At 59.2% G+C, this 118,934-nt stretch overlaps 4 protein-coding genes and 1 pseudogene across 6 annotated transcripts in view; 1 reads left to right on the top strand and 4 right to left on the bottom strand.

Moving 5' to 3' along the window:
* Positions 1–8,195: 8,195 nt before the first annotated feature.
* Positions 8,196–19,127, bottom strand: PHF7 (PHD finger protein 7). 2 transcript variants are annotated; one of them, XM_075547478.1, is made up of 11 exons: positions 18,353–19,127; positions 17,140–17,240; positions 15,142–15,197; positions 14,688–14,779; positions 11,432–11,533; positions 10,896–11,020; positions 10,237–10,396; positions 9,702–9,808; positions 9,230–9,346; positions 8,769–8,893; positions 8,196–8,655 (listed from the first exon to the last, which is right to left on the bottom strand). In XM_075547478.1, exons 2-11 carry the CDS (start codon positions 17,172–17,174, stop codon positions 8,567–8,569), a joined length of 1,008 nt encoding a protein of 335 aa, XP_075403593.1. In that variant the 5' UTR covers positions 17,175–17,240; positions 18,353–19,127; the 3' UTR covers positions 8,196–8,566. The 2 variants fall into 2 exon arrangements, with proteins under 2 accessions (XP_075403593.1, XP_075403592.1); XM_075547477.1 differs by having other exon boundaries at positions 18,381–19,127.
* Positions 19,128–19,291: 164 nt separating this feature from the next.
* On the top strand, positions 19,292–26,555 carry BAP1 (BRCA1 associated deubiquitinase 1). 2 transcript variants are annotated; one of them, XM_075547476.1, is made up of 17 exons: positions 19,292–19,447; positions 19,560–19,589; positions 19,693–19,747; positions 20,535–20,667; positions 20,982–21,101; positions 21,483–21,544; positions 21,615–21,757; positions 21,957–22,035; positions 22,420–22,543; positions 23,007–23,154; positions 23,441–23,625; positions 23,839–23,972; positions 24,401–24,732; positions 24,832–24,992; positions 25,149–25,241; positions 25,351–25,423; positions 25,517–26,555. In XM_075547476.1, exons 1-17 carry the CDS (start codon positions 19,411–19,413, stop codon positions 25,648–25,650), a joined length of 2,043 nt encoding a protein of 680 aa, XP_075403591.1. In that variant the 5' UTR covers positions 19,292–19,410; the 3' UTR covers positions 25,651–26,555. The 2 variants fall into 2 exon arrangements, with proteins under 2 accessions (XP_075403591.1, XP_075403590.1); XM_075547475.1 differs by having other exon boundaries at positions 24,254–24,732.
* A 293-nt stretch (positions 26,556–26,848) lies between these two features.
* Positions 26,849–87,952, bottom strand: DNAH1 (dynein axonemal heavy chain 1). Its single transcript, XM_075547925.1, has 77 exons — positions 87,602–87,952; positions 86,019–86,091; positions 84,037–84,211; positions 83,364–83,520; positions 82,448–82,580; positions 79,637–79,798; positions 79,143–79,395; positions 67,532–67,689; positions 66,706–66,917; positions 65,876–66,174; positions 64,365–64,515; positions 63,626–63,819; positions 63,312–63,537; positions 62,745–62,864; positions 62,388–62,470; positions 61,664–61,805; positions 61,297–61,452; positions 60,950–61,148; positions 60,607–60,860; positions 60,170–60,382; positions 58,864–59,028; positions 58,324–58,445; positions 58,117–58,222; positions 57,417–57,596; positions 56,949–57,089; positions 56,439–56,602; positions 56,210–56,323; positions 55,747–55,935; positions 55,548–55,653; positions 54,898–55,011; positions 54,057–54,206; positions 52,050–52,136; positions 51,743–51,929; positions 48,064–48,155; positions 47,715–47,869; positions 45,953–46,130; positions 45,280–45,474; positions 45,080–45,199; positions 44,359–44,517; positions 44,160–44,270; positions 43,848–43,988; positions 43,594–43,754; positions 43,076–43,233; positions 42,560–42,733; positions 42,010–42,048; positions 41,364–41,542; positions 41,000–41,230; positions 40,480–40,676; positions 39,973–40,108; positions 39,206–39,414; positions 38,765–38,936; positions 37,761–37,952; positions 37,423–37,533; positions 36,610–36,795; positions 36,172–36,363; positions 35,122–35,289; positions 34,842–35,033; positions 34,595–34,726; positions 34,099–34,224; positions 33,529–33,648; positions 33,298–33,447; positions 33,054–33,214; positions 32,213–32,438; positions 31,931–32,126; positions 31,699–31,850; positions 30,943–31,139; positions 30,606–30,750; positions 30,262–30,420; positions 30,048–30,179; positions 29,701–29,871; positions 29,436–29,615; positions 29,186–29,362; positions 28,794–28,964; positions 28,441–28,571; positions 27,881–28,232; positions 27,351–27,585; positions 26,849–26,970 (listed from the first exon to the last, which is right to left on the bottom strand). The coding sequence occupies exons 1-77, from the start codon at positions 87,950–87,952 to the stop codon at positions 26,849–26,851; spliced, it is 12,819 nt and encodes a 4,272-aa protein (XP_075404040.1).
* A 10,981-nt stretch (positions 87,953–98,933) lies between these two features.
* Positions 98,934–99,319, bottom strand: LOC142447306 (large ribosomal subunit protein uL15 pseudogene; annotated as a pseudogene).
* A 15,817-nt stretch (positions 99,320–115,136) lies between these two features.
* Positions 115,137–118,934, bottom strand: part of GLYCTK (glycerate kinase) — a 7,803-nt gene continuing 4,005 nt past the window's right edge. Inside the window, exon 5 of the mRNA XM_075547474.1 lies at positions 115,137–118,934. This exon is cut by the window's right edge and continues 300 nt beyond it. Within this exon, the coding sequence (XP_075403589.1) occupies positions 118,365–118,934 (570 nt within the window). The 3' untranslated portion in view covers positions 115,137–118,364.

Below are 118,934 nucleotides of genomic sequence, written 5' to 3'. Positions count from 1 at the left end.
GGCTCCCAGGCCAGCCCGGGTCAGGCCCCACATGCCCCTGAACGCCCTGGGCTAGAAGAACGGGCAGGAGGAGCAGCAGGAGCCCTGGTCCTGGCCCTGCCAGGCTGCCCTCCCTGCGGGCTGGCAGGGGCTCAGACTGCACCTGTGGCCGGGGAGGCCGGGGCTCACGTACAGGCCTCTGCCAGCCGCTTGGCTTTGGCCAGGCCTCTCCTCAGACTCAGGAACAGTTCAGAAACTGCAGATCCCCCACACGCAGCCCCACCCAAGGCCCGGTGCAGGGGCCACCACAGAGGAAGGCCAGCACCTACGGAGGGAGGCCAGATCCCTGGGATCCTCCGCCGTGCTGCCAATTCAGTCCTGGTGTGAGGGTGGGTGCGGAGGGTGGGCGGGCTTTGGCTCCTGTCTCTGATAAGGATCCCTGGCTTGTGGGGCCCCACCCTGGCTCTGTTTCCGGACTCGCCCACTGCCACTCGAGGGCACAGGAGGTGGGGTGAGGACAGCAGTGGCCCAGCGCCCGCTGCCCTCTGGGCCGGCCCCTGCCTGGCCTTGCCTTGGGCACCACCGTTGGGTGGGCCTTCTCTCTCCGAAGCTCAGGTGTGTGACCTAAGGAGACTTTTCACTTTCCCTGCTGGCTTTTCATTCAGGAAACTCCTGGCTCCTCCTTCTCCATGGAGCTCGGGGCATGGGCAGTTCAGTCAAGTCCCCTGGGAGGCCCCTCCTCACCCACAGTAGTCAGTCACTGTCCTGGGCAGAGGGATGGGCCCAGGGCCAGGGCTCTGTGGTGGGCCATGATGGTCCCTAAGTGCCTCCACACAGACCTCTAGCCCAGACCTCTGGAAGCCCCGCTGGCCTGTGGAAGGACAGCGCAGGCCTCACACTCCCAGACGAAGGAGGTTGACCAGCAGCCTGCTCTGTGTGGCCATGATCTCATCAGCTCTCCCTGCCCTGATAAGAATCCAGTGCCATTTCCTGTAGGCCAAGGGTCTGGGACAATGGTGTGAACTGCTGGCCCGCCTGGAAAGGAGAACACAACAGAGGCTGGACCAGGGCAGGGTCATCCTGCGACCTGAGGACCTGTTTACAGACCCACGACTTCCAGCGGAGGCGCACAATAGGGAATTGTCTTGGCCCCCAGCTGCAGTCCCCTGCATGGCTCCTGGGGGAAAGGGCGACTTTGATGGTCTCTGATGCGCCAAGCAGGGCGGACACTGCTGTCCATCCATGAGATGACTTCCTGTTTACCAGGGACGCTTGCCAGGCAGGCTCCAGAAGCCAGTTTACAGCCAAGATAAGGGAAGAGCCCCTTCCATCTGTGCCTCCGCCGGAGGAGGTCTGCTAGGGCGAGCGGAAGAACACGGCGTGGAGTTCTGCTTATTCTTTGGGGAGCACCGTCCTTCCGCTGTGGACTCCAACTGCTGTGCCGCTTTTTATACAAACCTGTAGCCAACAGCCCTCTGGGGTGGGTCTCCTCACACCTGGGGCCCTGCGAAGAGCTGCTGCTCACACTCCAGCAGTCCCGGGGGTCCGAGGGTGGACGTGGGGACCCCCTCGGAGGCGTTGCTGCTTCCAGAGGCCTCTGCCTGACCTCGGGACCACCTCCTGGAAGCCCCGACCTCCACGTGTGCATCCGTGTGCATGTGTACAAATGCACTGGTGTGCACACGAATACGTGTGCATGTGTGTGGTACAAGCCTGTGTGTGCGCCCGCCTGTGTGGTGGGAGGCTGGGGCACAAGAGCTGCCGAACCTCATTACCCACAAGCCTTGGGTCAGGCAAGCGGGTGCCAGCTGGTGCTAGGTGGCCCACCTCAGGCCTGGGGAGAATGAAGGAAGTCCTACGTGAGAATTTCACCTGCAGTGTGTGTTGCTCGTAGCATTGACACGGATCTCGAAGGAGCCCCGGGCTGCTAACTGTAAGGTCATAGGGTTGAGCCCACCAGCCAATCCTCGGGAGAATCCCACCAAGAAGTACACAGCATGAAGGGACAGTTCTGTCCTGTCCTAGGGTCGGAACCGTCTTGATGCTGGGCACATCCTGATCTCCATACCTCACGAATAAACTGGGGCAAAGTGTTCGGAACAGTTAGCAAGCAGCCCCAAATAATCCCCACGCATAAGCAGGCTGTTCATAAATGGTTGGCACCTGAAGGTTTATCATCGTCCCTGCCAGCACGTTCATGGTGCCCTCTGGTGTTTGGTAGCTAAAAAACAGGTTTGCTGAACATGCTGCCAGAACAGACCAGGCCCTGGAGAAGGGCATCGTGTTTGGTAAAAGCTAAGGGGCAGTGAGGACGAGGAAGACCCTTGACAAGAAGGATGGACGCAGTGGCCGAGTTGTCAGTCAATACGAGGGGGCGCAGGACGAGTCAGACAGACAAGAGTCTGCCCACAAGGGACGGGAGATGGGGCCACAGCCGCAGGACAGATGCAGCACGGCTCGGCCCGGGCTGCTGAGAAGGCAGAGGGGCCCTCACAGTGAGTCTAACTGCTGAGGGTGCTGGTTAGGGCTCACCAGGCCAGAACCCCGTGCCCAGGGGCTTGGTGGCTGGGAGGTGCTGTGGTGGGTGGGGTGCAGGGCCGTCTGCGGGCAAGGCCGTGAATGGCAGTCCAAGGGCATCGTCAGAGGCTCCTAGGCAAAGAGCGGGCAGGTGTTTCATGCTCATTGGCAGAAGGAGGATGGTGGGTGCGCAGTGAGGCAGCGGACGGCTCTGCTCCAAGCGCTGGCAGTGGGGTGGAGAGGCGGGAAGGCCCGTGACAACAGTCAGCTGGACCAGGAGGAGGTGGCTGAGCAGCGGGGCTCTGAGGTCTGGGGGTCTAGTTCATGGTTCCTACAGAGGCAAGTGGGGCAGGGCAGAGAGAAAGTCCTTGGGGAATGTTGTTGCCATCTGTTTCTACCCTCCCCAAGCAAAACTGCAGGCTCTATGTCGTCGTCCCAGGTCTGTGAGCACGGAGATGGGGCAGACCAGCCTGGGGGGTTTGGGTGTAGGGGGCAGGGACACAGAAGGAAATTACTATGGTGGGCTGGAGTTCCCTGTGACCAACGTTGGAGAATTGGAGTCCCTGACAAAGAGTTGTGTTGAATTATAACCCAAAGTAGTTTTTAAAAACACCCGCCATCTATGCTAATCTAAACAAAGGATTGGATGAAGACCTGAGTGTGTGTGTGTGTGTGGGGGGGGGAAGTGGACTGGGGATGTTTGCACAAGCCTCCAGAAGGCGACATCCCCTGGTTGTGTCCAGGCTCCGCCCCATGTGCCGGCCCCGCCCTCGACAGGCGGAGCCTGGTGCCCACTCCAGAAGCTTGACCTCACGCTTGGATTTCCGCAGAGGCAACGGGAAAGCTGGGGGTCGGGGTCACCCCCCACGGAGGCAAACCCTGTGAGCAGCAGGTGCCCTTGATACCTGCGCCGAGACTGGCATGGTCGCCCAGGACCCCTGTCCAGTCCTGAGAAACAACCACGGCTAGCTCCCGGGGGACGTGCTCCTGGAGACTGCCCACTTGGAACTAGGAGGGGCCGAGGGGCCGCCTAAGGGAGCGCGAGACCTCCAGTAATTCAGTGCCGGGACCAGCGGGGGTGGGGGTGGGGGTGGGGGGTGGGGGGTGGGCGTCGTCAGGTGAAAATAAGGGGGACAGAGCACCCTGTTCGCGAGCGCGTCGACGACAAAGGACACGTCAGTGGTGGGCACAGCAGACCGCCAAGCTTTGCGGATTCTCTGCAAACCTGTGATCCCAAACGCGACCTTTACCTGAGGGGCGGGACCTGCCCACGTGGCTGGGAGTGGGTCGGTCTGCGCAGCAGCGCACACGTGGCCATATATTTGAAAAGATATGCCCCACCCAGTGCTTTGGAGTACTCAGGAACCAGTAGTCTTTGTCAGAAGCTGGAAAAAATCCCAAACCATGAAGAAAACTCCTCTCTGGGACTGATCACTAAAGAGAGCCTGTAGACAGGCTGAGATGCTTGCTAGGTGATCACTTGGATCTACTTGAGTGGAAGTGGGAGAAATGCAGCAATAAAGAGACAGGTTGAGTTTGGCCACTGACACCTGTGGACTGGTTTACAGGGGAAAAAAGGAAATGAGAGCGGGTTGCCTGGTCTAAAGTTCATGACCTAGCACAAGGGGGCTAGGCTTGTTGAGTATTGGTGAGAGTCCATGGTCTAAAGGCAGGGCGACCAATGGGTATCCTGTGGAGGCTGAGTGAGGCAGCCTACACTGAGTTGACCAGAACCCGACCAGATGGAGAGATTTTTGAGTCTGTGAACTGGGGCACATTGTTACTGACTTTATGGATGGTCTGTCAGGATTTGCCTTTGCTTATGGATGCAGACTTCACAGGGTTCCAACTGGATGAAGACTCTTCATGTCGAAAAATATGATTGTCTTCTCAGAGAACTGGGTTGATGTAAGTGGGCAGTATGGAAATTAGATACTCAAAATTGGGGAGATAAAGGCATGAAGTGCTGGCTTACAAACTTTCACAGGTGGGGGAAAATTAACAGGATTATAGGGTTAAGGTGTAGGTGTTAATTGCAGTTGTGAAGCTAAAGCATTTTGTACAGGTGCCAGATTGGCAAGGGGTAGATTGAGTTAGTTTATGGTGCCAAACTGGCTGATAAACACGTGGGGCTAATTGAAGGGCGGAGGGATAAATGGCTCAGTGAGCCTCACTTTTCTAGTTCTCGGTTCTCTTGCTCTCTGATGGTCGGACCAGGGTGCTGCTGCCTTAGCGGTTCCCTGCTTCAGCTAGCAAGGCTGACTTCCTGCAAGACATCCCCAAGGAGAAGCCACATAGATCTACCCCGATGCAGCCCTGGGTGCTGGAGCTCCCGTGTGGAGACCCCTGCCAGCGCTGAGACACTTACACATTCACTGACTCGGCTTTCCTCCTGTAGTCCGCATCATTGCATCTGTTTTGTGAGATGGAGGACTTTATGGATTGGTGTTGGACATATGGGTTAACTGGGTTAACTGGGTGGACTTGTGGGCTTGGGCAGCACTGGGTTGGGATGTTTTCTTGATGCACACTTAACTTTTATATGAAATGCTCTCTTATACCTGAGTTTGTGGATTTGTTTCTCGACAGTACCCAGACTAACACACTTGCTGTAGCAGCCTGCAAGAGGCCCCGCCCCAGACAGCCATGGCTTTCAGGCAACATGGTGTTTCTACCGCTGAGCTGCTTGCTGCGTCCGAGTCCCCATGGCAAGAGATGTGTCCTCGGGATGGGGCAGCGTTGCGCTGTCATTTTAAAACGCCTGGGTCATGTTCAGAACTCTGATCCCATGTCCCTGGGTGCAGGCCTCACACACAGGAGGGAGGGGGTCAAGAAGAGGGGAGCTCCCAGTCTGGCTCTCGGTGGGTCCCCGGCTCGGGGGAGGCCCCTGAGGCAGGGCCACTGGCAAAGACCTGACGCCTGGCCCCCTGGCCCATGGGGGACTTTATGGTTTTTTGGGGACCTTGTGGATGAATTGCTAATACAAGTAACATTGTTAGCATACAGATGTTTTTTGCTTTTGCGGGCAGTTATTGATTTCAGGGGCTTAAAAGACAGTGATGTTAGTCATTGTCCTGTCCGCTCACCCCCCACATCTTGTCTGTCCTCGGAATCACTTAAGCACCAAGGGGGTCTGTGACCAAAAGGTGTGATCCCACTGTAGAAGCAAGCCGGGGAGAACACTGAGAAGGTTCTAGAAGGAAATTGGAAAGGCGTACCAAGTGCCAAATCCCGTGTAATTTATAAGCAAGTTAACGAGAAAGTCTGAGATTACTGATTACCAAGAGATAGCTAGACAGAAACACACTTCCTCTGAGGGAGAAGATTCCACTCACAGCAAGGTCAGAGGTCAGTTCCTGCTCCTTAGGGCTCCCAAGATGGTCAGTCATCACTGGAGTGGACAGCGTCAGTGTCAGCTTTCTGACATGGAGCAATTGGTGGGCTTGAACTGCAGATCCTGAGGTCAGCAGCCCCATGCCTAACCCAGAGAGCCACCTGGTTCCTGAGGAGCAAGACGAACCCCGGAGTCTGCCTGTCATTATCCTGTTAGGTTAGAAAGGTCTATATTGTTAAAACAGTATTCCAATTCATAATGACTGCCTGGTCTTGGCACAAGGGACTCAATTTTGAGTTCGGGTGCCTCCACCTTAGCTCTCAGAACTCACCCTCGCTGGCTTCCCCTCCCCTCGCTGAAAACCACAAGTTCTGAGACCCAAACATACCCAGAGCCAGAATGTTTTCTGAAGATATAGTCACTCCACCCATCCCTGACATATAGATAAGATTAACGACCTTCTCTCTTCTGAAGCACCTGTGTGTGCAGATCCTCCCCAGCTGTGCCTGCCAGCAGTGGGCATAAAAACGCCGCCAGGATTTTTTCCCAGAGCGGCTTCAATAGCTCAATACCCTGAGTTGCTGAACCCGCCCGCAAGCTTCTCAATAAAGCCTGCTTCTAAAACTTTGCCAATTGGATCTTTAGTTCTGTTTCGTACCCCAGTAAACCTTACAATGACCCTACAGGGTAGAGTAGAACTCCTGACAAAGCCTTTTCTTGACCTCCAAGAGTGGCTGGTGGTTTTGAGTGGCTGACCTTGTGGTGAGCAGCCCAAAACACAGGGAGCCAGGGCTGTGGTAGTGAGTACAGGAAGGTGCTGGTCTGGCTCTCAACCTGGTCCTCATGGCGGCGGGGACCCTAAAGAAGCTGTGGGTGTAGTAGTGACCCTGAATAAAGCGTGTCCTCAGGAGTGGGGACATTGTACTGTTAGTGACAACGGAACCCTGAGATTCCGGGAACGCCCATCCAACCCACAGCCCGTAATCTCATTCCAAACACGGGAGGGAAATTTGCTGTCCGTATGTTGTCCGCCTGAAAAAGGTTGACTTGATGGATGTACTGACACCACCAAGAGCGAGCAGCTGCTGGGTAATGGGGGTCCTGTGCAGTTGGATTCCTGGTTGAGGCTTAGCCCCCTGCTTTCATGGGACACTCCAGTAACTTGGCCTGACACCTTATGGCACGGTCCCTGTGAATCTGCAACCAGAGCAAGAAGGGAGTCAGGAGCAGATGGAGGAGTAGGGCAGAGTTGGCTACACACCTCCTTTGCCACGCACGGGCCACCAGAGACCGGATGCTGTGGCTGTTTTGATCCAAGGTTCCGTGGAAGCTTCTTACTCAAAGGAGATGGTGAATTCCAAAGTTCCCTGGAGCAGATGTTCTGGACCCAGACGAACACCCAAACGATTCCCGAGACAGAGCTTTACACCTTAAGCCCAGACTATCTCCTGCAGTTTGCTTTAAACTAAACTAACTGTAGCTTAAGCCCAGGGGCCCGTGGGCCGGCAAGCTTGTGACGTGGAAGAGCCAATCCTGTTCCTCACAATAATTAAAAATGATTCGAGGACCAAGAAATGAAGTCACCATTTTCACTTTTCCTTCGGAATAAGTCGCATGTGCCTCAGGAGCTCCAGCTGCCAACTGAGGGCTTAGGCTGATGAGGGAAAGGAAGAGGCAGCGCTTAGGCTGAAGAGGGAAAGGAAGAAGGCAGGGCTGCTGAGCCTCTTCCTGTCAGACCCATCCCCACGGGCCGCCGGCAGTCAGGGTGGGTTTTGGGGGGTGTAGCATCAAGTGGGCGAGTCTGTATTAACGAGGGAGGAGGCACCACTGAAGCAGAGTCCCTGTCACGGGCTTGAGCAGTCTCACCTGGGGAGGCTTTGTACGTTCAGAAGGACAGCGCACACGAGGTGAGAAGGGTGAGACCCTCGCCCTGCCGCCAGCCCTTGGGAATCTGAGGCCACGCCCTGGACAACCTCCTTCCTCTCCCAGGCCTGCCATGCCACCACCCACCCCCACCCCCGCCCCCAGGGCTGGGCAGCCAATGTCAGGAGCAAGAACAGGGTAGCCCCAGGCCCCACAGCCGTGTGTGGACAGACGCCTTTGCAGCTGCTGTGTGCACAATGACCAGACTGCTTCCCATGCGCTCCTCTGGAGGTTCTCAACTGAGCTCCCTCGGCTTTTCCCACCCCCTCCAGCAGCTGCCCCAGGTCAGCTCCAGCCACCCTCACAGCTGTTCCCATGCCTGGGGACCCATTGTTGCCTGGCCCGCCCTTCTCCTCACCCAGCGTGAGGCCCTCCCATTAGAGGGCTCAGCCTTCGAGGAGGAGGGTGGCTAATGAGTTCTAGGGAGATGCCCCTGGAGAGAAACCTTTATTGGCACCCTAACAAATGGGGTGAAGGAAGGACAGGTACCTGAGGACCAGATGAGGATGGTAGGGTGTAGGAGGGGGGTCTCCTTGCGGCCACACAAAGGCATACTGGCCTCTTGGTTTGGTTCCAGGTCTCACTGCTGGCCACCCTCCGCTGTCCCCCTCCCACAGTGCTCCCTGCCCCCCAGACCCTGCCCGCAGAGGAGGCAGCGCTGCATGTCACAGTGCTTGGCAGCCACAGCTCTAGAAGCCACCTTTTCTTTTCCTGACATGGAGCGGCTGTGAGGCCTGTGGGCGTGGGCGGCCAGGAGGGACTGCTCCTGCTGCTGCTGGAGGATCCTGGTTCTAGCAGAGCAGGCTCGGCCCATCAGTCCAAGGAGGGTGGGGGCTCTCCCCTGGGCCGCTGCCCCAGCAGGCCTGAGGCACTGCTGACAGGTGAGTCTTCAGGTATAAGGTCTGAGGAGGGAATGGAGGTCCAGGACTCAGCCCTCTGCTCTCCCAGGCACAGGTCCACTAGCCCCCCCTTGGACACCTGCTTTTCAAAACCGAAGCCCCCCCCCCACACGCACCTTCAGCTGAGTCGGAAGGAGCACACTCCTCACACTCCCACCTCTTGTTGTTGGACCTGAGAGCCGAGCAGTCCCTGTGGGTTCCCTGGGACCCGCAGGTAGCACACAGCACCAGGCACCACCTCCTGCAGGGGAGGAGAGCTGGGGTGGGGCTCGGGCCTCCCACTTGCCTGCCCATCTGCGCGCACCTCCCACTGCACCACGTGCTGCAGCTGCACCCAGCAGGGATGTGGCTGGGGGAGGTCCAGGGAGTGGCCACCAGCAGGGACTAGCCAGGTGGCTTTGGGGAGGAAATGGCCCTGAGGGGCTCTCTGCGTGAACAAGGGGAGAGAGCGGCCCACCTGCACATGAGGGGCCAGGGGCTGGTGCACCAGGGACCCGGCAGGGCCATTCACAGGGAGTTTGCGGACAGAGGCACCTCTCTGGCTCTGAGAGGGTAGTTGTGAGAGCCCCACCCCTACCCTTCATCCTCAAAGTGGTCTCTGCCTTGTTCACACAGACAGGTGGGGGCGTCACAATGCTGGTACCGCTGATACAGCTCGGCATACGCCCCCGGCTCCAGTTCCCAGGCAGCATCTCTGGGGGGCAGCAGAAAGGACAGCCAGGGTCAGTGGCCAGTGCCCCGGCCACGGGAAGAGGAGCCCAAGAGGTGAGTGGCCATGGAGAGGGTTAGTGGAAGCAGGACTCCTGAGTTCCACCCGAGTGAGCCCCCCAGTCCAGGAACCCACCCCCCTGGGGGTTCTGCCCTCCGCTGCCCTTCCCATCCCTTCCGCTGCTCATCAAGGCCCATGGCTACTGCTTCATGGAGCCCTGCTGGTGCCACGGTCAAGCCCATCAGCCAGCCCGTGGGAGGAAGATGTGGCTGCCTGCTCCGTAGAAAGTCACCGTGTGTGTGTGTGTCTGTGGGGCGCGTGCATGTGCACACACACTCACCTGTCGGGAATGTGGATGCCCATCCTCAGCATTTCCCGGGGGAACTCCTGCCGGTTGTTGCACTGTGGGCATTTGAAGAAGTGCTTTGCTGACGTGTGGGCGTATTTCTGTGTGGGGAACAAGGGAATGCCGGGCCTCAGCCACACCTCCCGCTTCCCAAGCCCACCAGGAGCCCGGGAGAGCACTGTGTGTGGGGGGGGGCACTTCGCTGGGGGCTACCTAGGGGCAAAGACCAGAGGTGGGCTAGGCCAAAGGGTGCCAGACTTGGGACCAAAATGCCTTTGAGAGATTTCCCAGGTGAGCGTGAGCGATCACCTGGCTGGGGGCCAGGCACTGGGACCTGTGTCCTTTTTCGCCCACACCAGGAGAAGGCTCTCGACAGTCTAGAGTGGGTTAAGCGTGCCTCAGTGGGAGGGAAGGCGTCTGCTCCCATCCAGACCCCACCCGGGGACACTTCTACTCTGTGCTCAGGGTCCAGCGAGTCAGAACCAACTTGTCGGCAAGCAGGCATGGGCCGGTGCTCTGGGCGGCCCACCTGGATGCATTTGCGGTGGTAGATGGCGCGGCTGCAGCATGGGCTCTGAATGTTCTCCACGCTGGCCGGGGACAGCTCTTCACAGCACAGGATGCAGCTCTCCTCCCCCACAGCCCCACACTGGATGTCCTGTGTCGGGCGATGTTTCCCACAAAACGATCTGCGACACAGGGGCAGACGGGCTCACACCATCCCCGGGAGCTGCCCTGGTGTGGAGGGGTCCTAACCTAGGCGGGGAGGCCCCTGGTCGCCTTGCAATCACGGGGAACCAGGAGTCAGTGCCGGCTCCTGGGAAAGGCCATCGCCCACTCAGACCCGTGACCAGGGGAGCTCCCAGGGACGGCCACCTGCCTTCTCACGGCCGCTCTCCCACGGAGCAAAGCCCCCGGGGAGGGTCTCATGGGTGAGCAGCTGCCAGAGCCCCAGCCGTTTGTAATTGAAGGAGGGACGGGAACCATGGCGAAGCCCGTGAGGTGGCCAGATGGAGCCTGCTTCCCATTACTGGGCGGGGCAGGCCCAGTGGTAAATAAAAGCCCCCCACCACCACCGCCACTCCCCGCTCCACCCGTGAGAGCCCAGCACTGGCTTCACGAAAGGCTAAACAGCAGTCGGGGCCCAAGGGAGCTGGCAGTGCCCCCGCCCACCTCCCACACACTCACTTGTACTCTCCAAAGAACTGTGAAAGACAGCCCCGTTCTTGGCCACAAGGCAGATGGAAGTTTCTGACACAGTGATCTTTCTGGCAGTGGACGGCAGCTCCTTTTTTCCTGCACACGAAACAGACCTGCAAAGGAGACCCCGGGCAGTGCACATGCACCCCTCCCCCTGCCTCCCCAACACAGGCAGGCAGGCAGGCAGACAGACATCTTGCGCTGTAGTCTTCTAGGGAGAGAATTCTTTGGGGCCACAATCCTCCCGTTTCCTTGGTGGTCCTGAAAATCCCTCAAGGCCTCCCAGAGCCGGGTTATGCTCTGCCCACCCGGGTGTTCTACCCTCACCTCCCATGGGCCACTATACCACCAAAGTGTGGGCATCCGTCCAAAGAAACTCCCAGGTAGGAGGTCCCAGAGTCCTTGAACTTCCACCCCCACCCAGGAAACGGCAGACGGAGGCAGGAGACAGAAGCCGTGTGAGAAGAGGCAGAGAACCCTGCCGCCCCCCGACTCCCCAGGCACCCAGGCCAGGGCAGCCGAACCTTCCTAGCAGCCCGGGCGACCTCTTTTCTGATGTCTTCGGGCAGGAATCCATGGAAGCCTCGGTTGGACTGGCCCCTCTGTGGCAGCTTGCTAGACAGGATCTGAGGGCAGCAGCACCAGGTGGTCAATCCTGATGTCCGGCCAGAGCAGGGGAATACAGAGCATGCTCAGAGTGCCATGTCTGTCCCTAAAAGTGGCTTCCACAGCTCCATGTACTAGGGGCCCTTTCACAGTTGAGCTCATCGGCTCTTCGTGACAACCGTGCCAGGTAGGTTCTACAGTCAACTGGTCAAAGGCAAATCCTGTCGTGGAGCCACAAACCCTTCCACCGAGCCACAGACACAGAGGCCACACCCTGCTGCAGGCGGTGGGAGAGGGGGTGGCAGTCCCACTGCGTCCCACCCTCACAGCTTCCCCCGGTGCCATCACCTCCTTTGGCGGGTGTGTGGGCTTCGGTCCCCCTCTGTGTGACGCCCTCTCATCTGGTGTTCTGGGAAAGGCCCCCTAGGCGTGTGCTCACCACATGCTGCCCAAGGCCGTGCAGGTCCTCGGACCCTGCTGAGGTGCTACAGGCTGGGGTCACACAGAGAGGCCGCAGGGCCCAGGCAGCTCACACTCCCCCTCCTGCTGTCCTGTCCCCAGAACAGAGGGGTCTTCTCAGAGCGTCTGCCCTCAGCAAGGGGGAGGCAGACCCCTGACTACAGCCATTCTATGTCGGGGGAGGAGGGGAGGAACAGGGCTTTTCTTTAAAATGTACTTTAAAGGGCCCTTTGTGCCTAAAATGTCCTCAGAGCTGCGGCGCCTGGAATTGGAGATCAAGGACAAGGAGGCAGAACCAGCCTGTGATCCATGGCCCAAGGCCAGCTGCCCATGGGAAAGAGGAGGGCAGTCTGGGGACCCCCGGGGACCACGCTGCGCCTGTCCTACAGGTCGCCTGAGCTGATGAGCAAGATGACTATTGGTGCTACTGGTGCACAGCCAGACATGCTGGCACCTGGCCCCCAGAAAACAGATCCACAGACAACGGGTCAACTCTGCTCTGGTCAGTGCACCAAACGTACTAATCATAAAAGAAAATCTTAAAACCAGATCAATAGGTGCCCACCTCCCTGATACAATCAATGAAGACAAACGTATGCATAAGCAAATGTGGTGAAGAAAGCTGATGGTGCCTGGCTATCAAAAGATAAGGGTCTTAAAGGCTTGAAGATAAACAAGCGGCCACCTAGCTCAGAAGCAACAAAGCCCGCATGGAAGAAACACACCAGCCTATGTGACCACGAGCTGTCGAAGGGATCAGGTATCAAGTATCAAGGAATAAAAAATCATATCATTGAAAATGTGGGTGAGTGCAGAGTGGAGACTCAAAGCCCATTGTTAGCCAACCGGACACCCCTTACTGAAGGGTTGTGGGGAGGAGATGAGCCAATCAGGGTGCAGGGTAGCAACGATGAAACATATAACTTTTCTCTAGTTCTTAAATATTTCCTCCTCCCTGCTATCATGATCCCAATTCTACCTTACAAATCTGCTAGACCAGAGGATGTACATTGGTACAGAGAGCAAATGGAAACACAGGGAATCCAGGACAGATGACTCCTTCAGGACCGTGGTGAGAGTGGCGATGCCTGGACGGTGGAGAGAATGTGGGGTAGAAAAGGGGAACTGATTACAAGAATCTACGTATAGCCTCCTCCCTGGGGGAGGGACAGCAGAGAAGAAGGCAGGGGTGGACATCGGACAGTGTAATATATGACAAAATAATTTATGAATGATGAGTTCATGAGGTAGGGCGGTGTGGGGAGGGAGGGGAAAAATGAGCAGCAGATATTAAAGGTTCAAGTAGAAGACAAATGTTTTGAGAATGATGATGGCAACAAATGTACATATGTTCTTGACACAATGGATGGATGTATGGATTATGATAAGAACTGTACAAGCCCCCATTAAAATGATTTTAAAAAAATCTTGGTGAAGTGGACTTGGTCAGAAACACAAAAGCTGTCTTTTCTTTGAAAGAAACCATTAAGAACATGGAAAGGCAGAAAGAGTCACAATACGTACGTCTGATCAAAGGTTTCTACCCAGAATCTAAAGGACACCTGGCACGCAGTCATAAGACAACGGTTTTTCACAGGGGCACAGTGCCACACAGACACGTCACACAACAAAGGACAGAAGAGGCTCACCACCGCTGCCGGCCCCCGAGAAGCATCCGAGCCTCCATGGGCCAGCCAGGTACCGCCAGGAGCTGTCAAAGGGAAGGAGCCAGTTTTGCAGACTGCTGTGTAGCTACTGGGACCGTCGAAGCACACCACCACTTTGGAAAACGACTCGGCAGTTTTTTGTCAAGTTCAACACATAGTCAATGTACAACGGAAGGTCCCCTGGTGGCACAACGGTGTAAGCACCCATCCGAAAGGCTGTGGCTGGAACCCACTTCGCCTGCTGCTCTGAGCGAGAAAGATTCTGCCGGCGAGACTCTGGGGCAGGAAACACACAACCAAGACCCTCACTCTGAGAGGGTGACCACGCAGGAAAACGGAAACCACATGTCGACACACCAATGTCTGTCGCAGCTTTATGCAGAGTAGCCCCAGAGAGAAACAATTCAAATGCCCACCAACGTGGGAACAGATAAGCAAACCTGGCCACAGTCACCCAATAGGCTCTAGCTCTAGACTTGACACACCCCACAGTGTGGACGGGCCTCACCGCCATTCTGTGGAGAGAGAGAAGGCAGTGTACACGAGAGCAAGTGTCTGTGCGCTTCTACAACGCGGAGCACAGAAGAGGCGGCAGTAAGCTCTGGTGGTAAGGGCCAGAATGGGGGTCACCACAGAGAAATTCACTGCAAGGAGACCTGGGCTCATGAGAAGGTTATTTCTTTTGATTGGTTGGGATGGTAGATAAGTAGAAATAACACGGGTACGGCATGTAACTGAGACCTAAGGGAAGAAGGTACTGGAGGCAAACCGCACCGGAAGGACAGCTCATCCACTGGCTGTTGGTGGAAGGGAGGTGGCCGGGGCGCGTGGTTTGGTTTGTGTCAATTGGACGCACTGGGTACTGCCAGGACTTCATGCCCAGCGGAGCTTGTGCTTTGACGTATTTTACCAGGTACACATATCACTTTGACAGAGGTGGGTTTTCAGAAAAGCCCTTATCAAGATGCCAGCCAGCCAAGGTGACAGCTCTGAGGCTGAGTTCAGAAAACAGGGCAGATGCTCAAAGCACAAGGGGCTTCATACTCACGAGACAGAAATAGTGCACGCTGAGATCGTCTTTCTGAAGGAATTCCCCTAACTTCTCAGGATCCCCAGGTTCTTGAAGGCACAGCCGACAAACTAGGAGAGATGAGGTGCACAAGTCCGTGTAGCTGTGACTCGCGTCCCTGCATGAGCGAGGCATGGGGCACCATCCTCTCTTGGGCAGGGAGGCACGGGTCACGGCAGCCGTCCAGCTGGGGAGGGAGCTGCTTGGCTGGGTTGCACCTTCATAAATTCTGCTCATGAGGAGGGGCTGGCTGCAACCACTCCCTTCATAGTTGCTGCTTAGGGCAGCGGGAGTTCAGTGAGCTTTGTCTTAGACTTTGGACATGAATTAAAAAGGTACAGGTGCTAACTTCTTAAGGCCCGTAGAGAATCTGGGGAGAACGCGGGGTTGGGCGGGAGCAACCCCCTTGGCTGAGGTGGCCTGTGCTCCTTACCAGGCCCTGAGGGCGGCGGCTTCCTCTGAGGGACCCTCCTAGTCTTGGCAGGCTTCCTGCACGAGAAGGGGCAGACACACAGGCAATCTTTGAGGACTTCATCACCCTCCCCTGTAACATGTCCCCCAGAATGCCAGCCATGGACCTGATAAAGGACCCAGATATCCAAAGGCAAAGACAGCAGTTTCTTTCCTCGACTCTTGGGGGGGAGGGGGGACAAAAGAACACCCTCTATAGGTCTGGCTCTGCCTCCTGACTGGGCATGGACAGTGTTGCCCAATCACCAACCCCTCCAGTTTGTGTCAGTCACGTGCAGGGACTTAGGGAGTTTAATCTGCACAAGTCAGCAATTCATGGACTGGTCTGGGGTACTTGCCGCAGTGCCGTTGCTCCACAGGGCTTTCAGTTCTACACCAGCGGCTACATAGTTATTATCCATAAAGTTGCTCCATACCCACGGGGATGATTTCTAATGTCTACCACAAAATGAGCAGGACGTCTCTAAAGATATGTAGAGTTCATTCCAGCCCCAATCTAAAACAATTAGTTCTTGCAGGGGTGGGTGCTGTAGCAAAGTGTGGTGAAGAAACCAGACTGTGCCTGGCTAGCAGAAAGAATAGCTCCTGGGGCCTGAAAGGCTCGTCTTACAACAAGTGAGGCGCTCACTAAGTCCACATGGAAGCAGCACACCAGCTGGTGTGAGCCAAGGATTGTAAATAGTATAATCCAAATCCAAGGAAGGAATGGAATCAGAGTTTAAATTGTGAACCCTAGTTTTCAGAAGACTAAGGCTGACAGTGGAAGCCCCCAATCTAAAACCCAGGGTTTCCACCTGGCAAACCCCTCTGACCCCAGTCAGGGGTGGGACTCACCTCGTTGTCAGACAGAGAGCTTGGGTTACAATGTAACATCATTTCCTTCCCTTTTGACCCATTTACCTTTAATGTTTCCTTTCTTTTGGACTGAGGTGTTTCCCTTGTGTTTGGCCAGTGTTTGTTTACTCGCTTCCTGTGTGTGTTGTGTGCTGTCTGTCTGTGATGGCCAGTGTTTGCTCACTCGCTTCCTGTGTGCGCTGTGCAGGATATCCAGGATCTGCAGTAACAGGGTGGATGGCTGCCTAGGGGCACCGCCGGGTGTGGGTGGGGGACAGGGCTCACAACAGGATGAGAAGAAAACATTCTGCAATCTTAATATGACTGAATGGTTAAATTGTGTGGGATGTGCCATATATGCCGATAACTTTTAAAGAAAGCAACTACATAAATCGCGGATTCCTCTGCTGGGGAGGAAGCCTTCTCACCTATTTGAAGGGCGGGTCAGCCCCTGCAGAGCCCTCTTTCTGTGGCAGGTGCCCGCGAGTGATCAGTCCTGTGGACTAGGAGGCTTGGCAAAACCCCTTTACCGCTGATTCTGCCATGAACCCCGCCAAGCCTCAGGCTGTGCCAGCTTCACACAACACCACAGTTAACCTTGACTCAATATGACTCAACCTGTGGGTCCCAACCCTCAAACGACCCTTTCACAGGGGTCGCCCGATTCATCACAGTAGCAAAATGACAGTGATGAAGTAGCAACAAAAATAATGTTATGGTTGGGGTCAGCACCACATGAGGAACTGTATGAAAGGGTCGTGGCGTGAGGTAGGTTGAGAACTAGAATGTTCTTCTAGCACACTTTAGTGTTTGCTAGCGTGCTAGAGAAGTTCTTCTCAGTGTTCTGCACGTATTAGCTGCACGAGTCCCCGGCATGCTCTAGACAAGTGGGTTCAATTATTATGCACATTTCCCAGATGAGAAAATGGAGGCATACAGAAAGGGAGCCACCTGACGCAGGTCAACATAGTTTACATGTGTCAGGGCCAGAATGGGGACCTAGGGTGGCAGAGCGGGGAGAGGGGCTGTTGAGCGACTTCTCCGGTGGCTTGCAGGTGCCTCTCCAGTCCCAGGCAGGCAGGGACTGCGGGGCAACGTCTCCCCAGCTCCCTCATCACCCCCTTACCTTTGGTGGTCCTTCCTTCCCTTGACAGTCTTCATTCGATACTGCCTCTCTCGCCTATCTCCAATTCTTCTAGAATATTAGCACAACACAGGCTTTTCCAGCTATAAACAAAAGCAGGGCGGAGTCAGCAATTTAACTCGTTTGGTCATGGAGCTCAAGAGGGTCAGGGCAGTGGTGAGCTGCACCCAAGTGACTGACTGAGGGACTCGTGCAGAAAAAAAGCCACCAATGCTAATGGCAGCCCCCAAGTGTGGACTCGTGCCCACATCTGCTCTGGACCTTACAAAAACCCCGTCCCAAAAAATCACACTGCCATCCAGGTGATTCCGCCAACATAGCAACCCTACAGGGCAGAGTAGAACTGCTCTTCGAGACACCTCATCTTGACAGTGGTCAGCCTCATGGTCCTCCCATGGAGCCACTTGTGGGTTTGAACCACGGACCTTATGGTTGGCAGCTCACTTCGTAGCGTACAGCACTGCCAGGGCTCCAGGAAGGTAATACTAAGCACCTCTCTTTCCAAGGAAAGCAAGGGGCGCAGAGAGGCCCGTTATTTTGTCCAAGGTCACAGTGCATGATCCAAATGGGAGTTGAGCCCAAGTCGTCTGCCTCCGGATCACCTTTAATTATCACTTTCTACAACCTTCAGGCAACAGAACAAGACCGTGGGGCCTGGAACCGTTACTGGATGGGCTAAGAAGTTGGTTCTCTGTTTATCTGTGCCCACTATATGCACGAAGCAGCAGCGTCGAGGGGTAACGGGTTACTTTTGTCCCCACGTGCGCCCGCCTTCATTCTATGCAGTGAAAGTGCCCTCCCGACAGGGGCCTGTGGGACTTGGGCTGCGCTAGCACTCCCCCTAGTGAGAAGGGACAGCTCCAGGAAGCCCGCAGGAGCTCCCTCCGGTCCAGCATTCCTAGGAGGGCCGGGTGAAGGAGGTCCCACGCGAGAGAGAGCCACACTGCAGGCCCCCGTCTCAGATCGCGCTGGGAACATGCACGGCTTCAGGGACTTTATGACCACAACTACTAGGGCAAGTCGCCACGCGGAAAACCGGGGCGGCGGCGCTTTTCCTTTCTCCCTGCTTGCCCCATCTCCTCTCCCAACCCGGGAGTTGCAGCGGCGCCGCCCCATTTTCGACGGGCTGCGGCGCAGGCGTGGGTAGGGATGAGCTGACTACGGCGCAGTTCCCAGGGGCTGGGGGCGGGCGCACCCCCACCATCCGGCAATGGGCATAAAACCTTGACACTTCGGTTCTTGGCATCGCTGGACCAAGACGCTCCTTCATAGGCTCAGTGCGCACGCGCGTTGCGAGGCGGTGGGCCGATCCCAAGACATTCGCGACGGGACCTCGTCAAAGCGGGCTGCTCAGTCCCTGGTTTCCTTCCTCACCCGGCGGACGCTCCCTTGAAAGTTAACAAGTTGTTTCACCGGATAAACGCTGGGCTCAAACGTTTGTTGGGAAAAGTTAAAAACAAACAAAATATAAAACGTGTTCGGCCCAGCCGCCGCTAGAGTAATAAACAGTGATCTATTTGGGAAATTCGAGTCGGTGTGGCCACAACGGTCCCCCGAAGGTGACAGTCCAAGGGGCTCAAGGAGCATTCCGTGGGTGCCGAGCCAGGCTCATGTCGCGCCGCCGGGCCGCTGGTGCGGGGCCGGGCCGGGGTCGCCTCCGCCGTTCCCCCTCTCGGTAGCGCACGGGCCGCTGTTCCGGCCCGGGCCGCCCGCCCAGGTGTCGCTGAGGGCGCCGCTGTCCGGAGCTTTATGCGTTGACCCAAGCCGTGGTAGCTACCTCACGGGCGGCCGCCCCGCGCGGTGACAGCGCCGGCGGAGGGGGCGAGCGCGCTAAAGGGGCCGGGGCACGCGGACTGCGACCCTCGGGGGCTTCAGCGTCGACGACGATGGTGACGCTGGCCGTTGGCAAAGAGGGACCGCTAACGGCCCCGCGGTAACGGCCCGGCGCCATCGCCGCCCAACCCCGTTCTCCCGCCCCGCTCCTCGCGTGCGCGCGCGCGCCCGCCCCCAGCGCGTACGCGTGCCCGCGCGCGCGCGCGCGGGGCCGGAGGGAGACGCCTCTAGGGGCGGGGCGGGGCGAGGACCGTCGCGACAAGATGACGTCGCTGTGCGGCCGGCGCGGGCAGGTGACGCGTGGAGCCCGTTGTCTGTGTGGGCCTGAGGGGCCCCGGGAGCTAGAGGGGCTCCCGGCGGGGGCGGCGGTGGGGCGGGGGCGGGCCTGGACATGGCGCTGAGGGGCCGCCCCGCGGGAAGATGAATAAAGGCTGGCTGGAACTGGAGAGCGACCCCGGTAAGGAAGGGGCTGGGCGGGACGGGGCCTGGGTGGGCCCGGGGGCAAGAGCATGCCCGTGGGAACGCGCCTGCCTGATCCCCCCCCTCCATCTCTTGTCGCCCCCACCCAGGCCTCTTCACCCTGCTGGTGGAAGATTTTGGTAAGACCTTCCCTCGCCCTCCGGACCCGCACTGACGGCGCCCACCCCTGCGCCCCGGGGCCAGAGGCCACCCAGCCCGACCGCGTTCCTTTCCTATGCGCAGGTGTCAAAGGGGTGCAGGTGGAGGAGATCTATGACCTTCAGAGCAAATGCCAGGGGTGAGTGCCTGGTGGGTGGGAGGGCCGAGGCAGAGTCCCCTCACGGGAGGCCTGGGTTTCGGGAGCTCCCATAAAGAAAGCTGCCCCTGGCTCTGTGTACCCTCTTAATGCCCAAGCGGATATTTTCATTTTCTCCCAGGATGCACTGCTGTCTGGGCCTCCCTCACCCACATCCCGGCTGTCCTCTCCCGGTTGGGTGCAGTGCCCTGCCAGGGCGTTGCATTAGGAAGCCCAGAGAGTAACCCCAGGGCTGCTGCAACTAGCCAGTGGGCCTCAGCTTGTATGCTCCCCTATGCCCCCCACTGCCCTGTGTTGATTGGTTTGACAAGGCTTCTTCTGGGCGCCCCGCCCCCGGGACTTGTCCTGGTGGTCCCACAGACCAGGCTGCTCACGTGATAGACCTAGAAGTCTGCCTTTATTTCCTGGGAAGGACAGGTCTGGTGTGTGTGCCCCTCTGTGTTGGGCACAAGAGTGAATTAGCGTTTAAATTAGTCCCCAGCGAGGTTGTGTTATCCCCTGACCTGTGCCCTGGCCCGTAGCTCCCAGCGTTGGTCTGCTATCCAGCACCCCTAGTCCGGTGTGAGGGGCCTGGGCAGGCCCCATGCCAGATGTGAATCCTGCGGCCATGCCTGTGACAGCCTCGGGGTGTGCGCTAGGGCCTCTTTGAGGACCTCGTGTTGGGAGCGGGGTGGGATCTGATGCAGACAAACAAGGGTGAACTGAAAGGGCTATTACGTGCCCACCCACCCCCGCCCCCCATCATCACCCCTGCCTCTTACTTCCCTAGCCCTGTGTATGGGTTCATCTTCCTGTTCAAATGGATCGAGGAGCGCCGGTCCCGTCGCAAGGTCTCGACTTTGGTGGATGACACGTCTGTGATCGATGATGACATTGTGAATAACATGTTCTTTGCTCACCAGGTCTGCTGGCCTCTGTGTGCTGCGCTCTGGTAGAGGGTGGGGTGCTGCCGTTTTCTGTGCTGGGGAAAAGGACAGCTAGAGACCTTTGGGTGGTTGCAGCAGCCCCTGGGCAGAAGGTGCCAAGCTTCTGGTCATTAGCCTGGGGCACCTCTAGTTGTTGGGGCGGGGGTGGGGTGGTGTGGTGTGTGTGTGTGTGTGTGTCTGTCCCCAACCTGGAAAGAACCAAATGGGGCCGTAGTACAGATAAGGCCTCTCTCTGAGCCCTCGCTCCCCATGAGAGAACCTGGGATGAGAGCTGCTCTTTGGTTTCACAGCTGATCCCCAACTCTTGTGCCACCCACGCCCTGCTGAGTGTGCTCCTGAACTGCAGCGGCGTAGACCTGGGCCCCACTTTGAGCCGCATGAAGGACTTCACCAGAGGCTTTAGTCCTGAGGTAGGCTCATTGCCGGGGTCACCCCCGAGGCTGCTGGCAGTGCCGCACCACCCTGCCGTCATGTTGTGCTTGACTTGAAAACAGTAGCTCGTGTAAGATAGTTCTTTGTAAACCCGTGAAGCCTCAGACCTGGAGAGGGCTGGGGCTCTGCAGGTGACATCATGTTAGGCTCCCGTGTGGGCTATTGTCTGCGAGCGAGGCCAAGTTGCTCCCTGGTCACTGCACCTCTTGGGGCTTCAGAGCACTCTTCTTCCCCCGCCCTGCCCTTGCTCGTCAACGTCAGAGTGCTGGAACTACATCCAGGACTGCTCTTTGGAACTAGGCCCCCATTCAGGGCCCCGCCTGCAGTGTTGTGATGCAGCCCTGTTTTCTTCCCTGTAGAGCAAAGGATATGCAATTGGCAATGCCCCAGAACTGGCCAAAGCACATAACAGCCATGCCAGGTATGTGGGGCTGTGGCTGGGGGTGCTGGCGGGGCAGCCCCCAGGTGGCTCTGACCACGTCTTCTCCTAGGCCGGAGCCTCGCCACCTTCCAGAGAAGCAGAACGGCCTCAGCGCTGTACGCACCATGGAGGCATTTCACTTTGTCAGCTACGTGCCTATCACAGGCCGGCTCTTTGAGCTGGACGGACTGAAGGTCTACCCCATTGACCATGGTAAGCGCCCTGCAGCAGGACCTGCTGGGCTCCCTGCTTTATCTTGGGGGACAGCAGGGCAGCACTGAGGGCCTCTGGCTCTACCACCTGCCGGGTCCGACTCCTTGGCTTAGTGGCTGTTCTCCACCCTCCTTCCCATGGCTGGCCTGCCCCGCTTGGGGTTGTCCACCTGTCAACTCCATGGCCTGCTCTTTCTTAGGGCCATGGGGAGAGGATGAGGAATGGACAGACAAGGCCCGGCGGGTCATCATGGAGCGGATTGGCCTGGCCACTGCGGGGTAAGGGCCTCCTGCACCCCCTGGGGCTGTGGCCCCTTTGAAAGAGGACTGTGGCAGAGAGGGGTCAGGTGATTGCTGGACCTCATGGTGAATCTGGCTAGATCAGGTTTAGATTTGGGGGACCCCAGCTCCTTGCCCTGACTCCTCTCAGAGCTGCCTACGGCTTGCTGCCCGAGAGTCCAGGGGTAGGCAGGCCTTGGGGGCGCCTGGGAGTTGCCAGGCTGCTGGCTCCCTTCACTGGGCTTGGGCTGTACAGCCCGCCTCTGGCTGCTGGGGTGGGCCCTGGATGTGTGGCCACCGGTGGGACTGCAGAGGGCCTTGCCTGGCTCTCCGTTCCCTGGACGGGGGTTGCTCTCACAGCTGTGGCTCTGGCAATGACTACAGGGAACCCTACCACGACATCCGCTTCAACCTGATGGCGGTGGTGCCCGACCGCAGGGTCAAGTACGAGGCCCGCCTGCATGTGCTGAAGGTGAACCGCCAGACGGTGCTGGAGGCCCTGCAGCAGGTGGGTGCCCTCTTGCCAGGTCCCTCTGCCCAGTGGATGAGGTTCCCATTGGATCTCCTGGGGAGAAAAGTGGGGCAGGGTATGGAGGCGTGGGGAGAAAAGTTGCTGGAGCAGCGGTTCTCAACCTGTGGGTCATGACCCCTTTCGGGGTCGAACAGCCGGTTCACAGGGGTTTCCCAATTCATAACAGTAGTAAAATAACAGTTATGAAGAAGCAACAAGAATAATGTTATGGTTGTTGGGGGTCATCACAGTATGAGGAACTGTGTTAAAGGGTTGCGGCATGAGGGAAGTTGGGAACCACTGGTCTAGAAGGAGTTTGAGTCTGGCTGTTTTTTGTCGCCGCCAGTGAGGGGGGAGAGCCAAAGCCATTTTGCTGCCGTCCCCCAAAAGGACTGAACTGGCCCTGGAAGATGCCTCAGTGGGCCCTCATTCCCCGCTCAGCCTGGGTCTCTGTTGGCAGCTGATCAGGGTAACGCAGCCGGAGCTGATTCAGACCCACAAGTCTCAAGAGGCTCAGCTGCCTGAGGACCCCAAGCCGGCCAGCAGCAAGTCCCCCCCAGCGGTGGAGGCCAGCAGAGCCCCAGTGGCCCCCGAGGGGACCCACACAGGTATGAGCAGAGGCCTCTCTGGATGTCCTGTGGGCATGGGGCAGCCTGGGGCCTTGGCTTAGTGCCTCACAATGGAGCAGACTCTCCTGAAGTTCGGCCCTGTGCTGGCTGATGTCACCCGAGGCCCCGGCCTCTGTGAGCCGGCTCACTCTCCTGCTGTGGGCCTTTGTCTCTGTGGTGGCCTGTGACTTAGGGGTTGCTGACTCCTGGCCCAGGGCGGTGGTGGCAGGACCTGGGAGCTGGCGGGCTGGGATGGGCAGCTTCCTTGCCTGTTGCCCTACCTCAGACGATGCGGATGAGGTGGCTGCTCCGGGCGCCCCAGCCCCGACCCACAGCCCGCCCAGCAAACCCAAGCTGGTGGTGAAGCCCCCAGGGAGCAGCCTCAATGGGGGTCCCCTCAACCCCGCCCCCATTGTACAGCGCCTACCAGCCTTTCTGGACAATCACAACTACGCCAAGTCCCCCATGCAGGTGAGGCCCACCAGTGGCCAGACTAGGGGAGGCAGACTGATGGAGGCCCATGCTGGGGGACCCTCAGGAGGAGGGGTTGGAGCAAGGCGGGTGGGGGGCGGAGGGGCAGGTGCCTGGGTTGTGTGGACCATTCGGGGGTGTTCAGCAGACAGCTTGGGTTGCCACATTGGCCTGACCGGCCCCGCTCGTGGCTGGCCTGGGTCTGTGCTGCAGGAAGAGGAAGACCTGGCTGCAGGTGTGGGCCGCAGCCGCGTCCCCGTGCGCCCACCGCAGCAGGACTCGGAGGACGAGGATGAAGACGAGGATGAGGACGACGACGACACACAGAACAGCAACCCCCCCATCCGGTCAGCCCGGCTCTGGGTGCCTGGGGAGGCTGGCATGGGAGGGCTGGCCCCGGCCCCCAGGTGGACTGGAGACGAGTCTTGCAGGAGTGGCGAGGCAGGAGTGCAGCTAGTCAGGAGGACTTGCAGGGAGGGGCTGGCATGGGCTATGCTCAGGAGAGCCCAGGGTGTCAGGCCTGCCCCGCATGGACAGGGTGCGTGAGGTATATGGAGGCCATTCTGGGCACTGTTGACTGTGTCCCTCTGGCTGGTGCCCTTGGCTCACTACCCCTTGGGCCCCACAGGTACAAGCGGAAGGGGCCCGGGAAGGCAGGACCCCCAAGCGGTGCTGCCGACGGGCAGCTGTCGGTGCTGCAGCCCAACACCCTGGAGGTCCTGACGGAGAAGCTCCGGGAATCCCAGAAAGACCTCTCGCTGCCTCTGTCTATCAGGACGAGCAGCGGAGCTGGGAGCCCAGCGGTGGCCGTGCCTGCTCACTCTCAGCCCTCGCCCACGCCCAGCAATGAGAGCACCGACACAGCCTCAGAGATCGGCAGCGCCTTCAACTCGCCGCTGCGCTCGCCCATCCGCTCGGCCAATCCGACTCGGCCCTCCAGCCCCGTCACCTCCCACATCTCCAAGGTGCTCTTCGGCGAGGACGATAGCCTGCTTCGGGTCGACTGCCTTCGCTACAACCGTGCCGTGCGTGACCTGGGGCCCACTGTCAGCACGGGGCTGCTGCACCTGGCTGACGACGGGGTGCTTAGCCCCCTGACGCTCACAGGTGGGTCTGGGCCGGGCCAATCTTGCAGGGAGTAGTGAGGGGCCGCCCGCCTGCCTGTATCCTGCCCTCATGGGACTGTGGGCTGCCCTCTCCATGCAGATGGTGGCAAGGGCTCCTCGCCCTCCCTCAGAGCGGGCCACAGCCACCAGGGGCCCAGCAGCCCAGAGAAGGAGGCAGTGGCGGATGCAGCAGAGGGCCGGGAGAAGACGGGGCTGGGGAGGCCAGGGGAGCCCATCAGCGGGGAGAAGTACTCGCCCAAGGTGAGGCTGGTCACCCTTTCTGAGAGCTCTTGGGCAGGGCAGGGCCTGGGGCATTGTTTCCCAGGGGCTGCACTCTTGACTGGCTGGAGCTGGGCACTGGGAGCAGGGTCCTCGTTTCTCAGGAGTGGGCTTGGGTGCAATTCTGGCTCTTGGCAGGAGCTGCTGGCCCTACTGAAGTGTGTGGAGGCTGAGATTGCAAACTACGAGGCCTGCCTCAAGGAGGAAGTGGAGAAGAGGAAGAAGTTCAAGGTGGGTGAGTGGAGGTCACTCAGAGAGGCCTCTCTGAGTCGGCTGGTCAGCTGAAGCTCAGCCTCAGGCGCAGACTCGAGCACCTTAGCCCCTGCGTCCTCCCCCACAGATTGATGACCAGAGACGGACCCACAACTATGATGAGTTCATCTGCACCTTCATCTCCATGCTGGCTCAGGAAGGTGAGGCCCCACCCCTGCCTGCCCACCCACCCGGGAGGGGCCCCAGGGCCCTGGCTCCCGTCCGCCCGTGCTCATGGCCCCCACCGCTCACAGGCATGCTGGCCAACCTGGTGGAGCAGAACATCTCAGTGCGGCGGCGCCAGGGCGTCAGCATCGGCCGGCTCCACAAGCAGCGGAAGCCTGACCGGCGGAAACGCTCGAGGCCCTACAAGGCCAAGCGCCAGTGAGGCGCTCTGCCCCAGGCCCCCCTCCCAGTATTACCCCAGGTTCGGCCGGGCAGCCCTACGTGCTTTGGAAGCAGCTGCTGGGGCCGTGGTTACCCCACAGCCGGCTGTGGGGCGGCAGGCCCTGGCCCTCCGGCCATGGGCACCAGAGCGTATATTTTATCTATCAGAGACGTCTATTTTTGGGGCTCCAACCCATCGTATCACCGCTGGGTTGACATAGCTGGTTTCTAGCTTCACCCCCCAGTCTTGGCGGTGGTGGTGGTGTGGTGCTGCTCCAGCGCCCTGTACCCTTGTCCTGAGGGTGCCAGCCTCCTTGTTCTCCCTGGGTGAGCATCCACGCGGTGAGGTGGCTGAGCAGTCTCCCTGGGGTGTCCCCTCCTCCCGCCCACCAATCTGAGAGAAGTGTTTGAGGCTGGTGGGTGGCCTGGCTTGTAATTCCCCAGTGGCTGTGCAGTGAGGCCGGGCCCTCTCCCTTCAGTGTTGTGGTCCTGGGCTCCGGGTCTCTATCCCTGCAGCCTGGGGGCTCCAAGGCCCTTCTGTCCCACCCCTCAGTATTACCTTGTCTCCCTCCCATAGGGGTAGGGGTTGCAGAGTGAGGGCCCCTTAGCTTGCCCTCGTGCAGGCCGCCCTGCTGGGTAGGGACGCAGGGCGGAGACAGCCATGTTGATTCCTTGTCCCCGGGGCTGATGCCAAGGGGTACTGGTCCAGTACTGCCTCTGGATCACAGACCCCACCCCATTCCCTCTCCCAGATGACTTTGAAGGTGACACAAGCAGCCCCCTAATCTGTACATAGTGGCTGGGGGAGGGGGTATCTGGGAGGTGTGGCAATGCCCACCCTGAATTGTGCACAGCCTGACCCCTTTGTGAATATCAAATCAGTGAATGAATAAAACTCTGGAGCAATGAGGCCTCCTGTGGTCACTGCCCGAGGCAAGGCTGCTGTGGGAGGGGTGGATGGAGCTAGACCTGGGCCCTGGGCGCAGGAGCAATCTGTGCTGGGCTTAGGGGGCTCTGGGAGCAGGGGCTTGGTCTGGAGTGTTTGCTGGCTGGCATGGGGCCTGGGAGGCTCTTGTCTCTTCCCTGTGGCATTTGGGTGGGCCGAGCAGGCCAAGGCTGCTGCCTCCCCTCCTGCTACGCCCCTGGCAGTGGGGCCTGAGAAGGTGCCCAGGTTGAGCTGAAGTGCTTTAATGAGGATGCTAGTAGTCCAGGGCACAGAGGAGGGCCACGCCACGCTGGATCCAGTGTCGCGGGGGGAGCTGGGTGGGGAGCTCCACAGCAATGACATAGTTGGTGGAGTGGCCTGTGGTCGACAGTGTCCCTAGGGCAGGAAGGAAGTAGGCCACGTGAGTGGCCAGACAAGTGGCCCTGGCCATGGTCACTGACCCAGGCGGGGATTGAAGATGGGGGCAGAACATACACTCCCGCTTCTTTGTTCTCCAACAAGACGGGCCCAGGCCTTCTTTGGGGGCCTCGTGAGCCCTCTGAGTAATGACCGGCTGGGGATCAAAGGTTCCCAGGACTCAGGGCAGATGCTGAGGGAGGGGCCGGGAGCCAGCCTAGGAGTCCGCCCCTGGGCACTGCCTGCCTGCTGTTGGCCTGGCCCCATCCAGGCCCGGATGGACTCTGACTGGCCTGTGCTGGGCCTGTGCTGCCAGCTCCATGGTGTGCCCCTCCCCCCCAGTGGTGACCCATCCGTACCGGCACGGGTCAGTGTCTTGTAGATGGGGCACAAGTAGAAGTTGTGGTCCTGGACCTTGCGGTTGGGCATTGGCAGGAGCCAGATGACGGCCATCTCTGTGTAGAGCTCCTTGGGCCGGGACTCGGCCAACTCGAAGGTGGTTGGGTCCCAGCGGGCCCCTTCCAAGAATAACCCGTGGATGAAGCAGCCCTCTGTGGGCCTCTCAGTGATGGCTGACAGCTGCTGGCCCAGCACCTGCGGGGGCACACCCACAGCCTACCTCGCACCTGCAGCTAGTGTAGGATTTGGGTCGGGGGCATGAACTAGCTGCTGGCAGCTGCCACCTGCCCGCCTGCCTGCCCACTGATAGCCAGTGGTCTGTCTGCAGCCTGCCCCTGCTCCTTCCCTCAGGCTCAAGGCCGCTGTCGGTCTGAGTCTTCCTGGGGCTTACCCAGTTTGCTGGGGACCCTCCGCCCTTGCTCAAGGGTCTCCCAAGTCTGCCAACCAGCCATGACCCCTGCCCTCCTGCTGGGGCCAATGCAGACCTTACCTTAAAGTCAAAGGAGATGGTGTCGATGGAGATGATGGACTTGCGGGCAAAGTTCTGCAGGGTGCCCGTCAGGAAGGCCTGGGGGAAGAAGAAGCCGCTGATCCAGAATACGGCTGGGATACCTTCCTGGATCCAGGTTTGCACGAAGTTCAGGCGCTGCATCAGGTCCATGACCCAGGAGGCTAGCGGCTTCAGTGACGGGTAGGCCTTGGCCATCCAGAGCTCGGGCACGGCGTTGTTGTACAGGCTGGCCGCCATCAGTTCCAGCTGCGAGGACATCACCACAAGCCCCTTGAGTGCCTTGAGCAGGTCCCGCAGCGACTGTGTGATCACCTGCAGCAGCCGGTTGTACCTACGGGGCAGGGGCAGGGAGGCCCTGGGATTAGCAAGTGTGTGGTTTGGGGGAGGCCACACACCCTGGGCCTAGGTGTACTTGTCTGTAAAGTGGGGATTAGAAGGATTCTGATGAGTGAAGGGCAGGATGGACGGCACTGTGGTGCTGGGCCCCGGTGAACCAGCAGTGCCCCATGCCAGCGCCCGCTCACTGGTGACAGGCGCACCTAATGACCTCCTGTACCAGCACTGTGTTCATGGACTCCTCATACAGCACTGGGTACTTGGTCATCACCCACTGCAGGTTGGTGGGCTCGGGCACCTTGAGCAGGATGCTCTGGGCCAGGTCTTCCACGACCTGTGGGGGCCGAGGGAGGGAGGGAGGCTGAGGGTCAGAGCTGTCCCTGGTGACTCGCCCGCTGGACCCTGCCCCCTGCCCTGGCCACCTCCCACCCTGGGCTGGGGCCCCCATCAGCCCTGCCCACCTCCTCCCAGCCCTGGGCACTCGCCCCACCCTGGGCTCCATGCTCTGAGAGCCCGCCCACTCTTCCAGGCTCCGCCCCTGGGTTGCCCCGCCCACCTCCTCCCGGCCCTGGCCCCCAGCAGAGGAGGACTTGGGCTGCAGCTGGATGATGGCGGCCAGCAGGGCAGAGGTCTCGTTCTGGGCGAAAGTGATGTTGGCGTTGTCGTGCAGGCCGAAGATCTCGGGCATGTCGTTGAGCGGGAGGCTCTTGATGTAGGCGAGGTAGCCCTGGGGGCCGGGGACGCCAGAGCACCCAAACTGAGGCCCCCCTGCCCCTCTCGGTGAGCACCCGACCCCACCTGTGCCCCGGACACCAGGCCGCCCTGTGCCGTCCTCAGGGAGCAGGGGTACCTGGCCGCCCGCTCTCAGCAGTCATAACCTAGGGGACAGGGCAGCCGCACACACACACCCCCCCCCCCCCCCCGCCGCGCAGGTGCGGGCGGGCTCACGTTGAGGTCGTAGGTGGGCTGGATCTGGTGGTAGACGCCCGAAGGGCTGTAGCTGTGCTCCGGGGACAGCACGTCCGGGTTGTAGAAGTCCTCCAGGATGTTCATGACGCAGCGGCGGTCCCAGTCGTCCGTGACGCGGCCCCCGTAGTTGATCTCCCCGGCTGTGTACTTGAGGACCTGGGGGCAGGGGCGGGCCCGTGAGCGGGGCCGCGCGTGCGTGCACAGCCCCTCCGGCCGCGAGCGCGCGCACCTTGTAGGGGATGTCCGCGTACTCGTCCAGGAACATCTTTAGCTGGCTGATGCAGATGCGCAGGTCCCCGTCCGTGAACTCGTAGGGGATGTTGAAGCCCAGGGGCCCGAACTTGCGGCGCTCCAGCGCGTTCCCGTGGAACAGGCACAGCGACAGCAGCAGCGACTTGAACTCGGCCGTCTGGGGGGGTCGGGGGCTTAGGGCGGGCTGGGGGCGGGCAGGGCAGCCCACCCCCACCCCGGGGCGGGAGAGGGGCGAGCCGCACCTTCTGGCAGGAGTTGAGGAAGTCGTCACTGAGGCTGTTGTAGGACTTCAGCAGGTTGGCCTTGACGCCGCGGGGCGGCTCGATGGTCATCTTGGAGCCGTTCTGCAGGATGGACACTGGGAACTTGTTGCTGGGCAGGCTGGTGAGCCACAGGCGGAAGTCCCGGTGCACCTAGAGGCCGGCCTGCGCGTGAGCGTGTGCGGGCACCCACGCCAGGTTCCTCCTCCCTGACCCCCCCTCCCCCCCACAGCGGGCAGGCTGCGGGGGACGCCGGTGGAGTATCCGGAATCCGAACAGGCGGGGCCACAGAGAGGCCGGCGGGAGGGCCCTGCGTGCCCCACGCACACCTTGTCCGGGTTGGTATGCTCGATGAGCCGCTCCAGGGCCGGCATCCAGCTGGGGGCCAGGTGGCAGTTCTGGAAGAAGACCCACTTGCCCCGCTCGATGGAACTGCGCATCATGGCTTCCGCGCGGGGGCCCTGTGAGGAGGGGGCCACGCAGAGTCGGGACCCAGTGGGCTGCCCCGCCTGGCTGCCCCCTGCCATCAGGACTGCCCCTGACCTGCCCCTGGCCCAGGGAGATGGCAGAGAGCTTCTTGGCAAACTTCATCTCCTCAGCGAACTTGTAGAGGTCGGCGGCCGGGTCAGTGCCGGGCGACAGCACGAAGATGAGGGGTGTGGTGGCATTGGAGTCCTTGAACACCACTGACAGGTTGGCCGTCTGTGAGGGCAAAGGTATGCTGGGACCCCGGGACTGGCCCAGGCAAGAGAGCTCCTCGGGGAGGCTGCCAGCTGGGGTCTGGAATCTCCTAGGACCTTGGGGGCAGGAGGCAGCCTCGGCACCCTGGCCTTGCTCAGCGAGGCTTCGCAGTGGTGTGGGGTGGGGACCTGGGGACCAGCACTGGCCTGTGGCTCGATGAAGCGGGGCTCCAGGTGGTTGGCCACGAAGTCCTGCATAGCATTGGTGACCTTGTCCCCACGGAGGCAGCGGAGCACCAGCAGCTTCTGGAACTGGTCCAGGTACCCATCCCAGATGCCCGGCAAGGGCTCCCTGCAACAGTGTCCGTGTCCCCTGAGAGTGAGCCTAGGCGAGGTTGCTGACCACAGGATGCTGCCGGCTGGCCCGGCGAGGGAAGGCAGTGGGACTCCCTGGGCCATGAGGTTTGGTGGGCAGAAGGGCCGTGCTGCGGGCAGGGGCTGAGCCATGTTCTTGCTGTGCCCACCCTGCCCTGGGCTGGCTCACCTGTGGGGCTCGGGGCTGTCAAAGATGGCCCGGAACTTGGACAGGTGCTTCACGAAGTCAGTGGCAAAGAGGGAGAAGGTGGGCAGGTTCGAGAGTGCCAGGATGTCCCGCCAGGCCCGCTCTGACAGCCAGTCCGTAGCAGGGTTCTCCAACACGCTCTGGATGGGGCCACCGGACAGCAGATGGCGCCACTCGCCCTGGCAGGGGCCGGGGTGGGGGGCTAGTGTCCAGGCGCCCCGCCCAGCAGGGCCACCCCTGCCATCCTCACTGTAGGGATTGTGCCCCCGAGGGCTGGGAGATGGTCTGGGCTGGTGTTCCCTATGACGCCTCTCCGGGCCTCTTCTCTGTTAGAAGGACTCCGCAGCTTCCCGGGTGTAGTCCGGCAGCCACAGTGGCTGTTAGCCTCTGCCCCTCCCACCACTGCTCAGTCTGAGCCCGTAGTTGAAGCCTCAGTCCATCTGGCTGGGGGCCGCCCTCTGTTTTGGTGCCCTTCTTGGTGCAGATGGGCAGCCTGCTAGTCTCCCTGTCCGGGCAGGACTTTCTAACATGTGCGGGAATGCCCAGGGCCTCCGAGAGTGTGAGTCCGTGGCCGACAGGAGTGAGCAGCGCAGGGCAAAGCTTGGCCACAGCCCTGGCTGGCCTGTGCCCATGGGGCCTCCTGGCTCTTCCATCGGGGGCGGTGCTGCTCCGGGGCCCCACCCTGACACCCCTCCACCCGTTCTTCCCAGCAGGGACCTGCTCGGGCCACGCGAGCACCTGGTCGATCTTGCCCTCGTTCATCATGATGCGGACACACAGCAGGAAGGCGAACATCAGCTTGTGCTTCTCAAAGAGGCTGCGGCAGACGTTGCTGTAGAGGCTGTAGGTCAGGTAGCGGTTGATGTTGGCGATGCGCTTCTTCAGGGTGTCTGTGGGGCAGGAAGGCAGTGTCCCAGCGTGGACACGGTGGGAGGAGGGAAGGAGCAGGGGCAGGCGGCAGGGCGGCTACCTGCGCGCTCCGAGTTGGCGATGCCGGAGAGGAAGATGCTGAGGAACCACTCGAGGGAGTACTGGTACATGGGGTCCACATTGGCCAGGTCGGAGACGCAGAAGAAGAGCAGCTGCGTGCGCACGGCCACGGGGACGTACTCCATACGCGTGAGGTCGATGTCCTTCTCCGTCTGCTCCGCAATCCGCACCTTGGCCTGGCGGGGGCGGGGTGAAGTCAGGCGCAAGGAGGCTGTGCTGGCTGGGGCGGAGGCCGGCGGGCTGCCTGGGGCGGGCAGCTGACCTGGATCTCGGCGGCCTTCATCTTGGAGGCCTCCAGCACCTTGATGAGCTCCAGATCGTCCACGGGGTTGCCCTCGGAGGAGCTCAGCCGGAACAGGATCTGGTCCTCGATGTCCTTCAGCTCCTGGCGCATCTTGGCGTTGCTGATGATCAGTTGGTTCTTGGCCTCCTCCAGGTCGGGCCGCTCCTCCGCCACCACCTGGCCCAGGAGCTGGTCCTCGAGGCCACTGCCAGGGTGGGCACACCGCGTCCAACCCTGAGGGCCCAGGAGGGCCAGCCTGGAGCCTGCTCACCTAACCCTCCAGCACCTGGGTCACCATGAGCTCAGCATCCTTGTCCACGACAGCCCGGAGGCCGGTGCCATGTCTGCCCCTGGGGGTGGGGGGCAGCTCCCAAGGAAGCCTCAGATGGCAGTGTCGGGTGGATACTTGCGGCCTGATGTGAGCTGGGGTGGGGTGGCCCAGGAGGCCCGGGGCCTGAGCAGGAGGAGCCCACATGGCTGGTAGAAACGGACTTTCAGGGACCCCTCATCTCCTAGCCAGGAGGCCTTAGCAGGGAACCGGCCCGAGGGGCTCACACTCTGGGTGGGGGTCCAGCATAGATCTGACTCAGGCCGAGTGCCCGGGGGACGTGGGCTCTGCTGGCAAGGAGGCTGAGGGGACCCAGGATGTCTTCTGGGGGTGGTGGCAAGTATGGACCTGGGTTGTCAGGACTCAAAGGGGTGGGTGGCTGGCAGGAGGTCAGTGGAACCTCCAAGTGGGGGTGAGGCCTGCTGAGCCGCCTGGCTGCCGGGCAGGCGGAGGGGACCAGGCTGGTGCGGAAAGACCTCGGCGTGGGCTAACCTGGGCGACAGGGTGAAGTTGATGAGGGTGAGCTTGGTGGCGATCTCGGGCGTGTAGTGGGGGTTGGGCAGCTTGGTGGTGATGTACATCTTGAAGTCCTCATGGTAGGGGATCACCGTGTCCCCCAGCTTCAGCACTGTGTTGCCCTGCTGCTTGTATGTCTACAGCAGGGGTGGGTGGGTGCTGTGTCGGGTGGGAGTGCCCCCCCCCTCGCAGTAGGCTGCCCCTCCCCGCGCAGGCCCACCTGCTTGAGCAGCACAGGCTCCAGGGCGGGGTCCAGCTCCTCGCCCACATTCTCCAGGAGGCAGGGCTTGCCGAAGCGGATGGCATTCTCCAGGCTGCGCAGGAAGTCCCGGTCACTCAGCTTGAACACGTCCAGCCCGTTGTCTTTCTCCTAGGGTGGGGGAGGACGGGTTGAGGGCTGGCCCGGGGTCTGGCTGGTGGGGCGGGGGCTCCCAGGCAGCAGAAGGCTCACCATATTCCGGATCCACTTGTTGGCTTGACCCTGGGGGTCGATGAAGTGGGCCCAGCGCTGGGAGAACTGGGCGATGACCCCATTCTCCACCGACAGCGTGTCGTTGGGCAGGCCTGCGATCTGTGGGGCAGCTCTGGGCTGGCTGCGGTCTCTGGCCGGGGTACCATCCCTTCCCACTCCGCCTCTGTGCTTGTGCCGGGGTCTTACCTCTCCCTCCGGGGCCCAGCTTGAGGCAAGCTCTCTGTCCCCGGGGAAGCCCCTGCCTCTAGGCGCAGCCATAGCTGGCTCCCTGGTCCTTTCCTTTGCTCACACAGGGCTCCGCCTCCACCTTGTCTCCCTCTGCCCTTCAAGGTCCAGTGCAGCCAGATCAGGCCTCTCAGGGAGTCCTCCTCGGCCTGCACCCTGCACCTTGCTCGCTCTCCCAGGCATTCTTGAAAGGACCCCTGAGCTCTCTGTGGCCACTCGACGCCTCTGTCCACTCGGTTCAGCCTTCCTCTCCCACCTACATCCACTGCAGGGCCTGTGGGGGTGGGGGTGTGGGCCCCGCCCAGCCCAGACCCCGGCGGGCACCTGCCATGAGCGGATCTTCACGGGGTTCCCCAGCGTCCCGATGAGCGTGGGCTCCGTGGTGTGGGGGACCTGGTGCAGCTTGAGCTGCTTGATCCAGTGGTCGTAGAGTGCTGAGCGGTACTGTCCCTGAGAGAGGCCGCGCTCAGGCTCGCTGGGCCTCACACATCCTAGCCTCCCCCCCACATCAACACCCCCACAGTGAGGGTGGTTGTGAGGGTGAGGGGAGATGGTACAGTGCTCAGGACAGCCCGTGGCACACAAGCCCCACGTGCTGACGCCCCGGGCTGTGAACCTCCTCTACACTTGGGTCGCTGCGAGTCCAGGTCGGCCTGGCTGCACGGAGTTTGGTTTGGGGACAGATGGCTCTTCCTTTTCCCCACGGGATTCCCTGCTGCGGGGCACCAAGCTGTTTGGGGAGTGAGTGGGCTGTGCAGACAGAGCAGCCCCTAGGCCGCCCACCATGCAGGGGGCCGGCCTTGCAGGAAGGGCAGCTCACCGTGAAGGCGCCCAGGTAGGCCACGAAGCCCGCGGCCACCAGCACGTCCCCGGAGATGTTGTCTAGCGTGTACCCCAGCCTTTCCACCGTCTCCTGCCAGCGCACCTTCTCGTCCGACAGCCCGTTGATGAGCTGTAAGGCAGAGGGCCGGCCCAGGAGGGGATTTGTCCACCCCTTTGAAAGGGGTGGGGCGCGGGGTGGGAGAGCTGGGCGGGGGGTGGGGTGGGTGGGCGGGGGCGGGGCACACCTTGTCCGCGCGGCCCAGCCGCTGCTCGCACTGCTCGCACTTGAGCTCCAGCTCCTCCTTCTTGGCCACGCACTCCCGGTACTTGGCCTGCATGGTGGCGATGCCGTCCTCCACCTCCAGGAGGCGCTGCTTGGCCTCCTCCAGGACCCGCTGCGTCACCTCCAGGTCGTCCTGAGCCTCCCGCAGGGCTTGCTGCACACAGAGCCAAGTCAGCTCGCCAGGTGTCCGCCCGCCAGGCCCCCACGGCCCCCAGCAGCCAGGCCCCGCGGGCGGCCCTCACCCGCTTGGGCTCCACGGCCTTGGCCACGAAGTGGTACTTGTGCATGGCGCGCACCCACTGACAGATGGAGGTGCAGGCCTTGGACACCTTGGCAATGGCGGCCGGCTGGAACTCCTCGTTGTCGATGTATGGCTGGATGGCTCGGATCACTGCCTCCCCGATATTGTCCTGGGGGCGGGGGCACGACGATCTGTCTGCAGGGACCCCAGGGCGCCGAGCTCCAAGGGGCCTGCTTCCTTTAGACATGTTGGGTTTGTGACGCAGTGGCGGCGGTTTCTGCCTTGGGACGTGTGCCTGGATCCCTCCTTCCAGCTGCTGTCCCCCTCGTGCTCCTCCCCTGAGAACCAGTAATGTATACTCCCCGGTCCCCCAGATCCCAGCTGACCACCATGCTGAGCCCCTGACACTGTAGATGGTTCTGGAAAGGCAGGTGTTTCAGAAGAAAGACCACCAACCCTTCCTCTCCAGGAGCCTCTGAGTGAGTTTGAATCTCCAACCTCTCCGTTACTGCCTGAGGGCTTAACCACAGCTCCTCCCTGGGTGTAGGTTAGGCCAGTGGGAACCAGTAGGGGCCCCAGCTGCTCTTAGCTGGACCATGGTCTCTGTCCTCAGGAGGCGCAGAGCCCTGAGAGCCTGCCAGTGGACCCGGGGCCACAGACTGTCAGTCAGACTAGTCCAAAGGCAGGCGGGTGGTGAGGCCAGGGAAGATGGGCCAGCAGACAGGAAGGCCCTGGCCAAGGTATGGGGGTGACGGGCAACCAGGACCTGAAGGGAGCTCCAGGCTACAGAGCCTCAGTGTGACCTGGCTGACACCCTGGCGGCTGTAGAAACTGCCAGGGTGAGACTGCCTGCCCTCTGTGCCATCTGTTGGTGGGTCTGTCTGGCCTCACCGGTGGATGGGGTGGGGTGCCTCTGGGGCCAGGGTCTGGTGGCCCAGGGAGCTGAGCTGAGGCTATGGCACCTGAAGGTGCCCAGGGTCGGGGGGGGGGGGAAGGCTCCTCCCCCACCCCTGCCCTGCTGGGTGCTGCTGCCCGGGTCGGGTCCCCTGACCTTATCAAACTTGAAGAGGCCCTCGAGGAAGCGGCCGGGGTCCTGCAGCAGCCCCTTGCCTGGCTCCCAGTAGTCGTCCACCTTGGAGCCTGGCTTTTCCCCGGGCACCTTCTTGGGCTTGATGCCCTTCATTATGCACACAGCCTCGATGACCAGCTTCACACCCGGCGGGGGTCGCTGCATGGCCCGCACCTGCAAGCCAGGTCACGTCCCTGAGTGGGCGCCTGGGTGGGGAGAGCCACCAGACAGGGAAGGGTCCACCAGGGTGGTCCCTCCCAGCACAGGACAAAGGCCATGCCTGTGGGTCTTCCAAGGGCCCAGCCAAAAACTAGGGCTTCTGCTGTCTCCCAGTCCTGTGCAGCACAGCCTGGCCAGGAGGCTCACAGCTCTGGGCCCTGGGGTGGGCACTGGAAGGCAGGTCCCTGAGTGGGTGCCCACCTCGGTCACGTCATTCTTGTTGAGGTTGCGCAGGCTGGCCAGGGCCGCGTCCAGGGCCGGCAGGGCCTCGTCCAGGTCCTTCTGAGCATCGTCTGCGATGGCCTGGGCCTTCCTGGCCTTCTCGTTGGCCTTGGCCTCCTCTGCCTGCACAGAGTTCCGGGTCTCTTCAGCGATGGTCGTGTCCACCTGGGGGTGGGGAGGAAGTTCAGGCGTGTCCTAGTTCCCCTTCTCTGTGGGTCACAGGCCTCCAGGAGCAGGGGACGTAGGCCGGCGGGGGCTTGCTCTTGGCAGTGACACGCTGTTGAGATCTGAATGTTCCAGAGCCCCATTCCCAACCAAGGAGCCCCGGTGGCCTGGTGGGCTACTCATGGGCTGTAACCTCCAGGCCAGCAGTTTGAAACCACCAGCAGCTCCCAGAAGAAAGGCGAGGCGTTCTGCTCCCGTTAAGACTGACAGCCTCTGAGCCTCTGTGGGGCCAGGTCTGCCTCAACCCAGTGGGCACCTGCTTGGTGTCAGTGGGTTTGGATTTGGCGCACAACTGCAAGCTCCCTGTGAGCCCGGCCAGAGCTCAGGGCTCTCTACACTGATGCACCAGCGCCCTGGTGGGACAGGGCGCCCCTTCCACAGGTCACTTTCTCCTCTGGGACATTCTACAGCACCCCACTCAGGGGACCCTGCCTGCCAGACTGTCCTAGGGCCACCCACTGTGCTGATGGCCCCATGCCCAGCGACTCTGACAGCTCTGACTACATGTGTGTTCCGAGGCTCCTCAGAGGACTGGGGCTGTGGGAGGGCCCCCGCGTGAGCCCCCACCTTTATCTGCTCCATGGTGAGCATGGTGTCCTTGGCAGCCTCCTCCAGCATGGGCCGCATGATTTCCAGGTCCTCCTGCATCCTGGACACGTCCTCTGCGGTACGCAGCAGCTGGGGGGGGGGGGTGGGATGGGGGAGATGGGGCTACACAGGGAGCTGGGCCTGGGGTGCCAGGATGGGACCCTGCAGGGTCGGCCTTGTTCAGCCCTGTGGACCTCCAAGGATGCAGGCTGACCTCCTGCTGTAACCTTGCCCTTGGCCTATAGTTCCAGTTTTTGGACAAGGATGGGAAGCGCTGCCTGCCCCCACCGCGTCAGGCTGGGCTGCCCCAGGCCCACCTTGTCAAGGCCGCTCTTCATGCGGTTCTTGGCGGTCTTTAGCTCCTGCCTCTTCTGCCCAATGAGGGTGGAGAAAATGCTGAGCAGCTCCAGGTAGCTCTTGGGGGTCACATAGTTGTGGCGGGCCAGCTCAGCCAGGAACTCGGCACACTTACTGGCCACCGACTGGTGGATGCTCACACACACCTGGATCTGTGGGGAGGGGGGAGACCGCTATGCCGGTGCACCACACCCCCTCTCTCAGCCCCTCCACGCTGTCGACCCACTCCGAACAGGAGTCCAGACACAGAGAGGTGAGGGGAGGGATCTGAGCGTGACTTTGCTTCCATAGCAGCCACGGGAGGCCAGCTCACAGGTTCTGAGGCCTGTTTGTGTTCGCAGGACTTTCGCTCAGCCTCCTGGCGTGGCCCCGACTGCGTTCCCACACAGCCTCTTCCGGGTCACATGCCATCCAGCACCGTGGCCGCTTTAGTACGCAAAGGACGCTGAGTGGGGCTGTGTGTGTGTCAGGTCGGGGACTCACGCTGGGCCTGGCTCATGGCAGGGGCAGACCCGAGCGGGGTCTTTCCCCGAGCAGAGGAAGTCCAACAGCTGTGGTCCCCGAGAGACTGTCAGGTGTTCAGCCAGCTTTGGAGGGGGACCCAGGTGTCCTCCAGCCCTGAGCTCAGTGCTCTAGTATCAGCCCCCATGACCCGCTCTCCTCTCTGGCAGCCCGTGGAGAGGGTAGTGGTACCGGCCTCTGGGGTTGGACCAGACATGCAAGTGCTGCCCTCCTCCTCTCTCTGCATTCGTGCCGTGAGGCTGGGGGTGGAGGGTGGGGAAGCGCCACAGAAACTGCAGCCATCTAAGGGTCACCCCAACAGCCCACGGCACAGCCCCGGTTTTCAGGTGAGGAGGTGGAAGTGATGGCAGGTAAGGCCAAGACTGTAGCCCACAGCTCAAGGCGTTCAAGCCCATGCTTGGCACCACCCCCTCCAAGGCTGGCCCCTCACCGGGACACCTACCAGGCCATCAATCACTTCAGCAGTGGCCTCCAGCTCTGGGATCTCATTCAGGAACATGTTGGCCACAGACTCCAGAGCCTCCGATGGCCACTCGTTAAACCAGTCAATGGTGCAGCAGTTGACCAGGGAGGGGAACTGCCTGAGGCGGGCTCGGAAGACCTCGCCGATGGGGCTGAGGGACCAGAGACCTGGATGAGGCCCAGACACGAGCCCCCGTATCGTGGGTCTCACCAGCCAAGAACATGGCAGCTGTGTACAGCAGCATCGCAGCCTGTACTGATGGCATGACAGCCGGCCCAGAGCCATTGCCCACGTCTAGAATGAGTGCCAGGCCACTGCTACCTGCTCCCAGCTCAGCCCCTGCGGATTCTGGCCTGCCCAGCACCCACCCCCCCCTTTTCCAGACTCAGCCCCTGCAGTCCTGGCCCGCCCCTGGCGCACCTCATGCAGAGCACCATATGGGTGTTGCTGCGCACCCGCCGGGTGTAGGCAGCCATGAGGTTGGCCTTGGTGGGCTGCAGGCCCTGCTCCTGGACGATGGGCCGCATGGTGTTGACGATCTGGTCCTGCTCGTCTGGAGAGTATAGGTTGGGGATGTCCCCCGAGTTCAGGATGTTGTTGATGTCCTCCAGGAAGGACTCATTCTTGATCTGCAGGGGGAGGGGGAGACAGAGTGCTCGTGGTCTTCCCCCCACTGAGACGCCAGGAGTGCCTCCCAGCCGTGGTCCAGGACTTGCAGCTGGGCTAGTCCCAATGTAGCATCTGCCCGTCTGCCCCTCACAGAGGGCCCATGGCCATGGGCAGAGACGGGCCCTTTACCCGGCTCCCACAGTCAGGGCCTGCTCAGTCTGTGCCAGGGAAGCGAATGGGCCTAGGGGCAGAGGGACGGCCAGCCACCCTAAGTGCTTGGTTTGTGCCGCCCAACTATCGTCCTCCCCGCCCACCCCCCAGACCTAGGAGCCCAGAGGGGCCAGCACCCACCACAGGAGGGGGTGCGTTCGCGTTCTTCTGTGGGCCAAATCCCTATGATCCTGGAGGTGGGGTCGAGGTGCAGCACCGGCGCCTTCCTTCCTCTGCCCGCCCCCCAGCTCAGAGGGCGGCTTTGGCCCCAGGCTCCTGGCCCACCCACGTCCCTGGAGCCCTGTGTCCTTTCTTTCCGAGGCCCGCCCCAGCTGATGGAGAACCCTGCCCACTGTGTGCACCGGCACCTGGGTGTCGGCAAACAGGAAGGTGAGCGGCAGGTGCTGCAGGCCAGCCTTGAGCAGGGCCCTCTTCACGTCCTCCCGCCACTCGGCCATGCCGTAGTTCTTGGACAGCTCGATCTGGAAGCACTCATACTCCGCCCTGGGGCAGGGGCAGGGCGGGTCGGGTGTTCCAGATGCCGGTGCCCACCCCTCACCCTACTCATCTGGGGTCCTGCTCCCGTCTTGGACAGATATGCTGACAGCCCAGGCCCAAAGGACCCCCCTCCCTCACCCCCAGGCTTTGCTCAAGCTGCTTCCTCAGCCCGCATGCCTGCCCCTTCCATCCTCCTGGCTGATTCTGGGGCCAGGCCAACGGCTGCCTCCACTGGGAAGCCCTCTTAGATGCCCACAGGTACACACCCCTGGCAGCCTGACCATCTGGGACCTCGCTGCTTCCATTCCTTGAAAACCAGGCTCCACTCCTGTCCGTCCCCTACTCCCCACCGGCCGCCCCCCATGGCCAGGCCTCACATGTGCGATGCCAGCCGCGTGAGGGAGCTGCGGCCACTGCCACCCACACCCAGCAGGAGCGCGTTGCCCAGTGCCTGGCGCAGGGTGCGGCTGATGCGGCAGATATGGCTCATGGCGTCCAGGAAGAGCACCAGCTTCAGCTTGGCCGTGTTGATCTGGTTGTAGTCCTCCATGTACTCCTCCAGGACCTGCATCATCTGGGGATGACAGGGACACCCCGGGCCAGGGGACATCACAGCTCTGGGGTGTCCTGACAAAGGCGGTGGCCCCAGAAAGCCCACTGCCCCTCCGCAGGAGAGATGAGACTCTTCCCCTGGGTGTATCAGGTCTCTGTTCTCAGGGATGGCCGGCCAGGAAGATGCAGACAAGGGTGCCCATAGGGATGGCTTCAGAGAGGGCCTGGGACCCAGGGGAGCAGATGGGGAGGACCCCACCAGGGATGGGTCCCAGGGTGCTTTTTGACCCCGCGGCTCAACAGCAGCTCCTGAGGGGGCACCGCCCACCCCTCCCTGGGCCCCACCTTCTTCTCGTTGGTGATGAGCTCGTAGGATTTGACGTCTGAACCCGGAGACATGAAGTCCCCGTAGAGGATGGGCTGGAAGGGGCAGACGGCCTCGAAGGGCACGCCCCACTGCTCCATGCGGCCCTGCAAGAGCCCATCGAACCAGCCGCGGTCCTCCTCGTTCACCAGCCGGTCCCGGAATACGCGGCAGCTCTCGTGGTGCCACAGGCGCAGCAGCTGCACCAGGTCCTGCCGACAGCACCCACCTGGCTCAGTCGTCTCCCCCGCCCTCGCCAGTGTGCCCACACTGGGGCCGCTGCTCTGGGCAGGGGTGTGAGTGACACACTGCCAGGGCCCTGGGGGCCCCCGCCCAGCTCCTCACCTCGATCTTGGCCACCTCGGCCATGAGCATGCCCTGGAAGACCTTGGAGAGGTCCCGCAGGTTGAAGGTATAGTGGGACTTGGCTGGCGTGGGCAGCAGCTGGGAGGTGACGGTGCTGTACACCGTGATTGTGGCTTCCACCAGGGACTCTGTGATGTGGGTGAGGTGGGGGGCCCCGGCTGCAGGAGAGGACAGTGGGCCAGGGTCACGCAGGGGCTCCCTGAGCATCCTCTGGGGACTCCCCACTCTCTGGCGCTATGGGCTGTGCTCCAGTCTTGGGGCCCCGCCCCTGCAGGCAAGCTTAGATCTGAACTGACCCTCAGCCCCTCAAGCACCAGCTCCATCACACGACCCAACTCAGCGAGGGCTTCTCCCACCTGACAGCCTGCCTTGCCCTTCTATACGTTGGACCGTAGAGTGGTGGGGGGCGGTCAGAGTGTGGTTGGGCTGAGACGATGGGGGCTGTGTGTGGGGGGGGAGAGTGTGCTGGAAGGCACTGGTGGGGGGTGTCTGACTGGTCCCATGGATGGAACGTGTGAAGGCTGCAGGTGTCCTGGCACCCCGACCCCAGGTCTCCATGTGTGCTGGAGATGCCAGGCCTCCCCAGGAACTGGTGCCCTCCTCCCTTGCCCAGGACTGCACTTACGCACTGGCTCCCGGTAACTCTTTTCCCCAAGTTGTCCATCTAAAGGGTGGAAGGACAGATGTGGGGCTTGGGTTAAGTGACCGGCCTGCTGAGAAGGTCCCTCAGTCAGTCACATTGAGTCCCCAAGGTGGGCGTGCGGGCAAGGCCAACAGCTGCTGGCAGTGGGTGTGGTCAGACGAGAGGGGGAAAGGCTTCCAGGGGAGCTGGGGGTCTCGGGGTCAAGGGCAGAGTGTGTTGGGTGGGTGGGGCTATAGGGAGAGGCATGCGAGAGCCTCATGGGTGACCAGGACTGCTCTGTCCCCACCTCGGTGGCTTTTCCCTGCTGACGCACTCGGGGCCCCTCCCGTTTTCGGAGCAGCGCTGACTTCATGCTGGCTGTTGTCTGGACCACGGCCAGGCCTCTGCCTGATCCTCCGCCCGGGGTGGTGGGTACTCACCGTGCTGCCCGTTTCACAGATGGAGAAACTGACATTCAGAGACTCGTGAACTTGCCAAGGGAACACGGTGAAGGGGTGGGGCTGCCCGCCCGGGGCCCCTACCGGTTGCTCACCCATCCAGCGCCCCAGGATGGTGGAGAAGATGCGCTTCTTGCTGGCCTCGTCCATCTCGGTGAAGGACAGGTAGTTGAAGTGCCGCGTCAGCCTCTGGGTGATGGCATTCCTGCCCCCGCCCGGGGGGCCCATAGCGCACACAAAGTTGATGTCCACCAGGTTCTTGAAGGCCCCTGTGGGGGGGCAGTGGGGAGCCGTCAGCAGGGCAGGGAGGGGTGGGTGGAGCCTGCCCAGAGCCATGGTGGGACATCTGCACTGTGGGCACCCGTGCCTTCATCAGGCTCTTCCTCCACCAAGAACATGAAACACGCGAGAGGTGCCTCAGGGCCCCATGGGTACCAAGACAGGCGCCGTTAGCATTACACGGGGGCAGTTAGGTCGTTTGGCCTCAAAGTTTCCCCCCGCCCCCTCAGCCTCCCGGCTTGTGAAGGAAATGAGAACACTTTCATTACTGCCCCCCCCTCCAACCTCCGCAGAGTGTGCAGGCCCGGCCCTGTGTCCTGGTCTGCACGCACCGATGGCTTTGCGGTCATACCAGCCCCCATGGTCCATCCACTGCCGCAGCAGCTCGATGGGCGGCTGGGCACCGTATGTCTCCAGGGCCGGCATGTTCAGGTCATCGATGAAGAAGATGAAAGTGCGCCCCAGCGGGGGGCCAAACACACCCTTCCGCCTGCAGGGAGCAGCTGTGTGAGCCCAGCACCGAGGGTGCAGGTCCCCTGAGAAGGCCGGGGCGGCGGCTCTACCTCTGGGAAGCCCTCCCTGATTCCAGCTTGTTCCTTGAGGAGTCCTTTGCTCCCTGGACCCCTGCGGGTGCCCGGCGGTGGTGATGTTGAACAGCCAGCTTCGCAGTAAGCAGCCCAACGGTTAATGGACTGGCGGAACGTACGCCTTGTGTTCCAGGCCTCTCCGAGTCTGCCCCCCATCTCCACCCTCACCTGCCCGCCACCCAGGCTGGGGCTCCCTGTGGAGAGGAGGCTCTAGAACAGTCTGCTGAGGAGCTCGGGCCCCGGGGGGACATGAGGGGCCCTGCCTCTTGTCCAGCTTGCTGTCGATGAGGTCCTGCGTCTGGTTGGCCGAGGTGCGGGCTGAGAAGGAGATGAAGTGGCTGATGTACTCCAGTGGCAGGTTCTTGAGGAGCTTGTCGGCGACGGTGAGGGTCTTCCCGGTGCCCGTCGGCCCGATGCACAGCACCTGGGGGAGGGGAGACGGGGCTGGGCTTCTCACACCACCTCAGCAGGGAGGGAAAGTGGCCACCCCTGGAAGCCAGGCAGAGTGGGTACGCACGGGCTTGTTGTTGGACAGCAGCATGCCCAGCAGGTGGGACATCTGCACGGTGTCCATGGTGGGCACGATGATGTCGCAGTAGTTGGTGTCGGGCACCATGGTGAACGGGGCTGACGCGTCCATCCACTTCACCCAGGCCACCTGGACCGCAGGCGGGAGGGCGGCTCAGCGTGCTGCATGTGCCCGCCCAGGCGCCAAGTGAAGGGCTGCTTCTGCCAGGGGAGGGAGCCCTGACACGCTCCCATGCAGCTCCTGTCTGGGGCCCCTTGCGCTAAGGACAGCTGCCCCCCCCTCCCGGGCCCACATGGACACCTGCTTGCTGGCCTCGTCCTCCTCGTCGTCGTCTTCGCCAGTGTTGCTGATGCCCCCGTCCTCCAGCCTATAGTCGAACACTAGCCCCTCCTCTGGAAAGAGCAGAGCAAGCTGCAAGGATCAGGGAGGGGATGTTGGTCTCTCAAGGTGAGCTGCTGGCACCCCCACCGGCCAGGCATCCCGGGCACCCGGCTCTCACGTTTTCAGTCCCCATCTTGTTCCTGAGCCAGTGGCTGAACATGGCGCGGCTCCCGCTGTCCCCCGTGGCACCCACGCTCCAGACCAGGGCGAAGATGAACCACGGCTCGATCAGCTCGGGGATGCGGTTCAGCTTCTCGGGGGACACCTTTCTGAGGCCCTGGGGGACAGCACAGCCCCGGGGAGCAGGGTTTCCATGCTATGTCCAAGCGGCCATAGGTCTCCTGAACCGCAGCTCCTCTGAGTCTCAGGTACAAAGAGCATAGAGACCTGGCCTCCCGAGAGCAGGGCAGGTGGGGGTCCCACTCATGGCCCGTGGCCCACAGGCCAGGCACCCTGGAGCACCTGGCTCCTGGAGGGTGAGACATCAAGAAAGACCATCTGGGCCCCAGGCCTCCTGAGTAGTGAGAGCTGCCTGGGCGGCACCCATGGGAGAGCAGCACGCTGTCACGGGGGACGGGAGTCACGTGGAGGCTGACGGAGCCTCGTCCTGCTCCCATCAGCTGGCGGCAGGGGCTGCACATCTGTCCAGGGCACGGCCCTGCCCTCAGAGTCCCCTGCCACCTCTGGGCCCTGGGAGAGGTCTGTGCACAGAGACCCTATCCAGCCACCACTGCAGACGCCTCCATGGCCCCCGGACCCACGCGGGGCCAACCCAACTCTCTCTTCTAAGGAGCAGGGGCGGGAGCGGGGCGGGAGCCGTCCTGGGCAGGGGCACCCACCTCTCTGGGGAGGAAGGGCCTGAAGAAGCAGTCGAGCAGCTTGAGGAGGCTCATGGTCAGGTTGCTGTTGGTGGAGGCGATCACCTCCTTCACGGAGGCCCGGACGAAGGTGATGGAGTCCTGGAGGGGCAGCTTGTGAGGTCGGCTGTCCGGGCTGGCGGCTGCCCTGGCTGGGCTGGGCACACCCTGACCCTGCTGACCTCCAGGAATTTGGCAAAGAGGACTCGGAACTGCTCCTCATAGTGGTTCATGCAGGCGGGCAGCTTCTTCAGCCAGCACTCGACAAAGGGCAGCAGCCCCAGGATGCTGGGCTCCAGGTACACCATGCCACAGCGGGACACTGTGGCCGGTGAAGCCACTGCCAGGTCCTGTACCTCGAACATCATGGTCATTGCCTGGTGCCAAGACGAGCCAGGTGAGAGCTGGCCGCCAGCCCTGGGGCCAGGAGAGGGCGTGGCCACGGGGCAGGGGCAATGCAGGTCCAGATTGATTGATCATGACCCGAGTGTCAGGAGATGACCAGACATCCTGGGCAGGGCATTTGGGGGTCCTTGGAGGCCTGGGGAGGAACCTGGGGGCTCAGTGGTTGTGTCCTGGGTGGCTAACCCCCGAGGTCAGCAGATCAAAACCACCAGCCGCTTCTTGCCAGAGAGGCAGGGATTTCTACTCCTGTAAAGGGTGCCCGCCAGGAGCAGGTGGCCGGTCTGCAGGTGGGGCCCTGGGCTCGGAGCCTCATGGGACACACATCTGCTGGAAGGGTGGACCGAAGCAGCAGGGTCGAGGACCCAGCGCTGAGGGCCTGGGAGGAACCATGGGAGGCAGCTGGTAGCAGGGCCCCGGTGACCCCAGAGGGGCGGGCGGGCGGGCTGTCACCTCGGTGAGCTTGATGATCTCCCCGGAGCTGAGGCACAGCTTCTTGTTGTCGTCCAACACGGTGTTCATGTTCTCGATCCAGACAGCGTCTACCGGCCCATCGAACATGTACCACTTCTTGTTGGTGTCGGCCGCCACGGTTCCCGCGCGGATGAGCGAGGGGAAGATCCCATCTGTCCTGCAGCCATGGGGAGGGGCGGGGGCAGGGGAGGCTGATCTGCAATCCTGAGATCAGAGGCTCCCGGGGCATCCCGGAAAGAAGATGAAAGGGGCAAAGGGGTGGGGGGAGGCCGACTGCAGAGGGAAGATGGGAAGAGTTGGGGGAGAATGATGCGGCAGGGAGCGGGGGCCGAGGTGTGGGTGGGGAGAAGTGGCTGGTTCTCGCCGGGAATCCGGCAAAGCTCGGGAAGGGTGTGTGTGGGGTACATACTGCTGACCTGAACCCCAGGCCCCATCCACCTACCCTGGATGGAGCACCCCGCCCCCATCTCAGGCTCCCCCGGACACGGAGCCTAGCAGAACCCCGACGGGACTGGAGGCTTCTCTGCACAACAAGCCCAGGGACATTTTGTTCTCCACTGAGCCAACCGCACAGCAAATGCCCCCTGCCAGTGCCGACTGCACGGGCTCCAAGTCAGGAACCAGCCAAGCCGGTCATCAGAGTCAGAAGATCAAATGAAAACAACCACTCTCAGAAAGCTGCCCAGCCCCCACCAAGACCACGCTAGACAAGTAGACCCAGTCCAAAGCCCTGCTGCCACGTGGATGCCGCCCTACAGCATGGGGTGGGGCTGCCCCTGGGGGTCCCGCCTGTCCGCTCTGCATGAGGGCAGCACGCTGCCTCTTTCTACAACAGCCTGGCCATTCACACATAGCCTACTGCGCCAAGGCTGGTGCCTGCCCCTCACCCACTGCCGCCCAGTCTATTCCGCCCTGTGGGGACCCTCCAGGAAGGGGTCTCTGAGACTTTCTCCTGCGCAGCGGCTGGCAGGAGCCGGGCTCGCTATCAGGAAGCGTTGGACTGCACTCTGGAAGGTCGCCCCTCCGGAGTGGGATGAGGACTCAGAGCCTGGGAAACCCCACAGGGAGTCGCTAGGAGTCGGGTCAGATAACTCGAGAGGGAGCAGGACAGGGATGCCCGGCTACAGGTGGCTTTGTCCTGGGGCCAGGCACTCGGCCACTGCAGGGGAGCAGCACAGGGTGTCTCTAATCCCAGGGGCACTGGCTGTGCCAGAGCAGGTGATGGGAGGGATCCGGCCTAGGACGCAGGGCATCCCCACCCAGGAGGCCCCTCACACTGGCACCTGGAAGCATTTGGAAAGAAGAAAACAAGCCCCACTGGGAATCTGCACGTCGGACACAGGAAGTCATGGCCACAGGGACAAGTTCATTTTTAAGGGAAAGATGTTTCCAACTTGAATCCTATACTGAGCCAGATGACCAACCCATGCCCCCAGCCCCCTAACCACCCCCCACCCAAGTCTCCTTCAGCACGCACCTTGCCTGGAGCAGGGCCCTGACGGGGACCACCAGCCTCACTCGGGGCAACGGCCCACGTTCGCTGAGCACTTGGGGCACCAGGTCCTGGCCTTGGTCAGACTCATTTTCCCCTCACCCCGGAAATGGTGGCATCCCCCCTGACCCCCAGCCCCAACCGAGGCATCTCCCAGGGCGAGGAAAGCGCTGGGCGGATGCGGGGGTCGTGGTGGGTTGGGCTCTGGAGGCAAAGGGCTAAGGGGAGGAGGGGCCCGCGGTCCCTCACCACTCGTGGGTGAGCAGGTCAAACTCCCCGTAGAGCTGGCCCATGGTGACGGACTTGGGGTTGAGCACGTAGTAGTTGACAGCCTCGTACACACCGCCGCTGATGGACGGCTGCCCCTTGAGCGATGTCAGCGCAGCCGCCAGGACTTTGTAACACTGGAGAGAGACGTCCCCGTGAGCCTCCAGCCTCCCCAGGGAGCGAGGCTGGGTCCAGGAGGCCAAGGAGTCGCAAAGGAAGCCAAGGCCCCTCTAAGGCTGGACCGCCCCCAGCTCTGTCCAAGGCCCTTTCAGGCTGGGCCGCCCTGGCTCAGTCCCAGGCCCTGGCTACCCACGTGGCCGGCCGCACGCACCATACTCTTCCCGGAGCCTGTGGGTCCCACGAGCATGAGGCCATGCCGCACCACCGTGGTCTCATACAGTTGGATGCACTTGGTCAGGAAGCCTGGAGGGACAGGGCAGGGGTGCAGGGCTCAGAGTGTGGCCGGGGTCCCGGCTCTCAGCTAGCTCGCTGTATGACTGCAGATGGGTCAGTGCACTCCCTAAGCCTGTCCGCTCAGGGTAGTTGAGGGGAACCAGTCAGTCCCCCAGCACAGTGCCTGGCCCAGTTGCAGAACCCAACCCCCCCAGCCCTGGTTCCCATGGTGATTATTAGTCTCCACCCTCCCCTCCCCTACCATCCTGCTCATGGGCCACTGGTCAGCTTCAGTCCCCAAAGCCACTGCTTGCTGATGGCCAGCCAGGAGCTTTGTCAGACAGAGGGACGCTGGAGGGGCACTGGCTGGGAACAAAGCGAGGCCCCAGGTAGGTGGGGAGCGTGCACCTGCCCACCCAAGAAAAATAAGGCCAATAAATAAATAGAGACAGAAATGAAAATGGACAGAAGAGCCACAGGCAAAAGCCATGAACATACTCCATCAGAGAGGATGCTCGACCGGCCACCGGGTACAAATGATGCTCTCAATTGTCTGTTACTGGAGACAGTACATCCAACCTCTAATGGGATAGCCCCCACCCTGGGAAAACAGCACCGGTTGAAAGAAAGAAAAACCACCACCGCTGGTGAGGGTGTGGGGAGGTTGGAGCCCTGACCCACGGCTATTGGGCTCGTACAGTGGGAAAGTGTGATGGGAAGCAGCCCGGCCTCAAACAAACAGAAACACCAGTCACAGAACACAGTGACAGCACGCACCCGGAGGAGGAGGGAAAGACCCAGCAGACATGCGCGCACGCCTGTGTTCATGTCAGCATGACTCAGAAAGCACGGCTCGGCCTCCCTGGGCTCAGACCTGCAACCAATGGTGAGGGCGGCACGGGACCGGGCAGTGTCACACCCTGTCTTTCCAGGGTCTCGATGACTCAGAGCCTGCCTGGCAGCCAGAGCGAGTACCCACCAGGGGCTGGAACAAGAATGTGGCCGCTGAGCACCATGGGAGCCTGTGCGCCCAGTGCACCCCACAGTGGGGGCATACAGATCAGCAACAGGAGTCAAGGCCGGCCACAGAGCCCCCAAGGAGCCCCCAGATAGACTTCAGAGCCCTCTGGGACCGGCGGGGAGCTCGTCGTAAAGGCCAGTGGACAGGCCTGGGATTGTGTGTGCGTCTTCATTTTGTTCTCTTCTTATTCAATCTGTGTCTTCTTGCTGTTGCCTTGCCCACCTACATAAGGCAGGCGTGGGGAGAAAGCAGTGGCCCCGACTGGGAGATTAAATCGACAAGGAGGGGGACGTAGAGATCCTGGGGGTGTTGGACCAACAGCAGTCCAGCTGAGACAAATGACTAAAAGGCAGAAGAAGGGCACGTGTGATGGTGGGGCAGGAGGAAGGGAAAAGGAAAGGGGGAAGGTCTAGAAAACAAAGCAATGGACAGAGGTATAAACATAGGGATGCATTTATGTAAACATGTTAAGTCATGAAAATAGATACTGGCCTATGTACATATATTTGTATGGCAATACATTGAGGAAGTGGATGCACTTTGGGCCTCTGCTCCAGCCCTTCCTCAACGCAAGAACACTTTGTTCTAACAACCTGGTATTCTGTGATACTCACCCTCCTGACACTATCGCTGAAGACAAATGGGTGCTTAAGCCAACATGGTGACGAAAGCTGATGGTGCCCGGCTATCAAAAGATATAGTGTCAAAAAAAAAAAAGATATAGTGTCTGGGGTCTTAAAGGCTTGACATTAAACAAGCAGCCATCTAACAGAGAAACAAGCCCACATGGAAGCACACCAGCCTGTACGATCATGGTGACCCCGAAACCACGAAATCAGGTTAACAAGTACCAGAAGCCCCCAAACAAACAAAAATAACATTATTGAGAACGAGGGGGGTCGGAGCAGAAACCCCAAACCCATCTGTAGACAACGGACACCCCTCACAGAAGGGTCACAGGGAAGGGATGAGTCAGCCAGGGCGCAGTAGAGCACTGATGAAACACACAATGTCCTCTGGTTCCTTAAGGCTTCCTCGCCCCCCACTGTTATGACCCCAGTCCTGCCTTTCACTGCAGGCTAGCCCGGAGCATGTGCATTGGTACAGATAAGAGCTCGGGACACACCGAATCCAGGTCAGATACACCCCTCAGGAACAGAGATGGGAGTCACCATACCAGGAAGGTAGAGGGAGAAGGGGGAGAAATGGTAAATGACTACAATGATCCACACACACACCTCCCCAAGAGGGACAAACAACAAAAACGGGGACGAATGGAGGGTGTAAAATCTTAATATAAAGATAATGATAACTTATCAGGTCATGAGGGCGGGAGGGGGAGGGAAAAAAGAGGAGCTGATACCAAGGGCTCAAATAGAAAGTAAATGTTTAGAAAACAATGATGGCAACCAATGTACAAATATGGTTGATACAGTTGATGCATGGAATGTGGTAAGAGCTGGAAGAGCCCCCCCTAAAAGTGATTTTTCAAGTCTAGTGACGGGGGCATCTGGAGGGCATCACGCCCGTGCTGTCGAAGTCAGAGACAAGGGGCAGACACTGTCTGAGCGCCCTCAGCGTGCAGGGAGAGGGCAGTTCTGTCGACGGAGACCAGGTCTGTGGCAGTTAGCAGGGGTGGGGTGGGGGGAGAGGGGGGACCGTTCTCTGGACAGTGGATGCTTGTTACTTTGTGATGGGCAGGTAACCCTGAGTGTGGTCAAGTGGGCACAGCGTGACAAGGATGGACTTTTGATAAATGCCATGGCGTCTGTAATCTTGCAACAAGCAAACTATGCGAGTACAGGCCTGTACACGTGGCTAGGAATGTGTGTGCGTGGGTCTGCTGATGTGACTGTGTGTGTACATATGTGTGTGTACGGGCATACGTGTGTGGGTCTGGATGTGACTGTACGTGTACACATGTATGTGTGCAGGCATGTGTGTCGGTCTGTATATGTGACTATATGTACATAAGTATGTGTATAGGTGTACGCATGTGTAAGTCTATGTGACTGTGTGAGCATATGTCTGTGTATAGGCGTACGTGTGCATAGGTCTAAATATGTATACCTGTGTGTGTGTGTGTGTGTGTGTGTGTGTGTTGGTCTCCAGTTTAAAGATGGTCTCGGTAGTAGATCCAGGGCTCCATCCAACCTTCATGGCACCTCAGGGTGGGGAGGCTGCAGCCCAAGGATGGGCCTATCTGTGAGGTCTGGGGGTGGGGCCAGATGCTACAAATGGGGAGCAGCTCAGCTGCTCACAAAGGGCTGGCAGTTCAAGCCCAGGCAGAGGCACTGCCAGGAAGCACCTGGCCATCCACCCATCCATCATAGAGAGCCACACAGACACAGGCCGCTGGCCAATGTTGAGCCAGGACCCACCTGAAAGCACCAGGTTTGGTTTCGATCGATCGAGGACAGGGGCCAAGCCCCTGCTTCCTGACCACCCAGGAGGCTCCAGTGGGATGGGGCTGAGGACGCCTGCCCTGGCCCTTGGGGCACTCATGGGAGAGCCTCGGCCTGAGGGACTCTTCCCCCAAGGCTGGCTCGGCTATCTCTGTCCCAGGGATGCGGGTCGCAGCGTCATGGGCACTCACCCTCTGCGTCCTTCAGGTTTTCCTTGCCGCAGGCCTTGCGGATGGCCGTGTCCAGAATGCCGTAGTCCGTCTCCTCCTCCTTGATGGTGGGGAACAGGTCGGACACAATGCCCGCAAACAGCTTCAGGTCCTCCTGCAGGAACTTGGGCACGTTCACGTCGCGGATGGCCCTGAGGCAGATCAGCTCCTGCAACGCCAGGCAAGCCACGGGCCCTGAGGGGCAGCCTGGGCAAGATGCCCCCCTCCTCCCACCCTGCACTGCTCCTGAGGACCCCCAGCCCCCAGACGGCACCCAGGGCCTGCCCACCTCGTTCATGTCGGGGTTTTCCCGCTTGAGGTTCCCAGCAGCCGAGATCACAGTCTTCACGGCTCGCATCCCAAAGTCGTAGTGATCCTGCACCCAAGAGGGGGGGGGTGGAGGGTGGGCATGGCCCCTCTCAGGGGCACTGTGTTCCCCCTGGTGCTGCCACACATCACCCAGAACTCGGCACCACTGCCACTTCCCGGCAGGCCCTGTGCCCGCCCTGCACACACCAACGAGGGCCAGCGGCCCTCCTTTGGGGTCTCTGGCGTCTCGACATCCCTGTCACACCCCCTCCCTTTATGGCGATTCTGGGTGGTTCTCCCTGCAGCAGCTGTAGCTGGGCACTCTGGCCCAGGCTCAGGGCTCCGGCTCTGCCCTGGTTCCGGCGGAGCCCGGGTTCTGGCCCAGGGCCAAGCACAAGGACTGCATGCAGATGGAGTCCTCCTGTTTGAAAAGCCGAGGAAGGAGTTTCCCATGGGAAGGTGCCTTCTAGACTCTCCAGCCCACCTTTCCACCCATGGCTTGTGGTGGCTGGGCTCCGGGCACCATGAGAGCGGCTTCTAGACTGGCCCAGGGACCTCCGCGTCTCCCAGAAGCCGAGTCTGGAGCCCTGATGGCACAGCGGTCACGTCCTGGCTACAAGCTGAGAGGTCGGCAGTCCGACACCACCAGCAGCTCCAGAAAGATGGGGCCCTCCTCCCGCAGGGTTACAGCCTCAGGAACTCACAGGGGGAGCTCCAGCCTGTCCCACAAACCACCGTGAGTGTGCACGGACTCCGGGGCAGCAGGGGCCACCAGTTTGGGGAGGGAGGGCAACGTCTTCAGAAGGACGAGGGGTGGGACGCTCGTGGGGGAGCATTTTGGGAAGTGCATGATTTGAAGGAAGGCAGGGGGCTTGGGCCAGGGAGCTGCCGCTCCAGGGGTGGACTGTGGTGGCAGCAGCTGGTGTCCTGGTAGGGACTGCACCTCTCTGACGCCCTGTGGGCACCCTCTTTTGGAATCCATGGAGGAGCGGGCGGGGGTGTGGGGTGCTACCTTTCTCCTTCACCATTTTACTGGGGGCTCTGAAAGATGTCCTAACATCCCACAAAGAGATCACGCACACTTGTACGGTCTACACCGTCGGTTCTAAAACACTTTCTTCTTCCACTCTGATGTCAGCTCCTTTTGTTCCCCCCGCCGCCCCAGGACCCTTGTTGCTTTGTAGGCACATAAACATATGTGCACACTTAGGGCAGATCCATCTATATACGTATGTGCATGCCGTATCTCACCCCAGCCAGTATATCCAAGCACCTACCACTCTGTTACTTGCTCTCCTCAGGTGAGGCCGGACAGCCCCAATTGCTGTCATTTCCCCATTTCTCCTCCTCCCCACCCCCGGCCACCCAATCTCCTCCCACTGCTGCTCCTGCAGAGTCACCCGTCCTGGCACTCCTGTGTCTCACCATCTCATTCATACACGGGAGCATAAGGAGGTCTAACTACTCAGAACTTGGGGGTACTCATGTGTCCCGCACCCTGAATCCCCCCGCCAGGGGGGCTTTCTCTGCAACTATGAGGAACGTGAAGTGGAGGCTATAGCACATAAGCCGAGGCACCCTCCATGGCAAAGGGGACCCAGCCTGAGAATGAAGCACCCATGGGTGCTGTGTGGCTGGACTCACCTATCCTGCCTCCCGGCTGGGGTTTCCCCCAGGGAGTGGGTTTGTGTGAGAGGCAATCCCATCCTGGTCTGCACACTTGCTTCCCAGGTTGGGTTAAGTGCCGCTGAATGGCCACCTTCCCTGCACCCCAGCTCGCCCAGGTGGACATCTGCCCCGGCTCCTGTCTCCGCCCCACTGTGGCCTCGTGGACCTAGGCAGACTCCCAGTGCTCGGTGACCTGGGCTGAGGAATGGGCGTGTTGGGAGGGTCCACAAGATAGCACGTGTGAGGCGCCCAGCAGTGGCCAGCTGGTGATCGTGGCCCAGGGCAGGGTAGGGTGCTGCCCGGTCATTCAGGGCCTCACCTGAGAGCTGAGCTGCTCCGAGGAGAGCTTGAAGGTGGTGGTGATCTTCTTGGCCAGAACATTGGCCTCGTTGAAGCCGAAGGAGTAGAGGGAGATCTCTGCGATCATGGCATAGTCTGGCACCATCATGGCCACTGGGCGGAAGAGTGCCTGGGGTGGGCACAGGGCGCAGGTGAGGGCGGGGAGGCCGCCCTCCTGCACCGGCCGCTCTCTGCACAGCCCAGCCACGGGAAGGCCGCACCCCCTGCCCTCCTCTCCTCCCAGGCTGACAGCCCACACCGGATGCTTCGTGCCTCTCTGCACAGCTTACTCCCGGGCTGGGCCCTGACCCTTAGATGCAGGCTCCCTGTGCTGCTGTGAACACCTGCCCGTGAGCCTCCCCAGTGACAGCCCCTCTATGCCCCTGCCTTGGCTTCTTCCTCACGGTCCAGCCATGGTAGCTCCCATCAGATGCTCCCCCCTTCCCCCCTGACACACACGCACGGCTCGATGTCTCCCACACCCCATAGCTAAGAGTAGGCCTCTGACCCTGGGACCCTGGGGCAGGAAGCCCGCCTTGGAGCATCACAGGCAGCAGTGGGACCGTGCGTGTGCAATTTTAGCTCTGGTGGCACTGCACTGCCAACCACAAGGGTGCTGGTTCAAACCCAGCAGCCACTCTGCCACAGGAGGAGGCTATTTGCTCCCCTGAAGCTGTGTCACCTTCGGGACCCCGAGGTGGCCACTCTGACTCTGGGTCCATTTGATGACAGTGGGCTTGATTTTGGGTGGGCCTGAGCCCACGTCAGAGCCTGGGTACTCCCCTGCCAACCTCCCCAACAGGCGCTCCCCACGAGCCTGCCTTCAGGTTGTCGGGGAGCTCAGTACGGCCCGCATAGCCAGGGTTCATGGTGATGAACACAGCACAGGACGGCACCAGGGGTATCTCGACGCCCTCAAACATGAAGCGCTCCACCTGCCGGGGGTCAGAGGTCAGCGCTTGGGGCTGCAGGTGCCCAGCCCAGACCCATCTCTGGATGCCCCACCCTCCCACCCCCTGGACATTGAGGCTCCAACCTGGACATGGCTGGTCAGCCTGATTGATCCCAACCTGGGTGGTGCCAACCAGATCTTCCTCCTGGGACCTGGGGACCACATGGCCTCTGGCCCATGGTGACTGGTCCCTGGCTCCGCCCCTCCAGAGGCTGTCACACACACCTCTGACCCCTGACCCCAGCTCTCTCCGTTGAGTCAGCCAGACCCTATGCAGCTGGGGTTGCATGTGTCACCTCTGAGAGCCCGTCTTGGGAAAAGGCCTCTGCTGCCCTAAACGAGGCTGAGCAAGGGCGGGCCCGAGTGAGGGAAGGGACCCCTTCGCCCATGCCAGCTCGGCCTAGGACTGCCCAGAGCCTGCGGCAAAGATATGGCCTTCCTGCCTGGGGACAAGAGCCCCTCCCGCACTCCAGAAGCAATGGCTCGGTGCCGGCAGGTGTGGGGAGAGGGGCCCTTCACCCGCTGTTGCTGAGCCTTCTGGATGGTGGTGATCTGCTGGGCCACCACAGAGAGCACCTCGATGTCGATGCGGTTGAACTCGTCGAAGCAGGCCCAGGCTCCGGCGCTGGGGAGGCCAGGCCAGCATCAGACGGCCACGCGTCTGGGACCCGCCTGGCCCTCCAGCTCCGCCCGGCACCACCTCACGCCCCTGCCTCACCTGGCCAGGCCCTTGAAGAACTTGCCCATGGCCATGAAGTCCAGTTGGTCCGAGCAGTTGAACACAACCGTCTGGATGGCCAGGGCCTTGCCCAGGTCCTTGGTGGTCTCCGTCTTCCCTGTGCCAGCCGGGCCTGCAGGAGCACCCCCAAACTTGAGGTGCAGGGCCCCAGTCAGGGTCAGGTAGCATCTGCAGAAGAGAGGAGGCAGGTAGAGGCCACACACACTGGGACACAGTGGGTGGGGAGGGGCCCTGCTGCCGCAGACCAGTGCGGGAGCCCTTGGTCACAGTTCCAGTACCCCCTGACCCCCACAGCCCCGTGTGCACCCTCAGGGGGCTAGTCAGCCTGTGGCCACCCCTCACTACTCTTATTCAAAACCCAGCCAGAAACCTAGCTGCTCCACAACACCAGTCCAGACACGAGAGCAAATGGCTAACCGTCCACTGTCTGAGGGGGCCTTGCCTGTCGGTGAGGGGCGTGATGACCAGCCGCCCACTGTTGCCCAGGTACTCATAGCCGTAGATGAACTCGGCATTGACGGCGCGGATGTACAGGTCGTCACTGGCCCAGTAGTACCTGCGTTGCAGAGACCGACTCCTTGGCCGTGGGCCCGGGAGAGGACCTTCTTTGAGGGACCACAGGCCCCTCCTGGCAGCTGCTCGGGGGCTGGGGTGAGCAGGCCCGGCCTCACCTGAGCTGCGAGATCCACTCAAAGGCATTCACGCTGACCACGTCCTCCGCCACCAGCCTGCCCACCACGTCCTTGGCGTGGACCTCGATGACGATCAGGGCCGACAGCACGGTGCGCTGCATGCGGGACAGCTTCCCCCGCACCAGGGCCACCAGGTCGCTGAGCTGTGGAGGGGCCGCGGAGGGGGTTGTCAGGGGCCTCACCACAGCTAGGGTCTCCGCCCTCCACATGAACAACCTTCTGTCCTGGGGGTTCCGGGCCTGCAGGCTTTCAGCCCCATGAGCAGGCCCGGCTGGGGGTGGGGGCAGGAGTGTGAGGAGTGGTGGTGTGGGATGCGATGCCCACACCACCACCACACCTGCTCTCAGACCCTGTGAGACACTCATTTAGGGTGTCTGACCTCTGCTCTCTAGGTCCAACCTCTTCCAAGGAGGACCCAGGAAAAAGGCCCTGGAGGGGCTGGTCCCCCAGGAGCTGTGGGGGAGCAGACAGTGCCAGCTTGGTGCCCACCTGCTGGGCAAGTTTGGGGAAGAGCCGGCTGCTGAGGTCCCCAGCCTCCAGCGCCTCCGCCACCTCCATGGTCCAGTAGGTCTGGCACCCAGCAATGGTCACCTGGCCGGGCCACTTGAGAACCCATTGAGTCCTGGGCATCTAAGAAATTACCAGGGCAAGGTTGACCCAGGCAGCTGACCAGCTCCCCAGCCATAGATCCATGCCGCCTCCTTCCCTCGACCATTTTCTGTCTGTACAGCCGGCACTCTCGGCTCCAGTGGTTACTTCCACTGAGCCTGGGTGAGGCAGGGGCTGGAGACAGATCACTGCCTCCTCGGCACAGGAGACGTGGGGTCACAGGGTGGGGACCATGCCCCACGGCCCCTGCTGGTGAGGGCTGAGGGGGGCCCGGCACACGCACAGTCGTGGGTGGTCCTCAGAGCCCTTCACGTAGGGCCCCGGGGGGCTGCAGGGAGGGCGGCTCACCGTGGGGTAGGCCTGGATGGCCCACCTGATGAAGTCCCGGATGCTGCCCTTCATGCTGGTCTCTACCTCCCGCAGCCAGTCCTCCACGTTGTTGGAAGGGTAGACGGAAATGGACAGCTTCACCTCCTCGCCCTCGGCGGAGTACATATGTGTGATCTCCAAGTCCTCCTGGAACAGCAGCTGGAGGGGGCAGGGGTCACTCAGATGCCACCACAGCCCCAGGCCGCCCTGGCCTGGGCCCTCTACCTCTGAGGGCCTGCCCCCCTCAAGTGTCCACCTTGGCTGTGTCCTGTCTGGCCGCATGCAGGCGGGATGGGGCAGCCTGGTCCCAGCTGTGTCCTGGCCCCATCCACACCTGCCCCAAGCAGTCCCACCCTGTGTGCACCCCCGCCCACCCGCCCCCGCGCCAGCCGATGACTTCTGCAGACGTTGGAGTGGGGAGGCGTCAGGAGGCTGCTGGTGTGATGGCCTTTGTGCGCACGTGATAAGGGCTGGATTTGCAGGCAAGCGGGGCTCTGAGGGCCCTCACTCCAAGCCGTGAGCTCGGGGTCTTGGAGCTGATATGTCTCCCAGGGATCCAGGTGTCTTGCGGGGTGGGGTGGGGGGGCACAATAAATTTCACTTGCTGCCTCATTTCCCGCTCAAGGGCCTTGGGCTGGAAAGGGAGAACTGACTCCTCCTGGCTGGCCTGGAAACCCACCCGGGCAATGTTCTCGAAGCACTTGCGCAGGTGGGGCTGCACGGCTGTGGGGTCCTTCGTCTGCGACAGGATTTCCAGGAGCTCGTCGTCCGACAGGAAGTAGAATCTGCCAGCAGAGCCAGGGCGGGGCTGGGTCAGGTGGGCCCGACACTGCAGCAGCATGCCTGCGTGTATACCTGTGTGTGTGGGGGGGGTGGCGGCACCCACCTGGGGAAGGCGCTGCGTTTGGTTTCCAGGTACTCGCTGAGGCCCTTCTGCACCATGTCCAGCAGCTTGTTGCAGTCCCGCAGGCTTTCCAGAAGTTTCTGGTCGGCGCACACGGTGATCACCTGCAAGGCCCCAGCCAAGCGGACACGGTGTGAGCGGGCCGGCTAGGCCAGGCCAGGCCACAAGGTGGGCTCTCCAGAGCATGTGGCCTGGGTCCAGGCAGCATCCACCCTGTCCCAGGAGCTGCGCCCATCCACCCGGCTAACTAACTCCAAGGGAAACTCAAGACCGTCGGCGGGGGGGTGGGGGGGGGGGAGAAGAGTATCTGAGGAGAGCTGTGTGGCCAGCTTCAGCGCTGGGCTGCTCGGAGCCTTTAGAGTGCAGACTCGGGTCCGGAACGTCCAAGAGGAAGCCCGTGGGTGGCCGTGTTCCTGGGGCCTCCACCCGCCTCACCCTCCAGCCTGTCCTGTTCCTGGAGGGGAGCGGCCAGGGGTTTCCCCTGTGCTCCCAGCCCCCGACCTCCCACCCCAGTGAGCTCACCTCCCGGTTCTCGTAGGCGTTCTTCATGATCTTCCTCCAGATCCGCTCCATGGTCTGGTAGCGCTTGCTCTCCACGGGCAGTTGCCGGTTGATGTCCTCGGAGCTGAAGATAGGCTCCAGGTAGAGCCAGGAGCGCTGGCAGTTCAGCCACTCCTCCAGCACCTCCTATAAGGGTCCAGATGCCAGGACAGCCGCCGGCCCTGACAGCACGCTGAGGCCGGTGAGTGTCTGCAGGGTTAACACCACAGTACCCCCGCCACCCACCACAGGACCAAGAGACTGCAGGATGCCTGCCTTCCAGCAACCCCAAGGCCCGCAAGAGATGCCCAAGCCTTCGACAGGGCCAGGGGAGCTGCTCGTCCTTCCCTGACAAGGGCTGGACACTCGCTTTCCCCAGAAGCCCTGGAGGCCATGGAGGAAAAACCCCCAGTGCACGACGTCCACCCCCGTCTTCCCTCCTGGGGGGACTTCAGGCTCCGCACCCCTGGGGTTCCCTTCGCCTGCTTGGGACTCGAGTTTGAGGTTCCTGGCAGACATTCTGAACCGTCAGTCTCTGCGAGGGAACCTGGTTCAAAACAAGGCCCCCCTTCCCTCCACCGCAGGGGATTGTCCTTTTTCTTCTCATAGGAGCTCCGGTATGGGGAGACGCAGACAGCCAGCCGGGGTGGGGTTCCTGGCCTCAAGGAGTGCGCGACCCACAAAGGGCTCAGCTCTGCACTCAGTGACCAGGGGCCGCACACGTGTGTGATCGCCCTGCAAGAAGTGCTGGCCAAAGGGCACCCTGGAACGATGGGAGGGGGCTGTTCCCACATGGAGGGAAAACAAGCGCCCAAGAGGGGTGGCCTAGCAACAGTGCTGACCGTCTCTACATGGTCTGCCCAGAGTCAACCCCCTCACCCAGCTTCTGGTCTCCCCAGATGTTGGTGGACAGCTCCCAGGAAGTCCCCTCCATCCCCCAGCATGGGTAGGGGGTCACACCTCGTGACCAAGCCCTGGGACTGTACTCCAGGGCTCTGTGGGCAGTCCCTGCCTCTGGCCTCCAGAGCCCAGGCCCCTAGTGAGGTGGGAGAGGGGCTCAGAGCAGGGGTGTAGGGCATAGAGACCCTCAGAGGCTCTGTAGTATCCAGTCAGGAAGCTCCAGGACTGGAGTGGGGGGGCCAGGGGGCTACTCTCGTGACTTTCTTCAGCCTCATTGTGCCAATCTCTCCAAGAGCCAAGCTTCCAGATGGGGAAAGCCTGCCGGCAGGCCAGTCAAAAGACAAGCCCCGCCCCCACCATGGAGCTCCACCCTATGGGGCAGCCCCACCTGGGTCAGCTTCAGCTTGGTCTCCCAGGAGTTGATGCGCTGCTCGAAAGGCTTCTTGTACGGCGAGAAGGACATGCTCTGGGTCATGACAATGTGGTCGTCCAGCAGCTGCGAGGCCTCGTCTGGGCTCTTGAGGATGTAAGTTTCCGTCTCCTTGTAGGGCAGCACATTGAACAGGATGGCCGACCACTCCTTCTCCATCTTGTCCAGTGCCTGCGGTGAGCGAGCCGGGGCCGGCTGGTGAGATGCGCTGCCTGCGCTGTCTGGTCAGCACGGGGCAGAGAGGGCCAGGCCCTGACCTCACGCCCCCTTGCAAAACACGCTCAGCTTGGTCTGGTCGGCACATCCTCCACGGACACACCTCCGGACCCAGGGTGACGTGCTCCCCCGCATGCGTGCTGGGTGCTGTGCATGCGCGTGCCCGTCGGGCCGCCCACCTGCTCAATGGCGTACTCCTTGCCGGCCACCTCAGCCACCTTGCTGATGCTATCAATATGCTCCTGCAGGTTCATCTCCAGGCAGCGGGCAAAGGTCAGGTTGGCCTTGGGCCTGACGTTGATGTTGATCTCCTGCGACAGCTCCTCCCAGTGGCGGTTGCGCATGCCCGGGTTGCGCAGGCCTTGGATTAGCGGGATGTACGGCTTAAACTCCTCCACGCGCGCACGGATGTCCAAGGCCACCTCCTGGCAGGCTGCAGGGCAGTGGGTGGGGTGATGGTGAGCGCGTGGGACCCCGGCCTGGGGGGGGGTCAGGAGGGGTGGGCGGCAAGGCAGGTCATACCTGGGATGTCCTTGAACTGCTTCGCGCACTTGTGCATGGTCTTGAAGGACTCCACCACGTTCTTCTCCAGCTGCTCGGCATCGATGGCAGACAGCGGGTCGTTCATCCAGCTCTCCGACCAGCGCAGCCAGTCCGAGGCTGTGGTCCAGAGGTCCAGGTAGGGCTGGAATTCCTTCACCATCCTGTTGAGCTTGTCGTACTGCCCGGGCACAAGAGCAGGGCTGGAGCTCTCCCCACGGACCCCGCTCCTCTCCCTCTTCTCCCTTCCTCCCCTGGGCCCAGGGCTCCGAGGGCATGGCACGGCCCCCACCAACCCTCCAACCAGTGAGAGCGCGCAGGAGACATACGTTGGTGATGGGCGCCCCGAAGATGCGCTCCCGGTTGTTGTAGAGGATGGCCAGCTGCTGGCAGTCCTTCAGCTGCTTCTTGACGCGCCGCACCTCGTTGGCGATCTCATGTGCCCGCGCGATCTCCACGTGGGTGGAGAAGCCAGCGACCACCAGCTGTTGGGGGGACAAGGGGAGGGGCCAGATGCCTCTGCAGCCCCACCCTCCACTCGGCCCTCCGGCAGCCCCACAGGGATGGAGTTCTCCTGGTGCGCCCTCCACAGCAGGCCCACCTTCCCAGGGAGGCCCCTGACTAACTCGCCCACCCCCTGGTGCATTCTCGAAGCTCCTCTGGGGTGCAGGGAGTGAGGCCAGGCCCCGGACGCACCTGCAGCCCCTCCAGCTTCTCCTGGAAGTTGTTCTGGTCCATGAGTTGGATCTTGCGGAACTTCTCCTCATCTTCCATGTGCTGCTGCTGCACCATCTCAATCTGCCCCAGGATCTTCGACGGCCAGTTGCTGGCCAACCACCTGACCCAGGCGGGGCGGGGGTGGGGGACACGCCACAGCTGGAATGGTGGGCCTGGGGCTGGGAAGCCCCCCACCCCCCGCCGTGCAAGGTGTTGTAGGGAGCACCCTGGGGGGTTGAGTTGGAGCCAGTGGGCTGCGCAGGGGCTGGCCAGGGCAGAACTGGGCTGTGCAGAGCTGGTCTGTGCAGGGCTGGCCCGAGTCTCTGTGGTCTCCAGGAAGGCTTGGCTGACTGACACCCTTGGAGCCCTTTCTCACTTGGGGCTCTTGAGCTGGTAGAGGGGGACGGCCCTTCCTGGAGACTGTCCACCAGACTGGAGTGTCACGCTACTCCCAAGGACCCCAACCACAAACACAGGACTCCTAGGCCTGTGGTAAGCATATGGTGTCCAGCGGGGCACAGGGTGCAGCCCAGGGCCCACACGCCCCCGTGGAGGTGGTGGCTGGAGTCCTGGACGCAGACCCCAGTGGCAGGCGTGATGGCAGTAGGGTCCAGCGCTGACCCCTTGGTTCCTGCTGTCCACCTTCCCCGCCCCACCCTCCACCCCTGCGGCTGGCTTCCACTGGAGCCCGGCTCTCACTCACTTGTCGTTGAAGTCTTCTGTGCTGAGGCTATAGAAGAACTCATCCATGACTTGGTAGTCGTCCATGACCTTCACAATCCGCTCCTGCACGGACGGGGGTGGGGGTGGGCAATGCATGCAGGCATGGAAGGTTGGGGTGGGGTGGGGAGAAGCTGCACCCCCTCTAGAGAGGGGAGGGGGCCATGGGGAGGGCTAGGCAGGTGCAAGATCAGCATTGGGCTCTGGCTTCCAGGCCCTCCTCACCATGATCCCCACCCCTAGACACCGTGGCTCTGAACCTCTGATCCCCTGCCTCCTCCCCCATGCGCCCACCTCGCCCTCAAGGCCTCAGACCAGAAGACCGGCCACCCTTCCTCACCTGCAGCCCCACGAGCTGCTCAGGGATGCCCTTCATCCACTCTCGAAGCTCCGCCAGCTCCTCGATGCTGTTGGGCTTCTCGTAGATCTTGCGGCTGATGCTGCGGAACTCCTCACAGATCTGGCAGCAGAGTGGGAGGTGGGCGCTGGCAGTGGCAATGACGGCAGCAAGACCCTCCCTGGCCTCCCTTGGGCCTCCCCCACCTCCCTGCACCCTGTACTCTCCAGTAGGGGTGCTGCTACAGTTGCACAGCCCACTCAGAACTGAGGCCTCACTGGACCACACGCAGGCACTGTACTCCCCAGCTCACGCCTGCCTCCCCAACACCCTGGGCCTCCTGAGGCTCCACGCACAGCCTCGGCTCCAGGCAGCGAACCACCCCAAGGTGCCCTTCACTCCACGGGAGACCCCTCCTATGGGGTCGCTTCCCCAGACAGCCCAGGAGCAGAACACAGAGACTTCCTGCTCCTTCCATTGGCCTGGGGTCTGTAGAGCACCCTGGCCTTGGCCCCAGCCCTGACAGGGTATCTCCCTAGAGGAGCGCCCGCGTCCGGAGTAGGCACGTACAGCGTCCACCTCCGTGTGCAGGTTCTTGGCCAGGATGTCGAGCATGGACGTGGCCAAGGCCTTCCTCTTCTTGGACAGGCTCTGCTTGACGTTCTCGACGTTGATGAAAAAAGGCCCAATGACCAGGTTGCTGGGCAGCGAGGTGTCCAGGACATCTTTCTCCTGCAGGTGCGTGAGGACCACCTGCCTGACCTCCTCCGCTGTTGGGCACTGCTTCTGATAGTCCCTGAGGCGCAGGGGTGGGCAGAAGGTGAGGAAGGCGGGCAGCACCGCAAGCATGCACTCGCGCCCCCAGCGCCGCACCGCGCACGCACCTGAGGAAGGTGGTGATGTCCCTGTTGTGCAGCTCCAGGTACTTGTTATACTCCCTGGCATAGGCCTGCAGAGGGATGATCGCCTTGCGTATCGCGTTGGCGATTGCCGCCCGGAACTCCTCCACCAGGGGCTCGTGCAGCCCCACCGACTCCAGCAGGGGGTTGCCGCTGATGAAGATGTCCTCCATCACCATCTGCGGGGAGAGGGGCCATGGCCAAGTCCGGGCGGGAGGGGTTCAGCTGTGGTGCCTCTGAGACAGGGCCGTGAGCCTGTCCGGGGTGGGCCTCCACCGTGAAGTGATGCCAGGGGAGACAGCATCTGCCCCTGCCTGTGCTGGCTCCCCCTGGGCCAAAGGAAAGGAGCAGAGGGGGTGACAGGCCACGGGAGGTTCAGGTGGACCAGCGAGGGGGACAAGAGGAAGCCCAAGGGAGTGGGCTATACGCAGCCCAAGACAAGCACAGTAGTCATGGCAAAGAGTCTGTGTGGAGGTCACCAGTCAGTGGCCACCTCTCGAGACAGGGAAAGGCCAGCAGTGGGTGGGGCGGGCCGTGGCACGCAGGCTGGGGCAGAAGGGTGGATGCGGCCAGGATAGGGCAGCCTTTGGCAGCTGTGTGGCTTGGGGTTAGTGGAGCTGCTGCTGGCTCGCCGACATGCTCAAGGACTCGAGCCCAGCACACGGTCTACCATAGGGGCTCTGCTGCGGCAGGCCTCCCTCGGGGCCCCTGCCGCAGCCAGTACCTTCTCTAGCTGGGGCACGGCGTGGGTGGCCAGGATGCCCTTGTCGAAGAGGCTGAGCAGTGCTGTCTCGAACTGCTCCAGCGGCGTGCTGTAGTGGGCCCCTGAGCTGTCCAGCACCAGGTCCATGATGAACAGCGGGTGTCTACGGGGCCTGCAGGGGCAACGGCCGGCTGACCTTGGGCTGGGGGCCTGAGGAAGCCCAAGTGCAGGAGACTCTGCCCACTCTCCTTCCGCGTGGGCCGTGGCTTTGAGATTCTCCATGACCCATGACGAATGTCTCCTCTTCTCCCCCAGGAGCCTCCGAGTTTGGGGAGAGAGAACCCAGACCAGCCACTCAGGCTGTCTCTGGGTGGCCGGCCACGTGCTTGGAGCCCAGGCACTAGAGAGGGACGCCGGCCCTCAGGCCTGGAGCCCCAGCTGCCCCTGGCACCCATCCATACCTGGCCTCGGAAGCTGGGTGTTGATAGTCCTGAGGCCTGACCTCAGCCCAGGCCTCCCACCACCCCAGGCTGTCCTCTCGGAGCCCTGTGAGCATCTCAAATGCCCCTGTCCACCCTGACCCCCCACTCCCACCAGCTCCTCCCCAGGGCTTTGTGCCTAGGACACATTCTGGGACTCCATGTTCTTTGTTCCCTGACACACACTCTTGGAGTCAGGCCCGGAGTCAGCCCTGAGAAGGGGCAGGCGGCCCCCCAGCCCAGCTCTGGGTCCCCAGAATTTAGAGGACAACCGGGACCCCAGCCCCACTGGTCCCCAGACCCAGGTTCCCCTTGTTGCCGGAGTACAAAGCAGCCCAGGCTCTTGCTTCCCTTGGGCGGCGTCAGGGACCCTTCTCTGCAACCAGGCCAAGTGGCAGTGTCTGTGTCCTGGTTTGTCTGCTGCTACATGCACCCCTTGCTACCCCTCTACCCCCCCCCCACCGTCAATGGGAACAGGGACCACATCTGTCTGTCTCTCTCTCATTTCCCCAGAGCTGCGCCCGGTTCAGGGAGGGGCTCAGGAAACACTTGTCGCTGATGGTGTCATCGGAGATCGGGGAAGGGTGGCAGCTGAGCTGTGCACGGTGCAGAACACAGGGTGCTGTCACCAAGCTGCCCACGCAGAGGATGCTTCCTTGCATCGACCTGCACACCTTGTCAACGTTACTGGGTCCTCCGGAATTGATTATGAGTCGTCGTCTCTGTGCTCCACCCCCACCCCCAGCATGTGTCCGCTTGGCCAGGCCGTGACGGTGTCTCCTCTGAAGGCCATGATCCTCAGCACCTAGTATGATCTGATGCAGTAGCCCTGAGCTCCAAGAGGCAGGGTTACTGGCAGCGGTGGTAAGGGTCAGGGTCTGTGAGCCGGTTGAGTTCATGTCTTTTGAGACTAAAGGGACTGACCAAGGGAGTAGAGCTCAGAGGGGCCTCAGAGGAAAACTCCAGCTGGGGCTGGATGGATGGGCCCTGGCAGTCCCCTGACCCTGGATGCTCCCCACACCACCCCCATCCACCCTGGCCTCTGGGGCCCACCTGTAGGGGCTGTTGATGAGGTCGTCGCCCCAGACCATGTCATCGCTGCAGTCGAGCACGCTACAGCAGGCATCGCTGATGAACTGCGTGAAGCTGGCCAGCGAGTCCTGCACCAGGAAGCGCAGCGAGTCCTGCAGCATGTACTTGATGAGCTCCATCAGCTTGCGCAGCTTCGACATGAGGTACACCTCCCAGCGGGTCTCATACAGGTTGTACCAGCCCTTGCTCATGTCCCGCAGGCTACTGCGCATGGCCACCTTCAGCGTGCTGATCCACGTGTCCTTGAGGTACATCTGCACCTGGGGCAGCCACAGGTGTCTCCTGTCATCATGCAGGCTAACCCCTTCCTGTGACCCGGGACCCAGGCCCACCCAGGGGTGGGGAGAAGGGGCAGGAGAAGCAAGCAGGCAGATGGACCCGGTGCTGGTCCTCATCCCTGGGAGGGTCAGCAAGGCAGAACAAGGGCAGAGAGAGAGAGAGAGAGAGAGAGAGAGAGAGAGAGAGAGAGAGAGAGAGAGAGAGAGAGAGAGAGAGAGGAGGATGCAGGTGCTACAAGCAGGCTGGTCAGCAGGCCACCAGGAGGGAGGGAGCTTGGCTCCTGGGCCATCTGTCTGTCTGGTGTCGGTCCGCTGGGTATGTACATCCATGGGGTCCTACCCTTTTCCTCCAAGATGAACTGTCCTTGGCAGGCCCCACCCCAGCTCCCCACGGGGTCAGAGTGTCAGTAAGCAGGGACTCCTGCCTCTGCCCCCCCACCCCCACCCCAGGAGCCGTGATCTGCCAGTGCCCCCTGATCCCCCCCGCCCCCCACAAGCCCTGAACCCGGGCACCTGGGAGAAGGCCTGCGACTGGATCTGCTCAAACTCCTCCAGGCGGCTGTACTTAGAGAGGGCCGAGTGGAACAGGGACATGGTGGTCAGCTTGTTGCACTCGGCCCGCACCTTGCTGAGGGCCGTGATGACCTCTGGCCGTGTGAGCAGGGACACGAAGGTGAAGTCCTCTTCCTGTTCCCGGAATGGGTACTTGGGGACAGACACCCGCCCTTTGGTGGTGGGTGGCCAGGGATCAGGTCCAGAAGGGCACTGGGAGAGACATCCATATGCCCAGCACCTCCCTCCCTATTCCGGGACCTGCCCTGGTAGATAAATGGGGTCCCCTGCCACCCCCTTGGGGTCATAGTCACTTGGGAGGGGTGGGTGAGAACTTGAAGCCCATCTGCCCTGGATCACCAAGAAAGGAAGACGTGGACACTGTGCAGGGCATTTTCTGCTTGCCAGCAGGTGTGGCCCATCTGATGTGCTACCCAGGCTGTGTTCACGCAGCTGTCTCAGTGGGTGGGCACCATTGAGCACAGCCCATGGCTATGCCCTGAGCCTGTCATGTCATGGGAGGGGGTGGAGGGACTGCCACCCTGCCAAGTCCATCTTTGCTGGTTTGGGGGTGTGGGGTCCATGCCTGCACTGCCCGTCCCCTCCCCCGGTCCAATGGTCAGTTCATTCATCCATCTACTTTCGAACCATCACTTTCCTAGCGCACCTACCTCAGCCTCCTCTCCCCTAAAGGCCTTCTCTGGGTGCCCAGGCAGGCATGGGTGAGGGCACCTGGATCAGGGCGGGGGGTGGAGGCTCGGGCACACTGCTGCCTGCCGACTCTCACCTTTCTTGGGCACCTTCTCCTCCTCCTTCTTGGGCAGGGTCACGTAGGAGAAGGTGTCGCGTTTGGAGGAGACGATTGTGTCAAAAGTGATCTTGTTCATGCTACGTCTGTAGTCCAGGTTGACTTCCCGGGAGAGGCTGTTGAGGTGCTCCACAACCCTGCCAGCCAGAGGGAGTCTCAGGGGCTCCATGCCCAGCTGTCTCGCCGAGGCCCAGCGCCCGTCAGGGACCCTGGTCCATGGGCAGGCCCCCGGCCTGACCCCATGTGCCAATAACCTCCATCTCCCTTTTTCCATGTCACGCCTCCCTCCACAGCACCAGTCTCTGGGCCCCAGCCTCTCCTTCCCGACTCCCACCCCTGCACCCACGAATCCACACCCACAACATCCAAACCAGGTGTGCCCGCGCCCCCGACATCAGGCTCTGCTGATACTGAACCCACCTAAGGCAGGACCCAGTGCACCCCAGGCCCGACTCTGCTCCCTGAGACAGTGCCTAGCATCTTTCCCGGAGGGTGGGGGCCAGCAGACATAGCAGACAGAGCCCTGGTGTGCCAAGCCTGGGGGGGTCAAGGCACAGGCAATGCTGTGGAGCATCTCCCTGCAGACTGAGCCCTCTGAACCCTACAACTTGGAGGTAGCCACTACTCAAGAAATGGGGTTGGGGCAGCAAGTGACGATAGCCGGGCTAACCCAACCCCCCAGCTTGCCCACCCCAAACCATCCCCGTCATCCAGAGAAACGGGGAGAACCAATCACACCATGCAAGCCCGCCCCTTTGGCATAGCCAAGACCGAGAGAATCTCCACACTTAAAACAACCCATTACGTAGAAAAATAACTAGGCCCCCAGCGAGCTATGGCCACAGCCAGCCGTGCCTCCGGCTCACTGCAGACAATCCTGATCAACCACTCACTATTAGGGACGGTGGGGCACTGTTTCAGAGAGAAGCCCTATGGAGGCTCACATTGGGAGACAGGACAGAAAGAACCACAGACACGGGGACGTGAGTCGCAGTGCAGACAGAAGAGGGCACGCGCGAGCTGAGAATCCTGAGCGTGCCCTCCCGGAGGTGAGCACAGTGTGCGAGCCCAGAACTGCCCTCCTCTGCACTTACAGGTCGCCACGCCTGGTTTCTATGGCACCTCTGGGTGCGCGGGGACCTCCACCCTTCCAGTCAGTAGCCCTGCGCTCAGGGCGCCTTCAGGGAGGACAACAGACAACTCTCCCTAGAGCCCCCTGTGCCCTGGGCCAGAGCGGAGCAGGAGTCCTGACACAGCGACAGGCACTCAGCAAGCTTGCGGGCACCGGGAAACCCCCTTGGACCAGAGGCGCAGGGGTGAAGAACGGGCGTGAACACCCAACTTGGCATCAAAGGAGAGGGCACCATCTGAGCTCAGGGAAGCAGTCCAAGGACAAGGCCAGGTTACCCCAGGAGGAAAGCTACCTGAAGGGGAAGAGGGCCAGACGAGAACAAGGAGCGCCCCCACCCCCTCAGAGAGAGTGATGGGAGAGAGGGAAGGGCCAGCGGTGGCGAGGATGAGGGAGACTGGGAAGAGCGGCAAGGAAGGCACGCATGCTTGGGGCCCTCAATGAAGGGCAGACGTCATGTTGGCAATGAAAATCCCAGAAAGTCCCCAGAAACAAAAGACGACAGGAATCTGCTTATCAGGAGGTCCGCTGGGCACTTGGGAAAACGGACTCTGGGCCCAAAGGGATCAGCCCGAGACAGACATGCAGGTGAAGGGACTTGGTGCTACAGATTTTCCAAGCTCTCCCAGGGAAGGGGACCTGCCTCGGCAGCAGAGCTCTCCAAAGCAACAAACGAGGGAAAAAAGGAAAACAAGAACCAGAAACAAACCCAAGAACCGAGATCTCCTCTATCCAGTCCAGCTGTCCTTCCAGGGTTACCGTGCGACAATGTGGGTACTTCTAGACGCTGGTGGAGGCACCCTGGTGGTGTATCGGCTATGGGCTGGGCCGCGGTCCCCGAGGTCTGGGGTTTGAGACCACCAGCCACTCCTCAGGAGAGAGAGGGGCAGTTCCTCCCTGCCCCGTCATCGCTGTGTGTCTGTGTTGTTTTGGCTTGAGTCCCTGGATGAGGATGTCACCCGACCGAGATGACTAGGGAACGATACTGATGACCTTAATCCATTGCACTATCGACTTACGACGAGAACGGCGACAGGGAGGGAGGGGAGGCTAAGAGTAAAGTACTACAGAGAAAACACACACAACTGGAAATGTGAGGAATGTAGGATCATGGCAAACACTAGTATAGGAAATGGCAGGGAGTGAGAGGATACCAGTAGCCACTGGCCAACTGGATAATAAAGGGTCAGGTGGGAAATCGGGGGATAAAGGCTCCTTTCATAGATATAAAAACAAAATCCAAACCACACACGCTGCCACAGACCTGGTTCCGACTCACAGCCACCCTGGAGGGAAGGGAAAGCAGCCCCCAGGTTTCCAGACTGTCAATCTTCACAGGAGTGGAAGACCTCAACCTTCTCCTGCAGAGCTGCTGGCGGATTCAAACTGCTGCTCTTACGGCTGATAGTCCAAGTTGTAACCCACTGTGGCACCAGGACTCCTTGGAGGGCCACAAAGAAACACTAAAGCAAAGGGGCACACCTTCCTGAATGCCAGAGAACAGTCAGCAGGTGAGCAGAGAGAAATACAGCACTGTAGTATCACACACACAATCCTTATGACACAGCAACGATAGAACAGCGACCAAGCCTCACCACTGTGTCAGTAAGTGTGAAAGGCTTAACTTGATTATTACAAAAACATTTTTAGGTTGGCTTACAAAGCAAGGCCCAACTAAATGCTGAAAACAGGAGACCCTACCGAAGGAGACAAATTCAAAAGGGCTAAAAAGAGAGGCTGGGGACGAGGGGGAGTGCAGATTGAGGACCCAAGACCCATCTGTAGGCAACTGGACATCCCCTTACAGAAGGGTTGCAGGGAGGAGACAAGTCAGTCAGGGTGCAGGGTAGCAACGATGAAACATACAACTTTCCTCTAGTTCCTAAATGCGTCTTTCCCCCATACTATCATGATCCCAATTCTACCTTACAAATCTGGCAGGACCAGAGGATATACACTGGTGCAGATAGGAACTAGAAACACAGGGAATCCAGGACAGATGATCCCTGCAGGACCATTGGTGAGAAGTGGCAATACTGGGACAGTGGAGGGAGGGTGGAGTAGAAAGGGGGAACTGATTATAAGGATCTACATAAAACTTCCACCCTGGGGGTTAGAGAACAGAAAAGTGGGTGAAGGGCTACATCCAACAGTGTAAGCTATGACAAAATCATAATAATTGATAAATTATCAAGGGTTCATGAGGGAGGGGGAAGCGGGGAGGGAGGGGAAAATGAGGAGTTAATATCAAGGGTTCAAGCAGAAAGAAAATGTTTTGAGAATAATGATGAAGGCAACAAATGTACAAATGTGCTTGATACAATGGATGGATGGATGGACTGTGATGAGAGTTGTATGAGCCCCTAATAAAATGATTAAAAACCTGACCCACAGCACAAGCTGCAACCCACAGGGATGCTCCACACACCCTCTCGCTGAGCAAAGGCGGAAAGACAGCGGGAGGCCGGCCAGCCCACCCAGTGCCCGCCGCCACCTGGGTGAGTCCGACTCCTAGTGAGGCACCCAGGGTCCCCGAGACTGTAAACCCTTATGGGAGCAGACAGCCTCCTCTTCCTCCCACAGAGCAGTTGGTGGCTGTGAACCAACACCCTGGTGGTTTACAGTCCAATGCTCCCCACACCACCACGAGGGCTCCTCACAGAAGCCACAGATCTCATCACATTTGACAGGGGGAGTGGAATCTATATGTGCTCGTGTAACATGTATACATGCATTTGGTATATATTATGTAGCCTGGTAACAGAGAATATACCTTCTCAACTACAAATGAACGTTCACAAAGAGTGATTGCATTCTAAGCCACAGGAAAAACGTCATAGAGTAAAAGACACAGCACTCCCACTGCAGTGCACACGGTGAGACTGCACGAGGAAAATCAGAAATCAAAAAGGCTCTTCCAGGTGGTAATTAAAAAACTGTACTAAATCCTTGAATGAAAGGAGAAATACAAACTAAACTTACAGAATTACAAATAACAAAAATGAAATATGGCCTATCAGAACCTGTGGGTTGAGGTGTCAAAGGGATGAGGCATCAGACATCAAAGAACAAAAAATCAAATCATTGTGAATGAGGGGGAGTGCAGACTGGGGACCCAAGATCCATCTGCGGGCAACTGGACATCCCTTACAGAAGGGTTGCGGGGAGGAGACGAGCCAGTCAGGGTGCAGGGTAGCAACGATGAAACATACAACTTTCCTCTAGTTCCTAAATGCTTTCCCCTCACACACTACCATGATCCCAACTCTACCTTACAAATCCAGCTAGACCAGAGGATGTACACTGGTACAGATAGGAACTGGGAACACAGGGAATCCAGGACCGATGATTCCTTTGGGACCAGTGGTGAGAGTGGCGATACCAGGAGGGTAGAGGGAGGGTGGGATGGAAAGGGGGAACTGATTGCAAGGATCTCCATATAACCTCCCCCCTGGGAGACGGACAACAGAAAAGTGGGTGAAGGGAGACGTCAGACAGTGTAAGATATGACAAAATAATAATTGATAAATTATCAAGGGTTCATGAGGGAAGGGGGAGCGGGGAGGGAGGGGAATAAAATGAGCTGATGCCACGGGCTTAAGTGGAGAGCAAATGTTTTGAGAGTGTTGAGGGCAACGAATGTATAAATGTGCTTGACACAAGTGATGCATGTATGGATTGTGATAAGAGTTGTATGAGCCCCCAATAAAATGTTTTTTTTAATTTCCTAAAAAAAGAACCTGGGGGGAAGGGAGACTCTGGATAGGGCAAGATATGACAAAATAACAATGTATAAATTACCAAGGGCACATGAGGGAAGGGGGAGCGGGGAGGGAGGGGAAAAAAAAGAGGACCTGATGCAAAGGGCTTAAGTGGATAGCAAATGCTTTGAGAATGATTGGGGCAGGGAATGTGCGGATGTGCTTTATACAATTGATATATGTATATGTATGGATTGTGATAAGAGTTGTATGAGTCCCTAATATGTAAGAAAAGAAAAGGACAAAAAAAAAAAAGAAAAATGATTAGGGCAAAGAATGTACAGATGTGCTTTATACAATTGATGTATGTATATGTATGGATTGTGATAAGAGTTGTATGAGCCCCCAATAAAATGATTTGTTTAATTTCCTAAAAACAGAACCCGGGGGTTACATTTAAAGTAGGTATCAGGGTATCTGAGCAGCATTCCGTTTCAAACACGTTTTCAGCAGTAATGGAAGCAGACTCAGTTCCTGGCACAAGCACGCGTGAGTACGCACACACAAGCACACATCAAGCATTGCCGCTTTCTATTAAAACAAACAAACAAACCTTAAGCGCGAGACAAAGAATGCACAGGAAGGAAGGAATAAATATGAAAGTAGAAATTAATGAGGTGGGGGTAGAAAAACAGTTGATCTAATTAGTCAGTCTAAATCCTAATTTGTTAATAACAAGTCAGACATTCCACACTAAAGTTTTAAAAAAGAAAGCACGATTATAGAACAGGAAGTGACAAGAGGAAAATGGCACATATAGTTTGAGACCACTATTATTAAAAAAAGATCAAGGAAAGATTTTCATAGCAAAAGACAGAGACGCTGATGGTTCCCAAGGCGGGAGGCCCTAGGCCAGAGGGCAGGCAGGCGTTAACTTTGGAAGAGAGATAAGGGAGAGGGGAGAGGGCAGAGAAACCCTCTGGGAGTTTGATGAAGTATTCACAATGGTGAATGCAAAAATGATGTAAACCCCCACCAAATTCACAACAACAAAAGACCAAATCGTAATCATAAGGTAACAGACAGGAAAAACGGTGGGGCAACCCTTGCCCATGTGGACTGGTTGGGGGTTACTCACAAGGGGGCCACCCTGAAAGTCTAAAGGTGTAACTGGGGGCGGGCACTAGACCCATCCATCCCTGACTGCAGGAACAGCAATGGGGACTTTTAGGATGCTCGCTTTTCGGACAGGACTGCTGAAGACTAAAAGGTGTATGTGTTGTTAGGTAAGTGGGACCCGGGATATGGAACCCTGAAAGAAATGGGGACTAGGCTGATGGTTTATAACATGTCCTGTTTAACAGAGAGATGCTCACCTGCTCTATGTCAGAATCCCTGTTAGTCGTCTTGCAACGATCAGTATGTTTTGGGATTTTCTTTGGTGCTTATCGATACAAGATAGGCAGGATAGACAATCATATGGAACCAGCGGCATGGGGGGAGGCGGGGGAGGGGAGCGGGTAGGCAACAATGACCGGTACAGGGGAACAGTAAGTATTCTAAAATAGATGGTGAGGAGGGTCTAGCTTTTCTGACATGTTTGATCAATCGAACTGTATCTGAGAGAAACTACTGAGAGGTGAGCAGTGGGTAAAATAAGAAAAGAGGAATGAAGAACACAAACACGTGTGTCTATATATGTACACGCAACAGGGAGGCAGATGGACTTTGAGCTTCTACGCAAATCTTGCCTCAATACAAGAACGGTTAGTTCTAATAATGCGTCATTGTGTGATGCCTTCTTGACCTGATCGCTGAAGATAAAATGGGTGCATAAGCAAATGGGAAGACAGCTGAGGGTACCTGGCTATTAACAGATACAGCGTCTGAGGTCTTAAAGGCTGGTAATTAAACAAGCAGCCATCTAGCAGGGAAGCAACAAAGCCCACATGGAACAAGCACACCAGCCTGTATGATCATGAGGTGTTTACAGGAATAAGTATCAGAATTTCAAAAAGAAGCAACCAAATTGACGTGAAGGGGTATGGATGTAGTGGAGACCCAAAACTCACCCGTAAGATAACTGGACAGTCCCCTCACAGAAAGGCCACACAGAAGGGGTGTTAAATCCAGAGTGCGGTATAGCTCTGATGAAGCACATAACTATCCTCTGGTTCTTTCAGATTATCCCCTTATTTGCTTTATCTCATTAATCATGTTAGATTTGAGTATATTTATTTGTATATTTAAGATCATTTGATACATAAAAACCAAGATAGAGAACCCTTCAGAAACAGTAACAGGAAACCAAACCAAACAAAAAACAAACAGTAACAAAAGTAACAGTGCCCTGAGGGTACAGGGAGGGGAGCTGGGGGATGGGGAGCAGACAGCACGGATGACTGTATAGCCCCACTCGATGGGACTCAACAGCATTGTATGTGAATGGATACACTGGATGTTTAAGATATGGCAAATAATAATAATATGAGCTCCTGGGGGAAGGGCGGGGGGAAGGGATAAAGGGAAGCTGATATCAAGTTGTTCAAGAAGAAAAAGATGTTCTGAAACTGATGGTGGTAGCAATTGTACTACACTGCTTGATGTGATGGAACTGTGGAGAGTCACGGTATCTGTGAGAGCTCCCAACAAAAGGATTTCTAAAAAGAAAAAAATAAGTTAGGAGGAAAGGGGAAAGGGAGGGAAGGAAGAGAAACGGAAGAGGGACATCACAAGGAAACAGGAAAAGGGAAGATCACAGGAGACGCCTATAGGCTTCTATGCAAATGTATTTTAAAACCAAGAGAACAGACCCGGGTCTAGAAGCCAAGCCGTGGTACTGGAGCCGGCCCTGGCCGGCTGGTGGTGTTGGAGCAGAAAGCGGGTGGGTGCGTGGCTCTTCCACAAAAGCACGTCCACCCAGATGATTCTGCCGAGGAATGACCAGATGGCAGCATAAAGTGGCCCTGACCTTTGAAAATGAAGGGAAATTTCAAAAGTCTTTGTATCGGGCATCGGAGAACCTTGACACCTAAGCCTGACATAGACCTTTTAATGGAGGTTTGCGAGCTGTTGCATTTGTAGCAGAACAAAAGCTCGAAGCACCACACTGACGAGGAGAACCCCACACCACCGCTGGAAATCGATGCGCCCAGCCAAGGGGGGTTATTAGAGGGACGCGATGGGAGGTGGCTTCAACATGGGGACACCAAGTAGGCAATGCACCAAGTGACCAGGCCTCAGGGGCGGACCCCATGGCTGGCTCCCACCACAGGTTCTTCACAGGCCTGTGGCAAAGGCACTGGAGGAGAGAGACCATGCTGGACACGCTTAGTAGACGAACAGAGCAGTCAAAGCGGCATCTTGCTGTAAGATGAGGCCCGTTGAGGGACTCCCAGTAAGCTCAGAGACAAGACAAGGATGCCCACCACTTCCATTACACACCACACTGGCAAGAGAAAGCTGCTATTGGAAAAGAAGAAATAAATAAAACTATCTATTTACAGGTAACGTGTACTTAGCCTGGGAGAGTCCAGGGGCAGGCAAAGGCCAATATTTAAAAATCCAGCAAGGTGGCAGGCTAGAAAATTAACATCAAGGAAATCCACAGACATCCCAGTAGAGGAACACCTCATATATCATAGTCACAAAGACGACAAACAGTGACTAAGGAACAGGTGAAACCACTCCGAGCAAAAAAATGCCCGTGGCTCCTGGGAGGAATGGAAGTAGACTTGAACTTGCTCTTGGATAGAACAGCTCAAGGTCCTAAGGACGCTGGCTCTACCGCAGGCCATTAAAGAATAGAGCGCAGCCTCTCCCCAAGGTTAGGAAGCAGAGCTCAACACATTCATGTTGAAGCTCCTGTGGAAAAAACAGTGTGCCACAATGGCCCCGGAAACAGTGCAATATAAGAGCCCCTGCAGGGGACGAGGTGCTCAGTGTTCTAGATTTACCTGCCCTCCACTCAGCTGAACACGGGGGCAGGCCACTGTGAACCACTGGGCTTGGGGAGTCAATCTCCAAGCCTTTCTCCCTAGTCCCTCAGGGCGGAAACCCTACTGAGACCCGTTCAGCATCACAGCAACATGCAAGCCTCCACACATAGGCAGGCAGTGGCCCCGAGAATACCATTGCTTTCTCAAACGAGACATTGTGAAACCTCACCCAAACAGGAGGCACAGGTGACAGATAAACAGAGTGAAAAATAAAGAAATAGACCCAGCGGCATATGGAAATGCAGGGTAGGTAAAAGGTGGCATCTCAAACCGAGTGGGGGCAGGAAATGGGGGCTTCAATAAATGCTGCTGTGGAGACAACTGGTTACTCATTTGGAAGAAGATGGTGGTAGTTACATCATCTGGTGTCAACTTAAAACTATTAAGAGTGAAAGGGTGGAGTCTAGCCTGACAATCAGGTTGCAGCTGATGACCTCATTTGGAGGCACAACAGATATAAACAGCTCCCTGGAGGCCAGACACAGACACTCCCTGTGAGGCATTGCTGTTGACAAGCCACGTAGAGCTAAGCTGATGGAGCCAGACCCTGGAGCTGGAGGAGCCACGTGGAGACCCTCACCAGCGATAAGATGCCACCACCGCTGCATCCACAAGACTTTCCACCCACTGACCTGTGAGCTTCCTGCATTTGGTGGCATTGCATGTGTTGTGTGAGTCTGAAGAGGAAATTACTGACTGGTATCGGACATATGGTCTAATATCGGACTTGTGGACTTGCTCTGGACTGGGCTGGGATGTTTTCTGAATGTGCAATTGCTCTTTTATATAAAACTCTTACACACATATGAATCTCCCTGGATGTGTTTCTCTAGTCTACCCGGACTAACACAAAGATAAACTGGGGGCTATTCCACACATCGCATAGAAGGATGAATCAGGGAATACAGATCTAGACAAATAAAACCATACAAATAGTAGGGTGTGTGTGTGTGGAAACCTTCTATGACTCCAAACTCAGATCAATAAAAGAAAACATTTCTAAAATCATCTCCATTAAAAATATTTTTCATCGTATGGCAAAGCCCGCCATGAACGAAGGGAAGGACACTGATTGGCCGAGAAAGTTTACACAACAAACATCACAGATGAAATCAGAGGTGAAGGACTGGGTAAGGCCCACTCGCCTGAGAGGCAAGGTCGGGCAAAGACACGAACAGAGCAGTCACCAAAGGCACAGAAATTCCCCTTCGTCACATGAAAAGAGGGTCTGCCTCACAAGCAGCATAAAACTGCCAGCACTCACAGAATACCAGGTCTGACCTTTCAGATCACAAAAGTTAAACAGCATGACAACCACCCAGTTGGCCAGGCTGTGGGAAGCCGGCAGGTGGCAAAAATGTACAACCCTGACAGACGGGAGTTTTTTAGGCAACACTTAAAAAATTGTTTTAACTATATATGTACTTATCTTTTGACCTAACAACCCCACTTCTAAGAATCTACCCCAAAGCTACACTCAACTGATATTAACATCATTCACTGTCATCAGGCCCGTGCCGACTGCCAGTGACCCTATACAGGACAGGGTAGAGCTGCCCCTGTGGGCTTCCCAGGCTGTAACTCTTTCTTTACGGGAGTAGAAAGCCTCATCTTTTTCCAGAAAGAGCGTTCAAACCAACGCACAAACCACTATGCACCTGGGCTCTTCTGTGTACTCTAGGACCAAGGAAATCAGCCAGCAGCAAGTTGTTCTTTTGGGAAGGAAGGAAGTAACAAATACCGTGTGTCAAGGCAAGACTGAGCCCTGGTGCTAGGAGCCAGTTTGATGCTGTTGGTGTGAACTCTGGACTTTTATCAGATGGGCCAACAGACACAGAAATAGACAAAATGTGAATGGAGCTTATATATCATGTGATCCCAAATCATAATGTAATAAGCTATATAAATCTGTATGTGCACATAAATACATGTCTCTGTCTAGAGAGGGAAAGCTATACTGGGCGTCATCTAGAAGTGTCTAGAGCAGTGGTTCTCAACCTTCCAAATGCCGTGACGCTTTCATACAGTTCCTCATGTTGTGGTGACCCCCCCCCCAACCATAACATTATTTTCGCTGCTATTTCATCACTGTAATTCCGCTAGTTATGAATCGGGCAACCCCAAAGGGGTCGCGACCCAGAGGTTGAGCACCGCGGGTCTAGAAGCAATGCATTCTGGGCAACAGTGGGCCCACTTCCCACTCCCAGGCGCTGGGTTCCTTGGAAAAATGGCTCGTTTCCAGGGAGCAGCAGGGAAAGTACCAGAGGAGCCTGGAGCGTCTTGCTCTGCCCCAAAGCCAACCAGAACCAAACTTCTCCGCAGACCCTGCAGCCCAGGGTAGAACCGCCCCGGGGTCTCCGAGGCTGTAGCTCTTTCCTCCCTGGGAAGGGCCAGGGGTTTCCAACAGCTGACCTCGCGGTCAGCAGCCTGACACATGACCCACTGTCGCGCCCGGGCTCCTGCAGAAAACCGGGCCTGCTCAAAAGGACTCAACCGGAAGCGGCCGCCACTGGTCACATCTGGGCTAATTCGAACATCGAAACGATTTTTAAGCAATGGTAACAGACGACCACCCTCTTAACAAACCTAGGAGTCCACACTGAAGATGAGGGGGCCTGGGGATGAGCCCGAACCCCCTCCGGGGCTCTACAGGTGCATAGAGCGAGGCGCTCGGGTGCCCCAGGCAGGCACTTCCGCCTCGCCGGAAGTGACGAAGGGGAGCGGGAGGCGGCGCCGCGTAGGGAAGGCCTGGCGGGACTCACAGGGGCCCTCTGCGCATGCGCGGCGTGCTCAGCGCCCAGTTCTGGATCCTCTTTAGGCTGGACTCGCTGAGCAGCCGCTCGCCGTCCGACGGCATGCAGTCCACGTACAGGTTGTACAGCAGCAGCGCCTCCGTGTTCTTGCGCAGAGCGTTGGCCTCAACCACGCGCCGCGTGAACACGCGGGGGTCCTCGGCGCAGAAGAGCAGCTGGACCCTCGGTATCCAGTACTGGCGGGCCAGGAGAGGCGGCCTCCCTGGAAGGGGGGGACGGGACACGGGGAGAAGGGACATGCTGCAGTGGACGAATGCGGCTGGAAGCAGCGCTGCCAGCTGCCCAGGGCTCCGAGGTCCCTGGCTCTCAGTGGCCAGGGACAGACGGCCACAGGTGACAGTCACTGGGCAGAGGAGGATCCGGATCCGAGCTGGCCGTTGGCCTCAGCACAGGCCAGGACGGCCCGAGTTGTAGGCCCTGCGGCTAGGACGGAGCGCGCGTACCTTCGCTGGTGATGCCCGCGTTCCGGATGGGCCGTCCCTTCTCGTCGCGCACTAAGCCATTATCGTCAGTCTTGTGCACCAGGTACAGCTTGGTTTCTTCGTCGTAGTCCAAGACGCCGACCTCGCACCAGCGGTACTCCAGCCTCCGACTCTTGGGGTCCTCTGAAAGGGGGCGTGTGTGTCCCACCAGTGCTTCCAGCCAAGAGGGCGAGGGGGTGCCAGGGAACTCCAGGGACAGGAGGTGGGTGCTGGGAGCTGGCCTCTCCTACTACCATGAGCCCTCTTTAGCATCTGCCAAGTCGGGGCCCTGCTTCCTCTCAGCTGAACTGGCCTCTGAGGTGGGCGGCTGAGGACCAGGACCAGCCCCCCCCCCATGTTTGTGCTTTCCGTCCCCCAGAATACACCGGCTGGTGGGGCTGGGACAGAAGGCATGAAGGCCCACAGGCAGCCCTGTCCAGGACCCCATTGTAAAAGTCATGGTGGCTGAGCTGGACCCTCTCCAGATGACCAAGGCCAGGATGAAGCCCACCCTGCTGGCTCCAATGGGCTTACCCTGGACCTCTGGGCCAACTTGACACCCCTCCCCACCCCCAGCCCAGCTCCTCAGGCCGGGAGTCTGCACCCTGGCCCCTTCTCTAGATCTTATCCACCCCCTACCCCTTGCTGATTATGCTCTAGCTGCAGGGCAGCTGAACCCGTGCCCTCCCAGTGTGCTGCTGCCTCTGGCTGTGCCATCTATGACCCTCCTCCCTCTGGTCACCTCCCTGCCCAGCTGGTCTCTCCTCAGAATCGTGCTTAAAACATTGCCCTGACTGAGGCACCGCTGACAGGCTCCCCAGCCTGTTCTCTCCCACGCTGTCTCCATTACTGTCTTAAAGTGCCCTCAGGCCTGTGTCATCCCACCCTCTCCCCCACTCGTGCCAGCACGTTGTGACCTAGTATCCTATGTCCTCCGTGCCTGGGATGTGCAGTAAGTGCTCACTGGATGCCAGGGGAAGAGGGAGGCCTCTGGGCATGGTTAGTCACCCAGCCTCCACGTGGGTAACCTCACCTCCTGCTGTCCTTTCTCCCTTCCCCAGTCTCAGGCTGACGTGGCTTTGGCTCATCTTAGAGCAAAAGATGCCACAGGAGCCCCAGCAGGAAACAAGCGGTTTCTGGCACAAACGATGCCTCCGCCACCCTCCCCGCAGGATCCCCAGTGCCCACTGTCCCCAGTGAGGTCCGTGGGAAGGTGGTGAGCAGGAGCCCCTCGGGAGGCTAAGGAGCGGTGCGTTAAGGTTAGTGCAGCCCCAAACCTCCTGACTTTATCAGCAGGAATTGGAGACCTGGGAACAATTGAGTTAAATTATTTTTGTAATTAAATCCGACATAAAGGAACATTCTGGGCTTCTTGTCTAGTTCGCAGAAATTGATTTCGACATTAACAGGCTTTAAATTGAAACAAAAATTTAGAGCTCGCTCAGTGGGTACCCTGCAGGGCCCCTGGGGGCTGAGCAGTCTCCAAACCCACCCGGCCTTCATAGTCCTGCCTTGCTGGAGGCCCGTGGCATTGTGTCTCCCATGGGGAAGGGAGCAGAGCAGTCCCCTGCCCTGCACGGGATCCCACATCCAGCTCCTTCTTAGAGGCCTCTTGGAAAACCACCCATGTGAGTCATGGTGGGAGCCTGGGTGCTCCCCTGGCACCGATCTCCAGAGCCAGCCTGGGGGGCCTTCCACAGCCCCCAAGGCAGACCCAGGGCCAAGGGATGAACCAGCAGACATGGACGGGACCGAGCTCCAGCCTGGCTGTCTAGGATCACTGAGGTGTGTGAGAACCTGTGCATTCCAGAGAGGGTGTGGGTGTGCTGTGTGTGGGAGCCCTAGTGGCATGTCAGGCAGGCATTGATGAGCTAACCTCAAGGTTGGCTGTTCAAACCCACCAGCAGCTCCACAGGAGGAAAACAAGGCTCTCTGTTCCCATAACGATTTACATCCTCAGAAATTATATGTGGCTGCTGTGAGTTGATTTGGCTCGATAGCAGTGGGTTTGGTGTGGGTATGTGTGCGTTTAAGTGTGTGGGGTGCTCTGTGTATGATGGTGAGTGACTGTGTATGCACATGTGACAGAGTACAGGTGTGAGTGTGATGGTAAGTGTGACTGTGACTGCAGGTGTGAGTGCAGTGGGGAGTGTGACTGTGTGCATGCATGTGACAGTGCAGGTATGTGTGATGGGGAGTATGGCTATATGCACGTTTGAGAGTGCAGTTGTGAGTGTGATGGTGAGTGTGACTGAGTGTGTCTGTATGTGTGTGCATGCACGTTTGACCGAGTGCAGGTATAAGTGTGCAATGATGTGTGATCAAGTGTGTCTGTGTGTGAGCATGCACATGTGACCGAGTGCGGTATGTGTGTTTGATGGTATGACTGAGTGTGTGTGTGTGTGCAGGGGTGTGTGTGTGTGTGTGTGTGCTCTCCGTGCAGAGGGAAAAGCCAGAGTCTGTGGAGGTGGCTGGACCAGTGGTGCATGCTGAGACAGAGGGACAGAGGGACTGGGACAGAGGCCTTGAGGCATGCCCTTGCCGAACTCCTACCTGGCTTGAATATTCCATTGAAGCGCGTGTAGTTTGTTTTTATAGATTATCAGCAAATCAACCATTTTTTACGACCCTGGACACCCTCTCACTGTCCCTCCCCAATTCCAGACAATGTCACACCAGGGCTGCATTTCCTGCCTGTGTGTGGCCTGTCTCCCCGCTGGGAGTCCCACCCCCCAGCTCCCCTGGTTGCCAGGACCTAGGGCAGCCCAGGAGTCCTGCCCTGGCCCTCCTCACCGTGCCCCAGGAGATCGTCGGTGGGCAGGAGGGCTTTTCCAGGGACAGGCTTCCTATCCTGAGACCCCGGCTCCAGGCCCATGCTAATCCACTCCTGGGGGGTGCGGCAGTCGAAATCCTCATTGTCGAAGACCTAAAGGAGGGACAGCAGGTGCGTGGGCAGAGACCTCCGCTGGTGGGAATGCCTGTAGGCCTGCGTAGGAGTATCCTGCCCAGACTGGCAGCTGCAGGCTGTGGACCAGCTGAGTCTTTCCTCTGTGTACACCGGGTCCCGCTGTGTCCAAACCAGGCCCTCCAGCAGGGTTCGGACAGAATGTCTGGGGTCTCTGAGAACAGAATGGAGCTCTCTCCCATGATGTCACCCAGGATGGGCCAGCTCAGGCCTGAGGAGGCGGTGTGCTGTGTCATGGAGACTGTGTCTACACACGGTGACCCTACGGGACAGCATGGCAGGGCCCCGCAAGGCTCCTGGGACTGCCAGTTGACAGGAGCAGGTCTCCCCAACCTTGCTCCTGCAGAGCAGGTTCAAACCAGGGACCTCTCAGTTAGTGGCCAAGCACTCAACCACCATGCCACTGGGGCCCTGGAGGGCAGGGGCAGCCCCCGGGCATTCAGCTTTCCCTGTGCACAGGGCCACCTGGCAGGAGGCCCTCGAGGGGCAGAAAGGACAGGCAGGGAGAGCGAGCATCCCCAGGGGGTGGAAGCCCCAGGGGCTGCGTGGGTGCTGCCACACCCAATCTCAGTGATCCCATGCAGGCCCTGGTCAGCGAAACCAGGCTGCATCTGGGGCCCTCGGGCAGGACAGAGGTCAGGCTACAGTCAGGGTGGGGGGTGGTGTGTGTGTGTCAAGAGCTTGAGATTGAGTGAGGGCCTTTCAGGTCCCCAGCCCACAGGTACCCTGGGAATCCAGACTCACCTTCAGCGGGAGGTAGACGGGAAAGAGAGGGTCGTGGCCCTGCTCGATAGTCTGGGGGTCTTCGGGGTCGGGGTGCCTGGGCATGAGCTTGTTGGAGTCCACACCCTGCTCCGCCAGCAGCTTCTCAATGTCTAGGCGCATGTACTGCCGCTTCCTCCTGGAGTGGGTGGGGAGGGGGTCCCCATGACCTCTCAGCCATTGGAAGTGCCTCTAGGGGTCTCAGCAAGGACCCAGGGGTGTGACCAGGGACTCCTCCAGGTGCGCGGGACACAGGAATAGTGTAGGGACCAGGACCCTGTCCTGCCCACAGCCCCACCCCCTGAAGTAAGCCAGCCTCCCGAACCCGCAGGGAGGGAACTCCTAGCAAGAAGAAAAGGAGCCAGGTTTTTTATCTAAACACACACACGTGCACACAAATACACATTCACACACTTACGTACACATACACATGTGTATACACACACATATACTTACAACACGTGCACACACATGCACACCCCCCATGGCAGCTACTGTCCAGGCCCAGGCCCAGGGCACAGACCATGTTAGTAAGCTGACGTGGCAGGTGCCCCTGATCGTCTACTGTCCCGTGCTCCCTGCCACTTCCACGGAGGTGGGTGGAGGCTGGCCCTCCCACACCCACCCACCCACCTGCCCTGCTGCTGGTCGGTACCTCTCAATCTCAATCTTGCGGGGGCACTGGCCGGGCAGCACCTGGAAGGGCACCTGCACCTTGGGCTCATAGGCCTGGAGCGGGAAGTCCGTCTGCGAGAGCTGCTGGGTGGTGGCCCCGATGCGCTGCTGCTCCACCTGCTGCTGGAAGTCTTCCGGGAGCTTGAAGGTGAGCACTGCAGGTGGAGGCAGAGGCCGGGCAAAGGGAGCGAGCTGTGGGCTCATGAGGCACGCTCAGCTCTGCCTGAGGCTGGGCGGCCCCAGGGAGAAGAAAGGTGTAGCACCAGGTGCCAAGTGGGGTCAAGCCTGCAGGGACATGGGCCTACAGAAGCACTCTGCTGGCCCCACTGGCCCTGCCCAGAACTGGAATGCTGGGCCCTTCTTGTACAGGCCACCTGGGACCCCAAAACCATTGGTCACTGGCTCAAGCCAGCTGCTGAAATAAACGTGCAGAAATGCTACCCTTGAGCAGGAAGGGTTCTGCCTTGCTCTCTGCGCCCCTGGAATGAGTCCCTGCCACCCCAAACCCACAGGCCATTTTGGGGTGTGAGGCATCCCGAGTACACCATGGAGCAGGGTCCCATAGACCCCTCGAGTCACAAAAGGGTGGCCCTCACACAGACAGCCAGGGCCTCTAGGCCCAGGTCTGGAGGGAGGGTGTGGGAGCAGATGGACACAGAGATGGAATGACCAGAGTCCCACTGTGCCCAGGGCTGAGACCTCCCAGAGCATGGGGTACACCCTGCAAAACCAGAAGTGGCCCAGGCAGGCTGGGGTGAGTGGGTCGCCCTGGCCACAGAGGTGAAAACATTTGGGATCAGACTTCAGAGGCGCTCCCTCGCTCCTGTTGCCCAGGATGCCCCAGCATCAGAAGGGCCTGGGGACTCCCTCTTTGAGCTCCAGACCCTCACTGAGGACAAGAGGCAGCTCTTAAACCCCACTGAGGGGGTGCCAGGCTAAGCAGGAACCCCCTGCCTCCTGCTGCTCAGGGAATGCTCAGCCCCTGACTACCTGCTCCGGGGCCTATGGGCCAGTGACCCCATTCTGCTCCCAGAACTGGGGGCTTCCCAGGGCCTGGCACTAAATCTTAAGGGCCAAGAAGGAGCTCTCAGGAGGAGAGCCACTCTTGGGGCCCCAGCTCCTGCTACATCTGCATGCTGAGTGGCCCGCTCAGGCATCCTTTATCCTGAAGGCAGTGGAGGGGCCGTCTGCTTGGGCAGCCCTGTGGGGTTCTCTGGCAGCGCATCCTCATGTTCAGGTGGGGTGGTGGTGCTGATGTGCCCACCCCCCACCATTCCCAACACCCCGAGGCGTAGGAGGGCCAGAGAGACTGGCGAGGCTTGGACCCGGAACCAGCAATTCAGACAGCAGCACACATGCAACATGGTGTCTCCTGGGCTTCACTGACCTCATGGCCCAGGGCCTCTACAGACTGAGCGTGATCAGTGTCGGCAAGGAGCCAGGGGCTAGAGAGAAGGGGTGGACAGCCGGGGACACAGGGCACCTGGGCCTGACTGAAGAGGGGCCAACCTAGCCGGGTGCCTGGCCACCGCTCAGGGCCCTTCAGACGGTTCCGTGCAGCTCCAGGAGGCTGCTCCCCTCCCCTCCCCTCTACTTTTGGGCATGGCCCCACAGCCTGCAGCCTGTCAGGGCCCCAACCGCCCACACTAGGCCCAGGACTCATCCCAGAAGCTGGAGAGGCCTCTTCTCCTTCAGTAACCTTCTGAGCACCCACCTGCTCGAGGCCCCAAAGACCAACAAACACAACCTGACCCCCTTCCCTTCAAGGTCAGGATCCAGGGGAGGCAGAGAACACACAGAAGTGCTCTGCCCTCCCAAAAGGGCTGGAGCAAATGGCCCTGGCCCTCAGCTGCCCCACCCACCACCATGGTGCCCTGAGACGCACCTCATAGGGCTCAGAGAGCAGGGCCCTGGCTGAGAAGAGACTGACTCCCTGAGGGACAAGCCCCTCCTGGTACTGACCTTTCGGGGTGTACTTGTCAAGGTCCGCCTGGTACAGGAGGCTCTGGTGGACGGAGGGGCCGCAGGACACATCCTGAAACCAAACCCAGACCCGCAGGGGTGTGAGCCCTGAGTGAGCGGAACAATCAGGGCCTGGGGGTGACTTGAGGTAGCGGGCTTCTCCGAAGTCCATTTGGGGCACCCCAAGAGCACGGGGCAGGGTGGCAGGCAGATGTGCACACTCTCACAATGCCTCACTCAAAGGCCAGAGACACCCAGGACCCACGCCACTCCAGTCCATGTTCGGGGCTGAGCCACAAGACAGATGTGGGACAAAGCCTACCTGTGGGTGTGTGGGGGTGGGCACCAGCCCTTCCCAAGGGCTGTTCTAGCAACCCCCGCCTGGAAACCTTCCTAAGGCTCTATGCACTCCCCGAGTCCTTGCAAAGCCTGTCCTTCCGCCCCATCCTCAAATCCCACCTTCTTCATACGTGGGCCCAACTCAACTCCCAGTCTTTGAACCTGTGTCCCCCTGTCTAGCACGCTGCTCAGCCCCTATCACACTCCAAAATGCACACTCATCTCTTACAACTCACCAGGAGGCCACCATAGCCAAAGAGCCCTTCCCAACCAGAGCCAGGGAGTCTTCCCCAAAGCCCCTGGTCTCCAGTACTCAGTGCCCGGTCTGGTACAGCAGGCAGACACTCAGTGATGAGTTGTTGAATGAATTGACAGACAGGCAGACAGATGGTCAGAAGGATGTACACAGGATAAATAAACAGATGGAAAGCAGATGAATGGATGTTGATATAAAGTGGATAGATGGATGGATACATTGATATAAAATGAATGCATGGATGGATAGATGTTGATATAAAGTGGATAGATATATCGATATCAATGAATGATGGATGGATAGAATGATATACGTGAATGGATGGATGGACGTTGATATAAAGTGGATAGATGGATGTTGATATAAAATGGATGGATGGATGGATATAAAATAGATGAATGGACATAATATGAATGGATAGATGGATGGATAGGTTGGTATAAGATGGATAGATTGATATAAATGAATGGATGGATAGACGGATATAAATGAATGGATGGATAGATAGATTGATATAAAATGAACAGATGGATGGATAAATATAAAATGAATAAATGGATGGATAGATTGATATAATGGATGGATGAATGAATTGATATAAATGGATAGATGGATATAAAATGAATGCATAGATGGATGGATAGGTTGATATCAATGAATGGATGGATAGATTGATATAAAATGGATGGATAGATTGATATAAAATGGATGGATGGATAGATAGATTGATATAAAATGAATGGATGAATAGATTGATATAAAATGGATAGATGGATGGATGGGTATAAAATGAATGGGCAGATGGATGGACAGGTCAATATAAAGTGGATGGGTGGACGGACAAAGAATGAAGAGGTGGGTGATGACTGGGGTGACTAGATGATAAAGTGGTGGATGAATAGTCGATGGCGGCTGGCTGGACACACAGACGAGTGTGTAGGACCCACATGCGGGGCTCAGACCTGGTGGGGAGCACTCCCACACTCACCCCTAGTTGATCCAGGGTCCCAGGGCTGAGGATGTCCGAGTAGAAGCCATGTTGCTTCATCAGTGGGTACTGCTTCTTAACCCCGGTCAGGGGCGACTTTCCAGGCTGCTCTTGGTCTAAGACCAGGGGTGTGACTAGGGGCGTGGGTACAAAAGGAGCTTCGAGGTCAAGCTCAGCGGAAGGCCTCCTGGGCACATTGTCTGACCCCAGGAGAATCTTCCCCAGGTTGGACTCGACGCCAGTGTGCGTCTTCCCAGAACTCTCTTCTGGGGCAGCACACGTGCCCAGGGAGCACGCTGGGCCCTCCAGGCTTCTCTTGGGGCTGAAGCGCTTTTTCTTCGGCAGATCCATGCTGCTTCCCGGGGCGGGGCGGTATCCCAGCCACAGCTCCTGGGAGAAAGGAGACCAGCATTGGGGTCGGGGCAGGGAGGGGCGGCGCAGGCGGGCTCCCATTTTCTTTTGCTAAGGTTCTTTTAGACATTTTTCTAACTGAAATGTGTACTGAGAGATAGCTTGCTTTTGTGTACCAGGTATAGGTGCACCTGGTTCCCTCCTCCTCCACCACAACCCCCCCCCCCCCCGTTCCCTTTCAGGAAACACTCTCTGGGCACAACGTGCTTTGCCACAGCCAAAGCAACAAGGTTTGGCCAGAATCCACTCTGTCCACAGTGAGCGCCCCCTGTAAACTGCTGTCGTGGCAGTGGTGGGCAAGCCTGCATCCTAGAAGGGCATCAGCTGGACCCTCTGCACACTGGGACAGGCCTGGCCCCTGCCCTAGAGCCTCTCCATGCTGGGGTTTCATGAGCCACCACCTCCACGGGTGCCCATGGGGCCTGCTGGCACTGGTCTGTGGGGCAGGATGGGCAGCAGGCCTGGCTGGAGCAGAGCCATCCAGCAGTGCCAAGGCAGCTAGCAGCTGCTGAGCCCACTTCTAAGAAGGGGCTGGTGAGCTGGCAGGGCCACTTGAAGGGCAGATGAGGCTCTGGCAGGAAGCCCTTCCCACAGCCCCCAGGTCCACAACATCTCACCAACCAGGCCTCCCCAGCTGGAAACGGTTTCCTGAATCCACACCGTGTGGCCAACCACCTCCCAGGCAGGTGTTGATGACCTGTCTAACAGTGGCTGGACCTTAAAGCCAGAGCACCTTAAAGGGCGGGACTCAACCCATCCTGGCTGAGAATCCTCGAAGGAACCCAGCCAGCAGCCTGAGCATCAGAGTCCACACCAGGACTGGGCCAGAATCGGGTGTGTGGCAGAGGTTCCGTAGAGGTGATGGATGTAGAGGGATGGAGAAAGTCCCAGGATCCACAGTGTTTCTGGGGACCGCGGGGACCCTGGGTTTGCTGCCTCTGTAAGGGTTCTCCTCAGAAACAGGCTGGCAGTGGGGGCGGCACCAAGTGTGTGTGTCCCAGGGAGGAAGGTGTGAGAGGGTGCTGGAATTAGAGTTCTCTCCCTCCCCCTGGCCACTCACGCCCTACTCTGGACATGTGTTGCCAGTCTGCGCAGAAGTCACAGCAGACAGACAGACAGACCTCTGCTTCCCGTCAGCCCCACTCACTGCTGACAGGAAGGGCCTGGGTTCCCACAAAGCCTCTGCCTGTCACTGAGCATGCTGCCTTGCTTGGGTGAGGGAGCTGGCCAGTGAGGAGGCAGGGGTGGGCCTGCAGCAGGTGGGGTACATCCTGGCAGGTGGGGTGTGTGGGATATATCCTGGCAGGTAGAGTGGGGTATAACCTGGCACACACACCATGCCATCTCATTGAATCCTTGGTGATGGGAAAAGTTTCTCAGAAGCAAGAAAAACGTAACTCGGGGAGGTTATGGGCCCCCCCTCCCCACCCCCCCACCCCCATCAGTCTGTCTCGGTCAGGCCTTACCTGCAAGGTTGTTTCTAAGTGCGCCCTACCCTCCCGCCAGCCAGGGCTAGTGGGGTGGGGAAGGGGGTGGATGGACCGGCCGCTTGAACGAAGGATCGGGGTTCACTCAGACCCGCGGGCCAGCAAGATGGCCTCTCCTCCGTGTTGGCCCGTTGTGCCGTTCAGAGACCCCCTGCCTGCCCTCACTCACCAACCTACCGCTCACAGCGCTGGGGACTGCGTCTGCAGCAGGGCCGCTGCGTCTCTAGGGAGAGACGCTGGAGCCGTTGCTAGGGGGCGGAACCATCCGCACGCCGGGGGCGAGGCTTCGGTGCTCGCGCCGCCCTAGTCTGCCCTCCACCCCCAACTGTGGGGCTAGGGTCCTCCCCGCCCCCCCCCCCAGCCTGCTTGCCCAAAGTCCCACCCTGAACGCACCGTGGAGCACTCCTGGGGGAGCCCAGGGCCGAGAGTGGGGCCGCTTGGGGCGGCACCGCCCACCCCACCCCCACCCCCAGTTCTTAGACCCAAACTCCATCACCCCATCCCCTGCTTCCCCTTCCGGAGCCAAAGACACAAAGCGCCGGGGCCCTGTGAGGATTCTGAGCAGCCTGGATTGGTTTTGAACCGTGCTATGTAAATTATCTCGTTGGAGACATTTGCAAAGTGGCAGTTCATCCTGCTCCTGCCGCTGGACAGATGTGGACAGGTGTGATGATATATTCAATTTTCAGTCAGCCGACCTCACATGCAGCCACTACCTCTCTGCCAGTGGCGGCTGTGGTAGTGGGTTACAGGTCGGGGTGCTAACCCCAAGGTCACCAGTTCGAAACCACGGGGTGCTCCTCTGCAGGAAGGTGAGGCTATCTGCGTCTGTAAAGATTTACAGTCTCGGAAACCCACAGGGTCAGCTCGACACTGCCCTACAGGGACACTCCGTCGCCATTCAGCTGCATTGTAGCTCTCTGTGCCGGGGGACCTCAGATGTACCTTGTAAGAGGAAAAGGTAGGATGGCAAACCAAGAGAAACACAACTAAACACGCCACCCCAGGATCCCCGAGAATCAGACCCCATTTTCCTGTACAGCCAAGTCATGTCATTCTTGTGATCGGCACGTTGGCGGGTTAGTTGCTGCCTGCAGATAGTGGAGCGGACAGCTGCTGTGTGCCAGGCATGTGGTAACAGTGACAGTAAGGAGCAGCCGCTGAGGCTGCTTCTGGGTGAGCAGCCCCCTTGTGGGATCTGGTTCCCGGGTCTGCAGGGGCAGGGGCAGGGTTTCATGGGGTGTCCCTGTTCATTGGCCTCAAAAGGCGCTTCTGCTCTGCCTCCTCACTTGTGCAGAATCGGGGGTCTCACCGGCTTGAGAGCTTCCCTCCCCCCCCCACACTGTTGGTCTCTGTGCACTCGGAGGAGCAGAGGGACAGGGGTCTGGGGGGAGGGGGAATGGGACGTAGAGCATGTGCCTCAGTGTCCCCTTGCCTTGAGATTGGAACTGAGAGGAGCAAGCAGTCTCCGCTTTCTCCGACAGAGCAGCTGGTGGGTCTGAACCGCTGACCTGGCCGTCAGTTAGTGACCCAGTGCTCACCCCCCTGGAATTCTGGGTCTGTCAAAGTTCCTTTTGGGGCAGTCTGACTCCACAGACCTGGCACGGGTTGTGTGCCCGCACTGGGCACAGCTGTCCAAAGAGTGGGCATACCCATCTCAGTTGCCATGGTAACACCAGTCGGTGGTGGGATGTCAGAGATGAAAGGGGCAGAGTGACACTCCTGGAACGTTGCCAAGACAACACAGTCGATTGGTGACACCACAGGGGCCAGGGCTGCTGGACAGGAGGAGGCCTGACTCACACAGTATATGCAGACCCTCCCCCACATGGCAGCGCCACCTCACCCCTCCACAGACGGGGCATAACCCACTCTCTCCCTGCCTGGCAGGGGACCGTGAGCCAGTCTCTGCTCTTGTGGTCTTGAGCTGAAAGGAGGGTGTCTCGGAGACCAGCAGGCTAGCCTTGCTCCTGCTGAAATACAGAACCTGAGAGCCTAGGGCACTCCCACTCCCACCCTGAGTTCTCCCTGCAAAAGAAGATGCCAGGGGCCTGGATAGACAGGCCTACAGGGTCCTGTGGCCCAGGAGGCCTGTGTCTGGGGGCTGGCAGTCCTGGCTCCCCGACCCTGCATCCCTCTGCTGGCAGCACAGGGGCAGCCAGCACTGCTTCCCTAGCTGTGGAGATAAAGGCCCGAGCGAATGGGCAATGGCCAGGGGGCTGCAAGATGCCAGCTGGAACGGAGGGGAACAGGCATCGGGACAGGGTGGCTGGAGCTTCCCCCACCCCCTGGGCCCCCGGGGTCTCCCCCTGGTTTACGAGGTGGGGCACTGAGCTGCTGCCAAGAGAACCGGAGTTGCAGGCACAGGGCGTGTCAGGGTGGAGACTGAGTGAGGCCCAGGGTGTAGCCCCCAGTGCTGGCCACCCGAGGTCTCCCTTGACCCTTCCCTTCCCTATCATTGGTCAACGGGACCCAGCAGCTCTGACCAGTATCTCCTTGGATCCATAAAAATCAACCAAAGCTGAACCAAAGTCACGGCCATGGAGTTCACTGACTCACAGGGACTACACAGATGAGGTCCCTCCTGGGACGGGGACTCTTGCTGTACAGGAAGGGGCTGCCTCATCTTTCCCCGGCAGAGCTCTGACCTCTCTGTCAGCAGCCCTGTGCATCACTGCCCTGCTGCCAGGGCTCTGAACAGAGGCGAAGATGTGTGATCTCCTGGCAGCCACGTGGCCAGCCTCCCAGATCTGGAGGAGGACTATGTTTGAGGCAGGAGATGTGGATGGGAATTCCTTGTGGGGGGCTGGAGGGTCAGAAGGACTGGCCCAGGAAGGAGTCTTCCTCGGGGCCCTGTCGCCCCCCCGGCCATTCATCTCTCCTCACCTGGAGCCTCCCAGCTGCAGCCACCTGCCTCTTCCTGCTTCTTGACCACCTCCCAGCCCCAGCTCAGGCCACACCTACTCAGAAAGCCCTCCCTGACTGCCTCGCCCCCAGAACACTGTTAACCGACCATGCGATGGCTCCTCAGTGTCCCCCAGTGCAGGGTAGCCCTGACTAACCCAGCTGTCCAGGGGGGACCTTCAGGAAATGACAACTGGCCCCCAAGATCGTGGCTGCTGCCACCGCTCAGCCCCACGGACCCACAGCCTGAGAACCCAGAACATGCCTTGAGATGGGGCCGTGGATACTGAGGCTCTACCCCCAAGGGGCACTCTGGATGGGCCCACCACCTGCTGGGTGAAGCTCCAGGGACCGGTCCCCAAGACAGTGACAGCTCCCCAGGATGTCTCGGGTGGGACCCAGCAGCTCCTGCTCTGAATTAGGATATTGGAGCTGGAACCCTGGCCCTTTGTCAGTCCCCCAGGGTCCACGGAGCCGGGCTAGCCTCATGCCAGCTTCAGCTTCCTATCTCCACCCTGGGACCCGCCCCATACCTTGTGCCAACTCTCCAGGAAGCCTGGTGTGCACAGGCTCCGCTGGGCCTCCTCCCCCCTAGAACTGGCTGCTCTGGGACCAGCCCCTGACATTCTGACCTTTCACCCTTCCTTAGAAAGATGAACTTCAGGTGACCAGACATCCGCTTTGGGCAGGACAGTCCCAATTTTTAACAATTTTCCCCGTGTCCCACGGCATTTTTAAAAAGTTCCGATTTTTGATAAGAATGCACGACAAGCTAGGGTATAAGGTTTTCGGCTGCCAGGTGGCTATTTCGCCAGGATATGAGTTTTATCAATGGTGTCCCGCTTTACCAATGTTAAAATCTGGTCACCTTCTTGGGGGAAGTAGGGAGGGAGGGGGATAAATGAGTAGCTGATATTAAGGGCTCAAGTAGAAAGCAAATGTTTTGAGAATGATGATGGCAACAAACGTACAAATGTGCTTGACACAATGGATAGATGTATGGATTGGGATAAGAATTGTATGAGTGCCCAATAAAATGATTTAAAAACAAAGATGGGTCTTTCTACTCCTGTAAAGAGTTACCATCTCCCAAACCCACAGGGGGCTCTACCTGTCCCACAGTGTCGCTGTGCATTGGCATCGACTCGATGACGTTGAGCTGAGTGGAGAGAGGGCCAAGGTCAGGGACAAGAGGCTTGGCTTCTTGCTGGGGAAGTCCCTTCCCTTACAAGGCCTCCGTGTTTCCACCTGCAGAGTAGAAGCACAAGCCTCAGCCAGCCCACAGCCGGGCCACCTGTGCACAGTGTTTGGAAAGCCACCGAGAAGGGGTTCCAGTTCCAGCTACCTTCGTCCTGGAGAAAACACTGCCCTCCCCGGCCCCTGGGAAGGAGGGGCCATGTGAGAAGCCCCTCAGTGCTCAGCGAGGACAAGCCTGCTGCCCACGAGTCAGAGACCCAGCCGTCCACAGGGCTTCCAAGGCTGCCGGTCATCTCAATGGAAGCCAGCCGCCTCATCTTTTGGCTGGTGGATTCAAACCTTCGACCTTGGGGTCAGCAGCTGAGATAGTTACGGTTTATTGTGCCAACCTGGCCGATAAACACATGTGGGGTTAATTGAAGGGGGGAGGGATAAATGGCTCAGTAGCTTCGCCTTTCTAGTTCTCGGGTTTCTTGCTTTCTGATGGTCAGAGCAGGGTGCAGCTGCCTTAGCCAGTTCTTTGCTTCAACTGGCAAGTCTCACTTCCTGTGAGACATCCCCTATGAGAAGTCACATGGACCTACCCTGATGCAACCCTGGGTGCTGGAGCAGCCCTGTTGGAGACCCCTGCCAGTGCTGAGATGCTTACACATTCACTGATTCAGCTTACCTTCTGCAGTCGGCGTCATTGTGTGTTTTGTAGATCAGTGTTGGACATATGGGCTAATGTTGGACTTGTGGGATTGGAAAGCACTGGGTTGGGATGTTTTCTTGATGTGCACTCACCCTTTACAGAAAACTCTCATACGTAAGAGTTTCGATGGATCTGTTTCCTAGTCTATCCAGACAAACACAGCAGTCAAGTGCTGAATCGTGGTGCCACTAGGACTCCGTCAACAGGAATGGGCTTTTCTGCACTGTTGGGGGGGGGGGGGTGTCGGTCTGAACTGATACCTCTCCGGGGAAGGGGCTTGTCCATGCTTATGGCAGGTGGCAGGGGAGTCTGGGCACCAGCAGGGTGGCAGAGCGGCCAGCACTTGAGCCACCAGACAAAGCCCAGTTGTCCTGGGAATCCAGTCAGAAGGGGAAGGGGCATCTGCCAGGGGCCCCCTTCCCTCTGTCCTACCTTCATTCCCCCAATGGTGAGGGAGGCCTGGGGTATCAGGGAGCCCGGCAGGCAGACCTCCCTTACAGGCTGCAGAACCCAGCAGCTCCCAAGACCTCAGTTTCTCCATCTGTTTATGGAAAGACCTGCCAATCAGATCAACAGAAACTCCCCCGCCCTGCACACCCCCAAAAGACCTCCTCCAACAGCAGCCACTCCCCTTGCCCACTGGCCTCAAGAGCAGAGACCCCTGCCCAGCTTCCCCCTCTTCCCCTGGGGGCCTGGAGAGCGAGACTCAACACCCCCCTTCCCAACCTGGCCCCTGCCTGCCTGCCCCTGGAAATCTGTAACCAAAGGGGATCTGGCCTTTGGAAACTGACACTGGGCACACGAAGGTGTAGAGTCTGGGGCGCTGGTGTGGAGGCCTTGTCCTGGGCACCCCCACTGCTGGTCAGCCTGAGCTGGCCCCTGCCCAAAGCTCACTCTGCCCTCACAGCCCTTCCTGGCCAGATCTCAGAGCAGGCTGCTGGGCCGGGGGCTGAAGAGTAGATGGGAGGGGGGCTGAAGAGTAGGTGGGAGGGGGGGCGTAGGTGTCCGGAGAATGGGGCCACTAGGGGAGGCCAGGGAGCAGGTGCGACCTTGGAGGGGGCGAGGGTGTCCTTGTGTGCTGGACCATGGTGGGCCTGAGCCAGGAGGGGTCTCCCAGCAGCCTCTGGGCCACCCTGGCTCCTGCTCAGAGATTGTCCAGATGCCTGGACTCAGGCATAGAGCCAGGCCCCTCCCCCAGGTCCCAGCAGCCCCACCAGGTTACCATGACAACCAGCACGTTCATCCCGGTCCCTTTGTCTGGTCATGGTCCAGCTCTTGTGACCAACAGTGATGTTAAGATGTGGGGGTAGTGGGGAAGGGAAGGTGCTTGCCCAAGGACAGCCCGGCTGGGGCAGAGGTGCAGCTCTACAGTGGCAATATGTGGGGCTGGGGGAAGGCCGAAGCAAACCAGGGTCCAGAGAGCCAGGCTGTCCTGGCCACCATCCCTGCAGCCGCCTCTCCTGGCTGCCAGCCACTTCCTCAGAGCTGGATCTGTGGACCTGAGGGGACCTGGACTCCAGGATCTCCCGTCCCCTCCCCAGGCCTCACTGCCCCATCTGTGAGTGGACGGCCCCTCCCCCCAGCACACTGGGGCTCTGGGAGACTGAAAAGCATGAACAGCCTGGAAGAGTGGGAACCCCCCCGGCAGAGCGGAGCAAAGCTGAACCCGTCCTAGATGGCACCCCAAGTGAGCAGAGCCAGGCCTCTGGAAGGACCCCAGACAATGGAACTAACGCTGGTGATGGACGGGGTCTGGCAACCTGCCCTGCCCCCTCCCAAAGGCACCCCCACTGCTCTGGCTCCCACCCGCATGGTGCTCCCAGCCCCTCCAGTGGTCAGGAGGCCTGGGGTCCCCAGGATCTGGAGAGAATGAGGTCTGCTGCCCCTTCTGGTCCTCAGGGCCCCCCTGATACCAGTCTGACTTCCATCCAGGACCCCCAGAGCAAAAGCTGAGGACACACTAGGCAGGGTGGGGCGTGGGCAGGGGACGCAGATGGCAACTCCATTCCCCCTCCCTCCCCGGTGTTCCTGCTGACCTCTGAGGCCGCCGGCACCCCCCGACAATGATCTGCACAAGGATAGGGATCCAGGGTGAGTTTCCGTGGGATGGGGGTCTACAAGCCTTCCAAGGGTCGGGGGCCATGCAGAGCCGGTAGGTCCAGCACAGACCCTCAGTACCGGGGTTGCATCACAGACAGGACAGGGCCAGTCACACCACCACTGCCCTGAGACAGACCACCCAGTTAGGGTGGTCAGACATCCCGCCCCGCTCAGCCACCATGGGGTCCCCTTGAGTGAGCACCCACTATGGAGCACAGGGCCCAGGCGGCCCGGAGCGGGGCTGCTGCTCTGCTGAAGGGAATGCTGAGGTTGGGGCAAGAGCGGGCTACCTCTCAGTGAGGCCCTGGGACCCCAGCAAGCATCGCTCCTCTCCCTGGGGACCCCTCTGCATCTGTGTTGGACGACAGAGAGAGGGGCCCCGGTCGGGTCTCCTGCCTGAAGCCAGCAGGCAGCAGGGAGCCCTGGGCCCAGCCTGAACCCGCAGCACTGGACAGCCTGCTCCAGGGGGAGGGCCGAGTTGTCTTCTGCGGTCACTCGGTCTTTCTGGCTTTGCAACCAGGTAGGGAGCCCTGAGGTGCCTTCAAGCCGAGGCGTTGGCGAAGATGACCGACTGTCCCCCAGATGATGGTGTGCCCCAGATGATGGTCCTGAGAGCAGACACCGCCTTCTGAGAAACATCAGCAGTGCTTTCCCCACCAGGGAGGACGCACACGGAGACTTTGGCCACCCCAGGTGTCTTGGGCAAGGCCTGAACAGACACAGGATGGGAGACGGGGCGAGGCAGAAGGTGGGGCAAACACAGAATGGCCTGGGTCCGGGGCCGGGGCTGCCCAGGAGGCAGGGAGCTCTCTGTCATGGGAGGCATGTAAAGGGACCCTGCACACACGGGCACCGGCACGTGGGCATCAGGACAGAACTGGAGTGCCCCTCTGTGCTGAGCACGAGAGACTCCATCGAGTCTGTCCCAGCCCCAGGGACAGAGGAGCCACATCTCCCGGGAGAGGTCAGGGGACGTGGGTGTGTGTGTGGGGGGTCACTACCCCCCCAACACGATCCTCCCACCGCTCGGCTCCCCGGGCTGGTGCCCACCCTTCATGAGACGTCTATCTCCGTGAGGAAGTCCGGGGAGCAGACGTGTGGGCACAAGGCTGGAAGTGAGTTCCTCCCATGTTGCCTCTGCCCTGGCCACTTCCCTTACCGCCCGCTCATCCCAGCCCCATCCAGAGCCCACCCCACGCCCACAGCCTCCCTGGAGGCCTCATCCCACCCCCTTACACCCAGCCAGTGACCTGGGCCCCATCCGCCCTCCAGTCTGTCCACACCTACCAGATCCACCCGCAGGACCCTGGCCGCCCAACAGCACGGCTGAGACCCTGTGGACCCCTGACCTCTCGGTCTCCCATTGGACACACTTGCTCATGCTGCCCTCGGGCCAGAGGGAGGCCTGGGATTCCCGGCAGGGAGCGTGGTGTGCTGTTGCCCCACAGCCTCCGCGGGGCTCCCCACCCCGCTCTGCCCAGAGCACACCGTGCTCTCGTCCCCTGGGCTGAGCACTTCTGTGTTCCCACAGGGAGAGACACAGACAGACAGACAGAGAGCGAGACCGAAACAGAGAGACAGAGAGGCAGAGGTAGAGACAGAGACAGAGATAGACTGAGAGAGGTAGACAGAGACAAAAAGACAGAGAAACACAGACACACAGACAGAAACAGGGAGAGACAGAGACTGAGAGAGACAGAAAGAGACTGAGAGAAAGAGAGAGCAAGACAGGGAGTGACAGGGAGAGAGAGAGGGTGCTCCAGCTGAGGGTGACCCGCATGAGGCAGAGGGAGACGTTGCTCTGTGGGTGGGTGGTCCCTGGCCTGCGTGGCTGCTTCTCACACCCCCTCCCCTCCCCTCCCCTCCCCCTGGACTCCTTGGCAGACCTCCAGGCCTCAGAGGCAGCCCCTGCCTGGCCACCACCACTTCTGCTGCCACGAAGATGCAATTACTGCAAACAGCAGCCATTGCACTGGAGCTGCACCATCCACACCTGGAACTAATTAAGTTAATTAGGCCTTAATGAGCTGCACTGGTCGGAAGGCCTATTTTTACTTAATTATCCCGTAATGTGCTTGGCATCGAAGAGTGAGGAGCAAGGAATGAAGGGCCTGGGAGACAGCGCTGATGGTGGCGGCGGCTGCGTGTGTGTGCGCGCGTGGAACGGGAATGGAGCGGAGGGTCCCTGCGCCACACTGGGCTGTGTTGAGGGCATGCAGACATGGGTGGCCTGGTCGGCTTTTGCATTCAAAGACCCCTGATGGGGAAAGACAGGAGCTCAGAGTCACGCCCCCCACTCTCTCCACTAGGGAGGCCAAGGCCCAGAGAGGGAAGGGATCTGGCTGAGGACACACAGCTAGCTGGTGTGACGGGCGGCACTCAGAGGGAACACTTGGAGCTACGACGGGTCCCAGCAGAAGGGCGGGGTGGGAAGAAGACCACTAGGAACATCTTCCACCTCTGGTGGGACCATGACTTCCAGAAGCCAAGTTTTCTATCACCTTAATCTTCTCCTCAGCTCTTCTGATGAATTTGGCCTTTAGATGACGGGCTGCTTTGGAAGCTGACCCTTGCCCAGAACTGTGTAGTAGCCCGATCGCACCACATCAGTGATGGGAGCAGCTCCAGTCTTATTTTTGGCAGCATTTACCCTGGTCTGCTCACTGCTCAAGGTCCACAGTTTACTGAGGTTCACAGTTGGGCAGAAGTTCTGGTTCCTCTTCAAGTGGTAATGTTGCATACCGACTTTTCCAAAGTAACCTGGATGGTATTTGTCTAAGTCAATCCTGTGATGATGCAAGCCGCCGGCATTGCCCCGGCCTCCTGGGCGCTTCCTGTGCTTCCCGATGCGGCTGTGGCCGTGGCTCACGTGGCCCCTCAGTTTCCGGGTCTTCCTCAGTCTGGAGGGCATGTCGGCGGCCGCGACGAAAGACCTCTCCTGACTTTCTAGAGCCATGGAGATTGGCTGGACCACTGAAACGACTGCCAGGAGACCATTTTCAAATCTCAAACCAATCCTGGGTCAGTCTGGGGACTTTAGAGAAATGACTCCACAGAAAACTCACATATGAGAGAGTTTTATATAAAGGTTAAGTGCACATCAAGAAAACATCCCAACCCAGTGCTGCCCAAGCCCACAAGTCCAACATTAACCCATATGTCCAACACCAATCCACAATGTCCTCCTCCATCTCACAAAACACACACAATGATGCCGACTGCAGGAGGAAAGCCGAGTCAGTGAGCGTGTAAGCATCTCAGCACTGGCAGGGGTCTCCCCACGGCTGCTCCAGCACCCAGGGCTGCATCGGGGTAGGTCCATGCAGCTTCTCCTCAGGGATGTCTTCGAGGAAGTGAGCCTTGCAAGCTGAAGCAGGGAACCGCTAAGGCAGCTGCACCCTGGTCCAACCATCAGAAAGCCAGAGACCCGAGAACTAGAAAGGCGAGGCTTGCAGAGCCATTTCTCCCTCCGCCCTTCAATTAGCCCTCCTTCCTCCTCCTCACTGACCCTCTGCTTCACTGAGCATGACCGCCCTTCTCCAGGGAATGGCCTTTCCTGACAATATGTCCAACCATGAGAGATGAGGGCTCACCACCCTCCATGCTGGCTGCTCTGGTGTTCTTCCCCAACCCAACGCCATCCTTCAGATTCTGGCTCTTTCTGAATCGGCGTCAGCTTTCCTACACACACGAGGCCACTGCAGGCTTCAAGGTAGGGGTCAGGCACACCTCCGTCTTCAACGCGGCATCCCTGCTCGACACGTTAGAGACGTCTTGTGCAGCAGACTTACCCAATGCGATGTATTGTTTGATTTCGTTCTTTTTCAGTCATCGTTTTATTGGGGGAATCTTACAAATCTTAAGACAATCCATCATTCAACTGTATGAACACACTTGTGCGTGTGTTGCTATCAGCATTTCCAAATCAGCTTCTTTCTACTTGAGCCCTTGGTCTCAGCTCCTCTTTTCCCACCTCCCTTCCTCGTGAATCCATCAGTTATATATTATTGCTGCTATTTCGTGTCTTACACTGTCCGTTGTCTCCCTTTGCCCACATTTATGTTATTTGTTTCCCTGGGGTGGTGGGCTATCTATCCAACCTTGCGTGCCCCCTCTTTCTCCCTCTCCACCCCCCCTGCCCCCTATCATCTCCCTCCCCTCATGATATCGCTACTCCCACTACTGTTCCTGAGGTTTTATCTGTCCTGAATTCCATGTGTCAAGAGCTCTTATCTGTACAAACATGTGTACTCCAGGCTAGCTGGATTTGTAAGGTAGAGCTGGCTCGCAGGGGCGGGGGAGGGGGAAGCATGCAGGAACTAGAGGAATGATGTGTGCTTTGTCGGTGCTGGTTGAATCATCCCTTCCTTGTAACCCTTCTGTGGGGGGATGTCTGTCTACAAGATGGGCTTTGGATCTCCATTCCAACCTCCCTCATTCACATTGATATAATTGTTTGGGATCTTTTGATATCTGATAGCTGACCCCATTAACACCTTACGATCACACAGGCTGGTGTGCTTCTTCTATGTGGGCTTATTTGCTTCCTTGATAGATGACTGCTTGTTTAACGTCAAGTCTCTAAGACCCCAGACGCTATATCTTTGACAGTCGGGCACCACCACTTTCTTCACATTTGCTTGTGCACCCGCTTTGTCTTCAGTGATCGTGTTAGGAAGGTGAGCATCGTGGAATGCCAGGTTATTAGAACAAAGTGTTCTTGTGTTTAGGGAGGCCTTGAGTAGAGGTCCAAAGTCCATCTGCTATCTTAATACTTAACATAAATACTTAACATATAAATATGTACATATCAATATATGTACATTGACCTCTATCCCTTTCACTATAAATTAATATATTTATATTTATACATGCCTATAGATATAGCTTTGCCTCCTGTTTCTTTTCTCGATTTCCTTCACCTTCCTCCTGTCCCACTGTCATGCTCACCCTCCACTTACTCTCAGTAATTCCTCTTGGATACACTGCATGTGATCAAACCCCACCAGGCCTCCTCGCCCTCATTTTTAGATCTCTTGCTGTCCCCTCATCCCTGAGTGTGTTGGCTTCCCCACCCCATCCTGTCCCATGTCCCCCAGGACTGCCGGTCTGTTGTTTTCTCCTCGGGATTGTTTGTCCTGCCTATCTTATAAAGACAGACAGAGCGCGAAAGAAAACAACAACGAGAGATCGTTGATGTCTGTCAACTGACCCTTATGCAGCTTTCCCATCGGGTCTGATGAGGTGCCACGCCCTGTCCCCCAAGTCAGAAGTCCTTGTTCAGGATCCCTTGGGGACTTGGTTAGGTTGCTCCCTTTGCTGCCCTGTTGCACTCCCTTTGCATTTCACCCCGCTGTGCCTGGGCAGACTGGGTACACTTTCCACAGAGTGTCTCCAGTGCTGTCCCTGTAGCACTATGCGTCAGTGAGGGAGTGTCATGTGTTGTGGTGGGACCGGCCCGGTGGTCCTCTCTGTGCGTTGGCAGTTCTGAGCAGGGGTGTTGTCCCTTGGGCTTGGTGGGCCATGACGAGGTTCTCTCTCGCTCTCTCCCTCTTGGCTCGCACACACGTGGCCTGGACAGACTCACCACTCTCCCCAGGCTATACCTTCAGTGCTGTCCTCTCAGAAGCTCGGCGTGGGCCGACCCATCGTCCTCTCAGTGAGTTCGCTGCTCCGGCCAGGTATGTTGCCCTCAAGGCTTGGCGCTGCGGGGTGGGGTCTGGTCCCTCTCTCCCTTTCCTGTGGAGGCATAAAGAATGCCCAGCTTCGTTCCCGGGTTTCGGCACCAAAAAAAAAAAAAAAAAAAAAAGAATGCCCACCGTGGGTGGACTAGTGCCCAGTCCTCCATCACCTGGGTTTTTTGGGTTTTGTTTGTAACTGTTGCTTCCGTGACCACTGACTGTGAATCCAAGCAAAACTGACAACTTGGATCTCCCCCTGCCCCCGCTCTTTATCATGGTGTTGTTACCTATTGGCCCGTTTGTGAGGATTTTCTTATCTTTACACTGAGTTGCCACCCATCCTGAAGGCTGCAGTCCTTGACCTTCGTCAGCAAGTGCTTCAGGCTGTCCCTGCTTTCAGCAGCCAGGCTGTGCCATCGCCTATCAGAGGTGCTAATAAGCCTCTCTCCAACCCTGATGCCATGTTCCCCCACCCGAGCCCGCTTCTCAGCTGACTTGCTGAGCACGGACTGAATAAACATGGTGCTAAACACAACCCTACGCTCCCCTTTCCTGACTGTAAACGAGGCAGTATCCCCTTGCTCTGTGCACGAGGCTGCCTCTTGGCCCACTTACAGGTTCCCCATGAGCACAGGTGTTCTGGAATTCCCATTCTTCGGCGTATTAGGCACACGTGGTGATTGGTGTTTTTCTCTGTGCCGACATTTAGACATGTCCTGGGTTTGCTTCTCTAGAGAACGCAGCCAAACGCCCCAGTCTGTTCTGCGCTACACAGCCCAGCGCGTCTGCAGAGGCAGTGAGCACGCTCAAGCACACATCCTGGCGGCGTCCTCTGCGTTCAGCCACGCTCCGCCTCACGTTGCTCTCGCCGGCCCTGTGCTGCGTGCCGCTTGGATTCCCGTGGCTTCCGGCGGAAGGGTGGCCAGTTCTTTTTGGTAGGGCAAGTCCGTGTACATGCCTCCCGTGGACTGACCAGTTTATTGCCGATACCGTCACCCCGCCCTGCTTTTCTGTTTGGGCCTCTCTCCGTTCTCGCAGCTTGAGGTGTGCTGCCACGCGCTTCCTTTCGGCTCCCAACTGCAGGTCTCTGCCCACCTCCACGTAACACTCTACTCTGTCTGCTCGAGCTGCTTTTCGACATGTTCTATTCCGTTTCCTTACTTCTTTGTTCCTTCCACCTGTCTTAGCTACTCTGGGTTCCAGAGCAAGTTCCGGGGTCTCTTCTGCCATCCGCTTTGCTCTGTTCTTTCCTCCTTGTCTTCAGGTAGGATGTGCCTGATGCCATCCCACGAGCAGGTGTGTGCATGTCCCGGTAAAACCGCTGTTGGATTATATTCGGCAAAGTGTTGCTTGCACATGCCATTAATCGGGTTGTAAGATCCTTTCTGCATCCTGCGAGACACCTTTCTTTTTGACGGGCACAGACCCAGGTGGAGGCTCTCCAGTCAGGTGGCCAAGGAGCTGTCTTCGGAATGTCTCAGCGCAGACCAGGGCGTGCTTCCAGCGCCGCGTCTCAGCTTGTTGGAACATTTCCGTCGGCAGTCCTTCCGTGCCGGAGCCTGGATTGCTACCAAGGCCTTCCGTGCAGCGTGGGTGTCTTCCTTCAGCATCGTGGGTTCTTAACCATTTCCTACTGTTTCAAGAGGGGCAACTCACAGATTATAGTCAAGGTCACGGGATTGTATGCGGAGAAACCCTTGAACTGGTGTTGTCTCAGCAACACCAACAACAAGAGATGCTTCCAGCCTCTCTGGGAGCCCTGCTGGCATAGAGGTTACACGTCAGGCTGTGGTCCACATGGTTGGCAGTTCAAAACCACCAGTAACTCTGGGCTGTCTACTCCCGTCAGCAGTTACCGCTTCAGAAACCCACAAGAAAGCTTGCCATGAGCCAGACTGGACTCGGCGACAGCAGAGACCTCGGTGTTTGGGGTGGGTGTGGACATAGCATTGCTGACCTCAGACAGAGCCCAGCTCCAGGCAGAGAATACCTGGAAGAAGTTTGCTGGGGTTTTCTTGACGATGGAAAGTCATTTGACTGTGTGGATCATAAGAGACCATGGACAGTCTTGAGGACGGGAATTCCAGAATATCCATTGTGCTCTTGTGGAATGCGTACACGGACCGAGAGGCCTCTTTGGGAACAGAACGAGGGATGCTGCATGGTTTAGAGTCAGGAAAGGTGTGCACCAGGGTGGCCTCCTCTTGCCGCAGTTATCCCCCTGTGGCTGAGCAAAAATCCTCAGAGAAGCTGGGGTATATGGAGAAGACTGGTATCAGGACGGGAGGAAGGCTTGGGAACAAGCTCAATGCGCAGAGGACACAGGCTTGCTGGATGAGAGCGAGGAGGACTTGGAGCATTTGCTGACCGAAGATCCATCGAGGACTGTAGCCTTCGGTATGGAGATCTTTTTATTTAAATAAAAACATCCCAGACGTTAGTTATAACAACAAAACCGTTTTGTTTTTTTTTTCACAAGCCCATTCGACAGGTGTCAATATACCCACATGCTGACGTGTAAACTGTGTGCTGGTCTACCTGGGAAGCTTCCGGCCATCACCGACCCGCTCGAGGACGGCTCGAATCCTGTGGTTTCATCGGCACCGGCCACACGCCCGCCCGGGCTTCCAGTGCTGCAGCCACGGACTTCCTTGACTTTGGGGGCTTTCCCCACGAGATTTGGGCGGTGGTGGCTGCACACCGGTGCCAGTGATGTTTTTTGAGAATGAAATAAAGGAAAAGGAGGAAGTAAATTGTGGTCAAGGTGTTGTAATTCCATGTAGAAAAGGCCACCAACCAGTTTCGTTGCTGGCCTCCGTACAGTCTCAGGTAGCGTGCATTTGAAACGTCATTTGTCATCCATTATGTGAGGTGTAGGAGAGTCTGCTAAGAACCCAAGTTCCCCCCCCCATGTTGGCCCCCAGCCCCCGAGCCCACCCTACGGAGTTCCACCCCAAGGCTGACCCTGTAGAAAGTTCTGTAGAATGTGCCTTTGTCAGAAACCAGCGAACCCAGGACGGTGAGGACCACGAAGGAACCAGCAAACCACGAACTGTGACCACCGGAACGGTGACCACCGGAACTGTGACCACCGGAACGGTGACCACCGGAACTGTGACCACCGGAATGACTACCCAGGTCTCCCATGACACCGCTGGATCAAGCCCCCAGCCTGTAGTTTCCGCCCCAGAGGGCCTCGTTTCAATACCCAGGTCTCCCGTGACACCGCTGGATCAAGCCCCCAGCCTGTAGTTTCCACCCCAGAGGGCCTCATTTCAATACCCAGGTCTCCCGTGACACCGCTGGATCAAGCCCCCAGCCTGTAGTTTCCGCCCCAGAGGGGCCTCGTTTCTATGCAATGTATAAGGGCACCAGGCCTGAGCTCGGGGCTGATCCCTGTTCTGCCTCAGCCCTCTGCACCCAGGGGAGAAATAAACGGTGCTGTTTGCAACCCACCTGCCCTCGTGACTGAACTCAGTCTCTTCTCTCCACCTCACACGTGAGTCTGTGAGTAAAACTGATCACTCGCTTTGCCAAGGTCACTGCCACAGTCTGCCCCAGGAGGAGGCCCACGGAGGGCACAGGGGCGTCGTGGGTCACGTACGGGGTGACAGCGGCCCCAGGGTAACATTTCCATTCTCCCCCTTCCAAAGCCCTGCCATTCAGCCTGCTCATTGTTTTTTGGGGCAATGGCCTCTGGTGGTCTCACGATCCACTTGGCCATTCCCACACCTCTCTGTGCTGGGTGAGCAGGGGTGCTGGGGACTACAGAGGCAACTGCACCCCAGGGCCACTCAGCGGAGTGTCGAGGGAGAGGAGAGGGAAGACGTTCCCGTCACGGACACGTGCTCACCAGTGGAAGTCAAGCCCATGCACGCTGGACTCAGTTCTCCAGCTGACTGCACGGTGAGCCCAGGCCACAGGGTGTGTCTAGGGTTGGGGAGCTGGTTTTGGCGGCCGACTCTGGAGGGGTGCAGGGAGCTGTGGGGTTGAAAAGCTGTGTGCAGCCCCCTCCTCCAGGCCTGACCTGGGGTCAGCAAGCAGTCGGGAGCAAGGGAGCCCAGAGCTGGGGTACCCCTCTTGCAGCTGGAGGACCTCATGAACTTCATCCGTGCAAGGAAGGTAGCCCCAAAGGGACGAGGCACAAGTGGGGGAGGGGCACTCTGGAGACATGGCTTGAAGGGAGGAAATACAGATGTCGAGTTCCCAGGGGCTCCCCCTCTCGGCTCAGGGCAGCACCAAGATGGTCACGGCATGGGAGCACACACTTGTCCTCCTGGAGACCCTGGGGCCTTGGGGCCTCATCCCGTCTGCCCGATGAGGTATGGATGCTATTGCCCTCCCCCGGGAAGCTGAGAAAGTCCCCCAGGGGAGGTCTTTCTGGGAGGTTCCAGGGCGTGAGGGGCCAGGGAGCCCCAGTGGGAAGGACTGAGAGGAGGAGCCAGAGGGTCCATGGTGACCCCTACTCTGGGGGAGACCTCCAGAGGCCGAGGGTGCTGGGGGTGGTCTGCTTGGACCTGGGCAGTGTCCTGCTGCCCCTTCAGGCTGGCCCTGCAATGAGCCGCTCCACCTTCCCCACCTTCCCCCTTGCCCTGAGCCTGCCTCCCCAGGGAGTTCCGTGAGGGTAAGAGTGGTTGTCCCCATCAGTGTGTCTGAGATGGTGACGGAGGAGCTCGAGCCTGATGCGAGAAGAAACAGCCCGAGGGTGGGGGTTCTCCAGCAGAAAGGCCTACAGGACTCTGCCCCCTGATCTTGACCACCTCGGCCGAGCCACACCCCAGTATGTGACATGATGAGAGGGGGCTCACACTGTGACTCCACCAGCCTTGGGCCTGGCTCTCCCACTACCTACCCCGCCTGGCCTCCCCGCCAGGCAGCTGTGGTCCCCGTGCTGGGACTAGAGCGAATGAGCACTTGTCACCAGCCATCCCTCCTGCTGACAGCTCCTAATTGCATGCTGGAGCCCAAGTCACACTAATTATGTCATTACCCTAATTAAGTAAACACCGTATGCGCTAATTGGCTGAAGTCTCTTTGGGGTAGGCAGAGGGAGAGGAGGCCAGCGTCCCCTGGGTTTCCTCCTGGGCAAGTTGGGGGTGACTGAGGCAGGCGGAGACATCCCTCCCTCTGCTCCACAGGTCCTGGGGGGCACCCAGAGGGGCCCTGGGAGGACCCTCTGCCGCAGGCCTGGGTAGGCTCACCCACACTCGGGGAAGGAAGTGGAGGTGCTGAATGGGCTGCTGCACCTGCCCTTCTCCTCGGCCAGCCCCAGGCCTGTGGGGTTTTCAGACACCCTAGGCACAGGGGCCCACTGTCCAGGCAGGACCAGCCCAGACACTGGACACCAGTGACAGCCCAGCCTGGGACTGAACCAGCAAATGCACACACAAGGTTCATGGTCCCCGGCAGGAGTGTGGGGTAGGATGCTGTGGGGTGTCCGGAGGGCTTTCTGGAGAGGGGCCTCAGCAACAAGGGATTCTGACCTCAGGTCATCTCTCCAAGTCAAGACCTTTGGGTAGAGGAGCTGGGGGTGGGGTGGGGGCTAGAAGAGACCCCAGCCCTCCTCGGGGTGCTGGGGACAGAGAGCGCCAGCCCTGAGCCCAGCCTCCCTGCCTACCCTGTTCTCCATGGCGCAGTGGGCAGGGTGTCCAAGATAGGGCTTCTGACCCCCCACCCATCCTGTCCAGCCAGCACCTTGCTGGCTCCCAGCGTGTTGAACAGCAGGGGGTCGCCTGCTCTGGAAGACCCACCCACTGCCCCCTCCCCACAGATGCTTGCTAGAGATACACACTCAGCAAACACGGCAGGCACGCCTCAGCGGGCAGCAGACAGCTCCCTTCCAGCGGGCTTCAGGGCCGTCATGCACGAAGCCGCCTGCCTGGAGGGGAGGAAACAGCATCGGGCAGGAGCCCCAGCCCTGAGCTGGACCAGCTCTGAAACTGGCACCACAGTCAGTCCTGGGCCCCGGGCTCCCAGCAGGTGACATCCACTCACCTGTTGCCTCTCCCAAGGCGGTATTCATTCCATACCCTGTGGCTGAGCTCCAGCCTGGCTCCAGGACACACGCCAGCAGCAGGCTGGCCTTTTAGCTGTGTGGTTTACAGCTTGCCCTCAAATCGCTCCAGAAACAAAAAGGGTATATGGATGGCTATACATATCTACACACGCAAGCATGCGCGCACGCACACACAGAGGCGCGCACGCACACGCACGGCACACTCAGAGCAGGGAGGGTGCGGACAAGGCACACTGCACAGGTGACTGCGTCTAACGGGCACCTGGGAATGCTCCTGCCCTCCTTACTCTGGCAACTTTTCCTAAAGTTTGAGATCATTCCTAGAAGACAAGTCTAAGAGGGAGGGAGGGGAGAAGGAAGTGACCTGCCCTCTGCTGGCCCCCCAGGGCTGCTGGTGGGGTGGGATTGGGTGCAGGCTCCGTGGTGGGGTCTGTCTGGGGCTTGGTGCTGCCTTCCTGCGTAGACGGCAGGGGGGCTGGTGGTCCGTTCTAGCTTGGGGCAAGCCTAGCACCCTCCCCTCTGCCACCTCCTGCTCTCTGGGCCCGTTCCTGAAGAGGTCCCTGACGCAGAAGGGGACTTGGTCTTGGGGAGGTGGCTGGGACTTGTGGGCCCTGGGATAGCCCTGGCCAAGGCCTCCCAGTCATGAGCCCAGCAGCAGCTCCTGCCCCAGGACACATGCCGGCCCTCCTGGGTCAGGTCACAGCAGCTCTTGGGGGTAGGGGAGCAACAGGCAAGGGGCATATGATTCCATCCTCCATTAGGTCCACTCGAGGCAGAGCTGGGGGGCGGCTGTGCAGGGCTTGCAGAATCCTCCCCACTGCACCCTCCTGCCCACTCCTCCTATCCTCACCCTCCCTCCTCCCATGCCCCCCCTCCCCTGCTGCTCTTCCCCAAACGAGGGCTCATGCCACCCCGTTCTCTGTCCAGGCTCAGATGGACGCCAGTCCAGCGACTGACCCCCATTCCCACCAGCCGTCCCCTCTACCAGTGAGACACTGGTATGTGACCAGTCAGGCACAGCTGGCCCTGGCCCTCCTGAGGGGGCAGGGGCCTGGTTTTGCAGGCTGTCTCCCCTGAGCCTGGACCACCCCAGACTGGACCCTGCCCCCCAGCTTCCTGGGACAGCCAGGGCCAGGCCAGGCTGCAGGATCCCCTCACCACACTTGAGCAGAGGGACCACCTTTGTTTGTCTCCAGCCTTTGTCCGGGGCCCCTCCCAGTCCAGCCCCTGGCCCCTCGGCTAGCTGGCTGCCTCTCCTTCCCATCCAACCTTGTAGTCTTTTGCCCACCCAAGCCCCCCAGCTGTACCCAAGCCAGAACCAACCATGAGGCAGGGGTGGCCCCTCTGCCCACCCTAGCCCCACCCTAGTGGCCAGCCTCTGCAGTTCTGCCCTTGTCCTGCCCAGGCCCCCCCTCCGGCCCCCTCCCTATTTCCTCTCCCCTCCCTCTCCTGGTTTTTCAGTGTCAGGCTTGATCCCTGGTGCTCTCCTCCCCCCTCCCTCCTCTCCTCCCCTCTCCTCCCCTCCCCCTGCAGCCTCCTCACTCACTCACCCTCTCCCGCTGCCCCCCTCTCCCTCTCCCACCTCTTTGTTTCAGCTGAGAGCTGGCCGGCTCCTCCTCGGGACACTTCCCACACAGCAGAGCCTCCGGTGAGGACTCCGGTGAGGATCAGAGCCCCTGAGGTGAGCCCAGACCAGGGGGAGGCCTGGTAGGGGGTGGAGCTCGGGGAGGGGGGGGCAGGGGTGTGAGCAGGTGGGGAGAGTGGCAGGCCATGAGGGGAGTGCTCCTCCGCCCAGGACAGAGTGCAGCGGTGGTCAGTTTGAGCCTCTGAAGCCCCTCCCAGGGCCCAGGGCAGCCGGCTGGCCATGAGGGATGAGGGTGCCTGGGACCCTGTGCTGAGGGAGCTTTGATTGTGATGTGACTGGGTGGGCAGGGGCTGGACTGCCCAGCAGCTGGACCCAACTCTATGGAGGTGGGGGTGTGCGTCTGGCCCTGAGTCCAGGGCTGACCCCTGCCTGCTGTGGATCCACTGGGGACAGCAGTAACACTGCCCACAGGGTTGTGACCCCACATCCCGTCCTGGTGGGGGGTAGGGGCTGGAGGAGGGCATTCTGGACTGCTCCCACTGTTGGGAGTGAGGCCGTGGGCAGCGGTCTGCTCCAACTAAAAACGGCTGGTCTCACTCTAAGCAACTGACCCACAGAGCCACATGGGGGGGGGGGGCGCTGGCCCTTCCCCTGGGGTATTCTGACCGGCTCCCCAATAGAGGGTCGGGACAGCTCTCTCCAAGTTGCAAGTAGCAGAGGTTCTACCCAGAGCACTGTCCTTGCAGCGAGCTCCTGGCTGGACGGGACTGGATTGGGGGATGGGGGACGGAGGATGGACAGCAGGTGGACACAGAACCCTGGCTTGTGCACCAACACAGAATGCCCACTCGGAGGCCCAAAGGAGTCCTGAGACCCCAAAGCTTGGCAGGTGGCTGGGAGAGGACAGAAGGGGCAGAAGCCAGAGCCCCGGCCGGCCCCGCCCCTGTTCAGCTGAGCTGGAGCTGGAAAGGCGGGCAGCCCACACCTTCAGACAGAGCTGTGGGAGGCAGACCGCTAGAAGTGGGGACACTTCTCAGTAGTGCTCATTCTACGGGGCAAGGCCAGATCCCACCTTTCTGAAGGCTCCGAGAGCTGGTGGGAGCCAGGCCAAGTGAGATGGAGCTGCCAAGGGCAGGGTTTCCAGACTGGGCAGGTGGGATGATCGTCTCCAGGACAAACTGCCCCTGCCCCTTGCCTCAGGCCAGTCTACTCCTCAGAGAGGGAGCAAACTGTTCAGAGAGGTGGGAGCAGTGCTGTCTGGGGGCAGGAGCTGGCCAGCCACAGGCCAGGGTAGAGGTAGCCCTTCCTCAGGTCAGCCCAGCTAGCCACCGCAGGCCCTAGAAGGAAGTGCCCCTGCAATGCCACTGGCCTGGGCCTGGTGGTCCCCAAAGAGGGCTGTGGCCACAGACCTCGCCATGGTGAGAGTGGCCATTGGCCCTGTTACAGCCCCAGGTCCCTGGCACTCTCCAAACCCTCCCACCCCCAGCCCTATGGTGCCCCCATCTGTCTGAGTCATGAGGGGCCTCTCTCTGGCCTCAGATTGCTCCCTATCAGTTTTCTGACACCCCCACCCCAATTCCAAAGCACGATGTCACCTGCCAGTCAGCCAACTGCACTCAAATGCAGCCCCTCCTGCCACCCAGGAGCTGAGTGGGCTGCGGTGACCCTGGCCTCTGTGGGTGAGCACCCACTGGCACTAATCTTGGCCCTGCCCCCAGGAGGGGCCCCCACCCTCCCTGCATAGAGCTTCCCTGACAAGGTCCACAGCTGCTCCTGCAGAAGCGGTCTGGGGGACAGAAAGCCCCTGCACTGCTCCTTCAAGGCTAGCTATCACTGGCCCCTGTGCCCTCCAGGTGCTTCCAAGGCCCCTGGATCCCCCAAGGCCCCTGGATCCTAGGGACGGAGGGGCTCCGTAACCCTCAGGATATCAGAGCCCTGGCTGCGGCCTCCACTCCAGGGCGGCCTCTAGAGGAGGGTGGGCGCTGGAGGCTGCTGGCAGGCAGTGGTAGCAGCCCAGGCAGAGGGACAGAACCCTCCTCTCCAGTGCAACCCGCCTGGCCCTGCGTGGCGACTCCACACCCTCCCATCAAGGTCAAGCAGGGCCAGTAGGAGGGCTCTGCCTCTAAGTGGCCTCCTCTGCCTCCTCCCCCCAAACTGCCTCCGTTTCCAGACCCTGCCCTCTGACCCCACAGCCCACCCACGGCACCCCTCAGAGTTCTCCAGGAGCACCAGTGGAGGTTGCCTCTCACAGAAGTCAGGCTTCCGAGAGGGCTTCCTCTCCCTGCCCTCAAGGGGAACCCTGGTCCCTTCAGAGCCGCCCCTGGTCATCTCTGGACGGCCTGTTTCACTCTTCCATCGTGTCTGCTTCTCCCACCCACGCAATCCCCCTTCTCACTCAGAGAGACAGACTCAGGGCACTGCCCCAGTCTGCCCTGCCTCCCTAACATGACAAACGGGCTGTAACCACACATAGAGGGACTAAGATTCATAACACATTGTAGGGGACATGATGCAACTCAGTCTCCTTTTTGCCTCTTCCTCCAAAATACCCCCAAGACCAACAATCCATGCCCTTGGCACGGGCAGGGCACGTTCACCCCCTCACATCATCCCAAAGGTCTTCACTCAGCCCCGAGCCTAAAATCTCATCTCCTGGAGCGAGTCTTTGGACACACCCCACCCTGGGCGCAAACTCCACTTCCGCTGGGAACAAGTGGGGTCTGGAATACTCACCATGGGCCTGCTAAGCACAGTGGGGGAGCAGGCACCCAGCGGGCCTTTTCATCCAGATTGGACCGGGCACCTCTAGAACGTAGCAGGGCCGTGTACATCAGCAATGGAGGCTTGAAAAGCCCCCTCTCTTCTCTAAGCTCCTCTAGGCACAGACCCCACCCTGCAGCATCTGGATATTGGCCCTCTGGGTTCGGGGGGTTTCGCCCCCCAGCCCTGCGCTACAGTCTCTACCTTCAAGGCCCCTGGGGCTGACCTCGACTTCCTCAGCTGTCCCAGCCCCCTCTCCTAGTCCTTCCCAAGGACAGCCCCCAACCTGGCCCCCAGGTCTGTTCTTCTGCCCCGAGCATAGAAGCGCCATGGCGAAGGAAGATGCACTCTTTGGATCCCAAGAGCTGGTATCCCACCTGGGAGACCGGGACAGCCCTGCCTACTGCGCTCCTTCCAGCGGTCCGCTGATCTCAGGGCTGCCTCGGGGACACTCCTTTTCTGGAAGGACAGCCGTGCAGCTCCTCAGAGCAGTCTCCCGCCTGTAGAATTCCAGGAGCAAAGTATCTCCTTTGCTTTCCCTCTTTCTGGTGCCACGTCAGTCTCTGCAGCTGGGTTTCTGCTGCGGTCGGAGGCCAGATGCAGCCGTCGAGGGTCCAGTGTCTTTCACCCACGATTGTGCAGCCTTGGTGGATTTTCTCCATGCGTCCTTGGTTGTACCGCCGACCTTCCCAAATTTTTAGATTGTGTTCGCCTCAGTTTGTTTTTAAGCGCCTTCTCTTCTCTATCGTTGCATGGTAAGCGGGGATGACCAGCCGCCCCACCCTTTAATGGTCTGCTTAGACATCTCAGGTCAGCCCTTAGAATCCCGCCTCCAACACAATGCAGACATGATCTCGGCCACTGAACGAAAGCCCGCACTCATCCTCCTTGGCCAGTCCCGTGCTCATGATTTTCTTTCTGAGAAAAGCCTCAAATGTACCTGTAAGGCCCACCTTCCCGGGAACACCGCCACTGGTTGCCCGGTGACTCCTCCCACTTTCTCCTGGGCCCGTGATTGACAGCCACAGTGCTAGTGATGTACGTCCCTTGGGGAAACCTGGGTTTCCGCTACTGTACCCACTGCTGGCCTGTCCGTTCCAACTCCCAGTGGCCGTAAGGGGCAGGGCAGGACAGGACCCTGGGTTTCTCCAACACTAAATCTTCCAACTGCCGGCCTTACAGTTCGTAACTCAATCCATCACCCACAAAAGTGCCCGGGCTCCTACTGTTCACCGGAGGCACCTTCAAGGATCCTCCACCCTCCACCAGGGAGGCCTGGGTCTAACCCTCTGCCCCACAGCTGGGGCGTGTCCCAGGAGCACCCCACTTCTCTGTACCAGGTTCTGCTCGCTCAGCCTGGGTTGCCTGGTGCTGCTGGGGAAGAAACCCCACTGGCGGGGAGCCTGAGGCACAGCTCCTTCTCAGAGTGTAGGGGCTTGGAGATCCGGATCTGGCTGCTGACTCTTGGGGAAGACTTTCTCTCTTGTCAGTGTGCGTGGGGGAGTGACGCGTCTGCCCCACACTTCTTTTCTCGGGCACTCTTTCCTCTGTCTTGACATCCCCCTTCCTTCTCTCTGCTTCTCACAATCACTTTGTTTCTTCACCAAAGAGAATTAATCAGCAAAGTTGATGATGCACCATCTATTACTCCTGTCTCACTAACACAACAAACACACCCCATTCCCAAATGAGATGAGGACCCCTCAGGGCTGGAGATCAGAGATTATGACTCCTGTTTGGGGGGTGCATGATCCAGCCCATGGTACTGCCCAAACCTGCTATCAACATGAAACCCAAGCCCTTCAGTCAGCTACACAAGGCCCTGTGCCACTTGGCCTCTGCTAGCCTTTATAATGTCCCCATTCACCAATATTCTAAGCACCCCAAACCCTGTGTCCCCCACCCGAGCAGGGTGGGGCTCAGAGGATGTACCACTGGCACACGGTGGCCACATGCCACCCCAGCCCACCCCCATGGGCATGCAAGCCCAGAGGCAGACGGGGTCCTTTATGCAGACACAAGCCCACCCCCAACAGCACCCCGACTCACAGACCCTGACAGGGCTCCCAAGGCTGCAGTCCTTACAGGAGGCTGCCTGCCGCACCTCCCTCACACCGAGAAACCGGTGGGCTTGGACCCTGGGTTTTTTTTCCCTTTACAATTGCTTTTCATTTAAGAGTGTTGGTAGTGGTGTACTAACTCAACTGTGAATTATGTTTATGAGTACATTATTGAGCTAATACGAGAATTATACTTAACTGAGGCACTAGGCTCTCAACAAATAGAAATGCGCCTCTTGTCCTTTTTCTTTTTTTTACCATTAATGACTGCTTTTACTTAATTTACAAAAGTCATTTTTTCAGAAAGAAGCATAAAAGAACAAAACAAATTATTTTATGACAATGAAGTTTCAAGATTCATAAATATCTTTCATTGTACTAAGTACTTCGTGGTCAATGCTTTTGAGCCCTTAATATTATTTATATTTTTTAATCATTAAAATTTTTTTATTAAAATGATTTTTAAAAGAGTTGCTCATACAACTCTTATCACAATCCATACATAAATCAATTGTATAAAGCACATTTGTTTATTTGTTACCCTCATCATTCTCAATACACCGGCTCTCCACGTAAGTTCCTGGCATCAGCTCCTCAATTCCCCCCTTTCCCGATTCCCCCCCTCTCATGAACCCTTGATAATTTATAATTGTTTGTCATATCTTATACTGCCTGGTGTCTCCCTTCACCCACTTTTCTGTTGTCCATCACCCAGAGAGGAGTTTATATGTAGATCCTTGTAATTGGTTCCCCCTCTCTACCCCACTCTCCCTCCACCCTCCAGGTATCACCACTTTCACCACTTGTCCTGTAGGGATCATCTGTCCTGGATTCCCTGTGTTTCCAATTCCTATCTGTACCAGTGTACATCCTCTGGTCCAGCCAGATTTGTAAGGTAGAATTGGGATCATGATAGTCGGGGGAGGAAGGAGGAAGCATTTAGGAAACTAGAAAAAAGTTGTACATTTCATCATTGCTACACTGCACCCTGACTGGCTCATCTCCTCCCCGAGACACTTCCGTAAGGGGATGTCCAGTTGCCTACAGATGGGCTTTGGGTCCCCACTCTGCACTCCCCTTCATTCACAATGATATGATATTTTGTTCTATGATCCCTGATACCTGATCCCTTTGGCATCTCATGATCACACAGGCTAGTGTGCTTCTTCCATGTGGGCTTTGTTGCTTCTGAGCTAGATGGCCGCTTGTTTACCTTCAAGACTTTAAGACCCCAGGCGCTATATCTTTTGATAGCCGGGCACCATCAGCTTTCTTTACCACATTTGCTTATTCACCCGCTTTGTCTTCAGCGGTTGTGTCGGGAAGGTGAGCATCATGGAATGCCAGTTTAATAGAACAAAGTATTCGTGCATTGAGGGAGTACTTGAGTGGGGGGACACTGGACATTTCAATGGGCAACCATGTGTCCAGCCACTGCCCTGCTAAGGGTCCTTCCCATCACACAGACATAACATGCTCCTTGGCCCTGGCAGGTCTAGCTTGCACAGGGAGCCTGCAGGCAGAGTGAGCTTTCCCCTAGGTTCCAAGGCTGAATCCTCATGAGCAGTATCTCACCTCTGCTCTCCAACTGACCTGCTTTATAGACCCCCGAGGGGCCCAGTGTGGCCCCATTTCCAAGCCCAGCCTTGAAGAAGCCCGGTCTGGCTGGGCCCCAGAGGGTGGGCAGAGGCTGTTCAAGCCAGGTTCTCTCCTGGTCCTACAGCCGACTTGCTGGGCAACCCCAGACCAGCCATCTGGCGTTTCTGTTACTTGAGCATTCAATGAACAGGGTTTGGATGAGCAGACAGCCCAGGCCACGTGCAGAGACTGGAGGGCAGAGAGCGGGCAGCAATCAGAGGGCCTCCCAGGAATGCAGGGGGGATCTGCCCATTCGGTCAACATTCACCCAGCATGCAATGGGGCCCTCCAGTGTCCACTGGTGTGTTAGGCGAGGGTACTGACAATCTCTCTTAGGCCTGGCCCCCAGTGCCTGACCCTCTAGCACATGGCAGGTTGGGGGTCAGCTGAGCAAAGGTGTGGAGGGGTTGGCAATCCAGGTAGAGAGGCACTTGGAAGTCTGTCTGCCCAGCCAGAGCACCTCCCACAGCCTTGGAGCCCGGAGTCCCAGGCACCCCCATCCTGTGGGCATGGAGAGGGTACACCTCTACTCTGCAGGTGGGGGCCAAGATGTCAGCCTCTCCCGCTAGCCCTGCCAGCAGGGCCAGCGAGAGGGTACCAGAGCAGAGCCCTGGGGGGTAAAATGAAAAAAAAAATACTGCTCCGTACCATACCTGTCATCACTAAGCGGAGACCCAGGCCCGCAGCACACTCACCGTGCTAGGCCCCTCGCTCTAGCTCCCAGACGGCAGCCTACCCCGGGCTTCCTCACCCCACATGCTGGGTCAGCAAGCTCAGCTTGAGTAGGGCCTGGACCAGTCCCTGGCCACCCAGTCCCTGCAGACTAGCACAGGGCAGGGAGCAAGGATGCCCCTAGCAAGAACCCCCAGCACAGTCCAGAACAGGATGTCCAGAGCAGCTCAGCCCACGCAGGTGGGCGGGCGCAGCCCACCCTGTGTCTCTGGGTGTCTGCAGGCCTGCCCTCCCAGCATGCCACACTCACACCCCGTGCGGCACACGCACAGGGGACCAGGTGGCTGGCCCTTTGCGCTCATCCCCTCTCTTGCCTGGGACTGCGGCTTGAGGCCAGCACAGTCATGAGGACAAGCACCGAGACCGGGGCAGGGCATGCCTGAAGCTGCCAGAGGGACCGAGTCTAAACGTCACCAGACCAGTTCGCCTGGCCTCTCCTCCCTTCCCAAGCCCCAGCCTGCCCTGTGTGAACCCCAGGTCACAAATCACCTGCAAGGGACGTTGTGCAGAGCTAAGTGGGATAGAGGGACTGTCTGGGGGAGGGCAGGCCAGCGTCACTCAGCACCAGGGGGCTGGGCTGCGGAGGGGCACGGTGGCAGCGCCAGGCCTCGCTGTTCTCTATGGCTTTTTATTCCTATGTGATTCTACTGATCACTCATATAGGGATGGGAGCCGTGGCGGACGGTGGGGGCAGCCGGCAGATGGCGCCGACACTGAACACGGGCTCTGAGTGCCCCCTCCTCTGCCCAGCGAGGTCAAGAGCCCCCTCAGTGGCCCTTCCCGACTCCACTCCTCCCCAGATGCTGTGATAGGGGAGGAACCAGACTGCTGTGACCCTCACCGCTCTAACCCCCCCTCCACTGGAGGCAGCTGGGTCAGCTGAAGGAAGCGGGGGTGTTCTTCTGGGATAGGGCCCCAGGAGGCAACAGGTTGTGTCTCAGGGCTGGGAGGCAGGGCAGCCAGAGGTCGGCCAGGGAGGGGCTGTCAGGGGCAGAGAGCTGGCCAGAGGTGGAGGGGTGGTAAGCACCACCCTCAAGACCTCCTAACTGACGTTGGGCAGATCATGACAAGGATGCCACAGCCCTGGGGTGTTACAGCTGGACGGTGGCCAGTCTGCCTGGAGTTCTACCTCAATACAGAACGATGGGAGTCAATTCAGCCCACATACGAGAGAGAAAGAGGGGCCCTGCAGGGACAGGTGGACCTGGCACTGTGGCGGCAGCCCCAGCCCACTCTGTGTGTGTGTGTGTCCCTTAGAGAAGACTGTGCACACTCCACACGGTGGTCCTTTTATTCTCCTACATCTCCCCCACAGACACAGGCTGGGGGCTCAGCAGAGTGCTCAAGGGACAATGAGTGGGCCCTGAAGGCCCACTGCTGAGGGGGCAGAGAGTAGGGAGCGCTCCCTCCAAGGGGTGGAAAGTCTGGGTCAGCCCCACTGCTGGGGCCTGAGCTTAGCAATGCCTGGGGCCCGCCCGTCTCCCGAAGGCAGCCAGCATCACCTCGGCCGCAGGAGCAGGAAGTGGGTGTCCATGACATTGGTGCCCGTCAGCCCCGAGTACTGCAGGTGAGTCCCGCCCTGGAGGCGGCAGAAGAAAGTATGAGAGTCATTCTCGGCCATAAAGGCGGCTGGGTCCAGCCCCTCGGCAGCGGCCTGGCTGGCTAGCTCAGCTGTGACCCAGGCCCCGGCAGCCTCTGTGGGCCCATCCTGCCCATCCGTGCCACCACTGAAAAACAGCACGTCAACAGGCCCCAGCGGCTGCCGCCCTAGCTCCACCCCGACACGCAGTGCCAGCTCCTGGTTCCGGCCACCCCTGCCTGAACCCTGGAGCTGCACCGTGGGCTCGCCACCAGCCAGCAGGCAGACAGGACCCCGAGCCCCGGCCACGGCCTCCAGGGCCTCCAGCAGCCGCAGGTCTGGGAGCTGCAGCTCAGCAGCCAGCTGATGCAGTTCCCTGTCCTCTGCCCCAGGAGCGCCAGCCGCCCCAGCGGAGGTGAGGCGGGCCCCCGCCTCTAGGGCTAGCAGTGCGTAGAACTGGGCCACAGTTCTCACATTGCCCTGCACGGC

The sequence above is a fragment of the Tenrec ecaudatus genome, chromosome 4, assembly GCF_050624435.1.
Source record: "Tenrec ecaudatus isolate mTenEca1 chromosome 4, mTenEca1.hap1, whole genome shotgun sequence".
NCBI lineage: Eukaryota > Metazoa > Chordata > Mammalia > Afrosoricida > Tenrecidae > Tenrec > Tenrec ecaudatus.
This window is presented reverse-complemented; position numbering and strand designations above follow the sequence as displayed.

Excerpts from the sequence above, each read along its gene's own strand:
- PHF7 (XM_075547478.1), bottom strand. The coding sequence starts at position 17,174 with ATGAAGACTGTCAAGGGAAGGAAGGACCACCAAAG. Across the intron at positions 15,198-17,139 it reads GGAAGGAAGGACCACCAAAG|GAAGCCTGCCAAGACTAGGA; the intron begins GTAAGGGGGTGA and ends CTTCTCGTGCAG. Across the intron at positions 9,809-10,236 it reads ACCACCGCAAATGCATCCAG|AAATACGCCCACACGTCAGC; the intron begins GTGGGCCGCCCA and ends TTCCCCACACAG.
- BAP1 (XM_075547475.1), top strand. The coding sequence starts at position 19,411 with ATGAATAAAGGCTGGCTGGAACTGGAGAGCGACCCCG. Across the intron at positions 19,448-19,559 it reads GGAACTGGAGAGCGACCCCG|GCCTCTTCACCCTGCTGGTG; the intron begins GTAAGGAAGGGG and ends GCCCCCACCCAG. Across the intron at positions 24,993-25,148 it reads GGGAGAAGTACTCGCCCAAG|GAGCTGCTGGCCCTACTGAA; the intron begins GTGAGGCTGGTC and ends GGCTCTTGGCAG.
- DNAH1 (XM_075547925.1), bottom strand. The coding sequence starts at position 87,952 with ATGGATCTGCCGAAGAAAAAGCGCTTCAGCCCCAAGAGAAGCCTGGAG. Across the intron at positions 82,581-83,363 it reads CCGTCTACCTCCCGCTGAAG|GTCTTCGACAATGAGGATTT; the intron begins GTGAGTCTGGAT and ends TCCCTCCTTTAG. Across the intron at positions 43,755-43,847 it reads TGCTGTCCAACAACAAGCCC|GTGCTGTGCATCGGGCCGAC; the intron begins GTGCGTACCCAC and ends CCCCTCCCCCAG.